This window comes from Daphnia magna, linkage group LG2 (assembly GCF_020631705.1).
Source record: "Daphnia magna isolate NIES linkage group LG2, ASM2063170v1.1, whole genome shotgun sequence".
Classification (NCBI taxonomy): domain Eukaryota; kingdom Metazoa; phylum Arthropoda; class Branchiopoda; order Diplostraca; family Daphniidae; genus Daphnia; species Daphnia magna.
Genome location: NC_059183.1, coordinates 3,926,535 through 4,053,879, shown reverse-complemented (window position 1 = coordinate 4,053,879; position 127,345 = coordinate 3,926,535). Strand labels below are relative to the sequence as shown.

The 127,345-nt window shown below is 40.1% G+C and overlaps 8 protein-coding genes, 2 long non-coding RNA genes, 1 other non-coding gene and 1 pseudogene across 21 annotated transcripts; 7 read left to right on the top strand and 5 right to left on the bottom strand.

Moving 5' to 3' along the window:
- Positions 1-9,027: 9,027 nt before the first annotated feature.
- Positions 9,028-10,726, bottom strand: LOC116917178 (annotated as a pseudogene).
- A 5,270-nt stretch (positions 10,727-15,996) lies between these two features.
- On the top strand, positions 15,997-17,790 carry LOC123469838. Its single transcript, XM_045169184.1, has one exon. The coding sequence runs from the start codon at positions 15,997-15,999 to the stop codon at positions 17,788-17,790; it is 1,794 nt and encodes a 597-aa protein (XP_045025119.1).
- A 3,924-nt stretch (positions 17,791-21,714) lies between these two features.
- LOC116917169 (small G protein signaling modulator 2) lies at positions 21,715-41,460 on the bottom strand. 5 transcript variants are annotated; one of them, XM_045170134.1, is made up of 27 exons: positions 41,053-41,460; positions 40,435-40,637; positions 40,280-40,363; positions 40,095-40,138; positions 35,674-35,749; positions 34,281-34,443; positions 31,239-31,445; positions 31,107-31,174; positions 30,582-30,733; positions 29,936-30,103; positions 29,469-29,596; positions 28,531-28,598; positions 28,292-28,471; positions 27,348-27,539; positions 27,131-27,199; positions 26,477-26,705; positions 25,484-25,623; positions 25,072-25,196; positions 24,750-24,998; positions 24,580-24,684; positions 24,392-24,497; positions 24,122-24,318; positions 23,674-23,798; positions 23,102-23,281; positions 22,929-23,038; positions 22,053-22,220; positions 21,715-21,996 (listed from the first exon to the last, which is right to left on the bottom strand). In XM_045170134.1, the coding sequence occupies exons 3-27, from the start codon at positions 40,302-40,304 to the stop codon at positions 21,908-21,910; spliced, it is 3,363 nt and encodes a 1,120-aa protein (XP_045026069.1). In that variant the 5' UTR covers positions 40,305-40,363; positions 40,435-40,637; positions 41,053-41,460; the 3' UTR covers positions 21,715-21,907. The 5 variants fall into 5 exon arrangements, with proteins under 5 accessions (XP_045026069.1, XP_032778429.1, XP_032778431.1 ...); XM_032922538.2 differs by having other exon boundaries at positions 40,280-40,637; XM_032922540.2 differs by having other exon boundaries at positions 28,292-28,459; positions 40,280-40,637.
- Positions 41,461-41,601: 141 nt separating this feature from the next.
- LOC116917179 (E3 ubiquitin-protein ligase RNF185) lies at positions 41,602-48,663 on the top strand. 2 transcript variants are annotated; one of them, XM_045170137.1, is made up of 6 exons: positions 41,602-41,666; positions 47,304-47,380; positions 47,475-47,651; positions 47,729-47,912; positions 48,253-48,364; positions 48,420-48,663. In XM_045170137.1, the coding sequence occupies exons 3-6, from the start codon at positions 47,482-47,484 to the stop codon at positions 48,527-48,529; spliced, it is 576 nt and encodes a 191-aa protein (XP_045026072.1). In that variant the 5' UTR covers positions 41,602-41,666; positions 47,304-47,380; positions 47,475-47,481; the 3' UTR covers positions 48,530-48,663. The 2 variants fall into 2 exon arrangements, with proteins under 2 accessions (XP_045026072.1, XP_032778446.1); XM_032922555.2 differs by lacking the exon at positions 41,602-41,666 and having other exon boundaries at positions 47,450-47,651.
- A 488-nt stretch (positions 48,664-49,151) lies between these two features.
- LOC116917171 (anaphase-promoting complex subunit 7) lies at positions 49,152-52,186 on the bottom strand. The gene is given in 13 exon segments (XM_045170138.1): positions 49,152-49,282; positions 49,344-49,464; positions 49,535-49,693; positions 49,758-49,794; positions 49,857-49,935; positions 50,017-50,161; positions 50,220-50,323; positions 50,397-50,462; positions 50,524-50,661; positions 50,729-50,912; positions 50,985-51,302; positions 51,346-51,563; positions 51,803-52,186. Coding segments are annotated over 13 exon segments (1,710 nt in total). The 5' UTR covers positions 51,869-52,186; the 3' UTR covers positions 49,152-49,207.
- Positions 52,187-55,132: 2,946 nt separating this feature from the next.
- LOC116917177 (lipoyltransferase 1, mitochondrial) lies at positions 55,133-56,846 on the top strand. Its single transcript, XM_032922552.2, has 6 exons — positions 55,133-55,490; positions 55,548-55,642; positions 55,707-55,926; positions 56,001-56,058; positions 56,131-56,311; positions 56,366-56,846. Exons 1-6 carry the CDS (start codon positions 55,237-55,239, stop codon positions 56,689-56,691), a joined length of 1,134 nt encoding a protein of 377 aa, XP_032778443.2. The 5' UTR covers positions 55,133-55,236; the 3' UTR covers positions 56,692-56,846.
- Positions 56,847-58,518: 1,672 nt separating this feature from the next.
- On the top strand, positions 58,519-60,384 carry LOC116917174 (zinc finger protein PLAGL1). 2 transcript variants are annotated; one of them, XM_032922550.2, is made up of 3 exons: positions 58,519-58,611; positions 58,927-59,162; positions 59,231-60,384. In XM_032922550.2, exons 2-3 carry the CDS (start codon positions 58,930-58,932, stop codon positions 60,252-60,254), a joined length of 1,257 nt encoding a protein of 418 aa, XP_032778441.2. In that variant the 5' UTR covers positions 58,519-58,611; positions 58,927-58,929; the 3' UTR covers positions 60,255-60,384. The 2 variants fall into 2 exon arrangements, with proteins under 2 accessions (XP_032778441.2, XP_032778440.2); XM_032922549.2 differs by having other exon boundaries at positions 58,533-58,686.
- Positions 60,385-61,507: 1,123 nt separating this feature from the next.
- LOC116917181 lies at positions 61,508-70,264 on the bottom strand. The gene is made up of 2 exons (XR_006643798.1): positions 69,617-70,264; positions 61,508-69,559 (listed from the first exon to the last, which is right to left on the bottom strand). It is a non-coding gene; the product is annotated as an uncharacterized LOC116917181 (long non-coding RNA).
- LOC116917170 (autophagy-related protein 9A) lies at positions 68,980-73,090 on the top strand. The gene is made up of 13 exons (XM_032922543.2): positions 68,980-69,269; positions 69,331-69,508; positions 70,122-70,158; positions 70,258-70,429; positions 70,496-70,625; positions 70,770-71,008; positions 71,113-71,285; positions 71,350-71,554; positions 71,754-71,875; positions 71,942-72,238; positions 72,293-72,455; positions 72,514-72,691; positions 72,761-73,090. The coding sequence occupies exons 1-13, from the start codon at positions 69,173-69,175 to the stop codon at positions 73,044-73,046; spliced, it is 2,277 nt and encodes a 758-aa protein (XP_032778434.1). The 5' UTR covers positions 68,980-69,172; the 3' UTR covers positions 73,047-73,090.
- Positions 73,091-74,722: 1,632 nt separating this feature from the next.
- Positions 74,723-75,469, bottom strand: LOC116917720 (zinc finger BED domain-containing protein DAYSLEEPER). The gene is made up of 2 exons (XM_032923313.2): positions 75,336-75,469; positions 74,723-75,266 (listed from the first exon to the last, which is right to left on the bottom strand). The coding sequence occupies exons 1-2, from the start codon at positions 75,467-75,469 to the stop codon at positions 74,723-74,725; spliced, it is 678 nt and encodes a 225-aa protein (XP_032779204.2).
- Positions 75,470-93,052: 17,583 nt separating this feature from the next.
- On the top strand, positions 93,053-95,551 carry LOC116915751. 3 transcript variants are annotated; one of them, XR_006643184.1, is made up of 3 exons: positions 93,053-93,276; positions 93,376-94,751; positions 94,829-95,551. It is a non-coding gene; the product is annotated as an uncharacterized LOC116915751 (transcript). The 3 variants fall into 3 exon arrangements; XR_006643183.1 differs by having other exon boundaries at positions 93,376-95,241; positions 95,301-95,551; XR_006643182.1 differs by having other exon boundaries at positions 93,376-95,551.
- A 770-nt stretch (positions 95,552-96,321) lies between these two features.
- LOC116915937 lies at positions 96,322-99,728 on the top strand. 3 transcript variants are annotated; one of them, XR_004390341.2, is made up of 4 exons: positions 96,322-97,380; positions 97,462-97,624; positions 97,711-97,861; positions 97,933-99,728. It is a non-coding gene; the product is annotated as an uncharacterized LOC116915937 (long non-coding RNA). The 3 variants fall into 3 exon arrangements; XR_006643186.1 differs by having other exon boundaries at positions 97,711-98,804; positions 99,226-99,728; XR_006643185.1 differs by having other exon boundaries at positions 97,711-99,728.
- The last annotated feature ends 27,617 nt before the right edge of the window (positions 99,729-127,345 follow it).

Sequence of the window (127,345 nt, the reverse complement as noted above, 5' to 3'; positions counted from 1 at the left end):
GAATTTTGGGGAATTCATAGGTATTCTTGAGATTCTTGCTGAATTTTGGAAATTCAAAGTTTGAATATTTGATGGATATAAATATAAAAATGGTGTAGAACAATATCAGAACAGATTAACACGAGACACAGATACAGGATAGCAGTTGTTACCAGGATGATGATGAAAAGAACAAGGAGGGATCTACACTAGAAGAGATCTGCAGACGACAACTATGAAAGTTGATCAATAGTGACACCTATTGATAAAACCTCTTACTTAATGTGTTCTATGGTTGAGATTTTCCTCAACACTTTCCCTAAATCTCAAACACGGAAGATCAGATACTTTTCCAACTCCAATCCATTTCCTCATACTCAAGAATTTTTGACCAGCCAGAGCCTTAGTAAAAATATCTGCTAGTTGATCATCAGTACCTACAAGTTTAACAACTATTTTATCTTCATTGACTTGTTCTCTAATCCAGTGCCACTTGAGTTTGATGTGTTTTGTTCTTTGATGAAATTCCGGGTTGTAGACCAATCTAACTGCTCCTTCGTTATCACAAAACATCGATACTTTTGTTATTTCCTCTCCAGTTAAATCTTCAAGTAGATAGCCGAGCCATACAGCTGTCTTTGTTCCTTGGCACGCTGAAATATACTCTGCTTTGGTAGTAGAGAGAGAAGTGCATGGTTGTTTCTTACTAGCCCAAGCGACTGGTCCACCATTGAGAAAGAAGATGCTGCCCGATGTGGATTTTCTGTCGTCGACGTCGCCTGCAAAATCAGCATCGGTATATCCATAAAGTCCCGCTTTCTCTCCTCCAATCCAAATTCCGTAATCTTATGTGGCTTTTAAATATCCAAGGATCTGATCGAGTGCTCTCCAATGTTCCCTTTGGGGCCGTTCACATACTACGTAGTGGGATTTGGCGGATTTTTACCCCCCTCCCTCCCCCTTGTATTAGATTGAAGTGTTCGGGCTGACTCCCCCCCTTGAAATTACGTAGTAGTTCGTTCGACCCCCCATAAAAAATATAGGCCTAACATGAGGAGCTTTCGCCAAAAAAAAAACAACGACAGCGTTGCCAGCATAGGAAAAAAATTTTTTTTTTTTAAATTGGAAAATTTTTGAAAATTTGTTTCTACTACGTATCAAATCCCCGGGCTACCCCCTCCCCCGTAGTATTTTGAAGTAATTTTTCTGACCCCCTCCCCCTAAGCCCACTACGTAGTATGTGAACGGCCCCTTTGTGGATCTTGACAAAACCTTGCCACTTGGCAAACTGCATATGCGATGTCTGGTCGTGTTTGCAAGGCTAAATACAATAGAGCGCCAACTGCTTCACGAAAACTGAAATTTCGCTTTCCCTCGCTCTGTTGATTTTTAGCACACGCCGAGAGTTTAACTTTTGGGTCAGCTGGTATAGCTCTTGGAAAAATATCTTCTATGTTAAATCTTGTCAATATCTTATTAACTTGATGTTCTTGCGACAAGAAATATCTTTTGTTTGGTCTGTCCATCGTTATGTTAATTCCAATGTATCTAGTTGGAGGAACAATTTTAAATAAATATTCTTCGCCGATAGAATTTCTCACATCTACAAGTGTTTGTTTTCTTGTACTGCTAGTCCATGCGTCATCAACATGTACTAGAATATAGCTGATTTCTTCCTTTGTTCTTTTTACGTAGACGCAACGATCTGCTCTGCTTGGTTGGAATCCCATTCGTCCTAGAGTTTTGTCAAATCTTTCATACCAAAGTCGAGGAGCTTGCTTCAACCAATTTACTGACTTTTTCAGCAAACAAACTAGGTGCTCCTTTCCAGGGACAGTGAAACCCTCCGGTTGCTTTATATACACTTCCTTGTCCAAGTCTGCATAAAGAAAAGCAGTACTAATGTAAAATTGCATTACATCCATGTCACGAGCAGCACATTCACTAAGCACCACTTTTACTGATTCACTATGCGGCACCGGAGAAAATGTTTCTTCATATTCCAATCCAAATCTTTGCCTTGATCCAATTACTACCAATCTTCCTTTATAAGTTTCTTCAACTCGCTCGTAGGCTGGTTTAATTTTACCGATAATTTTACAGTTTAATGCAGCCCGACCTGGCGGAAGTGGAACGAGTTCCCAAGTTTTGTTTTTGATTTGGGCATCATACTCTTTCTGATATGCTGATAGCCATTTCTCTTTCTCCGGAGAAGCCATAGCCTCCTTGTAGCTTTGTGACTCATTTGCCTCCACGAATAGCACCGTACCATGTTTTTCGACAAATTCGCCTATATTTATATACATAAAAAAAAACTCAATTATAATGTGATGAAGAAAAAAAAATTATTTCTTGTCTTTTCAAAAAAAAACAATTTGACCAAAAAAAAATTCTACTTGTTATTTAATAAGAGTAAAAAAATAATACAAATAGAAATGACAGTTTTTTTTTTTTTTTTTTTTTTTTTTTTTTTGCTTTTTTTTTTTTTTTTTTTTTGTTTTTGGGTTTTTTTTTTCTCTTTTGGAAGTTGGGGGTGGGGTGGGCTTGCGGCGCCATATTTTAACGTTGGTGGGAAATGGTGGGGAATGGGTGGTTTTGTTGTTTAAGTGGTGGGTGGTTTTTTATTTTTTTTTTTTATTTTTTTTTTTTCTGTCCTTTTATAACTTTTTTTTTTTTTAAGTTTTTTTTTTTGTTTGGTTTTTTTAATTTTATTTTTTTTTTTTTTAATTTTTTTATTTTTTTTTTTTTTTTTTTTTTTTTTTTTTTTTTTTTTTTTTTTTTTTTTTTTTAAAAATTTTTTTTTTTTTTATTTTTGGTTTACCCCTTTTTTTTCCCCCGCTGCTTTTTTTATTTTTTTTTTTTTGTTTTTTTTTTTTTACCGAAATTTTTTTTTTTTTTCCAAATTCATTATTCTTTTTCAAATTTTATGGTTTTTAATTTAAAAATTATTAAAATTATTTGATTTTTTTTTTTTTTTTTTTTTTTTTTTTTTTTTTTTTAATTTTTATTTTTTTTTTATTTTAATTTAATTCATTTTTCTTTTTTTGGGAAAATAAAAAAAAAATTTTTTTTTTTTGTTTTTTTAAAGGAATTATTAATAATGGGAGAGGGTTTGAGGAGAGGGTTTGGGGGGGGGGGCTTTTTTTTTTTGGGGGGGTGGGGTTGGGTTCTTCTCTCTTTAGGCCGGGGGGGGGTTGGGGTAGGTTTCGTTTTAAGGGGTTTTAAAAGTACCGATTAAGCCTAGTTTAGCGAGTGGTCGGTCAAGCGATTGCCTAAAGCCCTTATATCTGGCAGTGTACTGTTTTGGCTGGCCAGTCCTGCGATCTTGACTTAAAGAATCTGGTAGAGCAACTTGATCCGATCCAGCATCTTGAAAAACGTTTGAAGCTACTCCATTTCCTAGAGGACGACCCTGCCTTCGTAGAGCATCCGTTTCAGTTACTACTTCAATTTCCCCTCCTATTTCAGATACATCAAAATGTTCCTGTTCTACTTCAATTTGGGGGCAACGTCCTTCCATTTCCATTGCCTGTAGTTCATTTTCTTGGGGTCTTTGTTGTTGAATTCGCTCATGAATCAATGGAAGCTCTCTTGGAACTTCTTGAGCTTCAACTTGCTGAATAGGTTGGTCAAAGTTCTATTAGAAAAAATTCACAACTTCATTATATTTCTCACTAAAAATTATTATGAAGATAAATCTTTCGTTACCAATCCAAGTATTTCCATCGATAGAAGAAAGGGGCCAAAAAGGTATGTAGGTTTTTCGTTTGTTTCTTCATTAAAATCGTTGATTAACAAGTCTTCATTAAAAATAACATCATGACTCATGATGAATTTCCTTGATATAGGCTCCCATATAATCCACCCTTTTTGTCTCTTATCCATATCCTACTAGCCATCCAGGTTGAGCTTTCGAGTCGAGTTTCTTCCTTAATAGGGTACACGCATGGAAATTAAAGATTTTTTGTTTTTATCTAGGCTAGGGTAATTTTTCACGGGGACCATTTTTTCGAGAGGTTTGTTACCTCGAAAAAATTTATTTCGCGATATATTTAAATTTAAAGTTGTATTAGGCTCCTCCTTCCCAAATTTGGCTGTTCAGCCATCTTTGGCAGGAGGAGACTAATTAGGGCCCCAAACAATGCATACGACGCTAGAACGGTAAAGTCATTGAAGTCTTTTTGTTTGTGAGCATGAGTAACCATAAGTATTGTGTTGTGAGCACTTGCTCCAACACATTGAGTAATTATAGTGAATTCTTCACTTTCCCGAAAAACAATAAGAAGAGAGCTTTGTGACTAAATAAAATTGGTTTTGAGGCTAATAAATTTTCACCAAAAACACATCTTCATATTTGTAGTCGTCATTTTGACGTAAGTATTGTTCATTTTCGGCATATTGCTTGACATGTGATGTTATATTATAATGTGAATGACATTGTTTTCCTTTTATTATAGTTGAAAAACGACCTTAAAGATTACAACAAATATTGTAATAGAACTGGACGGTACAGTTTCAAGGAACACATAGTTCCACATTTGAACTTGTCGTTAAGGGATGGTAAGTCTGTAATTTACAGAAATTGTATACACAAATTTGTTTAAAGCAGTCGTTCTGCTTTTGTAGATGTGTCAGCATCCACAGAAATTTTTTTTTTCCTTTTTAAGAAAGGTTTTTTTGTTTTTTTTTTTCCCCTTTTAAAAGGGGTTTTTTTTTTTTGGGTTTAACACCCCTCCCAAAAATTTTCCCCCGTGAAAAATTTCCTAGCCTTTTTTAAAACAAAAATTTTTTTTTTTTCTTTTCTTTTTTTTTTTTTTGGCTTTTTTTTTTTCTGCACAAAAATCCGAACACCGATTTAATTTTTAAAGCCCCCTATTGGCGGGGTCGCGGGTTTTTTGTAACGGGGTACACGACAGGGTAAACAGGGTGTGGAGGTACTTTAAAGCTTTATGTTACGCTTTAAGGTAAGTTACAGGTCAGGACATTTTTTGCACCCCCAGGGTGGTGTGTTTTTAAAACGACAGTTGGAAATTTTTTGGGTTTTTTTTTTTTTTTTTCCTTAAAATTTTTTGTTTTTTTTTAGGGTCCCTTTAAATTTTTAGGTCGCTTTCAATGGCGTAGGTGTAGCGTTTCTGAATGTGATGCTGGAGATCGGTGTTGGATGCGCTTTTGAGGTATACTGTTAAAAAATTACCCGTTCGTTTCTTGCTGAAATTAATGTTCTGACATGAAGAATATTAATATCCATACCGAGCAATAATTTTTTCTATAATTTTAAAAATCATAATTCCCGTTTTAATATTTCCTGATCTGTGCTAAATAACTTAAGGCATAAAAATATTTTTGAGGGCAATGCTTTACATAGGCACGACAACCCATCACACGTAGATTTGCAACATTTGATTTCTTGTTGAATATCATTTCGTAGGGTGTCTTGTTTGTCCTACTCGATATAGTCCGATTCAGTACGTCAACTGAGCTAAGTAGAAATCCACCCCAGAGCTCCAACGTCCTTTTGTTTCCTTTCTCCAACAGGCTTGATTGTAGCTGAGTGTTTCTCATATGAATGACTTTTCGTGTAGGCTCTATTATTCTACGATTTTCTCTCTCCCTACGGCCATTTTGTTGTGGGGTGTACCTATTACTTTTCTGGTGAACAATCCCTCGCTCCTCACGCCACTTCTTGTTTTTGAAATATTCGACACCACCCTCTGTTCTGAATTTCTTCACTTTCTTTCCTGTAGTAAGTTCCAGCCATGATACGAAATTCACAAATTTTTCATCTGCTTCTCCTTTGCTCTTCATCAAATATACTTTTGTATAGCCGCTAAAATCGTCTTAAAAAGGGCGTAGCATGTCTCATTATTTGGAGTAGAAACATTAACAAAACCCACATCAGAATGGATTAGTTCACCTATTTCAACAGCTCTACTTTCACTTGTAGGAAATGGTGATCGATGCATTCTACCAAAAATACAACCTACGCAAATCTTCAATTCACAGCCCTCTTCTTTGTCCAATATCAGACCATCAACAGCTCCGATGCTTGCCATTTTCTTGATTATCTTCTGACTTGCATGAGCGTATCTGCGGTGCCATCGAGTGAGTGAAAATGTAGATTGAGCTGAGTTTGCTACTACATCTTGATTTGCATTGACGTTATGAATTTCATGTGATAAAGTGACTTGCCAATTTTCTGTCCTTCCATAACTGCTGTATCTGTCTTCTTGTCTTTGAAAATTGCCAGATCACCTTCGAAATCAGCTTTTAGTTTGCGATCCATTGCAGTTCCGAGAGAGAATAAATTAGCTCCAATTCCAGGTACAAAAAGGGCGTCGTTTAATACTCCAACATTCTCTTCTCCTTGGTCATATGAATGGATCTCGATGTTACCAACTCCATGTACTTCCATCTTGATTGATCCAATTCCATACACATGCCAGGTGCCTGGTTTAACTGGCTTAAATGTAGTAAAGAAATAACGTTGATCTGTCATATGATGTGTGGCTCCAGAGTCAGCATACCAGTCGTTAGTCTTTTTAGCAAGAAAACAGACTGAAGAAAGGCAATTAAATGTCGGATCACGTTGATCGTTTTCATATCCACCATCGTTAAAGTTACGATTGCTATCCTGTTTTCCTTGGCGGGCTTTCTTTTCTTCTGCATGTCTTCTGTTTCTGCAATTTCGAGCTAAATGGCCTGGTTCTCCGCACTCGTAACAATCATATGAGCCAAACGTTGGTCTTGATCCATGATTGTAACCTTGATATGTGTAGATATTTTTAGAAACATGAAACAAGCTACAATATAGTTTACTATATACCTCTACCATCATTATGGTTGCCTCGATTTCTCGTTTGACTTCCACTATAATTTCCGGGTCCACCTCTGTGCCCACGATAATTGTATCCTCCACGATGACTTCCAGCTCCTCTGTATCTACCACCTCGCTGACCTCCTCGTCCTTGATAGCCACCTCTTCCACCTCCAGCTGCATAGGCCTTGTCAATTTGATTTTCGTCAGTAACAGATTTCTTTTGTCTACTCGGATGAGAAGCAAAGAATGCAACATCTGCTGGATTTGATAAACCGCCATCTCTTCCTTTTATTCTTGTTTCTTCTAGTATCAGTCGAGCAGTGAGTGTCAATATGTTTCGATTTTCATCTCTTAGCTGAGTTTCCCAGGCTGCAACTACTGCGTGGTAGCTTGGAGGCAGTGTGGACAGAATTCTTTCCTCCATTTGAATATAGGTAACTGGGGCACCAACATTTTGCAGTTCATCTGCCATTTGTCTGTAATTATTTATGAGTGTCGACACACTGTGGTCTATGACACAGCCATTTAAACAAAATTTTTACAATATTGTTTTCCTATTTACTTATTTGACTTTTTTTTTTATTACCAGGATCCATCTGATACTGAAAGAATCTGGCTGTTAATTGGCCTGTATTGGCAGCTGCTACTTGAGCATACTCCTGATTCAATCGCTGCCACATTTCTGCTGCATCAGCTGATCCTCCTACTGATGTCTGGTATGAGGTTTCAAGACTACTGTAAATGAGTCCACTAGCAAATGCATCTTTCTCAATCCATGCATCTATTTCGGCTTGATTCTCGACTACGTCTTCATTCCTTATCTGCATAAATAAACAATAAATTTCAATTTTCTGATTTAAAATATTACTGAAAATATTTCCTCTCTGTGGGTACATTTGATCTGACTGATACCTCTCTGTGGGTCAAAAGACTTTACGTTACTTTGAAAAAATTAACAAATTCAATTCTGTCTACTGTGGAATCAAATTACAACACCTCTCTGGTTGCATTACAAAAATTTAAAAAAATACTGCAACTCTCAGTGGGTGTACTGCAAAAAAAAAAACTGCACCTCTCCATGGGTGTATAACAAAAAAAATTACTGCATCTCTCTATGGATGAATTCATAAACACATCAATGAACCTCTCTGTGGGCGTATTACAAAATAACTTCACCTGTCAGTGGGTGTATTTAAAAAAATTTACTGTACCTCTCTGTGGGTAAATTTTAAAAAAATTACAGAACCTCTCTGTGGGTTAAATGCAAAAAAAAGTACTACAGCTCTCTGTCAATTGAAACACATTTTTCACTTACTCTCGACAAGTTAAAATAAATTTATTACCTCTATTGGTCTAGTCTCTGTTCCTTGGATAATGCGCTCCAATCTTTGGCCCGTGCCATGAGAAGCACGCCAAAAGTCCACTGAGAAAAACCAGTCCCATTAAATCTAGCCTGGAATATTCCATTATTCCCACTAATAAGTTGATTTGCCATGCTTCTTTAGATAATTAAGCGGAAAAATTCAAGGGTCCCATAACCTGTTAGAATAAATAATACACAACATAACATATTAATCCTTACTCATACCTTTATTGGTTCATGTTCACACATAGAACAATATCAGAACAGATTAACACGAGACACAGATACAGGAGAGCAGTTGTTACCAGGATGATGATGAAAAGAACAAGGAGGGATCTACACTAGAAGAGATCTGCAGACGACAACTATGACAGTTGATCAATAGCGACACCTATTGATAAAACCTCTTACTTAATGTGTTCCATGGTTGAGATTTTCCTCAACAAATGGGTCTCCCCTCACCAACAGGGTAAAAAAAGAAGTAGTTCAGTAATTTAAACGGAAAATGCATTGTTGTATTCTTCCAAGAGCGTACGACATGTTTCTTCACAAAAACGAACACAACTTGTTTTATCAGTAACACTATATTTAGGAGGGGGAATGCTACAAATATAATAATCACAAGAATGATATACATTTGCAAACATGGGATGTTTAGTTAGGAAACCAGTGATCGATTTATTGCAGTGATCCATAGTATACTAATCGCACAGAACTCCAACATTTTTCCCCCTTCTTCCCATTTATCTATCACCGCCTGTTTTTTTACTAGACTCGCACATCAATCGAAATGAAAGTACATGTCCTACCATTGCTTTACTTTTTTATTTCCTTTTTTCACAATAAAAAATGCACCAATCACCAATTCTGACTTTCTGCTTAGAAACGGAGCGAACAAGTAACTGTCGACTTAAAAGAAAATTAGAGCTTTGAGTTACCCTTGTAAGACGATCATTACTTTGTTTGCGCACACCATTCTCACAGAACCATACAACAGATGATTTTTTAATCACTTTTTGGCTTCCCTCATCGCTGGTGAGTAAAACAAATGGACTAGATTTGATTAAATGGGTCGGGTCAAACAAAGGCCCAAATCGAGGATGACCGAAATTTTTATTACCGAGTTCGTTGCAATTAGAGACAATTTGACGCTCAAGAATCTCCCTATAGTCTTTAAAATCGGCATTACTGATAGAAGTAAGAACACTTGCATCAAAACTATCTACTTCGTCCAAAAAGTCATTTCCCTGATTTTCAATACTTTCGCATTTCTCGTCAACATCAAGCTCATTGCTGAGTTCGTTTTGACGTACTGCCTGATTCATTTTCCAAGCTAACCGATTGTCGAAATTGAAACACTCAGCATCTGAAACAATGACTCCCATGCTAACCATGGTCGATTTAGAATCTTCTTTTGCTCTTAAGATGGTCGCCTCTATTTCTTCAATGGACGGAAGAGATTTACAAAAATAACTCTCGCCGCTCCCCCCAAAGCGATCAAGGTTTTTTCAATTCTGGGCAATCTAATTCCATCTGATTTAGACGATGAAATCAAGCGCAATTGAACATCAATTTTGCGACATCGATTGTACAGAAAATCTTGTAAAGTAAAAGTTAATTGACTACTGCCAACAGGAGTGAACGATCGTGCTGCTTTGAAATAGGATTCACAGGGCTGGCTTTATAGAAAACAGATAGAAAACAGCCATGGCATAAATAGTTCAGGGGTCCCGCTTTCTTGTAATCTTAAAATTAACATTACCAATGAATGGGCATTGATTTCGATGCACAAGTAAGCGTTCAGCGTGATGAAATGCTTCGCTAAAGGATATACGTCATCGCAGGACAACAAATAACGCCAGTATCTGAGACAAAATACACAGTACCACAGACGGTACACTCGTTCTAATGGCTCTAATTTCTTGTCTAGGAAACTGGAAGTAACTTTGTTCATAAGATTGAGATAAAACCGTGTCGCTTCCGACCCAGAGACAATACCCAACAATTCGGTTAACCGGGGATTACACAGACGAGTTACAGCATCATAATTCATCTTATCAATGAGTTCTAAATCTCGATCTCGCAATCCATGCTTGTCTTTGGTAACACCAATGTTTTTTATAAGATTTATAATGTGAGCAGGACTGGCAATTTTGTTACCAGACGGTAAGATATTTTGGGTTTTCCAAAATCGCGTTTGTAGTTTCGCGCCAAGGTGAATGGTGTCTTGAACAGGTATGCAATCTCTAAGAAAATCACACAAAAAAAACTTCCACCTTTTCCGAAGATACAGTGCGTTGACTGGAATTGCAGCTGGGAGCTCGGATTGAGGAGTTGAGAAGAAAGAGACAGAGAAGCCACGAGACGCCATAGGTTCCGCATCACCTTCATTTCTCTTGAATCTCCATCAGTAGAATAAATCAGAACTTGTATTCCCTCTGCAGTTAATTTTTCCTTCACATGGTTAAGACGATTTTTCACATTACCGGCCGTAAACTTGTTGCTTGCGTCCGTAGGCGAAAAGTCGGATCGCAGGGAGGCCGACAACAATTGGCTGGATCATGCCAATCATAACAACACTAAAGAAAATATGGAATTTAAAACAATCCACCAATAAATGTAAATAACAATTGAAATACGCTTACCTAGCCCTGTCGTGATGATCAAATTGATTTAAGATATCCTGAGCGGTACGGGCATTTGACGCAGTTGAATCCGGAAAGCCATTAGATGTTAATGGATTGGAAAATCCCATTAAACAATTCTTTTTGCGTAGTACTCGACTCGACCTACGACTCCCGTCGCATCTTCTGATAAGCAAATAATAAGAGGTGCACCGTTTGAAACTAAATACTCCTTTACTTTGGAAACATTTAAGCAATCCTCGTCGACTGAAATGTCAAACTTGACAAGCTTCTGATGTATTGTAGTAGGAGACGGAAATATTCCCGGAAAATTCGCGTAAAAAATTTCGTAAAGGCGACGACCTCCAAGTATCCAAACGTTAAGGCAGAAATGTTCTAATACAGCATCGTTATGACGGATTTTATTTGGACTCTTCCCATTCTGAGTTATAGATTGTTGCATCATTCTTTTTAACAGCGATTGGCCAGGTAGACCTACTTCAAACTGTTGTCCTTGGAATGATTGCAGAAGTGAATATTTATCCTCTAGATTCTTCAATTGCAAGCGGAGGGAATCGTTTTCTTGACGCTCCGTAAAATCTTCAATATCTTTCAGTATTTCAAAGTAGTGAGGAATGCGACTTTGAGCAGCGGCACAAGATGCTTTTAACAATGTTCTTTGACGTCGAAATTCTCTGCTGTTCCAATTTGATTTCAGAGTGGAGGTGCTTGGAACTTCCTCTCCTCGTTCTTCCTGTGCTCCTCCAGCTGAATTGTGTCAGAGATTTTTCTTCTTTTTCACCTTCTTACTTGTCGATGAAGATGGTGCTTTCGATCGCTTAGTCGATTGAGGGAATTACACTGTGGGAATCGCACTGCATGATGCCAAGTTATTTATTATATCAGCATCTTGTTCATCTAGATAATAAGAGAAGATATGGATGTTCGTAATTCATTCATCTTTCACTGTACTAAAGGAAATACCTGGATGCGTGAAAGACGTGGAAGCAGTTTCTGTCTGTTTCTGGGCTCCATCGAAACTGGAAAGATACATGAAAGACGATGAGGCGTTGGTTGAAGTTTCACCTGAGGGTGTTTCAGCAGTCTGTTGTTGGAGAACATCTAAAATGAAAACACATTCATAATTCCAATTTTTCCCAGATGGGAAAAAACAATTCATGAAGTAAATACGAGTAAAAAGCATAACATAAACAGAATATGATGAATACAAAAGCTACCTGATTCGATCATACATGTAGATACAGATGAATCCATGTTTACAGTAATCTCTTGTTGGATGTTCTTTATGCTAGGATTATGCACTTGGACTATTACAAATTCCAACTGCTGTGGACTGGGAATGTTCAGATCGTTTCCATTGCAAGCTGCAATTTACATATGGCAGAGTTCGACTGCTTCATCAAACAGGTGATAATATTTTCTTTAATTGAAAACAAAGAAGACATGTTCTGAAGTTTTAGTCGGTTTCCCCAACGTAGGAGATATTCTTCTAATGTCAACTTATTCGCAGTTGTGGTTGCCTCTTCATCCACTAGAAAATCAGAATCAATTTTAAAAGTCAGCTGGTCACTTCCAGGTTTCCCTGTTGTAAAAAATCGGTTATCTATATCATGAAAATTAAAAAACACTTAAAACTTATTAGATATACCAGTCATTACTTTCCAGAAGAGAACGTTGTTGATTTAGACTTGTTCTTCTTTTCATGAGGGGATAACACACTTTGGTAGCTTTCTAGGACTTGTTTACAGACTTCACTGATGACGCGAAGAACAACTTTGTCTCCAGGTAATGTTATGTTTGTAGGCAATGTTGTATGAGACATAGATGTCGCGGTGATCGTGGCAGCTGAGTGGTGGGCATTCGGGCTCGCAACTCTTTGCAGTAAAGTTCTTCTTTCCATGTCCGTTTCGAGTGTCGTCTTAACCTTGTATTGTAATAACGTGCGTCCGTACAATATACGCAGATCTTACAAAGACACAACATGGCGCAGTTGGTATCACCTTTAGTTCCCTGTAATTGGTGGTAACGAGTTTAACAGATCGCAAATTCTTCTCATCGCGTGTTCGGTGGTTGCCGCCATCTTGAAATAGTAGCCATCACGTTCGCACTAGACATTGAAGTGTAGGTTCAGGTACATTTTACTCTTCAGTGCAGACGTGTGGAGAGTCCTAATTTTTTTCCAGTTTGTAAGTAAGATCATTCGTTGCGACACCAATTTGTCGAGTTATCGTTCGAACGATTCATTTGGCAGTGTCGGTGATCAAAAACATTCTGGTTCACGCATATCGTGTAGTGGTTCGCCGGTATGAAAAGTATACTCTGTGGATCGTCATTTACTTCATATCTACTGTAACATTTTATGCAATACCTGGTGGGCACCGTTGTGCTAAGGCGCACATACGTGACTGTATTATTTCCGGTGTTTAACCTATCGTGAGTGTGTTGTGAGTCGTGCATGGACGCCCCATATTTTTTGAGACATCCTCGTCGTCAACGTTCATCCCAAGTTTCTCGTATCCGGATCCCACGACCACACAGCATGACGACAACAGCAGACGCGTTGGCAGCAGCCAACGCAGCGACAGCAGCCATCGCAACGACCGATGCCCGAATTGACGCCATTGAAACCGGCCAAACGGCCATAGCGAACAAGTTAGCTCAAATTATGGTTCTTATTCAAGCGGGCGGTGGCGCAGCTGGCGGCGTTGCGGGAGGCGGTTGTGCTGGCAGGAGTGGTGGTGCTGGTGGAGGCGGTGGCGGTTCTGGCGCTGGTGGAGGTGGTGGCGGTGGCGGAGCTGGTGGAGGCGGTGGCGCTGGTGGTTGCGGCGGAGGCGGCCATCCGGTGTTCCCACAACGACGGCGGCTGGACCCCTCTGGCGTAGACAAGCTTCATAGTGACATATCTATTCCACTTTTGAAATCATGGAGAAACCGGTGGAATGATTTCGCTGAGTTAAGTCAGTTGGCTATTTATCCCAACTCGGAGCAGATGGCCGCATTTCGGATGACTCTGGATTCTACGATGCAGCAAGTGATGGAAGTAGGATTGGGCATCACGCCGGCAACCATAACTACACCCGAGGACGTACTCGACCGTATAGCAGATTACATCCGAGCCAAGCGAAACGTCGCGCTTGACCGGGTAGCATTTGAAAAACGTCGACAGGGACCGTCGGAGTCATTTGATGATTTCTTCATCGGATTGCGTCGTCTAGCTGATGCAGCAGATTTGTGCGGAACGTGTTCAGAGACAAGACTCGTGACACGCATCATTGCTGGAACCCGGGATTCGGAAACAAAAAAGAAGTTGTTGGCCATCAGCCCGTTTCCGTCGCTGCAAGATACGGTCAACATTTGTCGTAGCGAGGAATCAGCACGGGCAAATGAGCGCACCCTCAGCAGACAATCGGGAGTGGCAGCAACAACAACAAAGCCATCTCAACCAGATCGTCGCTCATCAAAAGGCGAATGTGGTTCGTGTGGTCGTGCATCTCACGATCAAGGGGAATCCTGCCCAGCAAGCGGGAAGTCATGTCACACATGCGGGAAACTGGGTCACTTTTCCCCTAAATGCCCTAATCGAGAAAAGGATAAAAACGGGAAAGGCGGTGGCACGAGCATGGGCGCTAAATCCAAAATGGCGCACATCATTATCGGAAATATTCAAGCAAATCACAAGCGTCGTGGATCCCCTACCATCTCATTGGAGGTACTGAAAGACACCGGTGAGGGAGCTGTGAGGCTAACCAACGTTATTCCAGACCCTGGAGCTGAAGTAAGTGTATGCGGGAGAGACATCATGGAGGCCATCGGGTAATCAGAGAAACAGCTATCAGCCTCTTCTTTTGATTTGGTGATGACCGACCGTTCATCCCCGCTTTTGTCGATTGGGCAACGGGATCTTTCAGTGCGATACGGTGACCGAGACGCCCGCATCACGGCTGTGTTTTGCCCCGAGGTTAACGGAATGCTGTTGTGTCGGGTAGACTGCATCAGTTTGAATATTTTACATCAGGATTACCCTAAACCGTTTAGCTTCGGTGGCAGCAGCGGACGTGCCATCACGTCCGGAAACTACAGCAGAACCACCTGGTGCCCCCTTTCTTCGTGGAGTTTACATCCCGATGGAGCCCAGCACGGAACAAATTTCTCTCATCGAATCAGCCATCGTAGCTGAGTTTGAGACGGTGTTCGACCAAGATGATGAGCTTCGCAAAATGGTGGGACCAGACATGGTGATTCAAGTGCGGGAGGATGCCGTTCCATTTTATGTCAATGGGGCACGACCGATTCCGTTTGGTGACCGTGCAGATGTGAAAAATCTGTTGGATAATCTAATTACGAAAAAAGTGATTGTGCCGGTCAGCGAACCATCGGAGTGGGCAGCTCCATTAGTAGTGATCCGTGGTGCAAACGGGAAAATCAGGCTATGTGTTGATCACACGCGGCTGAACAAGTTCGTCCTTCGGCCAACGCACCCAACCCGCACGCCGTGAGATGCAGTGGCGGAAATCGATAGTGAGTGTCGCTTCTTCACCAGCTTCGACGCCGTGAATGGATATTATCAGATCCCGCTTCATCCATCCAGCCAACCCCTGACAACATTCATGACGCCATGGGGGCGATACAAATTTCTACGCGCGTTTATGGGCCTATGTAGTTCAGGAGACGAATATAACCGTCGAGCAGACGCCGCCTTCGCGGCCATGACGAATACAGTTCGCGTGGTGGATAATTTACTGCGATTTGATCGCTCATTTCCCACCCATGTCGCGGGAGTATGCGCCATTTTGCAGGCCGCCCGCGTAGCCGGGATCACGTTCAGCAGGGAAAAATTTCGGTTCGCCAAATCCCGACTTTCGTGGGTCAGGTACGACATCCAGCATGGCGGTATCACCATCGAGGAGGATAAACTGCGAGCGTTGTCACAGTTTCCGCGTCCAACCAACATCTCGGAGCTCCGGTCATTTATGGGCTTAGTGGAGCAATTGGCCGGATTCTCCACGGAGGTGGCGGCAGCAAAAGCTCCTCTTCGCCCTCTGCTCAGTACCCGTAATCCATATGTATGGAACGCAGACCATGATCAAGCTTTTGAAGCAGTAAAAGTGGCCCTCACATCACCACCAGTGATAGTCCATTTTGATCCAGGACGCGAAACTATCATATAGGTCGACGCATCCCGAAAAAACGGCATGGGGTATGCGTTATTGCAGCGCCACGGCGATTCATGGAGGTTGGTGGACGCTAACTCGCGGTGGTGCACGGACACGGAGTCCAAATATGCTATCGTAGAGCTTGAACTAGCAGCTGTGGAGTGGGCCATCCGGAAGTGCCGTTTATATTTATCCGGCCTCCCAAATTTTACATTAATGGTGGACCATCAGGCGTTGGTATCCATTTTAGACAAGTATACTCTCGACGCCATTGACAACCCGAAAATTCAACGCCTCAAGGAGCGATTATCACCTTACTCATTCACGACGGTGTGGCGAAAGGGAAAAGATCACGCAATACCGGACGCGCTATCACGCGCTCCGGTAAACGACCCGGTAGCAGAGGACCAATGCATTGGAACGGAGCTGGCATTTACGGTATGCAAAGTAGCCATTCAGAGCGTCAATAACATCCTCGACCTTGCAGACGACGCAGCTTCAACACCACATCTACCGGACACGCTGATGGAGGAGTTACGGACAGCGGCTGCAGCAGATCCCCATTATGCTGATTTAATTGTGGCAATTGAGACCGGATTTCCGGCCAACCGAACACACACTCCAACGCATGTCCGACAATATTGGTCCATCCGAGAGCAGTTATCGACAGACGGCGGCATCGTGTTATACGGATCACGTATAGTGACTCCATCCGCTTCGCGCCGTGGCATTCTGGCAAAATTGCATGCATCTCATCAAGGGATTGTGAGGACCAAACGTCGAGCGCAACAGACGGTGTATTGGCCAGGTATCTCCAATGATATCATGATGCTGGTGGAACGGTGCGACATCTGCCAGGAACGATTGGCTAGCCAAGCTCAAGAACCATTATTGGCGGACCCATTGCCGTCATACGTGTTCGAAGATGTATCGGCAGACTTATTCCAACACGGATCGCTACACGTGTTGGTTTACGCCGATCGATTGTCAGGATGGCCGGTGGTGCATCAGTGGCGCCATGACCCTACGGCCCGGGAGGTGGTGCAGGCGGTCATCAACAATTTTGTGGAGTTAGGCGTGCCGATGCGACTTCGGTCGGACAACGGCCCGCAGTTCGAAGCGGGCGTTTTTCAAGCGGCCCTAAAGCGCTGGGGTGTGTCATGGGGCAATTCCACTCCTCATTACCCCCAAAGCAACGGGCACGCGGAAGCAGCTGTAAAAACGGTGAAAGAGCTGGTACTGAAGCTAGCCCCGTCGGGGGATTTATCGTCGGAAGAGTTCCTTGCTGGCCTGCTGGAATTTCGAAACACCCCGCATGCAACTGGGTTATCACCGGCTCAAATAGTATTTGGCCATCAGCTCCGATCTATGGTGCCCGCCCATCGATCCTCCTATTTCAATCAATGGAAAGACGTCATGGATGCGCGAGAGCGTCAGGCGGAAGCAGATGCAAACACAAAATTCCGATACGACCTACGATCACGCCCACTGCCATCGTTACCGGTCGGTTCACCAGTACGCGTCCAAGATCCGAAAACGAAATTATGGAGCCATAGCGGAGTGATCGTCGCGGTCGGACAATACCGGTCCTATCGGATCAAGTTTGCCAGCGGCAGTGTACTCTGGCGTAACAGGTGGTTCATCCGCTTGATGGTTCCGGCAGCGACCGAGAGCGGGAGCAGCGAAGAATCCACGTCACCAACACCAGAAGCGCACGATACGAAGGCAGATGCGGAGACGCCAGGGAAAGAGCAACCCCAGTTGGGCCCCCCTCCAGTAGTTCTACGCCGAAGCACCCATACGCGCAAACCGCGCGTAACGTTCTCCATTTAATTATATTAATGTATCTTGGTCAACTGTACACGGAAGGGATTCGATACCGACCGTCGGCTCGGGAAGAGTTGTTATGTTTGTAGGCAATGTTGTATGAGACATAGATGTCGCGGTGATCGCGGCAGCTGAGTGGTGGGCATTCGGGCTCGCAACTCTTTGCAGTAAAGTTCTTCTTTTAATGTCCGTTTCGAGTGTCGTCTTAACCTTGTATTGTAATAACGTGCGTCCGTACAATATACGCAGGTCTTTCAAAGACACAACAGGTAAGAGCATAAAACTTTTTGGGTTGGAAGTAAATGTTTTGCCAAATTGTTCTTGTCTTTCTGTCAACGACATATTTTTTGTCATCTCATCCGAACCTAACACTTTTCCAACAAATTCCTCTATTTCTTTCATAGTTGATTCGTCAATTTTTGCAAGGACACGAATTCCGACGTAACCAAGACTAGAAAGTTTATTTTTTATATGGGTTGGAATAACTACATGTTTTTCTTCAAGCACTTTCAAAGTGTCACTACTGTCTTCGCTGCTCATTTTCACATGAACCACGCGGCCAACTGTAATGAGAAGAATGCAAAATAGTCATCTGCTTGCGTCTGCTTCACGGAAGTTTAGTCAAACTTCGAGAAAATTCGGAAATTGTTGTAGAATTCCTTAAGATTTTTTGGAATTTCGAGAAATTCTTATGATTCTTGGGGTATTCTGAGAAATTCTTGGGAATCTTGGGAGTTTTCAGATATCCTTGGGATTATTAAGGATTTTTGAGGAATTCTTGGGATTCTTCGGGATTCTTGCCTACTTTTCCGAGGGTGTACGATGATTCTTATGAGTCGACAACCCCTCGGGTACGACACCGCATCCACGGCCTTTCCTCTCAAACAGCCCCGAAGGTACTGATACTTCTGCTCCTCTGACAGTGAGGCATCGTCGCGGTAAGTCGACCAAGCGGCCTTCCAACTTCCCCACGCCGCTATCTCTCCATTAAACACCGGAAGCGGTAACGCTGGGCGATTGACGAGTGTCGTATTCGTCGGCGCAGAGTCTCGTTTCTGAGACTCCACCAACTGATCCAACACCACCATTTCACTCAGCGCTATGTCTAGCTGCTCGCGGTCATTCACTCTCTCTTCTGCCGTCGAGATTTCTGCTAGCTTCCGTGTAATCTCCTTTATTCTTTCATGTCTGGTCTGCGTTTTGAGTTTATTCACTCGCCGCCCCCCTTTGTCTCGTGACGACTTCACCACAAGAGCGGCACCCATTAATTCAGTCAAAAGTGTGTATCGTTCGGCCGTCAACTCATCTCTTGTCTCACAAGAGGTGGTTGCCGCCGACGCGCTGCTTGAGTGACGGCTTCTCGCCGTTGCTCCTTCCTCTATGGAGTCTCCCACCGTTCCGGTGGTTTCCCTCTGCTTTGTCTGTCGAGTCTGCCTCAGCTCAATAAGGAGATCTTCCTTGATTTTTTTCATCGCTTTGGCTGACTCGAGCATGACTCAGTTTGTCAGCGAGTAATCTTGCCGGATTGACCCGATAAGGGCTGTTTCTCGGGCGTCCATCTCTTCTCTTATTCTCTTCGTCCATTCCTTGAAGCTATTCTCTACTAAGGCTGACTGTCTTTGATCTATTTGGGCCTTGACCTGCGGGAGCAGCACGCTGATTCTGCGCACCTCCGCTTCTAGAGTCCTTGCCTTTCATTCGAGCGCTGATATCACAGCATCCTGTCTCTCGGCCGTCTCGCAGAACTCTAGTTCCAGCCATTGAGATTCTTTGGTGACCCTCGCCTCGACTCTCTCCAGCCATTCATTGAGTCTGGCGATGTCGTTTTTGGCTTCGTCTAATGCCACTTCCTGCAACGCGAACCGTTCGTCTGACACCTCCGCAGCCACTGCTGCTCGGGTCTTGACCGATCTTGGTTCCCTGCTCATCTTTTTCCTTTTATTTTACCGAAAGAATTTAATCAGATTATGACGCGATAGTTTCGGTTTCAACAAATTTTTATTTCTCTCAAACAAAACGATAATACAAGGCCTTTTCAGGCTGAATAAGGGCTCTGCGGTGACTTCAATACCACCTCCTCGTCGTCTGAAGTGGAGATCCCGTGCTTGCGGAATTGTTTGGCCAGTGCTTTCTCTGTCCGGGCCGGTTTGCTCCGGCTTCCTCTACTAGATCGAGGTGTTTCCTTTCGAGAATGTTTACTGCTGCTTCGAGACTTAGAAGATTTTGATGACCACACCGGGGTCACTAAGATGGCTTCGGGAGCCGGAGTGGACGGGCCGGGTTGTGGCACAGCTGCCGGGAGTGGCGTGATGTTTAGCACCGTCGGTCTGACGATCGGTGAGGGGACGTAGTGCTCTGGTGTTTTAGCTGCGAGTCTCCTGGCGGCTGACGACTTGTCCAGCTCCACTTCTCTCTGAACCAGCGCCTCTTTTTCCCGCCGAAGCAGGCAGGTTTGCTGCAAGTATAGAGCAGTCTCCGTCGCCTCCTTCTCCTTGCGCTGGGCGATGATAATCGCAAGTGCGTGCTCTTCCTTCACCCGTTGAACGGCCTCGAGTTCCGCCCTCTCCTTGTCATTGAGGAACTTCAAGTCCTGGTCTGCCTGTCTGGGGTAGAGGACAAACCGGGCTGAAGGTGAAATCTTGGGCTTGACAGGTGCTGAGGTTGCACGTGGGAATGGCTCCCTGAGCCCGAGTCGCCGGAAAACTTCTCTCGGGACTCTCGGAATTGTTTTTTCGGACTTTGACAAATTTTAACACAGATATCTCGGGTTCGAAGGACCAATTTCAGGATTATCTCCCGTAGGGCCAGTTAACTGCTGGCGCAGATGGTCAGTCGGGACTTACGGGGGTGAGCCTGCCAGGCGGTTTTGACCTTCGCTCGGTTAACCTTTTGGGCATAAAAGTGCCGTAGCACGTTTCAGGGACTACAGCTGTCGCCTTTATCGGGCTATAGCTAGAAGTTCCAGCGACTGCTTTTCTCCTTATCAGGCTAGAGCGACGTCGGAAGTCTGCTGGGCCTTGTCGGGCTCAACAGAGGTTGCTGCCGCTTGAGTCTTACTCTTTTCGCGGTGATGACTGGATCCCGGGTCTTCGGTCGGCTCTGTTCGCAGGCTGGCTCGGCAACGGGATTACGGCTGGCAGACTAGGGAGGACGACGGCGACGGGCTCCGGAACTGACTGTAAAAGGGGGGGGGTTTCAGGAACAATAACTGACACTTTACGCGACAAATTGGTGAAGAAAAGTGAAAAGTGAGTGTATTTCACCGTTGTCTGACTTCTTCGAGCGTCCGATCCTGGAATAGAGGGCACTAGTTGCTGATGATGTTCCCTGCCGGTTATCGATCGGTAACCTTCCCGATAACCCTGCGGGAACTGAACCTATATTCTGGCCGGATGAACTCTGCAGGCTCCGCCTCATTGAGTCCAACCCTCACGTCGTTCCTTTCACCCTTAACAGGTGTCTCCATATATATGGAAAAGCACTCAGGCAGTTCTAATATCACTGTCTCGCACTCCAGCCTCTCAACTACGGCTCTTGCGAGCCGTAGGCCGTCTTAAGTCGTTTGCTTCCGCTCATCGACTTCCCTATCCTCGGTGGCGCGGCAATCCACTGAGGATGACTCGGCTGAGTCTATCCTGCTTCGGCCAAAGGGTTGTAACCCGGACGAGGGCTGTGAGCTTCGTCCGTCGGAATTTCCGACAAAAGCATTTCAGGTCGACCGACGGAGGAGGAGCTTATGCTGCTGTAAAGACCTCTAAACCTTCGGTTATTTAGTAAACTAAATCCTTCAGGGATAACCAAAGACCTGTTTTCATTTCCACCAATTTGACTGTTTCCATTTTCACGGTATGTATTTTGTTCAGTTCACCCGTTCAGCAACAGAATTTTCACAGGTAAAAGAATATTTACGATAATAATAAAAATCGTATATAAATTGAATAAAATCATGTATTAAATTAAATATCGCTCAGTAAAACTCTAGATGTGTTTCACGTAAATGTCTGCATTTTGTCTCAGTTTGACGGAAATTCGAGAACAACAAGAATAGATATCAAACTATAAAATCTTACAACCACGACGATTTTTTTTTTTTCAGATCAATAGCTACTATATGGCAGTTTCGCTATTTATCATCGATTAGCATTTGAAGCTGAAGTACTAAATCACGTGCCATTTGCAGAATGATTTTGGTGTCATGCCGTTCAGCCATTTCTAAAACAATCTCACATGAAATTTTGCGCAAGATTTTAAAAGATTTGGTTTCTTACCATTAAAGAATTTGATTATATCAGTGAAATCCATTGCATTAGCTAGAATGATTTCACGGTAGTGCTGAACTAATGCTAATGCAACGAAGAGAACGAAATGCGGAGAGGAAATTGAGCGCGCTGCCCATATGGTTTCCCATACCAGAAAGACATCTTCGTACGCAAGCTCTAATGAACAATAAAGAATTAACAATATCAACTATGTTTTAGGTTTATGCTTTGTGTTCCAGTTCTCATCGTGTTACCAAGAAGATGGTGGAAACACGTTGTTAAAAATATTCAGTGCTAAATAACAAAGCTCAATAATAGCTGTAACGGGAGGACGGCCCAAAATTAATGAACACCGTCCCAGGAAGCAAGGAAATAAAATAATTGAACTATTTAGTTTTTTTGTCCCGTGATTGCTGTATAACATTTATCTAAGCAATTCAGTAATACTTTGAAACTAAATTGTTCATTACAGCCATTGATGTGTAATCGTAATCGAGCTAGTTCGGACCGATTAAAAATTTAACTTATAAAATTATAGTATTTGTTTAGACAAAACAATTGAGTTGAACTAATTTTGAGACATATAACTCGGTGGCTAGGAGAACAAAACTGCAAAATTAAACAAACAGAATTCAAAAATTTTTTTACAATAAAAAAATTAGCTTTTCTTTCACTTTTCAAAATGAAATACTTTTCTATAATGACCATGCAGTTGATTACAAAGCACAAAAGTAATCCCGTGTGCTAAACCCCCCGCTCCCCCCCCCCCAAAAAAAACACCTTATTATTTTTCTTTAAACATTCAGAAATCCTTCATTCAAAAACAAATTTGACTACTTACGAAAGAAAAACCATTTCTAATATGGATCCCAAAGGGAATTTTACCTCTTTTAAAGTCCAAGAGAAACCAGCGATAACAGAAATAGAAATGGGTGTAGTCCCCATTTTGATGCATCAGGTCATAAATCTCGCTATCAAGGATCTGAATGAGTAATCTATGAAAAGACATAATATCTCGTAATTTTTTACAAAAAAAAACAATTAAAGCTTTATAATACCTCATATTAGAAAAATGGCTGTCCATAGCGCCCCCTTGTGGAAAATTCTCTGACATTCGTTTCATTAGCTCGCAAAAACATGAATATGTTAAAGCCTCGTCGTCAAATATGACAAGTAATGGAGCAACCAGATCACACATGCCTTGCATGTAACCCATATCAAGGTGGCACCAAACATATCTGATAGAAAAGGAGAAAATAAGTATGAAAAGTAAGTACACTTGCATCCAGAAATCCCTTCTTCTGCCTAAATGTGAACGTTATTCGCCAGCATACTGATCAATTTTAAAATAAAGATTAATCCGGCCGTTATATCAGCCAGCGTTTATAAGTTTTTTTTTTTTTTTTTATCATTGTACCGCTTCTGACCGCCACGTTTGTGAGGTCCCGGGATCGTTCTGTAGAGAAGCTACCTCTAGTGATGGAATAAACGGCCGGGGAAACGAGGAAAGAAGTAATAGGACAGCAGCCGGAAAGGTGGGGAGTCTCGAAATTGGTCGTCGGCAACGAGGTTTGTGCAAAGGTAACGAAGAACTTTTTTATCGGTTAAAGGTTTGGCAGCAGCTACTTACGTGCACATAATATTACGGAGTTTTTCAAGATTGGCAGGCGTAAAGTAATGATAATTCCTGTCACATCGCTGAACGTCCTTTTCAATTCTGTGTAGATTAAGACCATACTTTTCCAACAGTTCCGCCTTAAATAAAAACGAAAACAAGTTATTATTCGTTGCAGGTTCACATGTTGCAGTTCTATCCAAATTTGAGCTATCGAAACAAAACAAATTGTGGATTTCTTCTCGACAAGAACTTTAAAAAAATCCGTGATACATTAATCAATGACAAAATTTAACATTTAAAGGAAATTTGATGGTTCGCTTCCCTCTGGTATCTACCCACCAAAAGAAACATATTTTGCTAAATGACTGTAAAGGAGAACGTCGTCTTTCATCGGCGCTCCCTACCTTCATTCTCCTGACTAAATCAGCTATATTATAAACACGGAATAAAGTTTCCTTACCGTGTAAATTCCCCCCTGCGAGCTTACAGGCGAAACGCAAGACGAACGTGATCCTATGCTGCAGCGATCTAGGCCGTCATCAGCGCATAGAATAGGCAAACTGAGGCTTGTCTCTTTTGCCGAGTTAATGTCGACCATGGTTAAACCATTTTGATGGTTTGTCGCACACTGATTCTCTAGCGTCGAAGGTTGATGTGCTGTAATAGGTTCAAAGAACAATCAATACAAGAACAATTTCAGCGAGACTTTACTCATTTTAGATTAGCTTACGTTGCGTGCTACCGGTCACTAATGCTGTTTCATTGCATGCAGAGGGATAGGGTGTTATTACTTTGACCAGAGCAACGCCTGTGGAGCACACGTCTTTGCTTTCATTCTGAACATGCAAAAACAAGACATAGTTATTGCCATTTGCGATTTGAACAAATCTGTCGATTATGCAAGATGTGTCAAACAACCTTCTCCTCTGATCCTAAGTTTTCGACAGTGATGTCCATTGTAGTTCTCATTTCACTTTTGTCGTTTTCCGAAGTATCTGTTTCGGTTTCTTCACAATCGAAAACCTTCGTGTAAAAGCAAATGATTAATGGAATTGACTTCGTTGTTCTGCTTTACTTCTGTATACTACCTCATTACTCAATCTCCTGCAATGGCCTTCTAAATGGCCGTCAAAAGGCGGCATCCCACCCTGGGAGCCGCAAGAAAGTTTGGCAAGACTAGCAGCAATATTTTCTTTATCCCGCTGACGTATTATAGCTTCAACAGCAAGCCACTCAGACATCGTTGTTTCATAAGTTGTTTGCATTGCTCTGTTCTGCATGAGCCGCTCATCTGGGGTGCTTCCAAATGGGTAGTGACCTAGTAAGTATGGCCAAACCTACTCGGGAAAGAGAAAATAAGGCACGTAATTACACGTCCTAATGTTAAAATGATCAAATGTGCGTGAAGACCTGTTTGCGTAGATGATGTGATATTCCTCCGTAGTACGTCAGACGAAATAATTCATGGGAATCGCGTACAACACCATCGATGAACAAACGTTTCCAATTTTCTTCGTTGATTCCATTGCATACGTCTAAGATTCGATTTATTAATTGTAGCATCAAAATAAATAACATTCAAAATCATCATATTATGCAGTGGTTTACCGTTAATCACTCACTAAAAATCTATTGAAATAGCTAATGTGTAGCTCCCTAAGAAGATCCTGTTATTTGGTTTTAACATCGAGTATTCCCATCAGTTCAGTTTTACAGTTACGCCGTGAAAAACACCCTTATAGTGACAAAACTTAAGTTCTCTAATGCAAACCCTTTTTATTAGAGCACGAATGAGGTTAAATAACTATTTGATAATGCTTACGTGGAATAATTTTATGATTTACTAATCCAGAAAGATGGGTCCTCACGATGCGCAGATGTCTGCAGTGCCCGAGCCAGCCGTAAAAGGCTCTCGAAATGATCTGCCGCTTCATGGTTTCGCAAAGCAGTTGCAAAGACTTTCTGAAAATATAAAATTTGTTGTTTTTGTTGCATGACGCATGTGCTGAACAATTAAGGTGACTTGAATCGTCATTTCTAAATTAAAACTTCAGAAGGAAATCAGTTTTTCAACGGTTCGATTTGTTTTCCGATTTATTGGGCTACGCATTTTTTTTTTATTTTTTATTTATTTATATTTTTTGTCCTATTGATTCCAAGTAAAAAAAAAAACGAATCGAAAAATAATGGTTCAGGCCGCAGCTCATTTTTTCATTACAAGACTTTGTTAGAAAACGTGGCCGAAAATACTTTTTCCCTGCCCAATTTAATTGAGTTCTTTTTCTTGTTTCTCTTCCGCAGCAACACTATAAAAAATGGGGACTAATGATGTTCTCAGGCATCCCTTTAACTTTTACGGCGCGCACAGGAGCTAGAGGAGGACATACTGTATTACGTATATATGTGTTCCATTTAACGCGCTCCTATGTCTATTTCCATGTACGCTGTCTATGCATGTGGCAACGCGCCTGCATACAGTTTTCTGGGAAATTCCTTTTCTGGGTGGTTTCATTTTAAAATGTACAGTAGGCCTCGGTATTTTTGTAACGTTTCGGTTACAAAATCGACACCGATTCCGAAATTTTCGTTCCAAATCAGCACAACAGCTGATTTTGGTATTATTCTATTCAAATTTCAAATCGTATGACAGTCTTCAATATACCATATGCTTGGTATTTAAGGCGATCTTCGACGTGAAATAAACAATTTTTTTTTTTTTTTCAAATTGCAAATATTTTCACTAAAATAGCCTACTCCTGCTTTAGATACAAGATTCAAATTAAAAGTCATAATCATGATGGAAAAAGCTGCTTACCCACGTTTCCGAAAATTTTGGAATATAACTATAGGTGACGATTCCATGGGAGTAGAACCCGCAACCGCCTCCAAGAACACAGAGTTGACTGTGCTAGGGCTTGTTTGCTCCGCAACACTTATACTTGAGATGAAGCTTTTAGAAGAAGAAGACGAGCTACCACTCGAATCTGTTGAGTTGAAAGGGTGGATGTGGTTAGCTGGCCACCACCGGGGCGGACGTGGTCCCCCTAATTGACAATAAGAGTTTATTCAATGACCCAAATTTGCTGGTCCAGAAGTTTCCGCTAACCATTCAACGGTAACTTTTTTTTAATTAGATGTTTTCTCTAAAAGCTTTACTTTATTCGTAAAAAGCTAATTTTGTCGATAGGTGCATAGCGGTGCATAGTCAAAATCAGCATGTGTGATTCCAATCAAAGCACCAGGAACATAGTCCCCACTTTGTTGCATTTTCAACATTGCCGTTATTTGTTTATGTAGCCTAGACTACTCTAAAGGCAATAGGCTAAAACAATGCGTCAAAAGACTTCATATTAAAAACGAGCAAAAAACGCAGGAGGGGTTGTTCCTAATGCCTATAATATAGCTTTGTAGGCCTTTACTGTTATTATTCTTTAAAAGATTGGCAAGCTTCACTAGAAACAAAATTTACCTCGACAGAGGCTGCCGGATGCTTCTTGGGATACCGAAGCGTTGTCATCAATTGTCTCTCGGAATAACTCTAAACGCAAAGCATCCCATAAAACGTTAGGAAAATGACGTACAGGCTACTCAATTTTAAGGTGCTATAGGAAGAAGAAGCTAAGATACTTATAGATGCAGGAAATGTTATCTATATTTGAACTGCTAGCGAAAATAGTGGTACACACCTGCATTGTGTTCGAAATCAAAATCGTCGCTCACGGCGGTAACGATCCGAAAAACGTAGTCCGATGAAACAGTTGCGTCATCCAGATTTTCTTCCTCGTTGCCGTTGTTTTCAGTCGGACTGTAAGTCGTTGTTGCAAGGAAATCTTCTCCGTTTAACAGTCCTCTCCTTTTTATTTTTGGAAAAACCTTTCCTGCAAGTGGAGCAAGTAAATTAATTTAGCTGAAAACTTTTGAATAACTTAGCTGCATCTTTGTATGTCACTATCAAATATTTCTTTTATGTGCGATCTGCAATCTTAGTTAAGTATCCATTGTTGGTGTTTAGTACGTAACGCTAGTTTCCAAAAAGGATTTTGTTTGTTTCTCTGAAACCATCTCGAACTACATATTTTCTGGTTCGCCAGACTACACAACGGTACATCATTTCATTTTTCCTATAACTTATAGAATAGACCCAGGAACAAGATAAAGGCTCTGCCCACTATAGTTCGCCATCTCTTATTCCAACGTAGACTATACCCCGATGAACAAGTGAGATAACCGAATTTCGGAAAGTTAATTCAATATATTTCTATATACCAACGGGATTCGTAATTAATTTGTTTTCCCAAACAATGCTTTATATATGTAGATTTAAACTAGACGCATTAAATGACGAAAGAAATTTATAACTATCTTATTTAGTCAGTCATATATCAGCAGTCTTCAGTCTAGTCATAGGTTAAAACAGCTAAGAAGTTTTAATTAATGTTTCTCAGTTTTGACCCCAATTTTTTAAAAATAAAGGTTAACAACATTGACCAGAGACCACGATCCTTTGAACATTAACTATCAGATGTGCACAATTTCAACGTCATGCAGTAAGTAGACCTATAGATGGTAACGTGTCCTTGTTACAGGGACTTTAGAACGGAAAATCGAGATTATACTACAGATTAAATACCTTTATCGGTTTGAGTCCAGAGTGGTGGATCAAGTCGGCCTTGTGGATACAATCCAGTCTCCAAACAGGTTAGAAAGGCCAACATGTGACCTCCGGCGGGAAAATGAATTGCTGGATACTGGACTCCATCCTGTCCGACAAGCACCATACTTCCCCCTAATCCACTGCCTAAAGAGCAAACTATTAGATATAGTTCGTGCTGCTCTACAACGTTTCTGGGAACGCAAACAAGAAGCTACCTTTCTGGTGACAGTGAACGTAGACTATATCATACAAGTTGATGTGTAGAGCATAATTCCAAAATATGCTGAATGAAAGTTAAAAACCCCCGTAAAAAAGGGGTTTAAACGTAGTTATTCATGAAATCCGATGTGTTTCATCAAAATAAAATAGACAAAAATCCTTAAGTATTAGCACTCATATCTTTAACAGACTCTGTCGCGTATCACGTTTACAAAAACTAGAAATAATGCTGCGATAGAGCTGAAACAGAGCTGCTTTTTCCTTCGTACGAACATCAACAATCTTATCCTAAAACGGGGGGGAGAGAATATATCATTGCAAAGATTGAATGTTCAACTGAGACTGCCTTATTAGCAGCCCTCGACGCCGACGAGATAGAAAGAAAACAATTCTTTCTGATTGTTTTAGAAAAATACACATAGCAAACATAAAAATCATAACGATTTCTTTCCCGTCTTCAAAAATTGGGGCGACTGGGAATACGTGACAAGTCCGCACAGCCTTAAAAGAACTCAAAATCTGATTTAAAAAAAAAACGTAGTTCACTCCTATCGCAAAAAAAATATTTACGAGAAGATTCGTGAAGCAAATAATGCCTATCTTGAAATAACGTTGGTTTTTTCTGGATGATGGGTTTTACGTGGAAAGCCTTTCCCGGGTACACCGAACATTTAAGACGGATCGAATTCTTGTTTAACAAAAATTCTTAAAGACAAATATGCCATTCTTACAACAAAAGAGAACCCAGAAAAAAAAATGGCTGTAAAGATATGTAACGCAAGCTCGCTTTTCCGCAAACGTTCGGACGCGCCTTTCACTCAAGATGTATAGTGTTGAATACCTTTGCTACGCAATGGATATTTGCGAAACAACTGAAAACATTTCTTATCTATTGCTTAAAACTATAGAAAACATATAGACTAAGTCTACGTACCTTTTGTCGATTCCATCAAAATCGCTTGTCCCACAATTCATTAACTGATTCGGCGTCCATTTTAGCGTCAATGTTTCTATGGTGTGGTGCAAGGAAAGGTAGCCAGGAATTGGTTCCACCATCTCACTCTGCTTAAGAAAAAGTGTTTTTTTATTTTTTAGCTATACGCACTGCAAAAATGTAAAGGCTTATGAAGTGTCAAAAGCTATGACAGGTTCATGGGCCTTCGAGTTCGCATTTCATCACTGCAAACCTGAGTTACGGTGTTAAAATAGTAACACAGTCATAGTCATTTCGGAGCTAAAAAGATTAGCGCTATAACGTTAAGCAGAAGCTGCAATACACTATTGCAAATAAAGAGATAATCGAGTTCGAAAAGCCTCATTGAGCTGAAAACCCATGGTAATAAATTTGAATACTCCACACTCGTCACTTTATGAGAATATAAGGGATTATATCACATTTACCGCTAAGACGAGGACATTGTTTTTGCCGTAAAGGAGAATCATTTTATTGTTCTGGTGAAGAGATTCCACATAGTTCTTCGCCGTCGAATTTGCCGAACAACTTCGACTTCCCACGGAACCAATGGATTCAACGTCACTACTTCCTCCTCCTGGTAAAATTTTCCGGTACTATGGTGTGGTAAAAACAAAAAAAGGCAGCATTTGCAATCAGGTTGCATTTAGAAGGAAACTATAAGCGACCAGACCACTATAGCAGCATTAAAAAACATCACATAAGAATATCTCTTTCTCTTTTCTTTCTTTCAGCCTGTTATTCGTATAGTACAAAGGAAATAAGTCTACTTCTATAGGCTTATTCTGATTAATTCGGAAAAGTAAACTTACGCAAAAATAAAATTGGCGAGCGTTTTCTATTTGTGATGAGAAAAAGTATTATTTGAAATAGTAGATTTCAGTAAAAACGAAATAAAATGAAAAAGTGTTTTTTTTTTTTTTTTTTAGCTGAAAAAGTTTACAGTAAGTTTTAACGATATGTCGTCGTGTCGTCATGCCGTCGACTATTTTATTCACCTTTCGGGATATGTCGGCCATTTTGTCTGTCGGGATAAAATGGGATGAATTAACAGATTTGCGTAAAGTGACTTACGTTCAGGCCTGGACGTCGATTCGCTGGCGAAGTGGCACCAGCTGATACGCAGCTAGATATGCGGTGTCTCTGAACGAGTTCGTCAGCTGGTGGGTCCGTCCAGTAATGATCCTTCACTTTCATTTTGGTGAATTCGAGAGCGCAAGGGCCAGCTTCAAGAAGAAAAAGTTTTAATAGATCTCATAGCAGTATCCATCAACTGACGATAACATGTGCACTTTAAAAATTAAAACATTAAAATTAATGACAGGAATAACCATTGTAATCCACAACCTGATGAAGTTTGTTGCTGGATTCTAAATTGCCCTTGGTTTAGTGAAATTATATTCTAGTAGTCTAAATTGAAAACATAATCCACGCTCACCGAATGAGCAAAACTTGCCGTTTGTTCTAGCATAACGAGCCGCCATTTAACATTACAAATAAGACTAATAAAATATGAAGTGAATAACCAAGTATCAGTACGAGTTAAAAACAAAAACGAAATTAAAAATACATATACCGTATATAGTATGTTAAACTCACCAAGTAGATGGCCCAAAAGAGAGCCGTATTCCGGATCCGCTACGAGAGCGTCCTTTTCATAGTATTTGCTGTTCAAAAGAAAACCATGTGTAAACATATCGATCAATTTGTTGTTATGATGGAAATACTCACGAATGACTTTCAACTATGTGCTCAATAATCCCTGCCAAACTCCGTTCGAAAAGAGCCAATCGGATCCAAAGATACTTTTGCGCAATAGTCCCTTTGGCCAACCATGACCCCGAATTTCTTTTTTGTAGCACAGGCTTGATGACCCCTCCACCTGTTCCTCCACAAGAAAGCATCCTGGTGATGCTGTCTCCACTAGAAGATGATCTCCTGTTCAAAAGAAGTTTTCTATTTTTTTTAATGCATTTTCCTTAGAATTAGATATAAGGCAAATTAATGAAGGAATGGTAATTCTATGACACATAGCTATGCCATTCGCGCAAAAAAAATGCGATATGCATATTGTAACGCCTATTTTTTAAATCTTTAAATAAAAATTAACACGTTATTTGATTGGTAGATAGTCTAATATTCTGATCACTTAGTTTAGTGTTAATTATCCGGAATGACAACGACACGCGTACAGTTGCATCCATTCAACGCTTTTGAATATTGAAAATTTATTGTAAGAATTTGCAGCGAATTTAAAAAAAAATATGGGCGTTATAGACAAGGATATACCAAGGCTGGTTAGAAGTAGGAAAATCGGTTTTCGAAATGTTGAAAAAAAAATTATTATTATTATAATGCAAACATTCCTTGAAACTCAATGCTTCTCCCCCATGCCCAATATCCTCCATCTTTTTAGGCACGGAAACCAAAAACCCCTAAAACTAGGGGAAGGATTGCAAAATTTTTCTACCCAATGCAACTGTTTTGTTGGTGATCAACCAATAGGGTCTGTGAACCCGGATATCGTCTGCGCCAAACAGCCAAAAGGTTGCCTTTGTGTTAACCCTGGAAAAGCCAAAAGAGAAATTGCCTTCTCCCCTTCATCGTCTATCTTTTTTCTATTTCTCCTAACTTACTTCTCCGCCTTTGTTTTCCTTAATCCCCTGCAAAATAATTGAGTAAACTGATCCGCAGCACAGTGTCTAAGAAATTATATAGGAGGCTTTACGCCAAGAATTATTTTCGTGCGCAGGCCCGCCAGAAATGGCCGAGTTTCTGCTACTACAAAGTTAAAAACAGAAATTAGTATCGCCTCGCTAGAGGTAAATATAGAGAAAATATGAAACTGAGAAACTATACGTTTCTGTCTAACAGGTTTCAGCAACTGTTAAAGGTTTGTTTGCTTTGTGTTTTTCTCGATCTGTGAGATCAAATCAAATAACTGTGCATGTAATCTATACTGTGCTGTATACTGCGTTGTTAATTTTAAGATAGATAGAGTTAGTCATCGTTGGCACACTTTTTTTTACTTTAGCTTACATTTTCTTATTTTAAAACCCTTTAAATGGCTTCTAGCCTTAAAAAAAAAAATGAACAACAATTTTGCTATCTTGATTTTTTAAAACGCCTCTCTGCGTCCGTATAAACGTAACTTACGTTTGAAAAAAGGTATTACCACTATGTTCAATCAACCAAAAAAAAAATTGGTTCATATTGAAAGGCATTTGCAATTTTTCCCAGCGACGAAAAGGGGTTTATTTCTAGTTTTACAATTAAAAGAGATATAGCAAAATACTAATGGGGCCAACGGTTCAGTGCCACCCGGACTGCCCCAAACCGTCACCAGACCGTTCTGTTCACCAACCGAAACACGATTGGTTCGGTTCTTTTGCGGTAAAATCGGTGTTAACCATCTCGACATGACCCGAAATGATTTTGGAATTGAGACTAATGTAATTCCCTTCAAGCTCCATCCCATCCATCAGCACCAAACTTCATCGGCACAAACGGCTGCAGTTACAGTTCTGAAAGGTGCGGTTCGGTTCCGGATCTCTTTTTTTTTTTTTGCTTTCGATCTCCGGTAGCTACGGTGCGGTATATGGAAAAGTATTGATTCGTCTGTACTATTGGCATTCTTAAAGAAGACCACCAATTGTAACAATAAAACTAATGGAAATAAAATTATTCCAACATCACTGATCGGAACAATATTCACGCGGATATGTCCTGCAGCAGCGCCCCAGTTATGTGCTCCTTTTGAGGCCATTTCTCTCCACCGAGGGTTCACCTTTCCCTGTCCAGGGGTGTTGCTCAAATATCCAATTTTCATCACATAAAACTATCTTCGTGATAAAGAAAATGTAACAAAATGAAAGCAAAGAAAACTCTCTACACTAACAATATTTTTAAGATTTTTCTATGATTATATAACGAAATAATGAACTTAATTGACGGTCATCTTTACATTAGGAAATACGGAGATGTGTCAAATTTTGTCTTCTAAAACCATTAGGCGCTTAATGATGGTGCGCACGTATACAGTAGGTAAAAGTCTGTCATTTTTTATTCGATGAACACAAGCGAAATAAAAAAAAAAATGATCTACTGGCCTCCAGGCCAAAAGCGCCACTATTACTTGCGTTGTCTTTGAAGAAGATGAATAATGTTCGGTTTTATTTGTAGCTACAGTATGTACAGCTAATTCATTGCTTACGACGAAAGGAGTCATTTAGCTTTCCATGATGACAAACCAATATAAATTACCGTCACGCGTCGACGATATCTTGTGCTGAAACAATTTTATTCGGCAATAAGCAGATCTATTCGATTTCTCTTATCGAGGCCTACCTAACTTCTTTTTATTATTATTGAAGTTACAAGAAAATCAATACGACCGGATGGGTCACGTGCAGACACAATTTGGAATGTTCTCGTCAACATTTTATTTTTCATTGGATGCTCTGACGACATAGTTCTGCTCGATTATCGTTCACTGGTTTTTCAAGGACATCTTACCTCCATTTTTCGCTTACTTAATTCCATGCTTGCGCACGATATTCAACTTAATCCCCAAGAGGTAATTGCTGATTGATGAAGTCTGAAATGAGGATGTCGGTTAAAGTTATAGAAGACCCATACCAGTGAAAGTATTTTGAGACCGTTTGAGACCTAGCTTAGCAGTTGCTTTCGTTGTTTATCGCTTGAATACAGTTTAGATTGGTTGCTTTCAATAAAAAACAATCCAAAAATTTTTAAATAAAAATGAGTACATACTTCACTCCGTCACAGGATTCGGCTTCTATTATCAGCTTGGAAATAGTCCCAGCTGGGGGGTATGCTTTGGCAATTTTGTGCATCAAAGCCGTTGTTGAGGATGAACGAAATAAACCCAGGGCTCTTCTTCGGAGTCCGTGACATAAACAACCCTCCACGGCAGCTGTGAAATATATCAACGAGAGATTTAGAATGTTAAATTGAGACACATTCAGTAGAATAGTAGACTAACAATACTCTTTCTTTTTCGGATTTAACAAACAAAAGGCTTGTAAACGGTTTGGCTCGCATTTTAAAAAGCTTTTATTATTGCTTAGAAATAAATTTGTAAATCTTGTCGAAGGGCAACACCGTGCATTCGCGGATATCAGTGTAGTTTTATCAGCGCTTAATTGAATTCCATAAAAAATGCAGTGAAGAGAACAAAAGGGGTAATAGAAATTTATAATTGTTTCGAATGGGATTTTGGGGCTGCCTTAATAAAAAAAGACTTGCATTAAGGTTCCAAATGTTAAGTGAAAAAATAAGGAAAGCGCTGCTAGGCTACTTTTAAAAAATTCAAGTATAACAGATAAAGCAAGCTACTTTCACGCTTAAAGTGCGCGATAAAATTCAGCATGCGTATAGAACTCTGTATATGTACTGTATACTTATACTAAAAACCTAGAATGGGAATTGCAATGCTATGGCTGGGAACAGCTCACTTAAGGCTGGAAGAAGTGTTCCACAACCGCAGCAAAAACCCGAGTTGAATGGCTAATGGAAACAAAACAGGCGTGTGTTGCAATTGCAATTGAAGTGAAACAGATGCAAAAAAGTTGTGATAGCCATAGTATGTGGAAATATTGGCAAAACAGGACAGATCTTCGAACTTTTCAATTCGTTTTCAAATTACACAAGTTCGTCGAATTGCGCTTCGAAATCGATTTTGGAACCCCAGAACAGAAAGTCTATTCGACTCTGAAGAATGCCTTTGGGGGGAAATAAAAACTGCAAATTTCTAGCTCGTTTGCCATACTGCTACACAGAAATCGAATTTTAACGAATTTATCTGTTTCCTTGTTCTAGTTCGTTACGTGTGCGCACGATTAATTAAAACCGCAACACCTTAAAAACGGAAAGGGAAATCTTAGCAAAAAGTGTGCTGCCTACCGCTTATTCAAACGATTTTTCTTATAAAATTTCCAAAACGCTGTTAGTCTGCTCATAAAGTTCTCGTATATCTCTATACATATTCCTCTGTTATTATCAATATGGTAAAATTAATTTTACTTCAGCACAGACCATTCAAAATACGCACGTTTTTTACCATTAGATTGACCGTTTTTGTAGCAGGTTAACATAGCTTGTTGAAAACACGAAATGAAAACTAAAGAATTGTAAGGCATATTACCGCATAGAGATGTGACGGAACTGCTGTCTTGGTGCACAAACTTCCGGGTCACTGCTTCTTCCATGATTTGTTTAACCTTAATGAAATGAAATCCTGGGTAATTTTTGACATTCTTGTGTACGATAAAATCAATTGTTTTGTTTTTTAACAATCCGCTTATCGACATCATAATCGGAGCAAAATTATTTGATTCACTATTCAAGTATGAAGACTGTGTACAATAGCTGATTAGCGACTTCATTGGTAAAATGACGCAATAGCATTTATTTATCTATGCGATTTGACCGGATAAAAAATTTTTATTCGTGTTGCAACAAATATTTTATGAGGCCTAATTAGGATCTACAGTATTAGTCAAATCATACACAAGAAACTACTTCCAAATTGCTGCATTAATACGAAACAATTCCAGTTGCGGTGATTACCATTGCTTAAGACATCAAAGAGCCGTATTCATATTTCGTCTGTCATCACAAAAGAAGATCTTTTACGAAAATAAGAATATGATTTGCATGATCAGCAAAACATACTTTTATTTGTATTTATCGGAAGGGGACGCATAATTCACGGGCGCGAACAGAGTGAATTCCGACCAACCATGTTAAGGGAGCAGTTAAAAGAAGAAAGGTTATAGAATCAAGTCGTTAGAACAAAACGAACCGATAGGAAATACCTGTTTTGGGATTACTGTTCTTCCAATCCGCCCACGATTTATTATACGCTAAATCTAACCGGTTCATCGCATTGCACCTATCTCCCAAATAATGGGGATTTTATTCCAGATATTGCCGGATATTGCCACTAGGCCTACGCTACACCTTTTAATCAGCCAACTTTTTTGCGTTCATCTCTGTTTGATCGATCGACCCAGTACGAGTTGCTGTCAATGCAAAAACGGAACCCAGAAAAAATAAAATTCACTTAAACTGTAAACTTGAACTGCTTGGAAGCAAATCACTTTTACAATTATCATTTTTCTATGTTATTACGCTTTGTTTGGCCATCGAGACTGTGTTCTGGAAGATGATGTATATAAAAAGATATTATTCAGTTTGACTTCATGTGATGTCGGTGCGTTTCTTTAACGGGGCGTGGGGCAGTTAGAAACCTCGTCCGAGAATGCTGAAAAATTACGCTAGTTCTATCTAAAAAAATCTACTAGTTGTCTAATCAGTTTCTAATCATTCCGAATAAATCTGCCTGGCAATTTTTTGCTTCCTAAAATTGTACTTCTCGCCTTTCCATTATACTCTAATGATATGTCGTCTTTTGAAGAAAATTAAGTGATGGGTCAGGCCCAAGCAAAAAGAGTGCTGGTCAACAAAGATCTCAAGTAACACCTTATAGATGTATTTTGATATTGGGCTTGTGAGTAAATGCATGTTTACCTACACTATAGCATTTCCCGATCATTATTATTATTTTTTTTTTTTTTTCAAAAATTAACAGTGTATATTATTTCGAATAAAGGTTGCCAGGTACTCGTTAGTTCCACCTAGTTTTGAGATTAGAAAAAATAGACCAAATTCGCCGCACCCAGAGTCCCAGACGCATTCCGTCTGGGTCTCAGGCTTTAATATAAGATTCTTCGTGTTGAACTTGACTGTGAGGTAGAAGTTACAAATAGTTTTAATCATTTTAATTACACCGCTTTTATTAGATCCATTCTTGACATTTCCTTGCTCGAATTTTTTGCCCCATCACGCTGTTCACCAAATGTTACTCTTCTACATATTGCCACTGAATTCGTGGTTGATGGGGAAATTTAAAAAATGTCAGTGAATAGACTATCTAAGCAGTCCTTTCGTACGGTTCAGCTAGTTATCAACAATTTTTATTTTAACTTCCGTTAAAGCAATTAGGATAGATAATACTTCAGGCAAACGGTGTGAACTGTCCGAAAGCGTTGAATCGTAAATTCAATTGGAGCACTTGACAGTCGTGCATCATAAATCAAGACCGATCAAGACCAACGAAAATAGAAGCGACTCTTCCTATACAAGAGGATGTTTCTGAGTTACAAAGTAAATAACAGACAATGTGGCACGCTAGTTATTTTATGCCCAACAGTGTAAAGTGAAAAGACGCTACCAGTTTAAGAAATTGTGCCATAAAGCTAATGCTTTATAGATATTTAGGATTCTGGTATATATAGGCTACTAAACTGGTTAGACTATTATTTGGACGGAATTAATTGTTCCATACGTTACTCTGCCATTTTTAAGAGTTTTCACGTCCATATTATTTTTGTTTTTTTCCTTTGTAGCGTAGCCTTTTAAATATAAAACTAATAATAAAAGAAAATAAGTTTTTAGGAAGAAGTTTAGTCTTGAGCCACGGCCTCGGGCAGATCACGCTTCGTTTTGACACATCATAGTACGAGGAGATAAAAATAAGGAGAAACGACTTCGATCTATACCGGCTGCACTAAAAAATTCCCCCATGAAGAGAACATTTAGGACTCGGAGGCTTACTGTTGCTACCTGAAAGTGGTATTAGCGTGAGCCACATCGAAACTGGAAAAAAAAATCGCATTCGGCAGAATTTGAACACAGATTACAATTTCACCTGTAAATCTTTCTCAAATGTAATAAGTCTAATAGGTATCTAAGATTTTGCTTCTCTTCTTTTATAAGATTCTCAGAGATCTCAAACTTCACGTTATGACATTATATGATAGCCTAACAAATAACAAATGTCTCAAGGTAATTGTTTTCAAGATGCTATGCTAGTCATGCCCTGTTACTAAGATTTATATCACTGAATCGAAACAATGAGGGGATTGACGTACAAAAAAAATATAATTTTTTTTTTTTTTTTTTTTTTTTTTTTTTTTTTTTTTTTTTTTTTTTTTTTTTTTTGGGGGGGGGGTGGGGGGGGGGGGGGGGTTGGGGGTTTTTTTTTTTTTTTTTTTTTTTTTTTTTTTTTTTTTTTTTTTTTTTTTTTTTTTTTTTTTTTTTTTTTTTTTTTTTTTTTTATATTTTATTAATTTTTTTTTTTTTTTTTTTTTTTTTTTTTTTTTTTTTTTTTTTTTTTTTTTTTTTTTTTTTTTTTTTTTTTTTTTTTTTTTTTTTTTTATATAAAAAATTATTAAAAAATAATTTTTTTTTTTTTTTTTTTTTTTTTTTTTTTTTTTTTTTTTACCCCCCCCCCCCCCCCCCCCCCCCCCCTAAAAAAAAAAACCCCCCATAAAAATTAAATTTTTAATACTACATATGCAACTAGAACTGCCACCCTTACTTTAATACAAAAAGGAAACAAAAAAATATTGACAAAGATATAGTTTTAGAAAACTTAAAGTTTCTGGGATAGGCCATGTTGTGTTCTTGTGTCCGCCCACCAATTTGGTAGCTGCCATCCCAACATGAAATCTTCTTCAAAGAGCGAACAGATTTTGTGGTCATTGACGTCTTCTTGAATTTTATCTCCCTGTCCCAGTATTTTGAACCCCTTATCCTCCCCTATTGCATAACAGTTTGTTTCGTCAAAAGAAGGGAGAATGAACAATTCTATTTCTGAAATATTATGAACTGTTTTCCCTTGGCGTTGAAACTCCTTTTTGCGCCGTGATTTGCGTAATTCTTTTTAGGGCATTATAATTATGGATAACCGGCATATATAGCACCACTGGCTTATTGAAAACAGAATTAAAATTCCTGAATTTGATGCCGTTTGAACTGCACGTCGAGCACGACGTCGACTGTGGTTGGATCGCAAATCATACGGAAATTTTTGTCTTTTTGGATTGCCATGATTTTGTTAGTAAAAAATTCGAATAACCCCAACACAGCAGAATGTCTTGTGACCAGTGTCACATCTCTTTCTATACCTGATTCAGCCATGTTTCTAGGTCACCATTTAGTGCATTGACACGGTGCGCGCATGCGTGACATGATGACAATCCATTCTTGTTGACTGCGGTGTTAATAAATGTTCTATAAAAAAGCATCTGGCAGATAAAAATGGGCCTCTTCATTGCAAAGCAATTAGATATAGAATATCAGCTCAATTTCTAATAAAACTCTTCGCACACGGAGGGCAAAGTCAGTGGAATCGTACGGGAAAAACACTCAGTCGAGAATTGCGATACGGGATGGATCGATTTGCTGCGTGTGGCAGAGTTGCCGCCATAGTAAATGTTATGAAGTGTCAGGATGCCTTAGACGTTGGCGAAGTATAAAATTCGGGTTAACATACTTCAGTTATTCATAATCGCCCCATCTTTTAGGGCAGCATAAGCAAATGATGACAACATTCCTTTTTGTGCACATCGAAAACGACGTTTTGGTGAAGGGCGTGACACCTTCGTATTTAGCTGGAGCGATCGATACGAAATTGAGTGCGTGCCTTACGGCACGATGAAAATATTTAAAGAAATTACAATTACTGTGTATCTGGAAAACGTCGAAAGAAGTTCTTACCTCTTTCTTTACAGTTCTGATCAGACGTTCCTTGAACTCCTTGTCTGGAAAATCAAATTACAAGCTATTAGTTTTTTTGCTCTTTTTCTTACCTACATGTTCCTTTTAAATCTTGAACACGTAAAATAGGCTTAACTAAAGAATATCATTGAGTAAGGAACCAGCTTTGGTTAGGTTAAGCTTACCATTTGATGAGTAGGCCATCTCCATAACAGGTGGATAGTTAGCACAAGCCCAAAATGTAACTGATGATAAAGTATAAGTTGTGGCTGGTAACAGGCAAATTACTAGTCAGAATATAACAGAAATCACGTGAAAAAGTGTTGATAAATTCAAATACCAACTGGTATTTTTGTTCAGTACACTGCCGAGTTGGGGGCACTTGTTGTAGATGCCCGTAGTGCTGACAACTGGTTCGTTCAGCTGCTTGTAGTAAGCAGTAAAACGTACAGAGTACGAGCTCTTCTCACCATTTCCGCCACATCCCGGTGAGGGTGCTCAACAGACATGCGCAGAATAAAGTAACTGCTTGTGCAATAGATACTGCGGAAAATAGATTAATTTTGGTTTACGTAGCTGTGAAAAATTTGAAAAACATAACGTCTAGAAACTTAAAAGACATTACATTTCAAACGATCTTTAAAAGTGAGATGGAAAGGAAAAGGTGTTGAGTATTTTAGTTTGCATCAAACTCGCCGTTACATAAAAATGCAAACCAGCTGAAAAATAAATAAGCTATAGTCTACTAGCATATTATGAAATATAACTAGCATCTCCTACAGCATATGGAGCAAAATATGTTGACTAGTGATATGTTTGAGCAAAAGCGTACCAAAAATCTCTACGAAACGGCTGGCGGAAATTCCATAAGTTGTAAAAAGAAACGTAGCCTACATTAGCGCTCTTTCTCCACAAAACAAAATAAATAAGAAAATAATTAGTTCAAAAATAAAGTTACCTTTCTTGTGAAATGGTAACTGAACCAAAACTAAAGATGTTTTCTTATCTTCAATTTATTTCATGAGCGTAATGTACCTGCAGCCACGTCGAAAAGCGATAAAAAGTAAAGTTACATTCTAAACATTCATAATGTTCTTTTTCATTATGGTAACTCGTGGATTCATAAATTCTAGCTAGGTGAACGCTAGGTGTTTTTTGTCGTCTATATGCAGTGCATATTGCAGAAAAATGTGTCAATTAGGGAAAACAAAACAAGGTGAAACTGACATTTTTCTGCAATTTATACCTGTAAGCGGAAGGGCATACAGTAAAAAAATATATCAGCAAGGCAAAAGAACTGCTTAAAAATAGTCGATTTACTTTAAAATGGAAATTAATTTGTTTTGGCTTATGGTAGCAGGAAAAGTTACATATGGTTGAAAACAAATACAACACAGTCTATGTAGTGAACTGTAAATGTTTGATTTTAATTTTACACTTCACATGTTCACAGTTGAGTTCAGTTCACACTACTACACTAGACAGTCAAAAGTGGAGTGGAATTGATTAATACTGGCAACCTTTACGACGTAGTTGAAGGTTTGTATTGGATAGTCAGTGGTAGCATACCGAATGTTGCTGTAAAAGCTGAGTTCTGTTTGTGCTTTCACCGGCTAAGGTTGTGTTTCTTTGTGTCGCGTAAGTTCCACAGTGGAAAGGGTAAAGAAAAACCCCCAATTTTTGTAGTTTTGTTACCGTTCCTTAACGCCATAAGACGCTAGGATAAAATAAGCGCACCCATCCCCCCTTTTTTCTCATGGCCCAGCAGGGCCAGGGATCCAGGGCTACACGTGTGTCTAGCAGGAAATCAGTGAAAAATTAAAATTAAAGCCTGTACAGTGCATTGGTACAAATCAGAGAGGAATAAAATGGATGTCCAGATTGCGGAATTTAACTGGCCGGGAAAGAGTAGGAACTGGCCACCGCTCATAATAAAAATGAAAAACGGTAGTAGCTACGAAAATTTACCACTCTCGGAGCAGAATAAGATTGCAGCGGAAATCCAAAAGGAAATTGGATCCGTCAAAAACAGTTATCCCGGAAGAGGTGGAGACCTCTTCGTGCAAGTAGGTGAAGAGGAAGCCTTCAACAGATTAAGAGAGATCAAGAGGTTAGGTGGACAAGATGTCGACGTTCAGTTACCGAAGCGGTTGCTATATAACATGGGCGTCATCTCAAATGTGTCCATAGATTATGAAGATGAGGAAATAAAAACCGCTTTGGAAGAACAAGGGGTAGTGGAGGCCAGAAGAATTACACGCAAAAATGACGGAAGGGGAGAAGACATACGAACCAATATGGTGCAGTTAACTTTCAAAGGTGAACCCGGACAGAAGTTAACGGACAGGGTAAAATTAGGTTTCGTCTCACACCCCGTTAGACCCTTCTACCGTTCCCCCTACAAATGTAAAAAGTGTTATAGGCTGGGTCATCTACAGACTTTCTGCAAAAGTCAGCAAGCATGCCACAGGTGTGGATCCATTCATAAGGAAGATGTGGAATGCAAGATGTATTGCGTAAACTGCGGCCAAAAAGACGAGCATACATCGGATGATACGAAATGTCCAAAGTACCAGCAACTGAAAAAGGAGATCCAACTAATAGACCGCAGGAAGCCGCACATAAATGAGAACAAGGATTGGGGAAAAATCATTCCCAGCTGGAGAGTAGGAGAGGAAGATATGGTCACGAGTGGACCGGCAGCATGGGGGAGGACAACAGAGGATCCATCTGTGATAGAAGAAATAAAATCGTTAAAGAAAACAGTCTCGGAGCTTACGAAAGAAATCCACGATTTAAAAATACAGAAAATACCGAAGATTGAAAACAGGATAACTACGGTGGAGGCCCAAGGAAAAGCATTAGAACGGGACGTAAAAAAAACAAAGCTAATTTCACCCTCATCAGATCCCAAATGCAAAAAATGATGGACATGATACAAAAAATGGCTGAAGGGGAAGAACTAGAAGCAGAGGATATGGAAGTAGCCCTTAGTGAAGGTTTCTACGGACTAGAACCTGAGAACGAAACTCCTGAAGAAATACTTCAAAACGAATTCGACAAAAGAAAGCAAATTGATTGGCAGGATGAGACTTCACCAGGCAAGATAAGGGGACTAAAACAAACTACAAACGACCCTAGGCCACTAAGTACCCCACAGAAAAAGCTCAAGGTAACAACAACTACCAGAAAATGACTAGACAACAACAATCTAAGTTAAGATGTCTGCAATGGAATGCAAGCAGCCTAAATAAAGCAAAATACGAAGAATTCAAAAAATACCTATGTTCAATTAAACCTCATATAATTTTTCTTAGCGAAACTCACTGGAAGAGCCAAACAAATTTTAGTTTTCCTGGTTATGCACTCTACCGCACAGACCGCACAGATAAAAAAGGAGGCGGAGTAGCACTCCTTATAAGTTTAGCACTAAACCCAACACCTATGCGCCATCGCCAAATTAGAAACCTGGAGTGGGTGGGAGCAAGTTTTTACACGCCAGTAGGACCAGTGGATGCCATTTCAGTCTACTGTCCAAGAGGAAATGCGTCTACAAAGGACATTAATCAATTAATGAACACACGAAATGAGCTGATTGTAGCCGGAGACTTTAACGCCCATCATGAGATGTGGGAAAACACCAACAAATCTAATAAATGCGGAAAGGCACTAAGTGAGATACTAGAAACTAGCTTATCGATTGAATTAATCACACCGCCAAATATCGGGACTCGTTTTAAAACCAACACCAGAAGCATGTCCACAATAGACCTAATGATGGCATCTCCAATACTAGCATTTAAAGCAACGGCAAGACAAGGGCAATCAATGGATAGTGATCACATACCTATTATCGTAGACATGGAAAATGTTGCACCTTCGGAAAATATCCCCCAGCAACATGGGACTTTAGATCCGGAAAATGGGTGGAATGGAACCAAGACCTACACAACAGACTGAATATACAAGATTTTAAAAACACAGATAACGTCGACGAAGCAAATAGAATCCTTACCTCAGCGATGATCGATGCAGGAATGAAGTGGTTTAATTTCAAACCGAGGAGGCCCATCACCAAGTTAACCAAATCCTGGTGGACACAGGAATGTAGTAAGAAGTGCGCAGAAGTCAGAAGAATGGAACGAACATGGAGAAAAGATCCCTTAAACGCCTCGAAACGGGCAGTATACCGGAAAGCACTGGCAGAAAAAAGAAAATTTTTATTAAATAAACGCCGGAATGCATGGGGAAAATATCTCGAAGAACTGGGACCAAGAAATGACCCCCAGAAAATGTGGTCGTTAATGAAAACCATGCTTGGTACAGCAAGGAAAGGCCAAACGGTTCCAAAAACGATTAAAAATGCACAGTCTGAACTGACATTCGATCCAGAGGCTATATCGGAAATTTTGCTGAATTCGATGTTTGAGCCAGCATGCAAATCTCCTCCTGAACTAAACAGAAACAAGTCTTTAACACTACAGGAGGCCTTACGCAAAGAAGAAAGGGTGGCACTAAACTCTCCACTAAAAACACAAGAAATAGAAGAGGCCATGAGAAGTCTGACGCATACAGCACCCGGTCCAGACACCATCCCAAATACAATGATCAAGCAGCTATCGAAAGAAAACAGAGAACAAATCGCAACATTTTATAACCTAATACTGAGGACAGGACGGCTACCGCTGGTCTGGAAAGAGGCTCACGTAGTACCCCTACTAAAAGCAGGAAAAAGCGCAGAATCAGCGCAATCTTTTAGGCCAGTCGCACTGACCGCAACCCTCTGCAAACTCTTGGAGAAGGTACTGGCAAAACGAATAAACTATTACCTGGAAAAACACAAAAAGCTACTAAAGGCGCAAGACGGGTTCAGAAAAAAACGAGGCACCACAGATGCTCTCACTCGATTAGACTGCTTCGTAAAAAATGGATGGAGGAAAAACAACAAAGTATATGGCATATTCCTGGACATAGCCAAAGCCTTTGACTCAGTATCCCCAAGGGCAATCGCTTGGAAATTAGCCGAAAGCGGAGTAGAAGGATCGATGTTAAGGCTGATAAGTGACTTCATGAAAAACAGGACATACAAACTAAAAATGGAAAATCGAACCCACGGGTGCACTCCAGACCAAAAGAGGAGTCCCGCAAGGATCAGTGTTGAGCCCCATCCTCTTCAACGTGATGATGGCAGATCTGCCCTCCCCACCCAAAGGGTTAGAACTTATAGTGTATGCGGATGACGTGACAATTCTTATAGAAGCCGAAACGGAAGAAAAGGCGGAAACAACGGCTCAAGTCTACCTGGATAAAATAGCAAGATGGTGCACCCAACAAGGCATGAACCTATCAGCGGAAAAGACGGCAGGAATGAAATTTGAAAGGAATGCAAGCAATTCAGAGGTCTTGTTTTTCCTACAGGGGAGAAGAATAAAATTTCACGAAAACGTCACCCTCTTAGGAGTGGAGGTGGATAAAAAGCTCACCTGGCGGAAACACATCGCGAAGGTAGAACAAAGGATCAGGAGAGCAGGAACCGCTATTAGTGGAATTGCAACACGGAGGATGGCACCGGAGCTGAGGACGCTGAGACACCTCTACACAGCATGCATACAATCGGTGGCGGATTATGGGGCGGCAGTATACGGGGGAGCGGCCAAATCAAACCTATCCCGAGTTAACACGGTACTGCATGAAGCCATAAGGAAAATCCTGGGCGCTCAAAAAAGCACGACGCTACCAGACCTATATGCAGAATTAGGAGTAATGGACATACAAACAAGAATAAGAATGCTTACCACAAGAATTGCTCTCCAAATAATTAGCAACCAAGAGCATCCTTTACGGGATCTGCTATTAAAGGAGGTGCAGGCGCCGACAACTTGGAAGTCTTACTCAACACCAGCGGTGATAAAAGCTACATGGGACATACGCGGTATGAGGCTCAAAATCAAGGAAATGGAAAACAACCAACCAACTCCCCCACCGTGGGACGAAAGGGTTTATGAATGCACAGAACTGGACATCACAAAGAAAGGCGCAACCGAGAACTTGTTGCAAGCACGGTTGCTGCTACAGGAAGAGCTAAATACGCTTCCTCCACAAACAGTGATAGCCTACACAGATGGATCCGCCAAAGACGAAACCTATACATGTGCAGTTTTCATCCCTGAAATCAACCTACAAAAGGCATGGAAAATCGAAGGGATTAAATCCATCTTTAAAGCAGAAGAGATTGCAATCCTGAACTGTCTCAAACACACGTACCAAAGAGAAGATTATCCAAGCATGGTAGTGGTATGCACTGACTCGAAATCATGTGTCCAGTACCTAAGCAATCTCCCTTATAGGGACATGGACTCAACAAGTCTAGAGATCTGGAATCTAACAAAGTGCCTGAAGAACTCGGGCTGCAAAACCAAGATAATATGGATTCCCAGTCACTGTGGAATCAAGGGAAATGAATTTGTGGACCAGCTAGCTAAACAAGCTTTGACGGATCCAGGAGTAGAAAGAATCCAAAGCTTGCCGCGCATTGAAACCCTGAAAAAGAAAAAGGAAAGGAGATAAGTAAAGACTGGTATGAAAAGATACGAGCAAGTTATACCTTCATTGCAGCAAACATTGAATCCTCGCACATAGACTACCATCGCTTTCACAAGAACAGAGAAGCATCATGCACAATTCACAGATTGCGAACCGGGATGAATAATTTACAATACAGCTTGTATAAAAGAAACATGGCAGAAGACGGGGGATGCAGATGGGGCTGTGAAACCATGGAAACCGAAGAACACATACTAATGGAATGTCCACAATTCTATAGTAAGAGAGAAAAACTTAGAAGATTTTTAATACAACAAAATGCACCATGGAACAAGAAAACCTTACTAGGGCTCAACTATGAAATTCCAAATGCCCTAAGAAGAAACATTATAAACAGAGTAGCAACCTACCTAAAGAACGCAGGACTGACCTATAAAATTTGAACAATGCAAACATACGTCAGCCAAACGCTCACTAAACACATGCTAAACACTAAACAAGAAACAAAGGATAACAAATGTAGCATCAAGAATCAAAGAACCCCTACTCACCAGGAAAGATTGAAACCGTAAAGGACATCTGGTGGTGTATATGAGCTTCAACGAAGCTTAAGGCAGCATTGCGTCTAGCAGCTGCAGCACCCATACAACATAAAAAAAAAAAAAAATGTTGCTGTGAAAGATATTGGACTGATGTCAAAATTAAGAGGAAAAGCTTAACGTTTAACTCGTTCACGATTAATAGTAAATATTCTATTTTTTTACACCATTTTATTCTCGTGTGTTCTTCTCATGGTGTAATTTTAAAACAAGTTTTTGACCTATTAATACCTTTTAGAATTAGAATGGCTGTGGACGAAGAATCTGACACGTCTCCACGAAATAGTACAGGAGGTGAAAACACAGAGAATAAGCGAAACGAAGGCAGAGGAGAAGAAGAGAGAGCCTTTGAATGTAATATATGTCTAGATACTGCAAAAGATGCAGTGATTAGTATGTGTGGACACCTATTTTGGTAAAAATATTTTATATTGTGCTTTGGTAATGCAAACTGAATGTTGTTTTGTTTGTATTTATCTTTTGTTTGAGAAGCTGGCCCTGTTTGCATCAGTGGCTTGAAACAAGACCAAACAGACAGTCATGCCCCGTCTGTAAAGCTGCGATAAGCAGGGATAAGGTTATACCTTTGTATGGACGTGGGGGCTCAAAAGAAGATCCGAGAGAAAAACTGCCTCCTAGGCCCCAAGGTCAAAGAACAGAACCAGAAAATACAGGGGTATGCTTATTTTTCTTTTTGTTAATGTTGTGATTATATGTCAGCCAAATTGCCTGTAGGAGGGAAAGTTCTTTTTAAATTTGATAACACTAGACTTATTTTTACAGCATTTATGTGTCATTAATGTTAAACAAAACCTGGCTCAGCAAAAGACTGCATTTCTTCAAAGTGTGTGTGATAATTAGAGTATAAAGTTCATTAACATAATGTAAATGAACTTATTAACTTGAAGGATATCAGTTGCTGTTACATAACCGTACTTTACGGTTATCGTTAGTAAGCTAACGAAAAACATGAAACTGATGATGTCGATTTTCAATAACTCTTTGAATTACCCTAGGCCTTTTCCAATTTTGGATTCGATGGAGGATTTCAAATGTCATTTGGAATTGGCGCCTTCCCTTTTGGACTCTTTGCTTCCACTTTCAATTTTGGCGATCCTGTCATCAGAGGTGAAATGTTATTCTTAACGAAAAACAGTTCAATTCATAATAGCTGCTTATGTAGGTCATGGTGCCCACGGGACAAATCCTGCCAATTTGGAAGATGAACGATTTTTGTCACAATTATTTCTCTGGGTTGCAATTCTTTTTATCTTTTGGTTACTGGTAGCTTAAACCTATGGTTTTCTGTGTTGTATATTTTTTATCATCAAGATTCCGGGAAATTTATACTTGTTGAAGTGTTTCTCGAAATTTTCTAGATAGTGGATTTATATATATATAAAGATTACAAGTGAAACGTCCTGAAACGATTGTTAATGCCTTTATTTCTTAACATATATTCTGTAGCGGTAGTAAGAAGTCGTGAATGAGAAGAATCTACGGCGAAACGCTATTAATTCAGATACAACACCTGTTCAGTTATGGAACTGATTTTGCTGTAGGATCAATTCGATTATCTATATTAGCTCTGCTGAGCTTCGGTGTCCCCATCAGTAAACTATTCTTTGGCATCCCATGAAATGCGATTGAACATGGACAATGAAAAAAAAAAGCAAAAATAATAATATGAACATTGTAGAATCGTGACCGAAACATCCGATGCCACTTGTGAAGAATTATTCGCACATCTATCAGAAACAGAGGTAGACGCAAGTAACATTCCGAATAACTGAAAAGTAGGCCTACATAATATCTACACCTCCAAACGCTAAGCGTTATCTGAGCATACTAATTAATAAGTAATCCTAGCATCCTAAGAAAAGCGTTTTTCTAGTCCTCTAAGGAGTGTGAACAGTTCTTTCTCGAAGAAATGTATTTGCGATTTGTTTAAACATTGCGTCATGAAACAATTTACCTGAACTGATCCAAGTTCATGTCGGCCCACATTCCGCCCATGGGGTCGATGTCAACTTCTTCAATGGTTGGCTAAAAACATTATGCAAGATATTATTGATAATGCAAATTTGCACCATACATTGTGTTTTACCTCTTCGTCAGAATCGGGAATATCATCTGCTTCCAAATCAAGATGGTTTTCCAATTTCGCAACCAGAGCATTTTCAAGCCTATTTATGGCCTCCATAGTTTTCACATTATTCGGCTCAATCCTAAAATTATCATAATTAACTCATTATTGCATCATAGTAGGCATCAGTACAAGAGCAAGTTTTGTAGTACATAAGCGCGGAATTATACTGTTCCAAAGCTTTATCCATCTCCCCGTTTTTTACCAGCAAGTCTCCTAATATATGATGTAGTCGATTTGACGGTTGTTGATTAATTTGCTTATTAAGAAGTTCAATAGCTTTCGATCTTTGACCAGCCTGTGCATATTTAGTTTAAGAATCGTATAGAAAAACTATTGCAGTTTTGTGGAGCACACTTACCTGCTCGTATGAAGTCGATTAAAAGAAACACGGCCGGTGCGTACCGAGAATCTAGACAAATATTGAATTTACGCTATTCGCTTTTGCGATTATTCGAATAATAATTGCTTTACCCATATTCAAAGCTCTTTCAAGGAAAACTTTGCCTTTTGCGGTCGTAACTGGATCTTTTAGAAGAACGGACGCATAAAGCTAGAAAGAAATTTGCGTATTCATCAAGGACGTCTAAATCGGCACATTTTCAAAAAGAACAAAACCAAATAAAATGCTAACCGTGAAAGTGCGTGGTGTGTGGCCGATGTGATGAAGAGAGCTGGCAGCCATATTTATGGCTTCTCGACTCCGCTGAAGGGCCAAGTAACAGTGAACTATACCACGATAGATTTCGAATCGATGTGGGGCTATTTGCAGTCCTTCCCTAACAAATTATTACTCAAAATGAGAGGAAGTTAAATATTTTAAACGTGTAGTGTTACCTGAAATGTGTTATCGCTTCTGGCCACTTCTTCATCTCTTGTAAAACCGTGCCCTTTAGAATAAGAGGCTCAATTCCAGGCGATGGTGTACAACACGTACATGCCTTCAGTCAACATAGCTCATTTATTAACATTGTTTACAGGAGTTTGCGAAACGCTTTGAAATATTTTGCTTACTTTGTGAGCAAGGTATAGAGCGCGGGTTAGCTTTCGTGACAGAAGATAATGGTACCCCATTGCTACCTAATTAAATCCATCTAAAACTTAAGTATGCAAATCACTGAAACTACACTTAGAATTTTACCCACGGCTCGAAGCTGGAATCGGAAACGGAAATAAGCTTGAGAGCAAGCGCTTCAAGCTCTGCGCTTTTTTTTTCATTCGCTAAAACGACGGCCAAAATATCCATGCCTTTTAACGACAGAGGATCAAGAGCGTGGGCCTTATCGCCCAAGAATTAAGCTGTTACATTACAAATTAATTTGTTGAATGTTGGAGAATAAACGTACTCGCTGAAGTGGCTGAAGGGCGCTTGTAAAATCTCCAGCCAAAAAAAAGGTTGTTCCTTGTGAGATCAAGTTTGTCACATCATCTTTTAGTAATGATGCATCTTGCAGATGGCAAAATATGGTAGAAGCACTAAGATATTCACAAGAATGAAGGTGGCACTGCCCTTTGATCCACTGAGCAATCCTTTAAAATTTTAGTTTCAAATTACAAGGACAAAGAAACAGAATTAACCATTAACACTTTTCTGTCACTTACCAATCTAAATTGTTTGATGGGTTTCCATTGAAAATTAAACGAACAAGTTCAACATAGCTAACCCCAAGTTTAATTAAAGCCAATGTAGCTTCAATGGCCAATGGACATTCACGTATCACCTCTTTATATGCTGATATGGCTGGACGTTCAAGCCCATTCATAACATACAATTTACCTAAAGCCATATTAACCTTAACAGAGCGTAGTTTGGCTGGGATGCCTTGCAATACCAGTAAAGCTTGTACCGGTTGCTTCAAAGCAAGGTGACAAATGTGCATCTGATAGCGAATCTCTAAAAATCATTTACAGCAGAAGAAACTATTTAAAAGAAAGAAACTATTTAAGAAAAGGCCAGGTAAACCTGTTCTCAGCAGAAAGTTCTTTTGCAGCACTGCTTCCTAGTCCCCTCTGTTTGGAAAGTGTTTTTCTTAAATCAAGTGCCTTCCTATAATACACCTCGGCCTTTCCATATTCCTTCTGTTCTAGAAAGGAATCAGCTAGGTAAACCATTGTTTGAGCTACGCTTGCAGGAGGTAAAAGCTCTGTGTTGTTGTCAGTTGCTGAAAGAACCATTGGAGCCTAGAGAATTCAAATATATATCTGCATTTCTTCCCAACAAGATGGATAATAAATTTGATTGGGAAGTATCAAGTGTTAACAGTAAGTGTCACTAACTAAGATGCAAGCTGGATATCTGATGATAGTTAGGTCTTAGGTTGGATAAGATAATAATAATAAGGCTAAAAAAATACGACATGCGATCGAATTCTTTCCTATATTCAGAAAAAAAGGCAAATATAAAAAAAAAATTTACTCACCAACGCAACAATATTTGTAAAAAGTTTGTTTTCGAACAGTATTTGAATCTGTTCTTGGAGAATCATAATAATTATTGAAGTATGGCGTAAAAATACCAAGTTGCTTAATCTGAACTGAAGAATGAGTCTTCAGTTTAATACTACTAAGAAAGTAATCAGATGTTGCAACTTAAAATTCTATGAGTATAAGTGCTTCTAGACGACGTTCGCTACGTTCGTTTCGACTTTCGATTCGACTCCTCAATATGAAGTCAACAAGACGACATGGGGCCAGAGTAAAGTGCGGACGCAGACTGCAGACTGGACAAACTGCGGACTTTTAGCCGCGGACCTACAAACAATTTGGCAGCAGTCCGCAGTATTATACGGTAATGCAGCATACCATGTGTAGTATCCTGCACAAAAAGAACAGCGATTTTTTTTTAAGCCATCAGTTTGCAGAATATTTTAATTATTTACTTTTTAAAATAGAGTTCCGGCAGATTTGGCGGTAAATCATCATAAGTAGCAAACACCCGCACCCCCCTTAAAAAAAACAAACAAAACCCACCTACCCCGCCAATAGGGACTGGCTTAAAAAAATAATTCAGTGTTCGGATTTTTCGTGCAGGATACGTACATATTTTTAAGAAACAGTTATCGAAAAACAATCGAACAAACAAAATGAGGTGATCGTCTGACAAGAGTAAATATTAGAAAATTTTAATGTTAAATACTATTATGAAATTAAGACTTCAATACAAATGGTCGCGCACGTTCTGGACGAAGCCTATGGCAAACGCGCCGTCACTTTTGGCCAATAGGGTGCGACACTTATCGTCCAGACGAGGCTATCGTCTCCGGATGACACTGGTATCTGTCCGGACTGCCCATACCCATTATTATTAGATGCGGCAGCTACAGAATGACGCTTACACTGTCATTTTTTTTTTTTTTTATATTTGTTTTAAAGTGAGTTGTATTTTATTATTTTAAAACTAAAGATATATGTTTAAAAAGAATAACACTTTTTAGTGAAAAAAATTTGCTGTATTTTATTTCTTTTAGACCTACGAAACAAATTTGACATTAGTAACAGACAGTAATTATATATTATTATTTGACTAGGTAAATTAATGATTTTTACCAATTAACAATTTATTTAGATTAGGAAATGTATAAAATTTTTACAGTGTTACTCACCAAAGCTTTAAATTTGCATTCAGTGTTGCTGCGTTTTCCATCCACGTTGGGAAGTACACTTTTTGATTAAGAAGGATCTATTGTGGCATTGAAAAATTAAACACTTATCAAACAGGTAACTTATTTCACAAAATTTTAATGTTATAGCCTGACATCACTCTTTTATTTTCCCTTTCCAGGTATCGGAATCCCACTAGTTAGGGCAACAACCAACAATTGAATAGAAGCAACCTTCTTTAGGAATAACTAAGACTATACCATTAAACTAATTATTATTTTTCAATTGTACAAATGTAATTAAATAATGAAACAATCAAAACAATTTGTTCATCATCTCACTCTTTATTTGCTTTATGTTGTTTATGAATAAAACACTTACTGCTTCTTTAAAATACATTGAGTTTTTTTATGTGTTCACATACATTCTTGGTAATTAAAACGTTGAATAATAAAAGTAAAAGTTAAATTCAAATTTGAATTATTGCATACGTGGGGACATATTTATTAAGTAATTTGCGGTTATCAAACTATAAAAATCGAACGAACAAAACTGCTAGATAAAAAAATAAAATAAATTTTATGTTTATTTTGGTTTAACCAAACAACGTACAAAATGCCATAAATATTAAAAATAATTAATATACGTTCTAAGTTTAGATTAATAAATTTTACGTCAATCGTTAAAGGGCTATCTATTTGGTGAATTTCATGAAAAAATATTGAAATGGAAAAAAATTCCATTTGAAAGAAATTTTTGCGTTTTGTCGCTTACGGTCAATATTGCGCTTGATCGATTAAACGCAAAAATTTCTTTCATTTGGAATTTTCTTCCATTTCAATATTTGGTCATGAAATTACCAAATAGATCGTTATGACGTTAAATCTAATTTTATTTTGACATTTAATGTATTATTATCTCAACTTTTAATATGATATTTTACTTCGATTTTTATAGTTTAGAGAACCCAAAAATATGGCGGCCATTTTGATGTAAGTTAAATTTGTACTGCTACACAAAAAACTCAATGTATTTTAAAGGTAATTTTATTCATAAACAACATAAAGAAATACAATAAACTGTTTCATTACAAAAATACATAATTAGCTTTAATGGTATAGTCCGAAATTGACTATTCCCAAAAATGAATGAACGGAAGAAATAAGTTACCTGTTTATAAGTGTGAATCAATTATTCTTAATCAAAAATAAAACACTGAATGGCAAATTTAAAGCTTTGAGTAACACTGTAAGACTAAATAAAATTCGTTAATATACCTATGCAAGAAAATATATAATTACTTCTGTTCTAATTCGTGTCCAATTTGTTTCTAAAAAAAAAAAAAAAAACATATATTTTACAGCTCGAAATTCTGTCAGCTGACGATAGGTCGTCTGGACGATAAGTGCTCCAACTCTATTCCAAAATGACCAAACTCTCGCGTGCGACCAACCTGACTATACTTATCGATTTTTCTGCCTTACCAACACATACACATGTCTATATTGAATGCTGCATCCCCGTATAATCCGCGGACTGCGGACTGCTGTCAAAAATTTTGGGCCAGACCGCAGGTGAAAGTCCGCAGTTTCTCCAGTCCGCGGTCCGCGTCCGCATTTTATCCTGGCCCCTTTTTTGTTTTACCCCAGGTAATGTGCTTGAGTAGGTTTTCCTGCGTAAACCGGGTAGGTCTAGTACCATTTTTAAATGTTAGATTAAATGACACCTAATTTTAAAGCGGGCCAATAAGAAATACAATTTGTAAAATTATATATCGTTGAAAATGAAATAAAAATAAAAATGGTAAATTTCGGGGTAGAAATCAGGATTAACGGAATAGAAATTGGAATAAAAAGGAATCGAACCGGGTAATGGAACCGGACTTTTCTAATTGCGCTATTTCATTGCCCACTTGAAAACCTGAATGGGGCATGGGACGAAAAACAGACGAACCACAGCCCACTTTGCAAACCAAAAAAAATTTTAATTAGCCAAAAACGGTAAAAAACCACACATTTTATGCGGGCAGGAGCCCTACTTTTCTAGCGTGAAATACATTGCCATTGCTAGCCGAGGCCCGTGGAATCAATTTTCCATAAATTGTCTTTGGCTTGTCAGGGGGAAAATTCCCCATCTAGCGATGGATTTTTCAGGTTCCAGCAGACGTCACTGAACCAATCACTATTTGCCTCCGCCTCTCGAATAGTAGTTGAATTTTTGAATTTTTCTCGGTTTCGTGCACGCAAAAACTGTCATGAATATTTTTCGAAATAGTTATTTACTCCTTCGTTACCACCAAGTAAAAATTACGCGTCTTGGCAATATGAATTCCTATTATCCTGTATCTATCATAGCAACACGAAGTATTGCAGACGACGTATCAAAGAAATTGGTATTTATCTCCAAAAGTACCAACATTTTCGAGAATCTTGCATTAGAAGATTGGTTTTATAAAAATTTTGATTTTGAAAATCAGTCACTTCTTTTTATGTGGGTTAATACACCATGGTTAGTGATTTCTACTTAAATATAGTATGCTGTCATTATGTAATCACATTTTCACAGTGTAGTCATCGGTAGACATCAAAATCCATGGCTAGAAGTAAATTTAAAAAATCTGTCCCAGAACAGTGTACTTTTGTCACGCCGAAACAGTGGAGGTAGGTATGTCATATTTATGGTTTCTTTTATCAATTTTGTTACTTACAGATTTGATTGTGATAGGAGGGACAGTGTACCATGATCAAGGCAATTTGAACTGCTCATTTTTCACATCACGAGACAGATACAACAGGAAATATAACCTCGAAACTATCTGTGGGTCAATAAGAAGTCACTGGAATTTAGATTTAACAATTTCGCCTAGAGAAGATATCCTGCTTAACAGCTACAAAGTGTCTGGAACTGCATCAAAGCTTGGCCATCGGAATGCTTATCATCATTGGTCAGCAATGTTTTTTCTTAATAGAATTATAGTAAGTTTGGTCTCTAAGAATATTATTACTTCTTTTTCAACAGTACTCTCCTTGTTGATGTTGACCCATCATTACTCCATCAAATGTTGAATGTACATGAGGTATGAAATTAGAAGCATTCCTGTTTATACTCCCATATATTAAAAACTCATTTTGTTTTGTCAATATTTTAGCTTGGGATTCAGAGTAATTCTACCCCCAGTGTCCGATCTCCAACGTTGAATCTCAAAGCTTGTTGTCCCGAGATATCAGTTGATGAAGTTATACACATATTAGGGTGTTATTACATCAAGAATTCTCCGTTATGTTTTAAAGGATTCGATTTTGTAACTCCGTCCGAAGAAAATTTTCCTGGTAATTTTTTTATAATAATAACTTGATAGCATGCTTATTCCATGGAAATTTTAGGTTTGAACTTGATCAAACAGTCATTCTCAACCTGGCAATGGATCTATGGGAAAACCCCAAGTTTTTCCCTTTGCTGTCCAATTGGTGATCAAAGCTCAGAGATCAAAATTCAGGTGCTGAATGGGAAAATAGAAAGGTTACATTTCCAAGACATCACCATCGGCAAACAAGACGCCTTAAGGCTGAACACGTTATTAGTGAATCAAAAATTAGACAGTGAATTACATGGTGTCATTTCAAATAGCAGCGTTTTTGGAACTATGGGTGAAGACCGTTTTTCAAAATTGAATGAAATCTTGTTGACGCTATGCTTAACGTCAGTCTGATGTATTTGCAAGAGTTGTCGTAACATTTCAATTCGATTGAAAAACATAAATTCTGTAAATTATAGTGAACATTTATCCGAAGCTCTACCTATTTTATGGCTCAATCAATGATGAATTTTGAACGTGGTGATTAAAAATTTATTTAATAGTTCGAATCAAATGATTAACTGTTTCACTAATAGATCGCCAATTACACTAGGAAAGCACTTGTCAAGATATCACGAGAAAAATAGAAAACATAAGTGAGTAGTATGGATGAAACTGCGCTATATTATGATCTATAACGCACTGTAAGTGATAGTATAACACTTTTGCGCACAGCTCATTCATTGTTTTTATTATGTTTTTTTAACCTCCCATTAATGTCTTATAATCCCAACTCTATCCTGGCGCGTTTTCTCGTCAAAAGGAGAAGGAGAAACGCTACTTTCAACTTCACGGATGCGCTATAATATATATAATAAACTAGTGCGTGATTCTCCCAAAAAAAGCGGGAAGAAATGGTTTCAATAGCTTTAAAACATATGAACTTTTGGGGGTCAAGTTAAGAGAGCGCTTAGTTCTCTTATATACCAAGAATCTAAACAAAAACCCGCGGTGGATGTGAAATCTCTTCAGCCCTCTAGCTAGAAGATGCGTGTTTTTGTAATAAACTCCATTCGATATCGTTGACAACGCCGATGTTGAATCGTCCGCATTTTTTATGGGATGGCTTCATAACATTGGTTATCTGTTGGGATTTGTTGGAAAGACTCAGCCTTCTCAATATGTGAAACTAAGGCAAATAAATGCGAATTTATAAAATAATTCACGTAATAGCAAATAAATTAATATTTCTTGCAATTTTGGGCATATACAGTATCAGGTCTCATCTACGAAAACTAGGCTAGCAATCAAAATTTAAAATCTGGTTTTAAGAAACTTAAACATTATTTCTCAGGTAAATATATTTCGTTTTGTCTAATTGGTTCTGCTACTGAAAAAAAAATAAGTCACGCCATATTTTCCTTCTCGTTTAAAAGAAATTATTAGATCAGAATCGATTTCTACGTAACGTTTTCAGCATATTATGCAATAGTAGAATACTGTCTTCTTTTGCGATAACGAACATGCAAAATCACAAGTCGACAAAAGGTCACCGTCCCATTTTCCCTGTGCGTCCCATTCCCCCAAAAGGTGAGGAAACGACAGCAAACCTGAAAAAATTGAACCTGGTCTAAGACATAAAACCTTGATCAAGAATTAGGTTTCAAGGTCCATTCGTCGCAGAAGTTAAATGTCATAAAAGTAAATTACGCTGGAAGCTTATTGATTATACGGATACAGTCAAAGAGAAAATGGCGAAGATTTAAGTGTTGAAAATGTTTCAATCGAAAACCTAAAACTAAGTCTGAATATTTAGAAAACATGTAAATACATTCAAACACATTCGACCTTTGATCAACAACCAACTGATTTTCTCCGAAGAAAACTAACAGAACAAGGGGGTTGTGAAAAGACATTTGCCGATATTTAGGTGCACTGAATATTGGTATAACCAAACAAAAAAAAAGGAAAAGAAAGAAAGAAAGAAAGAAAAAGAAAATTTCGAGTTTCTCAGACTTTTGCATATTTCTGAGCAAGTATCGTCTAGCGCATTACCTTTTCTCGGACCTTTTCTTTTTTCTCGGTGCTGGAGGTTGGGGGATGTTGCTCCCTTTCTTCTCGAACAGCGAATCTCGCAATTCTTTGGGGAGTAATGCAAGTAGTCGCAGAGGCAGGGACGCTTTTTTTTTCTTGAGTTGTGAGAATAATGAGGGGGGAGGGCGAGGAAGGAGGAGTTAGAAACTATAGTATACAACGCTATCGAACGTTTCGAGACAGTCGTTCACTGTCTCAATACGGTAGCGCTTCTAAGGATTTACCACATCGTTTAGCAAAGTACGTGGACAAAATTTGATCTTAGTGTTTGTCCATTCGGTTACATTCAGATCTGCTCCTCCTAACCACTTAACGGTGAGTTTAATTTCAAATAACTGTTGACTAGAACGTGAAGAATTAAAAGTGTAAGTCACGCGAGTTGCAAATTGTTCAACGTGTTTGGCAGTCCGGTCGATGTGAAGTCATTGTTTGCTAAATGATTGTCGATTGGTCAACCATGGAAAGTGAACGAATTTCACATCCACAAGTGTTTGCATGTTTTGTATGTCCACGTGGGTTTGTGATGCAACTAATGTGATGGTTTGATTTCCGTAGGTCATGGCGCAGTCGGAACTGCTTGAAGTTTATTTGAGAGAAGAGAGGAGTTCTGTACAAGAAAAGCGCCTCTTTGCATGTTCGCTTTGTCCATACAGGACGGACAGACGCAACAATTTAAAGCGGCACACGGCTACAATGCACGAACAGAGCACAGCCGTCCTCGAGTGTTGTGGCGGCCGTTTCGCTAATAAGGCAGCGTTACGGCACCACACGGCAGCATTCCATCGCCATGGGTAATCACTTTTTTTGTTCTTCTAAACGACGTCAATAGTTTCTCAATCGTTTCATTTGTAAAATGTAGGTATATATGCACAATCTGTTCTCGGGTGTTTTGCCGTCGAGCTTTGCTCCGGCGCCACCATGCTGTTCATTCGGGCTACAAGGAATTCGCCTGCAGCCTCTGTGACTACGCCACTTCACATAAAAGTAATTTGGAAAGACACATGAAGATACATGAAAGTGGAGATAAATATTCGTCGTCGTCGTCGTCGGGCCAATCAGCTCAGCACGACCGCTCGTCTCCAGAAGTTGATTTTTACCACGCTGATGATTCAAACAAGTCCTACTGCGTGCCGCCTCCGTCGCGTGATCACAACCCAATCCTTGCGAGCCTACTAAGTCAACCTGCTCACGACGCTGAGGTGATGCAATGGATTTACCAGTCGCCCTACGATTCGTACTCAACTCAGCTGATCAATCCGCCAAGTAGCACCCCGTTGGCCGATTCGCCAACTGCAGTTGAACATCCGATTCGAGGCGAGCAGCGATGGAACTACGACTCGCTAAGTCAAGAATCTCTTCGCTGCCGATCGCAAGAGTCGTGCGCAATGACCAGGTTCGAATCGTCCAAGAGTCAAACAGTTCCGAGAGAAGCTTCTAGTCTGCCTCTTCGTCATGCGATTGACGTCATTCTCGGCGTCAAAGAAGAGTTACCCAAACGCTCCTCGCTGGCCGGCTTCGTTTACTGTGCCGACCAGGATGTGCCAGCCACGTCTTGCGTTGTTACAACGGCGTCGAATCACTGGTCGATTGGCCGTTTATCTAGTTCAACTCTGCATCAACACAACGAGTTAGCGACGTTCGCAGAAAGGATCGATGCTAGTCACAATAGTCACGAATTTAATCCCGACACGGATTCGTCCATGTCTGATCATGCTGATGCCTGTCTAGGACAAAAACGCTCGTGGCATATGGTTGATCTTTACCGTCCCTCACCTCCACCTTCCAATCAGGAGTCAGTCATAGAGTCGGAAAAGGATTTCACATATGTGCCTAAGAAACTACGCATGTCCAAACGCTACCAGACTGGTGCTCAAAGCCCTTAAATTCTCCCTTTCATTAGTTATGTCCCTCGTGGACACCTGTTTTTTTTTTTTTTTTCCCTGGCTGAATTCGCCTTGTCATTTTTGTGCATTTCTTTCACATTGTTCTACCAATAGAATGGTTTTGTCGTTATTTTCAGTTTAGTATTCTTTTCCCCAAATATATATGCAACAGTCGTTTAAAAAAAAAAAAAAAACTTCTCTTTTCGGTACATATACATCAAATTGTCACAAAACACGTGCAGATTCTTTCCGCATTGGGACGTTAGATCCGTTCTGGGAAATGACCCTTTCGCGTTAGTGGAACCTTTCCGAGAAATTTCTGTGCGAGGGATGATTTCTTTTCTGAGCAGATTTCAACATGCGACTCACCCACAATAAGAAATGAAACGCGTATGGTTGTCCTTCTTTATAAAAAAAAAAAAAATAGATATTGGATCGGCGCCGAGGGTTGAGGCGGCAGGGTGTGGTCTGCTTCACGCAGGTAAAAGCTGACTTTGGCTTACCATCGGACAAGGAATAATGGAAAGATCTCCAGACATAAAAATAAGAATTTTTATGTTTTACAGCGTAGATAAAACGTTGAAAACACTCAGTTGCCTAATGCGTACATGACCCAAAACAGAACAGTATGCGTCTTATGTAGGGTTACAGTTCTTAATAATGTCTCCCTCATTTCCCCAGTCATACAGTCCCTTTCCACTTCTCTAACCCCCTCCCCTTCCCTTCTGCAAAACAAAAAAAAAAAAAAGTTGCAATCTAAATCGAAAGAGTTCATGACCAGTGAGGTTTTGACCTTCGCGGTTAGTTCTTTGAAATCGCCACGAATAAGAAGGAACAAGTAGTTGAAGTTGAGACCCAAAAAATGTGACCTCGCTCGCCATTCAGTTTTGTTGCCGGGGCCATTTTTCCGAGAACGAGATCGAATGAGGGCATGTGCTCTGTATTAAAACGGAAGATAAATACCACCAAGGTCAACGTCTGTCATGACAATTGGCCCCGCCACACATCTACCGAGCATTTTGGATGTGGATGAGTTTCTCGAAATGTTGCGCTACCTGCTCGTCCTTGCAAGGGCACAATTGTGGGTAATCCCCCAAGAACAACAACAAGAAGTTCCTCTACTGTTTCAAGATGCATTTAAGATCCACTCATTTGCACCTGGATACTACAACGCAAATGAACAACTTCAAACGTATCACTTTCGAACAGTATTTCTCTTTAGCTTTACGGAACTCGAATTCTGGAAAATCAAAAAGATGGGATCGACATTTATTTTAAACCACCGAAATGTAACTGGCCTGAATACATGACTGTGGTTTACAATATTTCTGGTGATAGAATACAAAATTTACCTTACTCATGCTGCCGTACATCGTAAAGATATGTTAGCGAACTTGATTAAAATATCGATTAAAACGGGCAATGTTTAGACACGATGGAATGAAGCAAACTGAATTCAGTAGGGAAGCAGTGTGAAACCTGTGTGAATGAAATCGTATTGAACGGATTTAAAGTGAACATCAAATAGATATTTGTACAATAACAATTTCAGTGGGACACCCTGTTGGGTCAAATTCTATTCCTTTTCCATGTGCACGGAGAAAAAGGATCACATGGGCGTAATTAGAATACATTCTCACTTTGTTGTCAAGGTCAATGATGGTTGCCGACGTATTCGGAAGTGAGATCCTGATGGAATCGGCAATAATCAACATGTGTTCGTCTGAAATAGCATAGGTATAGTATACTGTGCATGTATTGGCAGTGAGATCCATTGTTCGTAGAAGACTGGTTAGCAAGCTTCAGAAAAGTGAAATGACAACAGAACTGCCAATTAAGAAAAAGACATTCGAGTTATCAAGAAATGAATGTAAAAAGGCATGACGAATTTCAATACTTGAATTGATTTTAAAAACAATAAAATAATGTAGCATTTCCAAGCACGTTGACCCATTCAAATCCAGAAATAGGATGACTAAGGAGACAATAAACGTTTGTTAGTCATCAATGGTCGCCTAAATAATAAGCGGTTAGCTAGACCTAATTTGCGGATTCATCTGCTCTTGCTTATCGTAGTTTATATTGCCGACCTTTTGCCCTTGCGAAACAGTGAAACTTATCGGGCAACAGTTTGAACTTTTTTTTTTTTTTCAAGAATGTTGCCTCTATATCAGCCAATCACAGCGTGCGCACAAAGCGTCGACAGACAGGTAGCCTACATAAACAAACGTAAAGCTTCGTGTTTAGTAGGCGTGCAAATAAAGGCAATTATCATACTATTACGGTTTGCCAGAGTGGTACATCAATCGTACATCGGCACATAAATAATCTGGAAACCACGTCGTTTTTTCCCACAAAAGAAATAATATCTAGAGATCCGCAATTACACAATGCGTAAATTTATCTTATTTCTTTGAATTCAATGTAGATAAACTAGTTGTATTTCACCACATTGGTAATGAAACGATTTGTATCGTTCTATCTTTGCTAAAAGCGAAACTTTAAATAATATTTCCAATTCGTAACAGAAATAAAACCTTGTCGTGTCCCACGGCCAAAATTTCTTTACGGGACCATTTTTTATTTTTGTTTTATTTGATGAGGCTGATCACATTTTGTCATTCAGCGTTCAAGTAACTACAAGGATTTGAACTGCGAAAGTGGAGAGAAAATTCGTGGTACTGTGCCACTGTTTCCATTTTAAACACGTGAACCAAACAATTTGAGGCATGAAAGAAAAAAAACTTAAACAAGTGTAAAACCATGGTTACCTTCCCTGCTAAATTTACGTGGCTATGAATATGTCCCATTTAAATTTTGTCATTAAAAGTGAAGAATTCGTTGTGTTTACGTACATATCAAAGATAACCGACGAGTATGTTTCAAAGCTTTCCATCTTACAGGTTATAAAGCAAGCATTTTGAATGGGAAATTTGAAAATTCTTACTTAAACTTAAAAAACCGTAGTGTATAAAAACGTAAAAAAATTCAGCAAATTAAGTCATATAGTGAACGTTAAAATAAAAAAACAAAAAAACTAAAGAAGAAATGGGGTTTTCCCGTCTTTTGCTTCACCATCAAAAACTGTATGCAAACGTCCGCGCAAAGTACGGATCCTGCAGTCGTCTGTCATTCAATGATAAGACCGTTAAACATCAAAAGCAACCATTACCATAGAATCTATGGTTGCTTCACACCCATCCTCACACCCGAGAGACATAAGCCCCAAGCGATGACTAATTTAATGAACGAATGGCAACGATTCCGAATTAAGCTATGATCTACTATTGCAATCGCCGTACACGAGTGTCTGCAAGCGTCTGCCATCTGCGAAAGGAAACACGAACTGAAGTTTTAGTGGAATCACCAGTCAAGTTTCTTTAGGCACTTCACTTCACACAAGTCGGTGTTGTAGGTGACTAGGTGTACATGTTGCACCAAAACGGACTGATTCGTAAGTTATGTGTGCCAGGATTTCGCCAATTTCACCCAATATCTGCACACCATATGCTTTTGTGATTGGTATGTGGTATCTCTTTGCACAGAGACTGACTGTAGGTTTAATCTGCTTTTATGTGTTTACAAAACGTTGAAAGATCTTGTATGTATAGTAATAATAGTTACTTACTTAGGTTGGTATTACCCAAAAGTCAATGGACAATAATCATAAATAAGGATAAAGTAAACAGTGAATAGTGTTTTCATGTCATGTGATTTTGCCATTCTATTGAGGGACACAAAGGAAATTTGGCTGTCCGGAATAACTTGGTTCAATCAACTATTGAAGGCAGTTCTTTCTTTGGTTTTTTATTACACCTACACTGGTTGTTACAGCAACTATCAACTAAAAAACTTACTTTGAATAGTAAAAAAAAACTGGATGGGAAAATCAAAATAAAACAAACAATAAATTTCTCTTTGCTTATTTTGTTTAAGTAGTTATTTGAATTAAAGTTTTTTTCAATAGGACAAACTGCACCAGAACTTCTTGCAACATTATTATAATGTAGATCTCTAAGATGTTCTTCATAAGGCTGAGTTCTTTGAAATTTTATTCAAAGTTTAAGAGAATCCCATAACAAGAAGGTCTTAAACTAAAGGAAATAAACAACCGCTGGCAGACGAAAGAACACGGGAGCTCGAAAAGAAACATGCCGATGCGGTAACTCCTCCCACCATAAAAACATTTATCTGCACTGCACTACCTTAGTGGATGAATGTTTCAGGGTTTCAGGCGAACTTGGGGAAGAGCTAGAAGAACTAAACGCGCCACACGTCAATACATGTTGACGCAATAGCATAAAGCTAAACCGACAAAAACAACTGAGAATACTGTACGTGGTCGCTTTCCTTGTAAGTTTGTGAGTTATCAAACACATGATCAAACTCATACAGGAAGTTCATGGCCAATCGAATACAAGAAAAAATCTCCTGTCTTTATTTGGAAAGAGTTGATAAATCAAATAGCCCAATTGTGGTGAACGGTTAGCAGAAAATTCCAATAAAGATGACAACAAGTATAATATATAATATATCACGTAATACTATATGAAATAATCTAAGGTTCTTTCAGGTAAAGATCTCACATACGTTCGGGCAATAAAAAATAGAAAAATATAAAACACAATACTTATTAAATAATAAAGTCTGGTAAAAGAAATACATTTTTATTGTTTAAAAGTTAGAAATTTACGCGGCGAAAAAAATTAAAATAAATAAATACTGTTAACAGTTCCCATTCTGAATTTGCGCGTGTTTCGCTGAAGCTAATTTTCATGAGAAATGTATTACAGAAATGATTTTACATCGTATAATACTTAGCGCTTCGCAATCTTGAAAACAAAGATAACCGAGAAGCACTCGAATTTTCCGCCAAAATCAATTTTCTTAGCTTGATACTTGGCTCACAAATTGATACCTCGTTTAGAATGGTGGCCAAACTGCCTAAGTTGCAGAGTGAAAGAAATGTGCGTCTGCGCATTCAGTTGGGATCTTCCTGCCAAGTCCTTCTCGGTTGCACGAAAAATGGCGTCTTCACCAGTCACCGAATATCTCGTACAATACGCGTAAGCTCAGTGAATTGCTGTGCAATTGATTAGTAAGACACTGTCTTCCAAAACTCGCCTAGTGCTCTTCAAGTATATACTTACCCGGATTTCTGAAGTTGAGTAAATATTGAGCAACATGCTGAAAGAAGACGTGGTGCCGTGATGCCGAGAGACGTATGTAACTTTGAATTCGTAAAGATTCCTTATTTCTAGTTTACACTGAATCATTTTGCTATCTATCATTACCGCGGTTAGACCTACTGTTATCACAAGATGTAGCCTATAAGCTGTAAAGTTGAATGCTCAAAAATGCTAATGGAATCTATTTTTCCAAGGGATTCACATTTTATTCAAAGTCCAACATTTAAGAAAGCAAAATGCAAACCGGTAGTTTAGTGAGCCCTAATCAACTTAAAGTATGCATTTTCAAAAAAAAGATCCCTCCGTTAATTCCTGTTAAATGAATTAATATGCTATTTTTCATTCGTGACAAATTAATAGCTTAATGACGGTTGGAACTATTTCGATTTGAAAAAAAGAGAGAAAAAAATAAGATAACGGTTTACACACCCACAATAGGGGCTCCGCTTAGGGATCCCTATAGTTTGGGTAAACATTTCGTAAGCACCACTTGAACTTGACCCGTAAGAGCGGACTGCAAGGATCGATAGAAAACAAAACGAGAGGGAACGCGGCTTTGACGGAAACCTAGGCAATTTCATTCAACAGAGGAAGAAAAATGATGAAGCTAAAGTCCCGTTAAGAAAAATGTTTAATGCTATTTCCGATTACACGAAAGTGTATGATTTTTCTTGTCGAATTAATATTTGAAAGGAATCCCGGGAGCGGCGACCATGGAAAATATGGGATGCTTCACGATTGAAAAAGCGGCTAGTCTTGGCTTCGTCACTTGAAGAGTTACACAGAAAAGGTTTAAACCATTTAATTCTTCAAACATTTCCTTATTTTTGCTACATTTTTTTGTGTAATGCATTTTTTTTTTGTTTTTTTTTTTCAATAGGCCGCGAGAAGATTGAGTACAGCAAGGACGAAAGTGTCTATTTGGTTTTGGAGTCAGACGGAACATACGTAGATGATGACGAATTTTTAAGATGGTTTCCCGATAACACGGCATTTCTTCTACTACGTGCGGGTGAATCGTGGAAAATGCCCGTTCAGCATAGTTGTTGTGCTTCGCAGGACCAGAATTGTGACGGTTCTCTTAAATCTTTTCCCCTTCCACGTGTAGTTTGTGATGCCCTTAGTACGCTAAATCTTAATCATGACCACCCTTTTTGGAAAATAGTCGACAATCAAGACAAAATAACACTAGTCCTTCATTGGAAACAGCAACGCAATAACCGAACTCTACAGTACGTCAAGCCCAATCATTCACCAGGATCTGGCATTGAGAAATTTGACCACAACAAGCCTCCCAGCTTCACTGGCTATCCTTGGGCTGGAATTGGGAAGAAACCAAAAGATGGGGTTATTGAAGTCAACGACAAGGAAATCGTCGAGAGTCAGCAAAGTGTTAAAAAAGCCGTTCCCACTGCCAATACAAGCACGGTTTTCAAGTCAACTCTTCGAGACAGCAGTGCAAAGCCGAATTCCAATTTACCAGCGCATGAACCACATGGCGGTGTTCATATTCCATTTTCTGGTTCAAACAACGAACCACAGCGTCCCAATTTTTCTTCAGCTTTTCAACATGGCTTGAACAAGTGTGAATTTCACTGTGGATCGTTACACGACCGAGGCCGCCCCATTCAAAGTGCCGAATGTAATCGCCATCGAGCTCACTCAATGAGTAAAGTATTAAAATCAACTCACGTTCATTTCTGTGAAGATCGCACAGAGGCAGCCAGTTCCAACCACGAAACGGATAGCCGTCCCAGCCTCCCGTTATGCACATCTAACCAAGAGAATACGGTACCAGGAATGGACCATGCCTCGAACGCCATTGACGATGAATTTGAAATCGAAACTAGTGTAACCACCGAAAAAATTCTTCTTCTCATAGACCAGCTTGGAAGTGACAGACACAAACACTTGACGATTTTTGATCTCGGAGTCATTCTTGAAAGGCTGAAGTCAAAAATCATCGACGTGCAGCGACTGGAGAGAGAGCGTGAGGATGTGCGATGTTTTAGATGGATTATCAACGCTACCATACGAGGCGAAATTCTGCGTGACCTAGGTGTTCTTTATAATGGGAATTATTATTCGATATCTGAAAGCCCTTTAATTTCTGATCCTTTTCGGGCGTTGTGTGATGACGAAGACGACCGTCAAGATTCAACATAAACTTCTCAAAGCGAATCAGCAGCGTAATTCACATTTTTTCTTATGTGTGGATGGCATTATACGTTAAATTAGAGTTATTCATTGTTTCCTTTTTAAGTACTCCTTCCATTGACAAATTCCGCACAGTTTTCTGTTCACACTGCTCCAAAAAGTGTAGTATAAAAAAGGTTGACTGAAAAAGATTTACAATTTGTTGTATTAGGGAATTCAAAGGAATTCCTAAATTTCGTCGCTGGAAATGCAAACTTTTCATCTCGAATGTTCCAAACACGTGTAAACTATTTATTTTTTTGAAAATTCATTCCTACCGATCAATGCTTTACACAATTAGCAGCAGAATTGTATAAGCCGGCTATAACACACGGCAACAGGCGTAATCAGTATCCGAAAACTCACCGCATTTTTTGAAGCAACAGGAGCTATTACGGCGGCGGATGTCTTTCGTGGTCAACTGGACGGAATGTTTTGTGCTTAGGTCTAAATGATTTTTGTTTTTGTGCGTTCTTTCAACGTTATCAACGGGAGAAGACATTAGGAATTGAGAATGAAGTAGGTATATCTTATAGGTATAGGTCTTATCAGCGAACTTTTTTCAGACCAATTTCTTTTAAATTTCAATAATTATCTTGTAGTTTTGCAAGATACAAGGTTTCTATGATTTTGTAACGACAACTTAGCGTAACGTCACGCTGAATTACCAAATAGCAATGACTTATTTTTAGAAAAAGTGTCCCCAATTCGAACAAATGTTTATTTGTAAATTTAATTGAAATGCCAGTTATGTTTTACTCTTTTCCTGACCCTTAAGCCTAGGATAACAGGAATAGAATATAAGAATAGCAATACTTAGGAATCCTTACACTTCATCGGTCTGAGTCTGACGCATATGTCAGCAACATCTACATGGATAAAGACAAGCAGCTCGACTGCAAACTACATTTTATTGGTCAACAATGTTGACGCAAGATAGTTCAGTTTTTTTAGAACTAGTTGAAATCGGAGCAGTGTCCGTTTTTGGATGGAGTTTTGTGTTGTGTTATCAGCGTTATCTGCTGATGCAAGCGGTCTGGAAAGGAAAAACACGATTTACCTATCGATATTACATTCGTTTGCTGATAATGAATCGTTGAGAAACCCATTAGGTTCTGCCTCTGTTGGGGAGGGATTAGGCTATTCCACAGTGTTTTCCACGATATACTAGGGAGAACCACATCGTCGACAGACTGAACTGAAACTGAAACCCCACTGGAATTATCGACCGATGGCGATTTCTAAGATCTACGTATGACTGAATGACAATGACTCCTCCCATCAGGCGAAAATATCCACCATTTACACGTTCCGCATTCCATTCACAATTTATAGGCTGTTCCGCTGAAACGGACGACGTATTTCTAGTCCGAAAGTCCTTGTTTACCTTTATTTGCTTTCTGGCGTACCAGGATTGAAAAGCTTTTATTTTGTAGTATTTCGCTAAAGTTCACTCACAGTGCTTGGTGTTTATTGTGAGTAATTCAATCAACTTCCGTTGTATGAAGCTCTTCCAATAAAAGAGATCGTAGAATGAAAAATTCTGCTGGGAAGCGTCATCAGTTTCTCGAAGGAGATGAAGATAACAGTAATGAAAGTGTGTTGATACATATTGTTCCTGAAAATAAGTGTAAGGCATGGCTTTAATTTGTCTCAAATATGAGGCATTATTTACTGACTTGTTATTTCAGCTAGATGGAACCATATTGAAGACCTGGATGCCTTTTTTTCTCGTGTCTATTATTACCATCAGCAACATGGTTTTCTATGTATGATGCTGCAGGAGTCCTTTGAACTTCTCCAGTTTGCATTTATAGTAGGATTTTCATCATTCTTGCTGAAGTGTGTCAACTACAAAGTTTTATTCAGGTAGAACCACAACTTTCAGAATGTAGATTTTTTCACAATTCCATGAGTTTCCTTCAGCAATGATTTTTGGTTATTTTTTTATTACAACTGAAAATTTAATTATTTTACTTTTGAACCTGAAGAAATTGGTGTCCATCTTAGCATTTATGTGTGTATCCTTTTTGGTTTTTGTTCAATGAGTGCATGGTTTAATCAAAATATTTTCATGTTTTTTTTTCTAGTTATTTAGTTAGTTAACATGAATAGGAGATTGTGCTTTTGTTTCCCCAGATATTTCTATTTAATAGAAATTTCTATTTATTTATAGTAAGTCTTAGGTAGATAGTTCTCTTAGTTCTTTGGTTAGTGTGAACAATGTAAGAACATCTGTTCATGGTAAAAAAAAAACAAATGAAAGAAAAATTGCAAGGGTTTTGAAGTAGTAGAAAGCTAGGGTAAAATGTTCATTATATTGCACTGCCACCAGATAATAACTCTGAGGTTTACCTTTTCCAGTTAAGCTACTATAGATTAACCTTCGAAATTACTTATTATATCTGCAATGTTTCTACACAAGTGCAACTTGATATTTAGGGGAAATTTAATTTCTGGTTCTTTCATTGCATAATTTTAGGGATGACCCGAATTTCACAAACACATCCAAAATCACCGTGAGTATCAAATCTCCAATAATTTAACATTCACGAACGCTGCTTTTCCGTTTTTCTTTAGCTCCTTAATTTTTCTTGTTGACTTTTTATCTCTTCCAGTTATCAGATGTGATGGATGGCCCTGCGGAATGTGTGGCTTCGTTTACTGTAACAATGTGGACATGTATCCTTGTTTCATTGTTCTGCTGGATTTTGAGACTTGTGAGTGTTATCTACCACTTTTTCCAGTATTCCGAGATCCGTAGCTTTTACCAATCAGCATTGCAAATAGGTATTTCATTAACTGTATAACTCATCCATTGAAAGTAAAATTCAGATTAGAAAAATAAAATTGCAGATGACAAAGACCTAGATAACTTAACTTGGCACGAAGTTCAACAAAGATTAAGGAAGGCTCAACAGGAGTTTCAAATGTGCATTCACAAGGTCGAGTTAACAGAACTCGATATTTATCATCGAATACTAAGGTAAAAAAATTACAAGTAAAACGAAGCAAAAAATTTTTTAACGCAAGTTAAACTGCTTATGTAATTTGCGACAAATTTAATTTGCAGGTAAACCCATAAATTCGAGAAAAAATTCCTTTCATGCAACAACTTCTTTGAATGTAGGTTCAAAAATTACCTTGTTGCAATGGTAAATAAAAACGTACTTCCACTGAAGTTTAAAATACCGATTTGTGGAGAAACGGTATTTCTTACCCGGGGATTGAAGTATAATATGGAATTTCTTCTATTTTGGGGGCCATGGGCACCGTTTGACAACAGTTGGCACTTGCGAGATGATTATAAAAATGCCAATCGACGAAGAGAGTTGGCAAAAGATTTATCAAAAGTTATCGGATATATTGGTAATACATTTTTTCTTGCAATGCATAATGTTGATATTTCTGTTAAAACGATTATTATAAAGGATTATGTTTATCTCTCGTTTTTTTTTGTCTTTTATGAATAGGTGTCCTAAACCTCCTTTTAGCACCTCTTGTGTTATTATGGCAACTACTATATGCCTTCTTCAGTTATGCAGAAATTGTGAAAAGGGAACCGGGAAGTCTTGGCACTCGTAGGTGGTCAATTTATGGGAGATTGTACTTACGGCATTTTAATGAACTAGACCACGAATTACAAGTAATGCATTTCTATGAATCCTGATTCAATGAAAGTGTTAATTGATAATGTAATTGTGGCTTAGGCGCGTCTTAGTAGAGCTTATCGGCCAGCAACTCGGTATCTTTCCGGATTTTCGTCCAACATGGTAGCTATATTTGCGCGCAATTTCGCTTTCTTGGCCGGGGCCATTTTGGCCGTTTTAGTGCTTTTGACTGTTTACGATGAAGACGTCATTACCGTTGAACATGTGCTCACTCTAATTACTATTCTTGGAGCTGTGGTTGCTGGTAAGTTATATTCCTAATTTAAACTAAATGTTATTTTATTTTGTTTGTACTTTATTTTACATGCAGTACTGCTAGTGCTAGTCAGTAAACTTATCTTGCTGCATTAATTTAAGAAGCATGCATTAATTGTACATAAAAAAGAAAATCGTTTTTTGCCTAATTTTTGTCGTATCGGTTGCGTTGTCTCGAACTGCTAAAGGTTGCCGCGTGTTAATACCCGAAGAAAATGTAGTTTGGTGCCCTGAAAGTCTGATGGAAACAGTTTTAACACAAGTTCATTATTTACCCGCCGAATGGAAGGACAAAGCCCATACAAACGAAGTAAAGATAAGTCTATTATTAGAGTTATTTTTCCTTTCATGGTTCGCATTTGGTTATTTGTTGTAGGTGCGCGCAGGTGTGGCAAAACTATTTCAGTACAAAGCTGTGTACCTTCTTGAGGAGCTGATATCTCCCGTGGTTACCCCATTTATTTTATACTTTGGACTCCGGCCTAGAGCACAGGAAATAGTGGATTTCCTACGTCAGTTTACGGTTGACGTTGTTGGAGTTGGCGACGTTTGTTCGTTTGCTCAACTGGATCTCCACAAGCACGGGCAAGCACAGTGGCACGCTAGTTTGACTTCAGATGAGAGATGCTCGTTTCATGAATCATTACCAACTGGTGAAAACCACTTGGAGGAGGCAAGTTTTATTTTCACTCATTTAGAGACTGTTATTAAAATTTTTGGGTTATAGGCGGAAGGTGGGAAAATCGAATTGTCACTCATTCATTTCGCTTTGACCAACCCGGAGTGGCGACCTCCTGAAGCTGCAGAAGAATTCTTAACAGCTCTAAGAAGCCTAATTCAGAACGAGCTAATTGTCAATCCTCTCGTACAACAAAGCGTGCTGTCACAAAGTCAGTACACAGTTTCTCGAATATTTGAATCTATACTATATTCACAACAACGTTTTAGGTAGAGGCATTCCTTCACTTATACAGAGCTTAGCAAGATCTTGCAGCCTGGTGCCTCCGTCTGGTGATACTCAATCATTGCGGCCAAAAAACTACTCCGTTATCGGACGCGGAATTGCTAAACGCGAAGGACCTTTAGGTTCTCGAGTGGGCACGGATAACAGCTCGTACATCGGAGGGTATGAAAATTGGCTTAGTCAAACGCGTTCAACACTATCAGGATCTAACTAATATTTAAAACGTTCTAGCATGAGTGCCAATGAATTGTCGCATTCGGATTCAACGTTGGATGGATTAGCTCTTTCGGAGCCGGTAGCTGCAAATATGGCGCTGTCTACCTTATTACTCCGGGACATTCAGAGTCAACATAGGCGAAATCCACAGAATATCAGAAATGTGGTACCTGGTGTGATGCCTGAAATTCGAGAATCACCGCATGAGGATAACCTTGCCGATCCTGATGAGGTAGCAGCAGTGCTTTCTGCTGCAGTAAAAAATCTTTCAACTGGCAGCCGTACTGTGAATTTGAAATAATTGTGTATATGCTCGGCCAACTACATAAAACGTACATAGATTCATTTCAAGTATTCATTTTGCACAAATAAGGATTGTTACACGCACCTTAAGTCTTTAACACTTTATCTTTCTTGATGGCATATTGACCTGGGCAAATTGTAAAATGTCTTATGAAATTTTTGAATAACCACATCGAAAGCACATTTTGGCGCAGCAAAAAAATTCTGCTTCACTTCAGCTGAAGTGAAGCAGAATTCATGCCAAAAGAGTTTTGGCTGAAGTATTCATTCAGGTAAATGAAAAATAAACTTAAATGCAGCTGAAGTGCAGCATAGAGTTCGCCCAAATGCTTTTTCACCTAAAACACAAAATTTGGCCCTTCCCTTCACTCCATAAATAAGGCAAGGCAATAAAAATGAATGAAAATGTATACCTAGAAACAGCACAGCAAATTTGCCTCGTGTATTTTGTGTAATGTATATTGTGCAATGTGTATTTTTCAACATGGTCGCGCACGACCAGTAGATCCTTTGAGACGAATCGCAACTGCGCTTTTTTCAATGGGTTTAGCCGACTGTTATAGCCTAGTCTATCGCAGGCGACTGTTTAATGAGAAGTCGATGACTATTGACTAATTTCTCGTGCCCCCAAAAATCCAACAACAATGGAAAAAAATGGCGTGGAACGTTTGGCAGTAAAAAAAGGTATGGCGACAGTAGAACTCCAAGACAGTAGAACTCCAAAAACAGTAGAACTCCAAGACATTAGAACCCCACTTTTAAAAATATATTTAAAAATTGTTGATAAATCCGACAGTAGAACTCCATGTACAATAGAACTCCAAAGACATTAGAACCCCACAAAAAAAAAAAATTTAAAAATAACAAATAGCATGAGACAATAGAACCAGAGTAATAGAATACTGGTGTAGCCACGGCCATGTTAACTCCCCCTCTCGGATTTTTTCCCAAAAGTTGTTGCCAATTTCGCGTATCGATTGTGAGAAAATGAGGCAAGATATCGATTTAAGTGTCCCATAACCGTAACGCCACCTATGAATTGAGTTTTAAGGGTTGTTATTGTTATAACAACCCATATGTTTATACATACATTTTTGCACACTAATTAATTAAACCACTTTTTGTTTACTTTCTGAGTACAGACGACGAAAATGAGGGAAAACATAGCGAAAACGTAATACATCACAAGTTCACAACACAGCCGCTGTGGCGCTTTCGTTATGGGACAGAAAGACTTTCAGGCCAAAAAGGCAATGGGAGGGCCCGCCATAAGCGTGGCTACACCAGTATTCTATTACTCTGATAGAACTCTTCTGTCCGACAAAGCGACAATTAGGGCTGTGGCCCGGACCAAATGGGACGGGTTTTTTCTTAAAGGATTAAAATTAACGGGTTTTTTTTCTTAAAGTGTTTCGAACCAGGTCGGCGATCCAAAAAAATGACCCGTCCCGCTTGACCCATGGGTCAGAAAAAACAACCCGGGTCGGGTCATGTCCCGCGCAGTTTTCGGGTCAAACATATTTTTCTTTGCATTTTTCAAGGAATTTTTTGATAAATACACGCAGTGTTAGTCTTAACAAACTGTTTTTGTTTATTAAATTAAACAACCATCATAAAAACTTGAAAAATCTGTTAAGTTTAAATCTGAGTTAACTTTACTAATAAAAAAAATTATTATTCAGAATCAGAATATTCCTCCATAAATTGCCCATCAGCGTTTTCATCCAAAAATGGCTGAACGTCCATTTCTACTATTATTCCTAGTCTGTACCAGGACCGCAGACAGACAAGAGCTTCGACGGTCTCAGCCTTTAGACTCATTCGGGCAATGCCAAAAACATCTTTGCCCACGCTGAAGGCCCTTTCACTACTTGCACTTGTCGCTGGAATGCTAAGAATTTCTTTGGCCATATGGCCCAAGCGAGGCCATCGGCAAGACCGTTTAGCCCAATAAGTGTACACTGCGCGAGGATCACAGTCTGCCGGTTCCGTTCTTTCAACCTCATACTCTCCCATTTCATCTATTTCAAACCTCTCCACTGAACTATTTTTTGAGAGAACGTTGGCGATGTAGCTGTGGTCGAATGCTGGTCGCTTTCCACTTCCAGTTGAGACTGACGAAGTGACGTTTTTGCTACTATTGCTTTTTTCCATAGCTTTAATGTTCATGGTTTGAACAGTTGGAATTTGTTTATAATTCTTCCATACAAATTGTATCCTAAAAAAAAAAAATATATATAGTTAGTCATCATGGAGATCAGGATAGTACGAAATTAATGTAACTCACGCTGGCATTACTCTGCCTGTGATGAGATTTTCGTCCAGAGGTTGAAAGGCATCTCGTGATTCTCCCCCACAATCCCAACCATTGTCGATGAAATACTGCATCTTTAGCCTGGGATCTAGGAAAGTGGCCGCCATTACAATAGGGGACGCCTTGTCGTAATAGGATGACAGTTTCTTTAATCCAGCGGTAGCTGCCATAACAATCAAAGGGTGTTTAATTGATCGATGACGAGATTGTGACACATCTTCTAAAATCGTCAACAACCGATTATACATAGGCACCACAAGCGATAAAGTGGGGTATCCACTACCCTCGATGTACTTCGGGATTGTTGCAAACTCTTCCAAAAATTCAAGGACTTCGCTTAAAATGTACCATTCTTCATTTTCCATTTCATTTCTTCGGAGATCTGCGTCTTTTGCGATTTCATCGATGGCCCTTCTCAATTTCACAGCACGTTTCACAAAGTAAAAGGCTGAGCTCCATCGCGTTTTGCAATCCAAGATAGGGAGAAGATCGTTGGAAATAACAGAACCTTAGGCGAAAACGATTTCTTCTTCTTCATACTCTTCGTTATTTAATCCATATAGTTTCAAGATATTCTTAAATTTCTTAATCCTTTGAGGTGAAGCACGGATCGAGCTGACGAGATCACGAAGCTGTTATAGAAATAGAAATAAAGTAAGAACTATGAAATGGTAAAAAAAAACGAGTGACTCATCTTTTGGAGAAGTCCGGATATAATTTCAAGCATTTTTTGTACGCAGATGTTCAGAACATGCGCAAAACATCTAATCCACATATCTTTATCGAAGGGCTGTGAATTGTTCTTAGTCAGGTGGACTATGTAGTCAATGAAAGTTTCATTCGAATTAGCATTATCTGTAGTTATAGATAACATCTGGAGGTGAAGGTAGGAGTATCATTAGAAAGTTTCGCAATACTATAAATTTTAATCAAAACAATAAATACTCACTCTTTCTTGGAGTTCAAACAACTTAATCGTATAAAAAAAGGTGTTGCCAATATTAATGCCTGAATGCTCGCCTAGCATTTGTTTGAACCCTATTATGGCTTCAGTCGGTTCAAATTTGTCATTGAGCAAGGAAACCGTGATCCCTATGAATGCCAACTTGTTTGGTGAGGTCCAGAGATCCGTTGTTAGGGCTACTTTGCCTCCTTTTAGAATTGTAATTACTTTGTCTCTTGATGCCAAGAATAAAGTTGACATCAACTTATCTTTCACTGCAGTCCTGCCCATTGGCTTGTATAGTGGCTGCAGACCAGATATAAATTTTTGAAATGCAGGTTCTTCTCCCAAGGAAAATGCATGATTGTTTGAAACAATAAATTGAAGAAAATCTCTCTGCGATCTTTCATTGTTAAACTAAAAAACAAATGAACATTTTACATTGTATGGTTTCTTTTAGGATGTGATATTACAGATACAGATTATACAAGTATAGATACCTACTTTAAATGGGAGGACCAATTCTCCAGATTTGGTCAGTGTGGATTGCGTATTCAAATTCTTCAGTTTTTCATTGTGTTTGTTCTTTAAATGCCTCGAGATGACACCTGTACCACTTCGAAGAAATGTCTTTTCACAATGCATACACTTATACCTATCAGCGTGACCTTTATTTTGAAGCAAGGTAGTATGTTTCCAAATCCATGAGGATTGTTTCCTCGCTTTCTTCAATCTCTCACTTTCAGCTTGTTGGTTATCTGTAAAGATGATGACAATAAACAAAATGACAATATAAACAATTGATAGAAAGAAAGAATAGATAATACCTTCTGTTCGAGCTGAATTTGACTGATGAGTACTACTAGTAGAAGGAAGTACGCCCATATAGCACATTTCTGCCGTCGGATGTCCGAATCATGGCCGAACATCCGTTAGATATCTATGTACTCAATGGGTAGTTCCAGGGATGTCCGTCGGCTAGTCACCATGGAAGTGCAAAGGATGTGCGAAAATTATATTCTACGGACCTCCTTCCAACAGCCAAGAAGATTTTCAATTGTTTCATTAAAGGATCGGCCTCGAGCCAATCGGGGCGCTTTTTTGCAAATCGGGTTTCTCATTTCGGGCCATTGAGGCGTGGCTCAGGGTGGAAAAATTCTTCTCCCCGAATTCAATTGGGGTTTGCAATCAATTGGATTGCAATTAATCGATTCATCAATGCAAAAAACATTATCGATTGACTGTTTCACCCGATCTATCCGATAACAACCCCGATAATAACTCGTTCTACCCGCTTGCCCCGATTTTTACTCTGAAACCTGTTGTGTATCGATGACATTCACCATGGACGGGAGATGTCGCGATGGTCGTGGCAGCGACGGGTTAGAGAGAGGGATGATAGGTGGGCATTCGGGCTCGCGACTCCCCGCGTTAAGGTTCTCCCTTCGTGTCCGCATCTTACCTCGTGTGTAATCTTCGTTGTCTAATTGAGTTGTGCTGTCTTAATAAAGATCTTAACACAGACACAACATGGCGCAGTTGGTTTAACCTTTTTCCCTCTAACTAGTGCTGCGATTCCCAATAGACCAAGATCGGATGCTGAGTTGCCAAGGCTGAATTCCGACCTGGGGTATTTTTCCTCTCGGGCCCTATAGGAGGGAAATGAAAAATAATATATTTAATTAAGTTGTAGTTAGTTTTATTACAAAATCTTTTGGAATCGTGTACTATACCTCTGTGCTGATATAATACAAAAAATTTTATCTCCAAAAAAGCTGTTATTTTTCCAGGAAACTTTTTGAAAGGTACTTGTTTACCTTTCCACAACACCCCCCCCCTCCCCGTATTACAACTGTAGAACAAGAAGCAGACGTTTTTCTAAGTAAATTTCTTTTTCCTTATGAATAAATCCTTTAGCATAATCAGATAACTTAAAAAGACTAATTGTGTCAAATAACTCATTACTGACATCACAAACTACACTACTCATGACATAAAAAACGAAAACAGTTTGACACTACAGTCACTAGTCACAGTCAATCACTTTACGTCTGCTACGGTACATTGTAAACAAGTACCTTTCAAAAAGTTTCCTGGAATCGAATGATCGAACTAATTGGGGCCGATCACTAAGTTTCATTATTAATTGTCAAAATTTCTTTGTTTCCAAAAGGGGAGAACTTAACCGTGTTCAAATTTTTCTATCTAAATAAATCTATTTGCCGGATGGTTTATTTTTAAATTTATTACAAAAAATGAATAAAATTTATGTAAGTCGTGAGTTTGTTTGCACAGGCTTTCCGTTTAGCTTACGGGAACCAAGCCATTGGAAATTAACTTACGGAAAATAAATATTATTCGGCATTTCATAATATTCAAAGCAAGTATACTTATGATAGGATTTAAATTTCAAATAATAAAAAACTACTTTAAACTTAATAAATCATGCTGAAGTTTAAAATTAAAAAAATTTTTAGCATAAATTGCTTAATTTCAATTTATACACTTCTGGTTTAACCTAAGTTTGACATCATCTTGACTTCTTAAAAATTCTGTATGTGATTTGTTATCGAAAAAAGCTCAAGTATTTTACAACCATTCGATTCGATTGTTCGAAAATGACATATAATATATGCATAGAATGGCACAGTGGAATAATATTCGACTGTGGTGCGGGAGACCCGAGTTCGAATGCTGATAGAGCCTAATATCTTTTCAAGATTAGATCTCCAATACATCTCATATTTATAGCCAAATGAAAGCCCGTTCGGACATCCTTAGAATGTCCGACGGCGCTGTTGAGGGCGGTCAAAACCAAAAAAAAATACATCCATAGGACATCCAAATCGGATATCGGGCTGTCCGGAGGATATAAAAAAGATGTACTCAACATCCGACACGGACATCCGACGGACTGCATTGTGTTATGTGGGACAAGTGCATGATCATCAGTTTCATGATCAGATTCAATCATTATAACGTTCATATTTGGGAAACAACTTTTTTTGCCAGCAGCATCACCTGATTGACAGGATTTAGGCACATTTGGACGTTTAAATGATGATTCCTTGTCATTTTGAGTCGATTTCCGTTTATGCATAATTGCTGGCAGGTCGGTCTTGCTCGTACAGAATGTACAGTATCCTGCACAAAAATCCGAACACCGATTTAATTTTTTAAAGCCACCTATTGGCGGGGTAGCGGGTTTTTTGTTTTTTTGTAAAGGGGGAGGGTAGACGGGGTGATGGACACGACAGGGCAGGGTTGGGTAAGTCTAGACCTACAAAAATGCCTTAAGGTATTACGCTTTAAGGCAAGTTACAGGTCAGGACATTTTTGCAACCCCCAGGGTGGTGTGTTTTTTTTTACGACAGTTGGAAATTTAGGGCTTGGGCTTGGTAATGTTGCTTACCGAAACAATTTAGCTTATGTTCCAGCTGCCTGAGAATATTTACGTCGTTGTCTATGGCGTAGGTGTAGCGTTTCTGAATGTGATGCTGGAGATCCATTTTCGATTCCAGATGAGGTGATGACTTATTGTGGTTTGCTTACGAGAAATTCTCGTTCATATATAAAACAAGTTTTCATCGAGCAATATGTGGTTTTTTTTTGTTTATTAAATAACTTAAAAAATTATAATTCACTTCGTTCTAAAAAAATTAATATTCCCAGCATATTCAAATGAAAATATTATAAAGATACGAAATGTTTCGCAATTCCTTATCGGGAATCGAACACTGATCTACGGCGTCGCAATCAGATGCTCTACGCATATGCCATCGGTATCGATATAATTGTGCACAGGCAGCTCTCTGAGTTATTTTGGGCAAGGAATATTACACAGCCAAAATCCAACATTTCCAACTGTCGTTTTTAAAAAACACATCACCCTGGGGGTTGCAAAAATGTCCCGACCTGTTACTTGCCTTAAAGCGTAATACCTTAAGGCATAAAAACAAAATTTCTAGACTTACCCAACCCTGCCCTATGTGTCCATCACCCCGTCTACCCTCCCTCTTAAAGAAAAACAAACAAAAACCCTTTACCCCGCCAATAGGTGGCTTTAAAAAATTAAATCGGTGTTCGGATTTTTGTGCAGGATACTGTACACACTACACGTGGTGTATTGTAGCATGCAGGATCCTGGTTCCTGGACGGCTTAGTAGAATTGCTCTTTGGTCAAAGCTCAAAGGTTCTTAACGGATTGGTTCGCAACTTTTTAGGTTATTCTGCCTTGTTGACCGCTAACCTAGCGTAAGAGTTAAAAGCTTCTTTGCCTTACTACTAGATGGCGCCACATCTCGGGTCGCATACCGGCCCGAGAACCCCTTAACCCGTCCCGAAACCCACCCCGAAAAAAAAATCCTTAAAGGGTTGCCTTTTATCGGTTTTTTCTCCCCTTTACCCGGGATCTGACCCGGGTTTTCATGAACCGGGCCACAGCCCTAGCGACAATAGAGCAAGAGCGATTTCACCCAAATGGTAAAATTTTTTGTGTGTACGTTCTCATAAATAGTGAAAACGTCCCTAATTTTTTCCAGAATTTTTTTTAAATGGGAAGGGTGGGTAAAAATTCGATGAAAAAGTCTTTAGAAAGCCGAGAGGACCTTATGCAAATGACGTCAATTTGGCTTTTTTTTTAGCAAACAGCTAGGGCTACGAAGACGCAAAAGGGCTTTAAAAAAAAAGAGCTACGTTAGCTCTACCTGTGGTCTAATTTTAAATTTTTTTTTCTTTTTATCCAACGATTTTACAGGTGATTAAAAAACGAAATTATGGAAATCCCTTTTTTGCAGCATCAACCGGAGTTGCCGAATTCCTAGAAACCATTTGTTTTTTTTCCTACAGTTTTACCAGAGTAATAGAATACTATGTATAATATACAGTACCCACGCCAGGTATTGGATCACCTCGGTCCAAAAACGGCGTTTTAACCCGCGCGAAACAGGCCTAACGATGTCTCGCGCGTGAATTTTTTTTACATACTAAGATTGCTCGTACGAGGTTAATTTTTTTTTCAGAAAGATAAAGAACTAGTCTTTATCTTTCTGATTTTTAATTTGTAAAAAGTATAGTTTTTATATGGGAAAAAGGATCATTTTGAAATATTGGATCACCCCCGACATTTGCTGCATTCGTTGTCCCTACCCGCGGCTATGCCGTCGGGTTTGGGAGAGGATCGAGGGGTGAGAAAGGGAGCCAAGTTACAACCAAGTTACCCGACGGCATAGCCGCGGGTAGAGTTTTGTCTAACCCTTGAAGAAATTTTTGTCGCAGCATTTGGAGTCTTGTTGTTTCATCAATTTTTGTTTCTTCTTCCTCCTTTGGGTATCCATGTTCAAAAATATTTTTGAGGCGGAAACCATAGTCAAGAATAGCTTCGCCTGAATGTCGTTTTACTTCTTCAAGTTGGGTTTGGAAAAATTCTTGATTTTCATTTCCATGGAAACGTTCCTACAGCCGCTTTACTTCTTTATAATCTTGAGTGACGCTTTCTAGGATATTTTGTAGAATGTCATGAGCAGAACCGGCCATTTTGGTCATCAACAAATTCATTTTTTCTTTTTAGTTCCAGTTTGACATAGCGACAATATTTTCGAATAGTTCAATCCAGCGGTCGAAACGCCCTCCCGTAAAATTTTGTAGTTGGATGAGCATAGTTTGCGCGCGTGGTCCTTTTTGTAATTCTTGCAGATCTCCTACCGGGATGACATTTGTCACCAATGAATACTGAAGTGGATCCATTTTAATTGTTTGTTTTGCGAAGAATTGCTTGTTGTTTTCTGTTGGCGTCGATTGTGCCACGGGTGGCGCGGGCTGTTTTGTTTTGGTTGAAGTTGCGTTAAGTCTCCGCGTGGTGGTGTATATGGCGTTATGCGGAATTTGCTGGCTGTCTCGTTTATCTGTAGTGTGTTTTGATTTTTCTCCGCCAGAAGGTGGTTGTGTGTATGCCTGCTGTGTTGTGAGAATGGGGCTGACGCCTTCGCAGCTGCCTTAAATTGTACTGTGTTGTAGAATGATAACGTTGGCGTTAAAGTGCGCTGGTTTTCTCGTTTGATGAGAACTTTTTGCTGCTGTGTCGTGAATTGTACGGTGTTTAGTATTGCTTCTGGAAGATCCGCTAGGTTTTCCAGGTGTGAGAGTAGATTTAAAACTAGTTGGTGGGTTAGGTCTGGAACGGCTGCAAGGTTGACCAGGCACCGTAATAGGGATAGGAGTTGAAGAAAATCGTTGATGAATGTCGTTGAGTGAGCTGTGCAAAAATCTTCCATGAGGCCCAAGGATAGGTGACGAAGAATGCCGTGAGGAGCTGGATGCTGTTTCTTCCTGCAAAGTTGGAGATGCGGAATAGTAGTCTATCGATACTTTAATTTGAGCCAGATGGCGCTGGCGTCTTGAGTCACTGTTTAGCTCATTCTGTTCCCCTCCTTTTAAATCAGTCTGTTCGCTAAAATCCAATTGACAGGCTTCTGAGTCGTCATTTTATGATCAATTTAGTGTTTTACTTTGGAAAAGGCATTGGTAATTATTCTTTCTGTATTTCTGATTATACAGTTATGCTTATGGGTGTATTTTTGTACAATTATAGTTGTCTGATGATTGCCTGAGAGTGTGGGCATCATCTTTAGTATCTGAGGGTGCATGTGGAGCACGTTGAAAGGGTTGGTGTTGGTGAGTGAGTCGTATATTTTGTATTGTCAGGTCGACTTGCTCAGGTTCTTATGCTTTCTCACCTTAGATATCCATCCCTTTCTTGATTCTTTGTTTTGACACCTGCATGTGGCAGGATTTCTGGTTTTGCTCGGCCACACTTGGTGGCACTTTGTGTGATTCCACCCAAGCCTGTTTCATCACAGGTATTCCTCGTGTCTTATATCCCTGTTTTAGTGATGTTAATTGTATATGGATATAGGCTAAAACGCAAATTCGGACACGGAGCAATTTCATTCTAATTTTGGGCAAAAAAATGCTACTTTTTTTTATATTAATATCCGTCTAATAGGGTGTTTATTGGGACATCTAATAGACAAAATTCATACTAAATGGGGGGATGCGTTATTCGGCCAAAGGGCATTTTATGAAACGCAACAATAAACGGAAAAAATTCTAATTAAAATCCGTGCGTTTTGCTTGCGGCCAAAGAACACTGACAGTGCACTTTCTGCTAGCTGATACCTAGACGGCTAAACAAATATTAAAGGTAAGATTGAACAAATTCTGTTACTAATTACACCTAAATGTAGACCAGGAAAAGCTCTATAAATTATATATAAGGGTCAATCCATGCGAAATCGACCAAAGCGTGTGGCGACCAAGTCGCCGATTTTGTTCAAACTTTTACCAGTTATAGGTCTATATGTGAAGTTTAATATGTGTAAAGGATTTTTTTTTCATGAAATACAACAAAAGTTATGGAATATTTAATTTTTAATGTTTTTATTTTTCCGCGTTTTGCGCGTTTTCTGTTTTTCAGTTTAATTTCCTCAATTATCGTTATATATTCTTAAAAATTAGTTGAAAGTGAAATTGTAGTGTAAGAAACAAAGTTCACTTTTTTAAACTAAAAATTTTATTACAATTAAGTTACGGCCAAACTTGCCGTAGTTTCAACGCAATTTTCTTGAAATTTTCACCACTTAAAAATTTTTAAATTTATATCTATTAATTTTTAAACTATTGGCTACTTATTGAGATAAATTAAATGTTGTATTAATTAAATAGAATTCTGTGTTTTGGAAGAGTGCCGATCTAGTGTAATTTGGGTTTGGGCAGACGACATTTCATTTTGACAGATCATTGTTATGATTACTTTATTCATTAATATCTCGTTTTTTTATCATTGCATCCCCTTTAATGTCTTAAGCAATTCAATTAAGAATAAAAAATTGAATCGAATGAATCAATTAGTTTTTAAAAATATTACTGTCCCAAATTAGCAAAAATGTCCGGTGAATTAGAAAATTTGTCCGGAATTAGCAGATCGGCCATACACACATTTCCCATAAGGAAGCCTCTTAGCCAAAACGGTGTCCGAATTCACGTTTTTACCCTATATGTTTCAGGATTGGTGATAAATAGAATTTCGATTTATTGTCAAGAGTGACCATCTACAGTCCACTCTCTCTATCGAGTTATTAAGGGTGCCCGCTCTTCTGGAAATCAGGGAAATCATGGAAAAATCATGGAATTCAAAAGTAGTCAGGTAATCATTGAAAAGTCAGGAATTTTGCTAAAATTAGGCGAAAATCATGGAATTTTTACGCGGCCAGGAAAGTCTTGATTTTTTTAATGAATAGATTTCTTTACCCACCGCTAGGGTAGTTGCTGTTTAGTTGTAATTACTCCTGGTAGGCCACAGCAGACGAAAAGACTAGAACTTTTGAATTTTCTCACGTGCTTTCCTACTTCCTAGTTTGTTTGTTCTTTTCAATCCCAGGAGTGATGTAAGTAAACCATTATTGAAAACATGTTTATTTAGTAGTCTAACGTTTTATTCTTTTATTATTCTATATCGCTAAGTAATGGAATGGCACCTAAGAAAGATACTTTTTTAACGACGATTGGCTAAAGGTTGAGAAGTATCGAAAATGGCTAGAAAAGGGGCAAAGTAATTTGCAGTTCAGTTGTATTTTGTGTAAAAAAGTCAAAACCAAATCAAGTTGGCAGTTGAGCAACATGGGTGTTGGGGCTCTTGACAGTCACATGAAAAGTAATGGACACAAAAAGGCAGAAACAATTTCAAACATTCAGCCATCAGTCGCAGAAACATTCCAGAAATCAAAATCTGCAAGTAACGATAAGAGTAAGTGTGCTAATGAATGTTAAAAATGTGTATTATGAGATTAATTTTCTTTATTCTTCTTCTTTAGATGTTGAAATTGTTACTACTGCTGTAGCTGCAGCTACCAATACTGTCGACAATAATAGTGCAACAGATCTTCATCTAGTGCCAGTTTTACAAGAAAATTTATCTGCAACTGTGCCACTAAATGTTGTATCGAACACCCGCCGACAGTAAAATCATTTCGTAGTGTCCACCGACCAGGTTCTAGAAGCGGAAATTCGTTGGTGTCTCAAAACTGTAAGTAAAAGTGTGTCAGTAAGATCAAACAACGAAGACCCTGAGCTCTTTAAAGTCATGTTCCCGGATAGCAAGGTAGCAAGTCAGTTTTCGCTTGGCAGAGACAAGATGTCTTATTTACTTCAATATGGCATTGCCCCAACTTTCCATGATCAGCTGGTGGCACAGGCTACTTCTTGTTGTCCTTTCGTCGTTGTTTTTGACGAGTCCATGAACAAAATTGCCCAGAAGCAGCAGCAAGATATAGTCATTCGTTTCATTGATCAAGAATCACAAACAGTGTCAACCCGCTACTTTAATTCATCATTTCTAGAAAAGCAAAAAGCAGAAGACATTCTTCGGGGTTTGAAAGATGGCTTATTGGGACTCGGCGCAAAACTGGAAAATCTTTTACAAGTTTCTATGGACGGCCCCAATGTGAACTGGAAGGTACTGGCCCTATTAAAACAAAAAGTTTGGAACAAACCCGATGGATCGACTTTCTTTTTAGAACTGGGCTCATGTGGCCTTCATATTGTGCATGGTTTGATCAGCACTGCCAACAGTAAAGTAGGCTGGAACTTTTTTTTCAGCAGCTTGTTTTCTGCAGCTTGGTATTTGATGAAAGACTGTCCAGCTCGCCGAAGAGAGTACATTAACGTCACGAAAAGCAAAGTTTTCCCATAGAAATTTTGTCACATACGCTGGGTCGAGAAAGTTGTAGTGGCAAACAGGTTTCTAATAGTTATTCAAGCTTTGACCGTGTTTTTTGAAAAAACTGAATCCACCAAGGATCACATGAAAAGTTTAAGCAGTTATTCTACTCTTCAATCAGCCACCAAGGATCCATTTCTTCGAGCGAAAGTAAAATTTTTATCTCCGTTTCACAAGAAGTTAAACCGTTCCTTCGACGATTTCAGTCATCAAAGCCTCTTGCTGTTTTTCTTTACAAAGAATATGGTGCTATTATTCGTAATATTGCCGAACGAGTTGTTAAACCAGACGTGTTAAAACCAAAGAAAGGTCCAAAGCTGAACTTGAATCAAATTTGTCTTCTGGATCTGAATGATTCTGACATTCTCCTCTCTGCTAAAAAAGTCAAAATTGGACCAGCATGTAAAAACGAGCTGAAAGATCTGTAGGAGAAAGAAAAGAACGTTCTTGTGTTTCGACAACATTGTCGTGATTTTCTTGTTGCCATGCTGCAGAAACTTAACGAACGTTCACCACTTAAATACCCTTGTGTGAGGACTACCTCCTGCTTCGATCCCGATCTTGTTTTTTTTCAACCGAAATTGGCAACAACAAGACTTGAGCAGTTTTTCCAGTTGGTGCTGGATCACCGTCAGATCGATACGGCCGTAGAAAATGCCACCAAACAGTTCCAAAAATTAGTCTACAAAGCAAAAGAGGACGTTGAGTTCTCAAAAATATTTGAATCTTGGGATATGTCTAGTGATAAGTTATCCTTGGACAGCTTTTATGCTACAATTTTGACATCCAAACATTTTCCAAATGGAATTTTACATCTCAAGATGTTAGCCCAGAAAGCACTTATCTTTAGCCACGGGCAGGCTCACGTCGAAAGTGGTTTTTCTGTTAACGAAACCTTTCTCTCTCCAAATCTTCATGAAAAGTCCCTTGTCAATCTACGCAGAATCAGCGACACCATCAATTTTTATGGCCGAGTACTGGACGTTCCAATCTGAAAAAAGATGTTGACGGCATGTCGGCTCTTCCATAGCAGCTATCGACAGGCTATAGAAGAGAGCAAGAAGAGTCAAGAGGCCAGTTATTCTACAGAAGAGCGAAAAAGAAAGTTGTTGGTGGAAGAGTTAAAAGAAATCAAAAAGAAACAGAAGCTCACGGAGCGGAAAAATTCGAATGATTTAGAACAACTATCAATGGAACGAAGAAGAATTGAGGCGCAGTTATCACACGTGTAGTTTTTTTTGTTCAATCTTTTCAAGTCATACCAAACCTAATCGAGTCACCTCAATTTATCCTTAATCATTTTAAATTAAAGTGGAAACACAGACCGTTTAACCTAGTTCAGTTTATGTTTAAAAAATGTAATACAGAAATGGCTAGTCACTAAATTTTTTTGTGATATTTTGCGCGAGCCAAAGTCAGGGAATTTCTTTTTTTTTAGTCTGGAACTCTTATTGTATCTCTTATTGTATTTGAAAAAGTATTAAGTTAAATTAATAACACGAAATTTTAAATTTTCAATCCCGTTTAGCACTTAAATTTTTTTTCCTCGTATCCTTACTTCCATTCAGCCAATTGGAAATATGTTTTTTTAAAAATTCCTCATCCAACTCGGATTTCGGAAAGTTTTCCCTAACAGATATTTTTAATAATTCATTGCAAATAAAGGTAGAGCTAAACGCGAGTCTTAAAACGTAGTGGTGACTTAAAACCCCAACGACAACTCATTCCTATTGACTTTGTAGAAAAATCTACTAAATGTATTACTCTTCCTTTCCACGATGGGATGATTGAACGGTGGTTAGTCATCCCCATACTCCATACCACGTAAATTGAATTTATTTTAATTCATTTGACATCCCTCAACCCCATGTGTACGTAGTGAATTCATTTTTATTTATTTGACATTGGCATGTTTTGCCCGACGAGTCTGACCAACACAAAGGTTTTTATTTATTGACGTGATTTTGAATGATGAATGTAGTTATGCTATGAAATATAGCATAACATAGTCTGACAAAATCTATGTTTTCAAGTGTGATCTCTTTAACTGAATACATTTATTTAACTTGATCACGTTGTCATTTTTTAACAGTTAGTCATCAACAAAGAAGTTGAGGAACATTTTAAAAATGTGTGCATATACTCATTTTGAAGCTCTGGGTCATCTCTATTTTCTTCCCTTGTCCTCTCAACAGTCATCACGGTCTTATCACGATCTTTAACAGTTACCACCGATCTTCTACTTCCATATCCGGAAACCGGAAGCTTTTCAACAAATTATAAATATTCTTTCGACCTTTAACAATGTTTCCATTTTGCCTTGACCAAGATTTGAACCTTCAACCTTCAGTGCTGAGCTTAACTCTTAACCATTAGCCTAACACTGACTTATATAAGATGTCATCTGGCTGCATGGTATTACACTGTAATATATGAGAAAACATTTAAGTCTGTTTGCTATTGGGAATCCAGAAATGTACCATACCGGGGATACAGACACAGATCAGATTATTACTGACATAGGTGTTACAAGGAAATACAAACCCGTAACATACCTGGGCCACAAACCCATAACAGATAATCACTGAAGTATGTTTACATAGAAAACACAGGCCTGTAACATACCTGAGATACAGACACAAAACAGATGATTTATGTCATATGTTTTACAAGGAAAAAACAGACCTGTACCATATCAGGGTACCTACTGAGAACAGATGATTTCTGTCATATGTTTTACAAGGAAATACAGACCCGTACCAGACATGTAGTACAGACACATAACAGAAATATATTTCACTCGGTAATACAGAGTAAAAACATGCATGTAACATACGTGTTAGACAGAAGAAAAACAGAATGTATTTTTACAGAGTAAAAACAGACAAGTGACAAACATGGGAAACAGAGCAAAATCAGAAACAATTTTCTCAAGTAAAAAACAGATCTGTAACAGGTCTGTAGTACAGTGAAAAACCAGAATTATGTATTACAGAAAGATTACAGATCTGTTCCAGATCAGTGAAACAAACTTTTACCAAATCCTGTAAAACAGAGCAATTCCAGACAAATTTCCTGTAAAACAGAGATGTAACAAGCCTGATACGGATCTGTTTCACAAGTATGTGAAACAGATCGGTTACAGGAGTCTGTAACAGCTCTGTGTGCTACCTGGGTTGAAAAAGTCATGGAAAAGCGAGACACATTATGAGCGGGCACCCTGAATCCTGCTGTTCTGAGCCTTCATTGGAGTCAGCGTCTTGAAGAAATGAGTGTAACGATTGGCTTCGTTCAAAAATTGAAGGTTGTGTTAGAAATTGTGTTGGATTGTAAGGCTTTCTTGAGTGCAAATAGGGCTAGCCGTAAATGTTCTACAGGTAATGGGGAATGCGGCTGGTAATTGATAGGGTGGGTTAATGACAGCGCGTGCTTCACATATATCTGTAGTATCGACGCATTGATGTTCATTTAATGAGCTAAGTAAAGTGCTGTCAAAATTAAAGTCGGTAGAATTAGGCGAAGGTAAAGGTTTCTGAATTTCCACTTTATTTACTTCAATGGCTGTCAGTTGAATTGTAAAGGTTAGTTTAGGGTCATTAACTACAGGTAGGGAGAAGGGGAGTTGTGGAGAAGAGCCCTGTAATAAAGCGCGTGGTGGTTTTTCACTGTCACTTTCAAAATCTGAGGTAGAAGGGGACTGTCGAAGCCAGTCAATAGTGCGAGCAAGAAGTGAAGGACTATTACTAATAGATGTCCTAATATCTTGCCACTTAAATGATTTTGGCTTCCTAATAGTTTTAGTATTTGTTTATCCCAAGCTGTAATAACTTGGCTGTTTTAAGGCTAACAGTTGAACGAGTGGAACTCTTTTGGTGAGCGGATGGTTCAGATAAATCAAGATTTACTTAGAGACAGATACAGAAGCAAGATTATCAGAGTTGGGCAAAAAGGGTTCAGACGTGTCGGACAGTACTCTTTTTTTTTATTTACTAAAAAATTTAGGCTTAGCACCCGTATACAATGACATTGTGGATAAGTTCAAATACCACTGCCACCAGGAATCATGGATCAGCATCAACGCAACGTCAGTCACGGAAACGTTAAGTAAGGCTTTAAAGGGTATGGGTGAGCAATTAGGCAAACTCGTATCTAGTCGATCACAGACTCTACCAGCTAGACAAGAAGTTTTCGTCCGGTCTACCTTGAAGTCACTCGAAGCAACGGTACTTCAACGCAGAACTCTGCTCGACGCCGACACCTCTTCAAGAGGGCAGCCTTCAAGACCATTGCCTATCATGCATCCAGCCTGCGGCCCTTCCATTGGGGATGGCACGTCTTCGGACACGTCCCCTGAGCACCAGCCTGCTACTGGCAGCCCACATGAACTTCACAGCCGTACTACCCTGATGGCCATAGAATCGAAGCTGACGACATACCTGAAGGAGAAGTGGAACGAGAAGAGAAAAAAGGCAGGTGCAGAATTGAACGTTCTGGACCTGGAAGACTTGGTAACAGTGAAATCCATGAGTAGACAACATGGTAAAAAGTCGTCCTTGCCCACGACGGCATCCAAATCAGTACGGTTTGATGAGAAGAAGCCAGCCAAGAGACAGAACGCTTCTCAAACGTCAACCATAGGACACTTCGACAGAGGAAGGCTCTAAAGTAACGGCATGATCACCTTCGTTAGCCGCTCCCATGGGAAGACGACAGATGACGGAGGAGAAAGTAGCCGAAAAGACTGACAAGTGGAGGTGCCTCGCTTGTAACGGCAGGGCTTACAACTTGGCCAGTTGTAACGTATTTATGTCTTTCACGCCCACGAAACGGGCTGAAGTCATATTTAAGTCCGGAAGGTGTCTACTATGCCTCACCGGCAAGCACGAACGCAGGGAGTGTTCCAGAGACATCAAATGTACCATTGGTAGATGCGCTGGGTCAAGACACCATCAACGTCTACATCGAATGCATTCCTTGGGACACTAAACCAGAGGGAAACGGTAAAGCGAACTGTACGTTTCAAGATCGTTCCCGTTCGTATTAGCGTCGGTGCAAGATTCTTAGCGTCGACATTTTCGGATTCCTGGATACCATAAGCGACACCACGCTGATTGGGGGTGACGTAGTAAAGAAGTTGGGATTAGTTGGACAGCCTAAACGCATCAACGTTGTCTCGTATGATGGAGCCATGTCGAACGTGCAAGCATCGTTGTGAACTTCTCCCTCTCGTCAGTCGACGGAACAAGTCAGTTTAAAGGCAAACACGCCTACGCCGTTGACAATTTGAAGGTGACGCCGAATGACGCCACACCTGACAGAAAGAAGAAAATAAACCGAAAATTGGCCAAATGTCACCGTCGGAGATCTGGTACTCGTCATCGAACCGAATACCCTACGTGGACAGTGCCCATTAGGAAAAGTGATCGAAGTTCTACCCAGTGAATCGGATAACGTTGTTCGAGTTGTAAAAGTCCAGATCAGCGATCACAAACCCCCTGTATTCGTCCAGTAACTAAGCTCTGTGTTATGGCTACGGCCAAAGAGGAGGACGTTTACGTAAAAAAAAAAATATTGGGTCGTCAGAGTCCAAATCGGTGTCATGAAGTCAAAAAATGTATTGTAAATAGTAAAAATCTTAGTATGAAGTGTAAATAGCGAGCTTTACTCGTTTTTGTTTGTTTTTCTTTTTTGGAGTTCGGTTTTTTTAATGTTTAGTACCTGTGGACAGGTGGGCCTGCTGTCACTTACAGTGCTGCCTTAATGGGCAGGATTGTAGGTGGCAGGGGCCTTCTTATTTTCGTTTACGTGTGAAGTAGCCCTTGCCACTTTGACTTAGTGTAATTTTATAAGTAGTAGACGAGGACATCTCGTCCACCTCCCCCGTAATTTGGTAACCAAATGTATCTAAGTAATTCGTATGCCGTAGACAAGTACGCCTTGACTAACCCTCCCCCCCCGTAATTGTAACCAACTAATAGTCAGTTCCTCCCTCTCGTTTTCACACGCTGGTGGTCATTTTCCCTGTCCAACTTAAAAACGAAGAAATATAGTTTGTTTCAAATCCCAACCGTCTCATCAATCATTCATCTTTTCATCACCCTCATACCTCGTCTCTGTTTCCAACGTCCATCTGCACGTGACGTTCGGAACAATTAGTAACATCTTGCAAAGCTCTTTTCTTTGCTTTGGGTTGTTCAACGCCAACTTCTGTATGGAAAATTACAAAATCTTTTAATAATAAATATATATCAACATTATATTTAAATTACCAAGATGATGCTTAGGATTTGAACCTGCACTTGATCTCCAGTATTTGACAGGATGAAACACACCTAGAATATTGCACCCTTTGAGGATGTCAGAATCGTAAAAATGGCTATTGCACAACCTTGATGTTTTATGCAATTTTACGTTTGGTATTAGCTCTTGCTATGCATTCAAACTATTGCCTGGCACTCCAAATAACGCATACCTCTCTCTATTCCCGTCGTTTTATGAATATCTATTTCTATTAATAATGTAATAGGGAACTATACAATTTCGGTACAATGGCTTACAATGGCATTTGCTGTAAGAAGTTGAAACTATCGCCACTATGGCACTCGAATTCGAGGGGGCGGAATAGAGTTTGAAGGAGACATGTCCTTAGCGACACGTCAAGACGACGTCGCATCCGAGAGAATCTTCTGCCACAGATGATGGAGAACCATAGTAAATGACTGATGCAACCAAACCAATACAAAAAATAACATTGAATTTTTATTGTATTACAATTTTGAATTCATAAACAATTGTAAACATTTTTCAATAATATTACAAATATTTTCACTATATTTGTTATTTAGATGAGAATTGTGAATTGTTTTTTGCATTATTCATTGATTGTATTTAGGGATTGATTGTGTTTAGTGATACACTTTTCCACAATATTCTTTCCCATATGGCAATGGCAATACATAGCGTTACAGCTAAATATAACAGCCTTTAACTAGTAAGCTTTATCTCGCGTTGGCATAAAAAAGCATTTGTTTGTGTCTCAAAACATTGGAATAAGATAAATCTACTTTCCTGGTTAATAGCTCATGTCATCAGTGCAAATATTAGATTAATCTAACCGTGTTTTATGTTTATCCAGCATTTTACTGAAAAAAGTTAATTTTATGACTTACCTTTGCTCGGCAGTCTAGTTATTTCTGGTACGTATATTGCTCAGGTTCACATACCTGTTGTTTTCATGCATTTAAACACAGTTATTTTTTTCTTCCTCGGTGATCACAACATGGTATCTGCTATAGGTGTTGTTAACTCGTGGAATATTTAGAAGCCTAATTAGATACCTACCAAACCATTTTGACTGATAGGAAAACCAGTCTTTACATCGTTACTTTGGCTTATCTCATCCACTACAACAGTGTTATTGTGGGTGAGGTTACAATTCTTTAACAGCCACTAGCCTTAAAAAACGGATGGAGAACCAAATTGGCAGAGTTTCTAAACGCGTTACACGAAAACACATCGTAAAACGACGGCAGATGTACAATCAAATAAAACGTACAAATACAAGTTTATATCAACCTATTTTACAAGAAAATTCAAATGAACGGATCAAGGATGCTCAGGATATTAATGAGCAGCTATCGGTTACACGTCGAAAAAACATACACGTCGTTATTCAAGAAAACCTACAACCAGTGGACGATTTTTACCTTATTGACACGAATGACGAAGATTGCAACACATCAGTGGAAGACCATCATCTGGTTCCCGAAGAAGATTGTTCACATGATTCGGCTACCGGTAAATTAGCACACTGGGTTAAACATTTTCGAACACCCCAAATCCACGTAGACAGCCTTTTGCAGGTACTACGACAAAATACTTGACTTTCATTTTTACCGAAAAATTGCAAGACTTTAATGAAAACTCTCCGAGAAAAGCTCGCATTCCGACAAGTTGCTCCTGGCGCTTATATTCATTTGGAATTAAAGAAAGGTTTACTTTCTGAAATTTACTATGGGAAAAGAAAGCCTGAATCAGTAAATGATTTCCTACATGACTTTGTTGCGGAAGCAAATGCACTCGAAAATGAAGGCTTGCTTTTTAATAAGAAATTATTTAAAGTTGCAATATACGTTATCGTATGTGATGCGCCAGCCAAAAGCTTTGTCACCAGTGTAAAGGCACATACAGCCTTCTTTGGTTGCCACAAATGTGAAACAAAAGGCACATATGTTTTTAATATTGTTGGCAAGGCAGGTGGTAGAGTCACTTTTCCGGAACTCACGGCTAAACTCAGAGACGATGAATCTTTTTCGTTCGCAAAGCCAAAAAAACATCATCCTTCAAAAAATGGCGATCAATCATAGAACATTTGAAGATCGACCGCGTAAAAAACATACCACTTGATTATATGCACCTGGTTTGTCTTAGCGTAGAAAAAAAAATTACTTGGCACTTGGATTTCTGGAAAATTCAATTCAACCAGACTAAGTGCAGAATTATTGACCTCTTTGACCGTGTATCTCGAAGGCATTAAAAATGTTATTCCTTCAGATTTTCAACGAAAAACGAGAATGTTAATCGAATTTCCACATGTGAAGGCAACAGAGCATAGGCTTCATTTACTGTATGTTTTTCCAACAGCTTTAAGAAGTATTCTGCCCCAAAAAATGTATAATCACTATCTTTTACTTCATGTAGACATATTTGTCAACGATTCCACTTTTAAATCTTTCAATGTTTATGCAGAGGCTTTGCTGACGCAGTTCGTAGAATAATGTCATCTCATATACGGACAAAAGGTTCTTAGCTATAATGTCCATAACTTGATACATTTGGATTCTGATTGTCTGGAATATGGTTCTCTTGATAACACCAGCGCGTTTAAATTTGAGAACAGGCTTGAAATATTTAAACATAACTGTAAATTTTCAGCTTATCTTCTTTAGCAGACTGTCCGGCGCTTAGACGCAGCTGTCAAACTTGAAATTGGGCCATGTTTGACTGGTTTAAGAACAACGCTACCAAATCTATTTAAAAACCACTTGGACGGACCTATGGTCCCAGGCATTATTGGCAGTCAATTTAAAAAATACCATTTCAATTCTCTAAGGTTTTTCATAACACCTCCCGATCATTGCGTAAATTTGAAAAACAAGAAGGTAATATTAATAAGAAATTTCGTTCAAATGATAAGTGGCGGTAACATGATTCTTGGAAGTTTGCATAAAAGATATTGTTGCGGCTATTGAGACTATGGACTCGATCGTCATGTCCGGCGATCTTTTATCGGATATTTCCCGCAATCCTATCCGAGATGTCCGGCAGTCTTGTTCGTAGAGATTTCCCACGATAGCTTCTGTTCTCCAAAAGCATAAATACTCGTACGTTTCCCTTGCTGTAGCCAAAGTCTACTTATATCTGTTGTAGGGTTATGTACGTTTACGGTGAATAAACCTGTCTTAGTCACTACCCGGGTCTTCAAGTAACTCCCCGCGTTACATGGTGGAGATGCAGAACTTGTGGTAAGTCCTTGCGTTGTCACTCTTTTGCTCAGGTTTTGCGGAGGCGGGGGCTGTAGGGGGCATGTAAACGGTTCTGTATCCAATGACGGACGAAGACTGTGTTGCCTATAGCCTGCAGCCCCGTTGGATTTGTCTGTCCATGGTTGTGATTTGCGTTGACCTACAAACCAGTTCTGGTCCACAGTGTTTCGTATCTATCAGGGTTGTTAACGATACTTTGAAAAATTATCGCCGATTTCGTTACCGATACCCAGAAATTTTTTTATCGGTGATTCTGATTCCGATACATTTTTTGGCCAGTATCGGTATCGCCGATACTTTTAACGATACAAAAAAAAATTAAATTTCATTATAATTTAACGGCAGCACTTGATTGCAACCCGTGTGAAGTTGAACAAACAGCCTTCGAAGACAGAGGAACGAATTAAAAGATCAAAAATCCTTACACGACTTGTTTTTAAAGATTCTACCGATCTCATCCTCACCCAGGGAAAATTAGTTTTGCGGGTTTTAAACTGGTTTTAGGGATGGGGCTAATCGGTATATAATACAGAATCTATAGGGCTAACTTCGTCTTCTACATCAGCTTGGACAATTACTTATTTTTTTTTAGTTAAGCCATCATTACTGTTTTTACGCCATCAATTTCTTCGAAAAAACTATCTAACACCCAATTGAATTTAAATCTAGGGTGAATTGCGGAAGCAAAACGCAGTTCATCACAGAGAAAAAAGTTACTAAACCTCTTTTCAACACCATCGAGTAAAGCCGCAGCCAAAGGTTCACAGACTATTAGGTTCCCAGAATTTGTAAGGTCATCAATTTTTCTCTTGATCATGATAATTGAAAGTAACATATGCGATATGCCCAGCTCTAACTTGATTACCTGTTTCCCCTTGGAAACTTTTTAAAGCAGTTGCAATTGGCTTCATAAGCATAACATATTGTTTCATAAACAATATTTCCAGTGAATTAAAATCTGCAATGCCATTATAGTCACACAGAAAAACAATACAGACTTCGTTAACAGACGAAGTATCGCTATCGAGTATCGATCGATACCGAAACGATACCGTACCGATACCTATTTTTTAAAAGTAGCGCCGATACGGTCCCGATACCAGGTATCGCTATCGCCGATAATATCGGTATCGAAGCCGATATTACGTCATGAGTTGTCCAGTATGTTCAAAAGTGCCCCAAATCGAGTTGGTGTTAGTGCACTCCTGTAAAACAAGCATCGCTGTGTTTGCTTTGATGCAAACATTACTGTTGAATGGGCTGATGGTGAAATCAGACGTGTACTTGAAAGCTTGACCTTTGTTAGTTACTTTGCTGCAGTTTCCTACGGATACTTGTGATTGCACTAGGGGATCGTTGCTTGTGGTTAATGTTTTCAGTTTATCTTGACATTTTATCCAATCTGCGTCACAATCTTCCATGGTTAGTTGTTTGTTAAGCCCATGATGTGTGACACATTTTCCGTTTGGATATTGTCCATTTTTCAACAACCCCCAGGCGATCATGTCCCAGATGATATTTCCACTGCCATGATTTGCTTTCAGGAAACATCCAAATATGGGTGAGTTGATTGTGGTTGTAACTGCTCTTCGTTGCTCTAATCGGACTTCTTGAATATCCTGCAATGGTACGTCGGGGAAATTTTCTATAACATCCGGGTTAGTATTTATTGTTTGAAAAAACCACTGCTGGTTTTTTCTCGTATCTCCCTCCATAGCAGACTGTTCCAATTTTAAGGATTCGTCGATTCCTACGGTAAGACACATTTTTGATTCTTGAGAAATTAGCTAGCTGTTATCTTTTTCTAATATCCATCTAGTTGATTCTTCTTAACAGGTTGCAGCAAATACGTGGTCGTTTTTGTTTCCGTGATGCAAATATTAGTGTTTTGTACACGTATTGTTGGATCGACAATGTACTCAAATTTCGCTCCTGGTGGGAGATTGTCGTCCTTTGAAAGTTGACTGTACGTTATTAAACGATTTTTGCTTCCAGACTCGTAAGTAATGTATATTGTTTCATGCTTTTGTACAATTTTTCCATCTTCATTGATTATTTTTGGTCTTCTATGCGCCAATCTTATAGTTCCCCAGCCGTATAAAATGCTGTAGAGGCAAATCCCCAGTTTTTCTTCTTCGATTTGGGTGTTGAAAAGAAAGTGGACCTCTTGAAGAACAGAATGTTGTGACCGGGACTTATACAGTTCTCTGTAGTCTTCGCATACTGGTGTAGCAGGGTTGGTATTTTGAAGGCATGTTGCGATTATGTTTTTGAACATTTCGTATAATATTTTTGTTGTTTCTGCAGAAAACGCAAGGTATGTCAGTGGTATTCCAATTACTTTATATCCGACTGCTGTAACATCTTTATCAGGCTTATTGAAGAAGGATATCTCTAGCTTTCGATTGTTGTCATAGAGGCGACTGGAGTTGTTGTTTTCTGGTGAACGAGGAATCTCGAGGTAATCATTTCTTTTTAGTAAAGTTTGGGAATACGAATGTCTCGTTGGGACCTCCAAATGTAAAGATTTCTAGTGTAACGAAGGCCTACAAATTTATTTAATCAACATGCCCACATTTTACTGTCTTATATTTACTCCCCTTTTCATTTATGATATCCGCCTTTTTCCTTATGTAAACGTTTACAATTCGTACTGTATTTCATGCTCATTTCCTTGAAATGTTGTTTGTCAATTCGGAGATGAAGTCATCGACGCTTTGGTCTGACCTCAATGAACACCTGAAACTGACGTATGTGCGATGCGCATATTGCAAAATAAATAAGCAACCGGTTGATTGGTTGCATACACGTCACAATCAATATCTTAACAAAACCTTTTTTGATTGGTTACCCGTGCGCGACAACAACAGTTGCAACATGCCATGAGCGTCTGTGACCACTCCTGAAATGCGATGTTTCGTGGTGAACCCACATTTCTGACAAACAGAGTCGATTCGCAACATCCAAGCAGTTCATACGTCAATTGCTGAGTGTTTAAACCGTGAGTTTGTCCGTACAATTTTTCTTTTCTCTTGTTCTCAAACTTTGTTATTTTGTAAGCACTTTTCGTGTTTTCGCCTTCTTGAACTGTCTGTGCACTCGTGCCTTGCTCTCGCTTACACGAGCCGCATCTTATCGTTTTTACCACCGTGCGCTCCCGTAACGCTCGCGCTACATCGGTAAGCTTCTAACTTCCCTTATGTTTCTGTCATTATGATTTAGCTCGTTATCCCATTTCTTGTCCTATTGTATGTCCCTTCCCATGTAATCCTTATGGCCTTAGTCAAGTAAATACACACCAATCATTGTGGGTAATTCGCCACCGAGTTCAGTCTATTTCCAAATCTCAGATACACATTTCAATCTTTGTAATACTCTTCCCCACACAAGGATGTATTACATAATGGTGGCAGCGCTTTTTGAACTCAACCACAATGAATAATGATGTTATTACTGACGGGTCTAGAATTCCACGAACTCCTATACACCCCAGTGTGCCCCGAATTAATGTTCCCCTGTCCAGTGAGCTAACTATAGCTAGATTGCTTAATTTCGATAAGTTGCCTGTTTAACCCCAAATTGCACCTCATACATGTCCAGCTTGTACCACTCCCAAACCAATTTCTGAACCGGGAAATAAACGAGTCGTTGCGAGGGAGTCATCAGGCAGTTCAGTGGTTTCTCGGGCCGCGTTACCAGTAATCATGGCCCAACGACCACCTGCCCCCCGACTGAAGTACCGGGCTCCTCCGATCTTCTACGGGAGGAAGGATGAGGATGCAGCGGATTGGCTAGAGCGTTATGAGAGTACGGCTCTCTATAACCGCTGGAGACCAGATGAGATGGCCGAGAATTTTGGGATCCATCTGAATGGGGCGGCTAGGAAATGTTTTCTCTGCTCTGGAGCCCCGGCTGTGTGACGGGATACACCGGCAGTGGCCGCAGCGCCGGGGGGTGGTGGCTGTGCATGGGACGGAAGGACTACGAACGAGATTTCTTAGAGCCTTCCAGCCGCAACATTATGGTCGCTATCAAGAGACAAAGTTACGACAGTGGAAGAAAGGGATAGACGAATCAGGAGTGGAATACTTCTACGACGTCGTCGATTTGTGTCGTAGGGTAGACCCAGGGATGACGGAAGAGGTAAAAGTGGACTATCTATTTCGTGGTGTGAAGCCTACCCTTGTCGGGAAGATCAGGGTAACTAGCCCGAGAACTACAGCGGAATTCTTGACTGCAGTGCAGCTTCACACGGAAGCGTCGGAGTTAGCTATTCGACCCGAATGGGTCGTTAGCGTGTTGGAACCAATGAAGGGTTTACCTCCTCCAAAGGAGGAAGCTAGGACCGAATTGGGAAACCTGGTGCTGGAATGGAAAGCTGAGATCGCCAAGTTATAACGCGCGTAAAAATCTCCCAGGCCGGAGGGTGGACGGGAAAACTCGGGGGGGCCTCAAAATAATGTGTCGTTCGCATCTCGGACTTCGGACGGGAAACCTATCTGTCATAATTGTGGCAACGCGGGGCACATCGCTCGTTTCTGTAGGGCGGAGAAGGGCCAAGACCAGAAAAGTGCGACCCCGAAAGAAGATGAGAAGGGTGGTCAGCGGAGTGATCGTCGAGACAAGGGAGAGAACAGACGGAGAAACGATAGGTATAAGGAAGGTGAAAATGCCCGGCAGGCTGATCGATGGGAATCCGATGAAGATGACTAGACAATCGTGGGCATGGTGTCGGACGACAAAGGCGACTCAGGAGAGGCGGCCGTACTGCTTATTAATTCTTCCCGCCAGATAACAGAAGAGGTAGTGTGCCGGGGAATAAGGATCAAGGCCGTGATTGACCCCGGGGCGGTGGTGTCGGTGGCGTCTCCGAGCCTGCAAGAGAAACTAGGAGCTCGTCGTATGGGATGGGACGGACCGTCTTTTGTCATGATAAATGGCCAGAGAACTGCCCCGCTAGGAGCCCTCGAGCTAGAAATCGAGCATAGAGAAATGAAGGCCAGTGGGAAAGTAATTGTATTGGAAAGGAAAGGGATCGAGTTACTGCTGGGCAACGATTTTTTGAGCCAGTTCAAACGGCTCCAAATAATTTACGTCCCGACTGGTGTTGAATTATTGCTGGGAGAGTTACTCGTTAACGTAATCGAAGAACAGGAGGCCGTGAATGTGCCAAGACTGATCACGAAGATATAAGGTAGAATACTTCCGCCCAGAGCCATTGTTCCGGTGGAGATAGAAGCCACGACTCTCAATGAGGCAACGTGGATGATTGAACCCTCGGAACACCTTGCTCGAGCCAAGGGGGTGACGGCGGGTAAAGTACTGGTGTCTTCGGATCAGCCGTTAGGATAGGTGTTGATGATTAACTTAACCAATCGGTACGCCTATCTAAGGTAGGGGACCGTTTTTGGGCAGATGGAGGTTGTAGAACCCTCCATTGTCGCCGTGGATGAAGTGGGAACGCCAGATTCGCTGGGTGACGATGTTAGGGAGGACGCAGCTGAGTCAGTAAGTGGCTCAGATTCTACTCTGAGAGTGACCTCTATTCCTCGTCAAGGTTTTCGGGCTCAAGTAGCGTCGACGCTTCCCCCTGCTGATGTGGAGAAGTTGGTTGAGCTACTCCAGAAATTTGACACCAGTTTTGCTTTGAAAGAGGGAAAGCTGGGGATGTGCAAGATTGCAGAGCATCGTATAAATACTGGTACAGCCGCGCCGGTACATCAGTCTCCCTACAAGAGTGCTTGGAAAGAGAGGGTTATTGTGCAGAAAAAAGTGGACATAATGCTGGGCCGAAGTGTGATTGAACGTTCAACAATCCCATGGGCATCGCATGTGGTCTTAGTGAAAAAAAAAGAATGGAAGTTGGCGTTTTTGTGTCGGCTATCGCCGCCTCAACGTCCTATCAGTAAAGGATGATTACCCGTTACCAATGTAATAGTTTCTAGACTGTGTATTTGCCAGTAAACTAACTCTACTTAAGACGATACAACAATGCACTTATATACCAAAAGATTGAAGGTTAAGAAGGGAGGGGTTAACAATAACTTTTACTTTTATCATAAACTATTATCCTCAGGGAAGGTTGCATTCGTGACGACCTTCTTGCTGGGTGGGGCTGCTGTTGCTGGGAGGAGTTGCTGCGGTCTATTACATTCCTTCCCCCCTTCGGCAAGAAGAAATTGGTCCTCCAATTTTCCTCTTTGTCTTCTTACCTTTTCTTCTTCTCCTTACTTCTTTCCGGCATGTGGCGTGACAATGGTTAGGTGAAAACTTGTTTTTACCTGTCTCCTATTTTCTTTCCTTCACCGTTATTCTTGTTTGTTGGGCTATGTGTATATAGTATGAGGCACAAAATACAATATATGTTTCCTGTACCGTTATTCGTTGTCTTTAGGCTAATAAGAGTGTTAGTTAATAAATGATGGTCTACGTTCCTTTTTACTGGAATGCTACTACAGATTGCAATCATTCATCAATCATCTTTCTTGTATGCTTTTCTTCTCTTTTCTTCCTTTAGTTTTCTTTAATTTTAATTATATTCGCTTGCGATTGTTTCGATTTTTCTCTTGCGGCCTCTTATATAGTCCCATTCTTCGAATATGTTTCTCCTTTGTTCGTCAAACGCGTAATCCCGCGGGGTATTTCCATTGATATCAGTTATGTCTGGATATGCTCCGTGTTTCAATAAGATTTTTACTATGTGATCTTGCCTATACATTGTGGCTAGGTGTAGGGCCGTATAGTTTCCTGGTTTAGTCGTTTGATTGATGTTAATGTGGATTTTCCTTTCACATACTGCCCTAGCGAGAGTGTTGTTTCCATGTTTGGCGGCATAATGTAGGACGGTGCTGTTGTCCTTTGCCATTTGGGCAACATTGGAAATTATCCACAAATAACTAGCCACTTTTTCATGCCCGTAGGCGATGGCGACCATTAGTGGTGTTTCTCCAAGGCTATTATACGATGAAAACTTGAATTTGTGGTATCGTAATATCCTGATCAAGAGCTTGTTATTTTCTGCTGCTGCTCTATGTGCAATGGTCTGGCCATCCTCTTCTATATCTGGGTCAGCTCCGTAGTCTAACAGTAAATCCGTTATGTCCAGTTTTCCCGCTTTCACGCTTGTATGGAGTAGTGTTTTGTTGTTAAATTTTTGGTTTAGAAATTCTGCCTTCGGGTGGTAATCCCATGCAGCGGGACCCAATTTCTGGATGATGCACCTTCTTATTTCTTCCCTTGGAGCGTCTATCATTTCTAAGAAAATTTCTTGATCACGTAGTCGTGTGATGGCTTGTGTTCGTTTTTGAATAGCATCTGCTCTCGCTGCCGATAAAGTTGGGTGCGTTTTCATCGCACAGTTACTACATTTAGGTAGTGTTGCTTTTTGTGTAGCATTTGGATTAAATTCGAACGTTGGTGGATAAAAACCATAATCCCCGAAAAGTCCATCTCGTTATGTTTAACTTTCTGTTTCAATGTCACTTTCGATCACTATGTAGTTCGTTTCTGGTTGACTTTCACTATCACTTGCTTCATTATGTTGTACTGCGTCTTCACTGTTCTTCACTGTTCCATCACTAAGGTTTCTTCGTTGTTTTTCTTCACTACATTAAAAACTTCCATTTTTACTTAACACTTGATTGTCTAGTGGCTGTTTAAACACTAATGATATAGCGAAGACAATTCACTTGAAGTTTTTTTTTATTTTTTTTTATGTGTCATATTTTGAACTTTTAATACATTTACTACTTTCCCCTTTCACCCAAAAATAAAAACTTGTTTTAGTTGTTTTTTTTTGTTTTTTTAAAGGTTAGTTGTTTTTAGATTCAACTTCTGTTGAGCATCTGCAAAGGTCTTCCCATACCATTCCATAACCCACAACGTAAGTGCACGTCGTGTGTTTTCCCGTGCATTTGCGAGCTTGATCGGATTCCCAGTTTTCTTCCATAATAGGGTAAATACCACGTTGTTTCGGTGCGCTTGGTTGAGCTGGGCGTGATTGTGTGGGTCTTTCCATGGTAAGAGGTGTAGGAGCCGTCATCCTAGTGAATTGTTGTTCTATTATTTCTTCTGGTGGTTGAGTGCTTGAATTTGCGATCATTGAAGTTAATTCGTGTGCTTCTTCCCTATTGATTCCATATCGTCTTAATCTTCTAGTTTGGCGAATTTTTTCCATGATTCTTGTTAAAGGGTCACAAATGATCAATGTGCGTAGGCATACGATGAATATAATGAATCCGATAATAGATAGGATAAGAATTTTTAATATGTCGCACCATGAGAACATGGTTCCTATCTGATTATCCTGTTTTTCTGACATCACTATGTCAGAAACTGATTTTGAATTTGATTCCTGCATTAGGCCTACTAAATCGTTTAGGATATTCAATTGCTCAATATCCATTGTTTCATGCGCTGGATGGCTCTTCAAACTGTAGTCGAAATCATTCAAGTGCAACTCTTCGAACTCTGTGATAAGGTCTAAGTTCAGCATGTGAATGCTTGCTTTTTGTTTTACCCACTCTCCGTCTGTTGAATTATGTTCCCAGGTGTGATGGAATCCATTTAAATTTACCAAATGACTTTTCCAAAAGCAATCGGAATATGGATGTATAGACCATCCATCTACTCCAATTGTGCAGTTTTTATCTTCATACGTGAAGAATGGTTGAAATCCACATTTGGATTCTTTTGCGGAGATGAAAATCCGTTTTGTTTCACATTGTTGAAGTGTCATCGCTTGTCCGAAGCCTAGCAGTCTCGTACAGATGGGTAACGTCAGCATGCTGACCCTCTCCCCAACGAGAGTGACGCAAGCTGACGTTTGGATGGCGATGAGTGTTGGGTCCGGAGCCCAAGGCCTCGGGTTCTTGCTGATGGGATCAGATGTCACTGCCAAAAAAGCCTTCTGGTGGTTCCTTTTCTCCCTGACACTCTCTTTTCCCGTTGGCGTGCCACCATCTGGAGTAATCTATGCCTTCATGAACGTTGTAGCGGTGGCATACCTATGGACCATCTCCAGTGGATCAAGACCAAAGCCTCGACACTTCCTCGGGTTCCTACTGGGTGTGAGCGACATAATCCCAGGCTTGGTCTGGGCTTTCCTCGTGGGATGCATGGTGTTATTAGCCCAGAAGATCTGGCTGAGTACGACCGCGGGCAGGCTCATCCTACGGAGCCAGGCTGAGAATCAGATCATTGCCTTAATTGTGACCGCAGCAGTGCTGACCACAGTGACTGAAATTCGCAACTCTCCCACTGTAATGTTCGTAAGTCTGACAATGATAGCCCTTGGCACACTAGCATTGAAGTGGGCGATGGAAGCAGGAGAATACACGATTGAATGGAAAGGATCCAACGTGATAACCCCAACAGCCCTCCTAGACCAATCAAAGATCTACGTCAAAGGGAAACTCGATCCTGATGGACACATTCTGGTAGGCCATGTCTCTGGAGTGAACAGAAGCCAAAATGAAGACCTAACCATCCTATATTTAGCCATCGCGGGGACCATCTGGATTTGGCTGATGGTTCCGTTGATGGTGATATGCGTGCACTTATACCACCGGTCAAATTCATTGTTCATGACAGAAAAGCCTCCACCCAGGAAGGTGTTTACAGGCAAGTTACCAGACGGGGTGTATGCCATCAATGCCAAAGGCCTGCTTGGATCACGCAGAGTAGGAGCCAGTGTTGTAGTCAGGGGGGTGTTCCACACATGTTGGCGTGTCACTGACAGCAACCCAATTGTGTACCAGGAAAGACTATTGCTTCCCCATTCAACGCACAAGGAACAAGACATAGTGACTTACGGAGGACCATGGCAGGGGGTAGTTGGAGAACAAGACGACTTGGTCACCCTCTTAGCACTAGAGCCCAACGATGAGATAGTGGTGAACACCGCGGACCCCGGCAACATTGAACTGGAAGACGTAGATGGGAATGTCAAGAAATGCAGAGTGCTCTGGGCGGATCATCCCCCCGGAACCTCTGAATCCCTAATCTTAAACCCCAGGGGTGAACTGGTGGGGCTGTATGGGTTTGGCTTCTTTTTGTCTACTGATAGGTTCGGAAACTATGGAAGTGTGATGCAAACGCCGGAACCCAGCTCACTTGAACAAGAGTCCATCGATGAGGACTTGGGCAACTGCGTAGGCATAAAGGGAACCCGGGTGATCGTTGACCTCCACCCTGGAGCGGGGAAAACAAGGAGAGTGCTAGTCAAAGGGGCTGAGTATGCCATCAACAGAAGAACTCAAGACTACCTACCCGCGTCGTCATGACCGCGAGGTCTTCAAGACGCTTGGAACCAACCCCAAATGTTGCCTTTGTGGGCACCGGATTCAAGAAGACCAGGAAGGCCATAGTCGAAGTGATGTGCCATGCAACGCTCGCCAACCGATGGTTGAAAGTTAGGAAAGACCGTTATGAAAACTATCTCATCGACGAGAGCCACTTCGGAGACCCAGCCTCCATAGCGATGCGGAGAGCTGTCGATGAGCAGGTCATGAACAACCAGGCAAGTGTGGCTTTCATCACAGCTACTCCACCAGACAGAAAGGGAGGGAAGTTAGGGTCAAACTTTCCCATCACGGATATAGAACATGAAAAGAGAGACCCTCTAACGGATAAAGAAATCCTGGCACACGTCCGTAAGCACAAAAAGACGGTAGTGTTTAGACCAACCCACCGTGCCGTTAACGAACTAGTACGCGCGGCACAAGTGGCAAAGATCCAAGCCGTAGGGATACACAGAGACCACTTCGAGACGTCTTACCCTCTGGCAGCCGACCCACAGACACCCCTCGTCGTTACCACAGAAATTTCAGAAATGGTGGCAAATTATTCGGCAGACTGTGTCATAGACGACAGACAAGTCATACGGCCAGTGTTAAACGGAAACCACGTCCCTCTGGCCAAATGTGCAGTCAATCACGCATCAGCCAACCAGAGGAGAGGGAGAGTTGGACGCGATCGCCAAGGAACATACATCTACCATGGCCAACCTTGCGAGTCAGACAGCAACCATGTGAAATGGGTTGAAGCCCAAATCTACATGGACAACTTCCAACCTCCAACCACTTTCATGGAGGAGGAGCAAGGGAAAGCCACACGTACGGCCGGAGCGTACACCATGAACCTGAAAGAGATAACCACCTTCCTCGACCTGACTGACAAATATGATTTCACCCCATGGGCGGCGTACAACGCTTCCAAAAGAAGCAAGAACCTGGCCGACAGAGAGTGGGTTGTCTCAGGTACAGACGCTGAAGTGAGAGGAACTCTAGAAGGAGGTCAAGGGCCACGCATCGAATCAGGAAGATTGGCCAACCGGCGGCTGAGACTTCCATTTGCAGACGACAGAATGGACATGTGTAGTCATAAGGACGACACCCCATGGAAAGCCTACGTGGAGTACCGATCACGAAAAAGGGGGGTTTTCAACAAGTTGACGAGGAATCCCATCTCCTGGCTATGGAATGAACTGGTGTCATCGGTAGATGCTGTGTCATTACACCTGAAGGAGGAGGTGCTGACCGCCGATTTGGCTGACCAGATGGATGGGGTATGCCATCGTAGGGGGCATGGCTATCGTCGGCACGATGCTAGTGATATGGCTCTTGAAAACTCCGAAGAAGAAGGAAAATTATGGGTACGGAGTGGCCACAGACAGATTTCCTCTATTTGTTAAGAACTTGTGGCTGCAAATCCTCATGGGCATTCTAGCAGGTTACGGGTTTATTCAGGTCGTTTGCGCAGACATCTTCTTGGCAGTCGCTTTCATCCTGATAGTCCCTGAGCCAGGAGCAACACGCTCATCTCGAGAGAGCAACATCGCAACGATCGTGACAGTGTTCCTAATGCTTGTTTTCACAGTGGCGGCCAATGAGATGAGGCTATTTGAAAACAAAAAGAGGGATGTGAAAAGCCTGTTTAGAGACAGCCATGATCACTGGAGAAGAGGGGACATTGGGGAGGAGAGACCCAGTCTGAGTGACCAACTCTGGGAGATGTCCCCATTATTTGCCTTTGACACCTTGACGAGCCTCACCTCTTTTGGCGTCGCCTTATCATTCTACCTCGCAAAAGACAGAGTGGAGCGGATGCTCAAGTCCATGTGGGAGCTGTATAGGACGGTGGCCAGAAACCCTCAGGCCCAGAGGCCCAACCTTGGCAGGGCCTGGGCATCTGAGGACGTCGCCATGATGGTGGCAGCCATAATCCAGACCATCACAGCCATCAGAGGCAGCGCAATCGAGATCATCCTTGGCGGGATATTTGGATTGATGGCTTCAAGAACCATCCTGGACGCACACCTGGCAGCCATTTCTGTGCAATTCCTGGATGAGAATGCCTTTCCTAGGCTAGCTAACCAAGACCCACCTGACCTAGACGCGGCCAGGGCTGGGAAAGTCTGCTACAAGAACATCACAGAGGTGTGTAGGGCGATGATATGCTTACTGAGCCTAGGACTCAACGGGTTCCAACTCCTGCCAGCACTTGCCCTGGCCATCACTGGCCTATCCCACACTCGGATGGCAGACCGATTCCCCCGGGTGGCGTCGTTTGAAGTACTAGTGGCATTATGGCATTTCGAAAGTGGCAGATCCATAGATGGTTCCGTTGGACTGATAAGCGTGGCACTCACAACCGCTGTAGAGGCAGGCTTTATCAGATCAGCAGTGCGCCTCCGGAAGCAGCACTTCTGGAAGGAGAAGTTGAATGCCATGTCAGCCCAGAGATTTGAGGAGTACAGGTCACTGGGAGTTGATGAAACTAAAAAGGGTTACTTTGTCTCCAGAGGGGGGATTAAACTAGACAACATGAACATGAGGGGGTTGGCTGACCTGCATGGAGAAGTAGTCGACCTTGGATGCGGGAGAGGTGGTTGGAATCAGTACTGCGCCACTCTGGAGCGGGTGGCGTCGGTGAAGGGCTACACAAAGGGTGGGACCGGCCATGAAAAACCCGTCCTGTTTGACACCAGAGGCTACAACCTCGTGACCCTGAAAGAGAACGTCGACGCCTATGCCCTCGAACCACACAAGGGGGACACAATCCTCTGCGACATTGGAGAAAGTGACCCAGACCCAGGTAAAGAGGAGAAGAGGAGCCTCAGGAACGTTTCCTTGCTGGAGAAGTGGCTGCAATTCAACCCAAAGACGTCGTGGGTCATTAAGATACTGAACCCCACGGGTATGAAGATCCAGACAAAGCTCGAGAGCATGCAACGCCAGTGGGGGGGGGGGGTCTAGTTCCCCAGTCAAGGAACACCACACATGAAATGTACTACACCAACATGGCGACCGGAAACATACCAAGGAGCGTTAACCAGCTTAGCCACGTCCTGATTGCGAGGATGAAGGGGGATTCAAACATCACCTAGCATAGAGAACCACCAGTCCTCCAAAAAGGGACCAGACACCCATCAACCTTCACTCCCCCCGACATGGACCACCCAAGCGTGATCACTAGGGTAAAACATGTGAAAAACACCTTCAGGAACTCATGGCACATCGACGCCCAGAATCCTTACCGAACCTGGAAGTACTTTGGGTCATACGCCATAAAACCCCTGCGGGGAGGTGCGGCTGTGTCAATGGAGTCATCAACTATGTATTTAGTCTATGGGCAGAGGAACACGCAGTCAACCAGTACTCGATGACCGACATCAGCCCAAGGATGATCCAAAAACTCTTCACCGAAAAAGTTGACACACGAGTACCGCCCCGACCACTTGGAACTCGAGTCATCTCTAGGACCATTGCTACATGGATGTGGGATCGGGCAAGAAAGAGAGGCATGAAGCCAAGGATCTGCACGAAGGACGAATTCCTCCAAAAAAACCGCAATGATGCCGGAGTTGGGGTCTGGAATGACTATCTCATGTGGGAGAATGCAAACAAGGCTGTTGCAGACCCGAGATTCTGGAAGATGGTGGATGAGGAGAGAGAGCTGCACCTCAGGGGTGAGTGCAGGCTATGCTTGTACAACACGATGGGGAAGAGAGATAAGAAGCCCAGGGAGTTCGGCAATGCGAAAGGAAGTCGGGTAATCTGGTACATGTGGCTAGGAAGCCGTTTTTTGGAATTCGAGGCCCTGGACTTCCTAAACGAGGATGGATGGGCAAAAAGAGAGAAAACAGGATTTGGAGTGTCAGGGCTGGGAGTGAATTATCTAGGATATGTGCTTGATGTGCGTATCGAAGAGATGTTGTCTCGGATGGGGAACGCTAGCATCTTCTCGACGCTGGATCTAGAATGTGGGTACTGGCAAGTACCACTAAACGAAGAGGATAAGGTCAAGACGGCGTTTGTTACCCCCGACGGCATTTATAAGTTTCTGGTTATGCCCTTCGGGTCGGCCTCCGCACCGGGGACGTTTCAACATATGAGGGATCTGATTTAAACCAGCCAGAGATGGACGATTTGCCTCGTTTACCTGGACGACATCATCATCTACGTGGCTGATGCGGATTAACACTTGATGTGAGTGCGACAAGTGTTGACCGACCTGAGGAAGGCCGGGTTGAAAATTAAGCTGGTGAAGTGTAAGTTTGGGGCCAGCGAAGTCAAGGCATTGGGCCACGTCATTAGTGGGGATGGGGTTAGGCCTGATCCGGAAATGATTAAAGCGGTCGCAAATTTATCTTCTCCGTCGACCCTATGTAAGCCGAGTGAACAGTTGAAGTGCGTACGTAGTTTTGTGGGGCTTTGCTCCTATTATCGGAGGTTCATTCCTCTGTTTGCACACACAGCCAAACCCTTGACGGATATATATAAAAAGGGTGGTTGCTACGTGTGAGAAGAGTCGCAAGAAGTTAGCTTTGGGCTGATGAAACAGGCTCTAGTGAGTGCTTACTCTTACACTTTACTAGGCCTTTCGAGATAAACCCTGACGCCTGCAATTACGGTTAAGGGGCGGTGTTACTGCAGTGCGCCCAGGCAAAAATCCGACACAATTAAATGCATGTTTTAATATTGTGTTTATATTGGCACACTTTAGGACGATATAAATTATGTATTGAATCATACTAAAGTCTAAAATATAATTTTTAGATAAAAAGAATAATGAATTGTGTCCCACTTGTGGTATACTAGCATAAGTAAAATAATAAATTGAAACATGGAAGACTTGTACTCAATGCGTATCGAACTACGGAACTATATATCGGTAGCCGTACGTGCTACCAACTGTGCCACCTTCGATAGTAATTGACTCAAGAAATATCTATCCAAATTCGATTCAAGTGCTTTAGGTGATAGAAAAATTTTGGAGATTTTTTAAATATTTGGAAACATTTGATTTTACGTGATAGAATTTGGTTTTCGAACATCAACGATTCATAAAAATTGATTTTGTGAAATTTATAATGATAACTTAACTTAATTGAATTAACATAATAATTTGAAACAGATAAATCGACATTATAAAGTTAAACTTTCGTATTTATGCGGATACTTGGAATAGAAGTGGCTAAACAAAATAAAAATACCCTGAAAAATTGGTTCTTCCCAACTTTCCAAGTCCATAAAATATTCGGGGTATAATCTCGTTTATTCGGTTCAGGCGTTCACAAGTCCAAAAAATTATGGGATATTATTTGATAATATAATGAATGGTATAAACACCCCCAAAAATTTTGGAAAATGTAAAAATTTTGCTTTTTCTCATTATTCCTGGGTTGCTAACCCCGAAAGAATTCTATCCTTTTTAACAGTCATATAATAATTTTCCAAAATTTTACGCACTAATCACATCTATGCACTATGTTAACTTTTGTTTCATCGGTGTGAAACACGATCTATTGAAAACTATAATATAACTCATAATAATTGACTTCTAATAATATATACATTAAGCAATAATTGCCTCCGCCTTGTATCAAACTGCATAATATTACTTTTTTATCACATTTTATTACCAGTTTGTAAAGTAACAAATAATTAATTTTGATAGTATGCGATTTATTGAAAACTAGCATAATTAATTGCTTCTGTTTTATTAGCATGTATTAAATAGCATATTGTTACTTTATGATCATACTTAATACAAACTAGTATGATAAAATCAGGCTAATATATCATTAATTATACTAGTATGCGATTCATTGTAAACTTGTACAATTAATTGTCTCAGATTTTTGGCTGGGCGTAGACAACATTGAGAGGCCGCTGGCCTACAAAAGTTGCCTCTTGTCACCAAGTGAGTCAAATTGCTCGACCACGGAGAAAGAATGTCTCGCTTTAGTTTGGGACGTCAAGAAATTTCGGAGTTACATATGGGGAATGGATACTTTGGTGATGACCGATCACCACGTTCTGTGTTGGCTTCTAACCAAGAAAGATCTAGCCGGACGTCTAGCTCGCTGGAGCCTACAGCTTCAGGAATTTCTGCTACGGATCATACACCGTAAAAGAAGGCTACATACGGATGCAGATGCGTTTTCCCGCTATCCGGTCGACGCACCGCAGGAATTCGATGATCAGCTGCAGTGTACTCTAGCTGCCTTCAGTGTTGACACTGATAGTGAGTTTCAGCAAGCGCAGCAAATGGAGTGGGACCAGGTCTTCGTGGGGCTGGAGAAAGGAAGGAAGTACAGTCAGTATCTCCTTAAGTACAGTCTGCTGTGTAAGGCCAAGCTCGTTGACGACGGCCTCAATCCTTTTAGAACGAGATAATGCGCTCTTGTCATCATGACATTACTGCCGGCCACCTAGGTGTCACTCGTACTCTTGATAAAGTGTGGGGTAGTTACTACTGGTGAGCCATGGCCGAGGACGTGCGTGAATTTGTGTGGGCGTGTCGGGAGTGCCAGTCCCGAAAACCAGTCGATCAGCGACCAGTGGGGTTTATGGAAATCCAAAGGAGTGAACGTCCGTTTCAGAGACTTGGGATGGATATTCTGGGACCTTTTCCGCTGTCCAAGATCGGGAAAAAAAGTATTGTTGTAGCTGTGCATTACGTGATCAAATGGGCGGAGACTCGAGTGCTACCTTCAGCAGATGCGTCGGAGGTGGCATATTTTTTGGTGAAATGTGTGTTGTTAAGACACGGAGCTCCAAGCCAGCTGATGACCGACCAGGGGCGTTGCTTCAAGGCTGAGGTAACTCAAAAGGTGTTGCAGGCCCTGGAGATGAACCATCGTACGACAACGGCTTACCGTCCCCAGGCCAATGGCTTGGTGGAAAGATTGCCCTGGAGATGAACCATCGTACGACAACGGCTTACCGTCTCCAGGCCAATGGCTTGGTGGAAAGATTGAACCACACCCTAGCTGACATGCTGTCCATGTATGTCAGCTCCGACCATAAGGATTGGGACGAGCTGTTACCTTTCGTAACGTTTGCTTACAAAACCAGCCGACATGAAAGCACGGGACCAACTCCATTCTATCTGGTGTACGGAAGAGAAACTGTTTTCTTTATCGATGGCACCCTCAATGCGGATCCGAATTTGGTACCTCCACCTGACCGGGATCCGTCCGAGTGGGCGGTGGAACGTTTTCGACAAATCCGATTGGAAGTACAGGCTCACGCTGCTGCTGTGAACAGAAAAAAGTTTACGACGAGGACGGGGGAGACGACAACATATCTGCATGGAGAAAAGGAACTCATCTCACAAGCCTATCAGAAAGGTAGGAAAATCTGAGAAGCTTTTACATCGTTGGTTGGGACCGCACACGGTCGTACGACAAACCACCCCTAGTAACTACGAGCTGCGGCTGGGCCAAACGGTTTAAACGGAAATAGTTCATGTTGAACGTATGAAACCGTTCGTCGATCGAATCCGCCGTTAATCAACGCTAAAATCCAGCGAGTGTATTCTCCGTCTACTTCCTTTTTTTAGTTAAGCCATTTTCGAGCAGAGTTCTCCGTAAAAACAGATAAGTCCCTTCCGTACACATAAGGTTTTAATTTGTCTAAGGCCCATACTAGAGCGAGGCATTCTAGGGCATTACCATGGTAGTTCATTTCTGCTTTAGAAGTTCTTCTACTGATAAACATTATTGGTCTTTCGACTTTCTCTTTTACTCGGTTTAGAACCGCTCCAAGACCATATTTACTGGCGTCGGTTTTTAGGACCAAATCGCCATCATCGTCATCGTGGGCCAGAGTCGGAGCTGCTAGGAGGGCGTCTTGTATTTTCCTCATAGCTAGTTGATGTTCTGGTTTCCATTCCCAGGATCATTCCGTTAGTTCTGCCTATACTGTCCCCTTCTTGGACCGGGGCATTTAGTCGAATCACTTTGCTCAAGACGATCGTCGTGAATGCACATGCGTCTGGAATAAGGTTCTTGCTGTCTCAGCCTAATGTCCCTCAAGATACTAAGGTACTGTAACGAAGGCCTACAAATATATATTTACTCAACATGCCCACATTTTATTATCTTATGTTACTCCCCTTTTTCACTTTTGATTTCCACCTTTCTTCTTATGTTAACGTCTACAATTGCAACATATTCCCTGTTTACTTCCTTGAAACGTTGTTTGTCAATCCGGAGATGAAGTCATCGACACTTTTAACTGACCTCGATGAACACCTGCAACTGATGCGCATATCGCACAATAAATAAACAATCAGTTGATTGGTTGCTTACACGTCATAATCAATCAATTAATAAAACATCTCTTGATTGGTTGCTCGTGCCGAGTTGCGACAGGCCATCAGCGTCTGTGACCACTCCCGAAATGCATGGTTTCGTGATGAACCCACATTTCCGACAAACAGAGTCGTTCGGCAACTTCCACAATAGGCCGGACCGTTTTTTTTTTTATTTTTTATTCTGATTAAGTCTTTCGGGCCAAAAGATGAATTAGATTATTAATAATGTATTCCTGAATTTTCAATAAAATCCGTCGAAGCATTTTCCGCCGGGAGTGATTTTTATAGCTCAAAAACCATCTTTTTTCTTACTAGTATCCGTTTATCGCTGTGTAACTTTTTCAGTTTTCCATTGAAAGTTATGAAAGTTGGAGGGATTATAGACATCATATTTGTCTATCATGCCGTTTTCGAATATCGGAAAAATACTGAAAATTGTGGTCTGTACACAAAAAATAATTGAAAATTTAGAACTTTCTTTCCCTCTTATGGCAAATTACATGGTGGCGCTGCTAGTCTCATGGGAAAATTTAGTTTGAAACTAGAAATTTTTCAAAAAATGAGTCAACCTTCGCATATTCAGATTTGTCGTTGTCCAGACTACCTTTTCACGTGTTTTAGTTTTAATTTCTTACACGAGAAATGACCACAAAACGATCCAAAGAAAACGCAATTTAGCCGCATCGACTGCGCGCGAATTTTGAATTTTCAATGAGTTGCTATACAAAAAAAAGAGATTAAGCGTCAACACTCAACAGTGATGAACAGCATGTCTTGACAGGACATCACGTTTTACCCCGAGGTATTTTAGGAAGTGTCTCCAGTTATCCCCAACCTCATATTCTCAAGGACAAATGAAACACGCATCATGATACACGCAACTACCAAAAGTCACAAGTCTTTCTTCAGTTTTTTTATTCGAGTCCAGACAAGTCGCACATGCATTCTTCTATCCATCTAAAAAAATGGCGACAGCTAAAAGAAAAACCAGAAATTCCACTGAATATTTAATAATAAAGAAATCGGCTGAATTATCAGTAACTCAACTGCCGTCCAAAAAAGGAGTCTTGCAATATTTTTTTTTGCTTAAAGAAAAAAATCTTGTGTCTCGATTGACTCAAGCTGCAAAATCTGAAATTGTATCTCAAATAACGAAGGAATTGTCATCGATTTGGAAGAAAGCTTCTTTAAAAACTATTGATGACACTCAGATTGAAAAAATGGTTTTTCGACTAATGGAAAAGTACGAAAGCATTCGTCGGAGCCACAACTCAAAGAGTATTAACAAGAAGGAGGTAGATTATGCTGGCGAATTAAATCAGCTATTCGATATTTCATCATGCCCATGTTACAAACCAAAATTTGGAAAAACGATAGACTCATCATCGATTAAGTCAACGGATTGCGTTTGTGAAAACAAGATCCCGGAGTCAGAATGGGAATTTTACGTTGATCAACTTGAAAGACGCACATTATTTATTTCTGGTTCCATTGACAAAGAAGAAACCGAAAAACTAAAGAAAAGAGAAAGATTATTGGAACGTAGAGCTGAAAGAATCAATCTTCATTTGTCAAAAGAAAATTTACAAACTCCATCCAAACGCAAGCTATCACCGAAATGAGTAATTTTGATTACTCGGAAGAGCAAGAAGATGAAATCGAAGCATCAGAAGAAGATGATTGTTGCAAAGAATCGAGAAATAAATCATTCGCCAATCACAATAGAAATGAATATCCAACTTTGATTTCTACAGCAACACGATTTGGCATCGGAAAACGAGCAGTGTGTGCGTTGAGCAACGCACTGTTAGATGATCTTGGTAATATAAAGAATTTTAATTTAATTCAACTAATTGATGTAAATAAATATTTTCGAAGGTATGAGAATTCCAAGTAGAGAGCTTCGCCCTTCAAAAATCTCCCGAATGTTTGACAAATATGGAAGGAAGTTAGCCGATGACCAGAACGATACAATTTCTTGCTTGATGTTTGATGGTCGTAAAGACGAAACGTTGTGTTCAACTAACACAACAGAAAACACCTTGAGAGGTTCTACGAAAGAAGAACATATTTCTCTGATAAGCGAGCCAGGATCAGTTTACCAAGATCACGTCACTACGAAAAGTGGAAAAGCTTCCGATATTTCATTTGAACTCTACCGTTTCTTGCAACAAAGGAAGTCTGAACACAACCTTGTCGTTATCGGGGCCGATGGGACAAACGTCAACACTGGTAAAAACAATGGTGCAATCAGATAGCTAGAATTGAAACTCGGTCGACTACTGCAAAGGGCAATTTGTCAGCTTCATCTCAATGAACTGCCCTTTCGGCATCTGTTTATACACTTGGATGGAGGAACTAGTGGTCCAAACAGCTATAAAGGGCCAATTGGATCGGCAATTAATAATGATTTAAGACAACTGCCCATCGTCAAATTCAAAAAAATTAAAGGACGTATTCATAAACTCCCGAAAGAAGTCGTTCAGAATTTTACTGGTGACCAAAGATATTTTTATGAAATGTGTCTTGCCATAAGAAAAGGATTCCCTCTTTCTGAATCTCTCTCAAATCGAAGCCCTGGTAAACTTTGTGAGTCAAGATGGTTGACAAAAGCCAATAGAATTATGAGGCTATATGTCAGTACCCTGAAACCAACTGATAGTCTTCGAAGGTATTCTCGTTAATATTTTTCCTTACTCTTACGCATTTTAAAATTATCTTTTTGCGTTCAGACTAGCGTTTATTGTAATGTATGTATACGCTCCTTCATGGTTCCATATTAAATGTCACCCGAAGCTTCAAGATGCAGCTAGAAACTTTCACAACCTCATCAAACTTTCTTCTATACTGCGATTGAACGAGAAATGTATAGTACATCGCATTTTATCGATTAATTCATTTTCTTGTCACCCAGAAAGTATTTTGCTATCGATGGTATGTGACTCTAATCGGTCAATTAGAAACAGTGCATTAAAGCGCATTTTAGCAATAAGAAAGCAGTCCAAAAATTCAAGTTCCCGTTTAAGGAAATTCGTTCGTCCAACATCGATTAATTTTAATGCCTCTGAGTATTTTCAAATGGTCGATTTAAAGTCCATGGATGTTTCTGAACCTCCATTAACTTTTGCTTTCACAAATAATCAAATAAGAAGTGCAATTAAAACCGGTGAAATCTTAAGCTTGGGCGATTTTCCAAACAACACTCAGGCAGTGGAACGAACGATTAAACTCGTTACTGAAGCTTCGTCAAAGGTTATTGGGTACGAAAGACGTCACTATTATATTCTAAATGCGTTGAAGTCACGTGCTGAAGCATATGCTAACCTTTAACTTAAAATGTCCATGCTAATAATCATTTAAATGGGCCAAGTAAAAAATACACTCATTGAAAATTCAAAATTCGCGCGCAGTCGATGCGGCTAAATTGCGTTTTCTTTTGGATCGTTTTGTGGTCATTTCCCGTGTAAGAAATTAAAACTAAAACACGTGAAAAGGTAGTCTGGACAATGACAAATCTAAATATGCGAAGGTTGACTCATTTTTTGAAAAATTTCTAGTTTCAAACTAAATTTTCCCATGAGACTAGCAGCGCCACCATGTAATTTGCCATAAGAGGGAAAGAAAGTTCTAAATTTTCAATTATTTTTTGTGTACAGACCACAATTTTCAGTATTTTTCCAATATTCGAAAACGAAATGATAGACAAATATGATGTCTATAATCCCTCCAATTTTCATAACTTTCAATGGAAAACTGAAAAAGTTACACAGCGATAAACGGATACTAGTAAGAAAAAAGATGGTTTTTGAGCTATAAAAATCACTCCCGGCGGAAAATGCTTCGACGGATTTTATTGAAAATTCAGGAATACATTATTAATAACCTAATTCATCTTTTGACCCGAAAGACTTAATCAGAATAAAAAATTAAAAAAAAACGGTCCGGCCTACTTCCACAACGTTTAGACGGGGAAACTCTATCAGTGCAAATTCTCGAATTTGCTAGAGTCTTCTCCTAGTTCTGAAACGTTTAGTAGTCGAATTGTTGAGTGTTAATTCTCCGCTTCGCATCGTTTTACCAACGTGCGCTCCCGTAACGCTCGCGCTACATCGGTAAGCTTCCAAATAGTCCTTATTCTGTTGGTCATTATGGTTTGGCTCGTCATCCCCTTTCTTGTCATATTGTATGTCCTTTCCCGTGTAATTCTTATGGCCTTAGTCAAGTAAAATAAACGTCTATCATTGTGGGTAATTCGCCTCCGAGTTCACTTAAATTCCTATTCCAAACAACATTTAATTCTTGTAATACTTCAACTCCCACGAGAAATGTATTACATAATGGTGGCAGCGCTTTTTGAACTCAACCACAATGAATGATGATGTTATTACTGGCGGGTCTAGAATTCCACGAACTTCCATACAACGCAGTGTGCCCCAAATTAATGTTCCCCGGCCGAGTGAGCCAACTGTTGCTAGATCACTTAATTTCGATAAGTTGCATGTTGAACCCCAAATTGCACCTGATACATGTCCAGCTTGTACCACTCCCAAACCAATTTCTGAACCGGCTAGTAAACCCGCTTCTTCCGTTGTAAGTTTACACAACCATATAGAGTTAGTTCTCAGTTAAGTAAGCTTAGATCTAACGGTGCGTACGAAGCCGTAGCTCTTCTTGATACTGTTCCCAGACGGAAACCCAGAGGTAGTTTTGCCTCTGGCACCATTTCAGGGAAGCGTTCACCCTCTATTTTTGCTAGAATTGCTGCGCGCATTTCTCCAGCTAAGTCTCCTCCTCAAGTTTCGCCTAAGTCTAGTTCAGTAGCAAAAACTGTGTTAGGGTTTTTCACGAGGAACTCCCCGAATGGAAAATCAACTGAACCTAAGCCTACGACATCTATTCAACAAAATCAAGAACAATCAACAGCCCAAAACGAGCCAGCTTCCGTACCTAATCCTTGCGATCAAGAGCCTGAAGGAGAGAGAAGCGGATTTTCAACCGACCGATCCGAAGACCTGGGTACAGCTAATTTGGTTGATCCAAGACATCCGTCTATCGAACCACTATTTACCCGACCCGAATCCAACGACGGTGTGGACAGAACCAACGATTCTGCTGAGACATCTGACGTCGATCCTACAGGTGAAACTACACGCACAGGTGAAGAAAACAACCCAATCGGAAGCCCAAGCATCCGTGCTGACGTCGATCTTCATATCACATGCGAGACAATTCCTGATATTTTTGCTGAGACAAATTCACTGCATCACGGAACTGCAAGGCGTGACACCACAGAAGTACGAGACAATCTTAGCATCGTTTCAGAATTTTGGAACTTCCATCAGACACCGAGAAGAACGCTACCCTACATCTAACGAACGAAGTGAGAGAGTTATCCTCCCACTTGGAAGTGCAGCTACTGACCCATCAACAGTCGTTCCTGATAGACATCCGCAACTTAATCTCCTCCCTGCGGGAGCTACGCCTGCTGACTCCGCTGGAACCGCTAGTTCCGAAAATCAACTCGTTGCTGAGGAAATTGGACAACTTACCGGGAGCAGTCAACCCGAACAACGTGCAGTTGGCAGAGGAGATCAGACAAACACTCTCCCAAATCAAGGTCCGATTGCAACGGTTCCTACCATCCCATACGGCGGAGGACGTACCTCAACAACCCGCGGCCCAACAACCAGCACACCGTCAAGAGGAGAGGACCGTTCGACGTCCACGACAGGTGCGATTCGCCGACCACCGCCCTATTCGCTTTTCCCGCCGTCGATGTTCGACCCGACGCCCACGCATACTGATTACACCACCCAGGAGCGTCGCAGACATTACAGCGAATCTCGATCATCTACGAGCAGCATTTCAACACAATCTCACAATTCGAGACAGGAGAGCTTAAGAGCGCAAGAAACAAATCCTAAAAACATGGCTCAATGTCCTTCCCCTAGTAGAGCAGCTATAGCTAGAGATCTTGATTATTTCCAGAGTAATCAGCATACCTTTTCCCGTTTGCAGTTACTTCCCTCGTTTTCCGGAAGTCCACTTACGCGTCTCGACTCTTGGCTAGAATCTTTCGAAGCTATAGTAGACACATCAGGATGGTCAGGAGAGAAAATTGTCCAAATGCTTCGTGCTAAGTTAACAGACAGAGCTTTTTCCGTAATTCAGGCCATTTTGAAAGATCTTCCGCATGATTATGATTCGGTCAAAGAAGCTTTGGTCGATCATTTTCACGGCGATGAAAATGTTGACTTATATCTTAAGAAATTTAATAAAGCTAAGCGTAAGCCAGGCGAGAAAATCGTTGATTATGCCCTTCGACTTCAGGAAATTTTCAAGCGTGCATATCCTGTAGCTCACTCTGAGACGTCTTTTGCAATTATTTTAATGCAGAAATTTATTGAAGGCTTAGATCCCAAACTACAGACGAAAGTTAAGTATAAGGACTTTAAGGATTTTGGCGAACTAGTTACTTCAACACGGACGTATGCTAGTAGACTAGAAGCGTTAGAAACAGATCGTGGAAGGCAGGAGTTTATTCGGTCTATTGATGGCACACATGGCACCAATAGCGCAGAATTGTCAGAGCTTAAGCAAATGATAGTAGATCAGAAAGAAATAGTGATGAAGGCAGTTGCTAACGTTCGCCATGAAGACAAGCCTGTTGTTGAAAATAAAACTGAAAGTGAGCAGATTAGGGACGTTCTTAGTGAACTCGTGCAGAGCGTAAAGAAACTTCATCTTATTAGGAAAGACGTCTCGTATCCACCAGATACACAGTATAGGAAACAGGTCTCGTTTCAATCGCCCATGGCTAATCAGCAAGACGGTAACGTGAGAGCACCACCGCAGCGCTTTAATAACAATAATGGAAATAGACAATTTGTAAACTCCCAAAATAGTTCTAGAAACAGTAGTCCGCCAGCCCCCAGACCTCCGAATGGTTTCAATAATCGACCTTTACAGTCGTCTGTTATTTGCAATTTTTGTGGTTACCGAGGTCACATTCAGGCAGATTGTCGCCGTTATCAACGCCAAGGACTAGAACAAGCTCAGTCGCCTATTTGTTATTCTTGCCGTGACATCGGGCATAGATCTAACAATTTTCCTAAGTTCAGAAACAATAATAGACCTAACATTCCCGGTCCTCCCCAACACCAGGAAAACCACTAGGAATCAACTGTAGCTTCGGGTCAGTTGATGAAGAGCCTCTCCGCAAATCCCGACAAGTCGCAAAATTAACAACAATTACGAATGAATCGACTCCAAGAATTCCGTTAAAGATTTTCCAGGTCCCGTTCCAAGCATTATTCGATACAGGCGCGTCTAAAAGCATTATACATGAACGTTTATTTAAGAATTTACCCCCTAGAGGTCAGGCGATTTGCAGCCAGCTTGACTTCAATTTATATGATGTAGGAGAAAATAAGTTATATACGCTGGGAAAAGTGACTCTGCCCGTTGGATACGGGGAGACAATTTTACAGCAAGAATTTATCGTTACAAACGGTGTTTCTGAAGACTGTATCCTTGGATGGGATGCAATCCAGAAGCATGGAATTCAGCTTGATGGAGAAACAAAGAGTATTTACTTAGCTAGAGATGGGCAAGGCCCCTCTTCTATTTTTACGGTGCCGGAAATGGCAGTTACAGCAGTCAAAAAGACGACGTTACCTCGTCAGACGTCGCTAGTAACTGTAGGCCAATTGAAGGGTTCATTTCCGTATGTACCTCCGAATTCGGCATTTATCTTCACACCAGGTGGGAATTTGCCAGATGGAATTTATATTGAAGAATTTATAGGAAAGGTATCGGGAGATGGAGCATATAACATTATAGTCGAGAATCATTCGTTACAGCAAGTCACAATTCCACGAAACACCAAGTTAGGCGTTATTGAAATCGCTCAGCAGATTATCGGAAAAGTAGCATTAAATACATCAGAAATTAAGCCCATAGAATCACGTGAGCCTATTGTAATTTCGGAAGTCGACCCGGAATTTCAAGCACCGCTCTCTCAATTATTAAATGACTTTCACGACTTGTTTGCTTCAAAAGATTCAGAACTAGGGAATACCAATCTCATTAAACATACAATTGATACAGAAGGAAGAGGTTCCATTCGACAACGCCCATATAGAGTTACTATTAATCAAAGGAAATTATTGGAAGACAAAGTGCAGGAGATGCTAGATGCAAAGGTCATCAGATACTCGCAATCTCCATGGGCTTCACCCGTGGTGCTTGTAGAGAAAAAGAATGGAGAAATGAGATTTTGCGTTGATTATAGGGAATTAAACAGCATTACAAAAAAAGACTGTTTTCCCATGCCACGCATCGATGAAACTTTAGACAAATTATATGGAAAGAAATTCTTTACAACCCTTGATTTAGCTTCCGGTTATTGGCAGATTCAAGTTCATGATCCAGATATCGAGAAAACAGCTTTTGTTGTAGAAAATAATCTTTATGAATTCGAGAGAATGGCGTTTGGTTTATGCAATGCACCTGCCACGTTCCAAAGGCTAATGAATTATGTACTGAGAAAGGTCTTAGGAAGTAAAGCGTTAGTTTATCTGGATGACGTCATTATCTTTTCAGATACATTTGAAAGTCATTTAAACGACATCCGAGAAATTTTTAACCTTTTAAAAGCAGCAAATTTAAAGTTAAAACTTAATAAATGTCAATTCGCTAAGCGGTCAGTAAATTATTTAGGTCATGTAATCTCAACGGACGGTATTAAACCTGATCCGAGCAAAATTGATAAGATAGTTAATTATATAACACCAACTTCTGTTGACGAAGTCAGATCATTTCTTGGACTTGCCGGATATTATAGGAGATTTATTAAAGATTTTGGGTCAATAGCTAAGCCGTTAACTCGATTAACACATAAAGATCTAAGTAGGAAACCATTTGCGTGGGGAACGGAGGAACAGGTTGCCTTTGAGAAGTTACGCAATTCTCTAGTAACTCCCCCAGTTCTCGCATATCCAAATTTTAACGAAAAATTTTTGCTTTTTACTGATGCGTGTGAGTACGGAATTGGAGCGGTATTATCGCAAATACAGGACGGGCAAGAACATCCAATAGCCTATTCTAGTAGACAATTAACAAAAGCCGAAATGAAGTACAGTACCACAGAAAAAGAAGCATTAGCTGTAGTTGATGCAATTAAATACTTCCGCCATTACTTATTAGATAAACCTTTTGAAATCATTAGTGACCATCGACCTTTGCAATGGCTTAAAAATCAGAAAGATAACAATGGTAGGTTAGGTAGATGGGCTATATTATTAGCCGCGACGAATTATGAATTGAAATATAGGCCTGGACGTATCCATCAGAATGCAGATTGTTTATCCCGTTTAAAAGTTGCTAGTATTCAACCAGTACCAAATAATATTAAGTTAATTTGCGAAAAACAACTTGAAGATGAACTTTGTATAGATATTCGAAATTATCTAGAGAAAGGAGTACTTGACGAGAAATTTAGCCAATCCAAGCCGGATTGGGCTAAAGAAAAATAAATATTTTGAAATTATTGAAGGTACGCTTTATCGGCACGAATTGCCTTCAAAGGATAGTAAACGTAATGAAATTAATCATCAGTTAGTCTTGCCTTACTCCCTCCGCCATCTAGTGTTGAAAGAATTACACGATGCGCCGATGGGTGGGCATTTAGCTTTTTATAAAACTTATTTGAAGGTCAAAAATAATTATTATTGGCCTACAATGAGGAAAGATATATTAGAATATTGTCAAGCTTGTGAAATTTGTACTGCAAATACGGCATCAACTTATAGAGCCCTATTACATCCCCATGAACTTGCAAAAGCCCCTTTTCAAGTGATTGGTATGGATTTCTTAGGCCCTATTACTCCCGTTTCTCCTAATGGAAATAGTTATATTGTCGCGGGTGAAAAGGGAGATTGGTTATCTCTTCGCAGAGATGAGTCATCCGCTCCTTGGATAACGCTGCGATCGTGGTGAAGAAATTATCAGGAGAAGTCCGCTCTAAGAAAGATACGCAGATACGCAGTCCGGAAGGGGAGTAATTCGCGCGACGGTATAAAACGCTGCCCCGAATCTGCGTTAGATGAGTCTCCATTGGGTGAGCTCCCGGAGCTGGGCTCCGTAGGAGGAGCTCCCTGGTTTCCCAAGAGGTCTTCAGACGCTTCTCCAACTTTTGGTAATGGTTATCCCTTTTGTTTGAGTTAAACCATTGTTTAGAATTTAAGTCATCACTTGTTGTATTCGTTTGTTCTTGTTCTAATACAACTCGTGTGACAATATCTTAGTTATCACTGATTATTTTAGTCGCTGGGTAGAAGCAGTAGCATTGAAAGATCAAACTGCCCAAACCACAGCTGAGTGCGTATATAGAACCATTATTGTACGGCATGGAATGCCAAAAGCTATTGTCTCTGATCGTGGAACAAATTTCACATCGAAATTGTTCCGCTATTTTTGTAAAAAGTTAAAGGTTGATCAAAGGCTCACCACTGCCTACAATCCTGCTAGTAATGGTGAGACCAAGAGATTTAATCGAACATTAACCTCTATGTTAAGAAAAGAATTAAAAGATGGGCAACATGCTAATTGGGAAGAAATGTTGGATGATGTTTTATTTGCATACCGTAGTTCCACGCATTCTTCGACACTTGAAACCCCTTATTATTTAGTGCACGGTAGAGATCCTAATATTCCTATTAATGAATTTCTAGATGCTTCTCCTTCAACTTTTAAATCCGCCTCTGATTATGTAGGGAATTTAAACGATCGCTTGCGTTATAGCTTCCAACGAGTTCGCGAAGAAACCGAGAAAGCTCGGAATCGCCAGCGCGAACAATATAACAAACGAGCAAAAGAAAAGAAATATGTTGTAGGTGATAAAGTCTTATTAGATATTCGTGTAGTTAAGGATGGCGATAGTAGGAAGTTTACATCTAAATATAAAGGTCCTTATAGAGTAGTAAAAGTTTATAACGATAGCACTGTAGATATAGCTGATAGTTCTTATGTATGTCAACGTACGCACGTAAATCGTTTAAAACCATTTTACGAGACAATGTTGTGGAAAACGGAACCTTGTCCCCCAATTGAGAACCCCACCGATTTCGAAAACCGATTTCGCAAGTCAATTGCGACTCAAACTCAAGACCATGACATTACCATGGTAAGTCAAGATCATGAAGATATATTGGCAAGTGACGATTACGAAGATGACACCACGCAAACAACTGATCATTTTGAAGATGTAAATGTTTCTCAACAACGAGCTGATGTCGTCAGCGTTCATCGTCCTTCATCGGAAGATAATATTTCTAACGCAGAAGAATCAGACAACGAAACACAATCAGTTCAACATAACGCAATTAACGAGAATGACTCCTCACGCGCCGAAGTTGATGCAACCGAGAGTTTGTCATTCGAGCCAGAAGAAGAAACGCCAACTGAGAACCCAGAACTACTTCATGTTACTAGACGCCCGCAACGCAATCGACAAAAGCCTCTGCGCTATCGGGATGGGGTCCAATAACAGAAAATGCATATATAAGGCCGAAAATCTTCCGTCAGTCAACAACTCTCGCTCATTCTTAAGTATCAACTCCAATCTTGCACATCCATCTCTGGAAGGAAAGATGGAGGACATCGATTACAGTTATGTGAATGGCAGCCCGGAGGGAGAACTGCCACCACCAAGCCCAATTCAGCAGCTACAACCACAACAGCCAGTCCACGACGATTGGGGTCTAGGAGAGCAGCTACAACCACAACAGCCAGCCCACGACGACTGGGGTCTAGGAGAGCAGCTACAACCCCAACAGCCAGCCCACGACGACTGGGAAGCCGGGCCGCAGCAGCCGCAACAACAGCCACAGCAGCCGCCCGCTCTTCTTGTCGAGCACGCGCCGGTTGTACGTCCCGACAACTTTAACCGTCAACGTGGGAACGGGTGGTTCCGAGGACAACGTCGCCACTCGGATCTATTACGAGCCAGGACGGCCCGCCTAGCTAATCGGCTCCACGCCGAAATACTAGCTGGAAGATGGCGTGCCGCCGTCGACACTTTGAAAAACATCCTGGATCTGGATCCCGATAACCGACATCCGCCACTCTATGGATGGTCGGCTTCGGCTTGGGACGACGTGTACCACAGAGCCCGACGGGATTGGTGAAGACGAAGAAGGAAAAAAGTCTCCTTCCTCTATTTCTCTTTCGAGTCTCTTGAAATTTTTCTGTACTCTGTTATTCGCCTATCACTTTTCTATCCTGTCTTCTTTTCCCTTTCTGTATTTTCCCCTCTCTCTTCAAAAGCGTTGTAACCTCAGTAGTGTTTAAAAAAAAAAAGGCAGAAGTAACAATTCGAATAGTCTCCAAATAGATTAAGTAATGAAACAAAAAAAATATATATATAATATAGGGAAAAGATATGATCCAAACAATCAGCATAAGTAAAATCATTAGCTCAAGTAGTAAAAAAAAAATAGGTTAGGTTCTTTAAAAACATATAATTATATATGGTTCTAGAGAATAAAATATATAATAATATGATAAATTTTTTGGTTCAATTAGAATTGGAATTAACCACGAGGGATGTATTACAGTACTATCTGCGACATACTCTGCTTTCCATTGGATCAGACCGGCTCTAAACCAGCAATACGAGGTGGTATCAGACACTGACAGTCTTGTTCAGCAGCGATAATCCGTCAAGATCCCTCAAGCCACTTCAACCTCCTTGTCTGCTGTTGAGATCATGTGTGTTTATGCACTACCAATGTTGGGTCCAGCCTATTCCAGAGATGATATGTACAAACATCAGGTGAGAACTCGTCTCAACGCTATAGGAGCTCGCATTACATCGGGCACTGTAGATCTTCAGAAAACTGAATCCATTATTAATGGACTAGCATGGGATCCCAAGAGTCACTCAAGTGCCATTGATCAAGTGATGGGTATATTCTATTGTAAGATTTGCCAGACGTGTATTTATTTGACTTCTACAATAGCAATACAATCAAACCAAGAAGCATGACACTACTCTAACTATTGTTGCGAATAACATTGCTTTTTATACAGAATTGCAAGTGGCACATTGGGT

Coding starts and splice junctions, on each gene's coding strand:
- LOC116917174 (XM_032922550.2), top strand. CDS start 58,930: ATGGCGCAGTCGGAACTGCTTGAAGTTTATTTGAGAGAAGAGAGGAGT. Junction 59,163..59,230: donor GCAGCATTCCATCGCCATGG/GTAATCACTTTT, acceptor TGTAAAATGTAG/GTATATATGCACAATCTGTT.
- LOC116917169 (XM_032922538.2), bottom strand. CDS start 40,304: ATGGAGATGGCCTACTCATCAAATG. Junction 27,200..27,347: donor TGATTTCGAACACAATGCAG/GTGTGTACCACT, acceptor CTTTGCGTTTAG/AGTTATTCCGAGAGACAATT. Junction 25,624..26,476: donor CAAAATTTTCGGAAACGTGG/GTAAGCAGCTTT, acceptor TTATATTTTCAG/AAAGTCTTTGCAACTGCTTT.
- LOC116917720 (XM_032923313.2), bottom strand. CDS start 75,469: ATGGCGGCCACTTTCCTAGATCCCAGGCTAAAGATGCAGTATTTCATC. Junction 75,267..75,335: donor ACAGGCAGAGTAATGCCAGC/GTGAGTTACATT, acceptor TTTTTTTTTTAG/GATACAATTTGTATGGAAGA.
- LOC116917170 (XM_032922543.2), top strand. CDS start 69,173: ATGAAAAATTCTGCTGGGAAGCGTCATCAGTTTCTCGAAGGAGATGAA. Junction 69,270..69,330: donor TATTGTTCCTGAAAATAAGT/GTAAGGCATGGC, acceptor TTGTTATTTCAG/CTAGATGGAACCATATTGAA. Junction 71,009..71,112: donor AAAAGTTATCGGATATATTG/GTAATACATTTT, acceptor TTTTATGAATAG/GTGTCCTAAACCTCCTTTTA.
- LOC116917177 (XM_032922552.2), top strand. CDS start 55,237: ATGAATATTTTTCGAAATAGTTATTTACTCCTTCGTTACCACCAAGTA. Junction 55,491..55,547: donor ATGTGGGTTAATACACCATG/GTTAGTGATTTC, acceptor ACATTTTCACAG/TGTAGTCATCGGTAGACATC. Junction 56,059..56,130: donor AAATGTTGAATGTACATGAG/GTATGAAATTAG, acceptor TCAATATTTTAG/CTTGGGATTCAGAGTAATTC.
- LOC116917179 (XM_045170137.1), top strand. CDS start 47,482: ATGGCTGTGGACGAAGAATCTGACACGTCTCCACGAAATAGTACAGGA. Junction 47,652..47,728: donor ATGTGTGGACACCTATTTTG/GTAAAAATATTT, acceptor TTGTTTGAGAAG/CTGGCCCTGTTTGCATCAGT. Junction 48,365..48,419: donor TGGCGATCCTGTCATCAGAG/GTGAAATGTTAT, acceptor CTGCTTATGTAG/GTCATGGTGCCCACGGGACA.
- LOC123469838 (XM_045169184.1), top strand. CDS start 15,997: ATGGGGTATGCGTTATTGCAGCGCCACGGCGATTCATGGAGGTTGGTG.